Source organism: Mus musculus, chromosome 12 (assembly GCF_000001635.26).
Source record: "Mus musculus strain C57BL/6J chromosome 12, GRCm38.p6 C57BL/6J".
NCBI lineage: Eukaryota > Metazoa > Chordata > Mammalia > Rodentia > Muridae > Mus > Mus musculus.
In genome coordinates this window covers 73,407,448-73,551,626 of record NC_000078.6, presented here as the reverse complement: position 1 = coordinate 73,551,626, position 144,179 = coordinate 73,407,448, and the positions used below count along the sequence as shown (strand labels likewise).

Sequence of the window (144,179 nt, the reverse complement as noted above, 5' to 3'; positions counted from 1 at the left end):
TGCTTGCTCAGGGGTGGAGCTTCCTGCTCATTCGTTCTGCCACGCCCACTGCTAGAACCTGCGGAGCCACACACGTGCACCTTTCTACTGGACCAGAGATTATTCGGCGGGAGTCGGGTTCCCTCCCCCTTCCTTTATAACTAGTGTCGCAACAATAAAATTTGAGCTTTGATCAGAATGAATTTGTCTTAGCTCCGTTTCTTCTTTCGCCCCGTCTAGATTCCTCTCTTACAGCTCGAGTGGCCTTCTCAGTCGAACCGTTCATGTTGCGAGCTGCTGGCGGCCGCAACAGAAAGGCCCGAGACCAGAACGCTGTCATGCAGCCGGTTCCGAGGGACACAGGTATACATCAGTCCCCAGGTTTTCCGAATTCGAGAGCTGGGACAGGAAATAGCAGACCAGAGCCGAGAGATTTGAGGAGCTGAGATAGGTAAGGTGTTGTGGTAACACGAATTGTCATCCGGGTGTCTCCTAACGTAAAGGGAAACGTGTCAGAGAAAAATGTTCAAAAAAAAAAAAGAAAGAAAGAAAGAAAGAAAGAAAGAAAGAAAGAAAGAAAGAAAGAAAGAAAAGAAAAGAAAAGAAAGAAGAAAAGTGTCTCTTGTCCCTGTGAATGGAGCCCAGTGGGGTTGAGAGGGGCTTCCTGGTACATTGGTGTGGCTTCTGTAGTAACAGCAAAAAACGCAGGCAGCTCGGGGTGATACTGACCCAGTAGAGAAGGAGAAGGGTATACAAAAATCTATACAAATCAATACAAATATTTTGGAGACTAGTTGTTGCTTCCTATATATAGTGAGACTATCTCAGACAGACCCGCCAGCGATATAAATAACAACACAGAGGCTTATTAATATTTTAAAGCATAGGCCTTTTGCCGAGCAGGAGGGTAGTCTAATCCTGGCTCCTGGTACTCCGTCCCAGCACCTGGCCAGGTCTACCTCTCTGCTCCTCTCTGGTCTGCCTGTTCACCTCCAGGTCATCTGGCTGAATCTCCCAACCTCGCCTTTTCTCCCAGTGTCTACTTCCTGCCCAGCTATTGGCTGTCAGCTCTTTTTTAAAGCCAATCAGATACAACTCTAGATGGCCTTAGGCAGGTGAAGAAGGAACAACTATTTATAAAACATGAGCCTGGCAATGGGTCATTAGCTCTCTGCTGGTACAGAATTAACACTTGAATATACAGAGACACATCTGCACAGAGTGTACCTCAACAGCCCCCTTAGTCCAAAAGAAGATACAAGGATAAACTAAGGGTCCAGGAGGACTGAGTCATGTTAGAACTGTTGCTTTATGCCATGCGGCCATCTTAAGATGGTGGCGTCACATGCCATGTACAACCTTCCTTCAACCTTAGTAAAGATGGCTGAAGCCATGTGGTTACTTACCTCTTGTTGAGGTTATTTGCCAAGATGGAGGAGAGCCACATGGTTGCTATTTAAAAACATATATTTACATAAACAAGGGTTGAATCACAAATATAGGATGCTGCAGCAAATTAAAATTCCTATGTATAGGTTTTAACTATAAACCTTTTGTTATAAAGTTTTAAGCCAAATTCTGTTACAGATTCTTTAACCAAACCCAGTGAGTTTACAAATCTTGAGATAAGAATTTACAGCAGAGCCTTAGGAGGTCAGGGGTTTTATGGTTTGTTTGTTTTGCTTTGTTTTTGAAAACACAATGCAAAGAAATCATAGAGATGAACGATTTAAGAATGGAATATTATGGAACCATAGAGATAAGAGATATTGGGATCATTTGCCTGTATGGTGGCAGAAGTGGCTATAATCTGGGAGAATTTGCAGAGCAAGTGTGCTTGCTGACTGGGGCCATTGATCTGTACTGAGGTGAAGCTGTAGTAAAAAAAAATCTGAGCCCAAGCAGGAAGAGAGAGGGCAGCAAAACAGAACCCCATGATCAAGGGACGGAGGGAGGGCAAGTTCTTATGAACTCCAAGAGGGAGGTGAGAGGGAAACAAGCTGGCAGGAGCTGAGGGACTGCACCGTGGGACTGCAGGTGGGCTGTAGTTCCTGGGGGAAGGCATGGGACATGGAGGGGTGGCAGCAAGTGTCTTTAGTAGAGACCCTCAAGGCTGTCCACATGGTGGGTTGCCCTAAGGGGGGGGGGGGGTAGCAGGAGGCTGCAGGAGACAGAGAGATACTTCTGGAGCGCCAATTGGGAGAAAGAAAGGAAAAGAGTCCCAGGCTGCTGTAGGCAGAGCTGCAGCTCCTGATAGAGACCCAAACAATACAGCAGGAGGGGCGAGCAGGAGAAAAGGGAGGCAGTTACAGGGGTGTATAGGCTAGAGGCAGAGCAGGCTGCAGGAACCAGCGCCCACGTGGAAGGCATAAAAGGCAGAGCCCAGGGAGACAGGAACAGTTAGAAAGCAGGGGGAGAAAGCAACAGCTGGAGAGCCAGACTCCAGAATTTGGACTCAAATCTTGTGGGTGGCCGAAGCCATCAGAAACAAATGATCATTACGTACCTTAAGAGAGTCAGCTCCGCAGCTCAGTCCGGAACGGCCACGTTCCCCAGAAGCGAGCTCATTTATACCATTCCTGTGGTTTCGGCACAAAATAAACAAGTAAAAGAAATAAAAAGTAAAAGACAAGGAAACGTGACAGGTCCTGGGTACAGTGAAGGAGGTTTATTATAGTTATATGGGAGAGCACAGGCAGGGGCAGCAATCTCTGGGAAAGGCCAGAGTGGCCATAACCAGACTGAGCTGTGCCTTGTGAGGAGAGGGGGAGGAGAGAGGAGAGAGGGGAACCAGGTACAGCAGCCAGGAGGACCAAAGGTTCAAAGAGAGTGGGTAACCCAAATGGTTGGATTATATAGGAGAGAGCAACCCAACCCCCTAGATGGAGAGTTCAGGATAAGGAGTGGGATACAGCAGCCAGGAGGGCCCTGGACCAGGTAGGGACTGCAGAACTGCGGGGAGAACCTGGTGGCCAGGTCTGTGTTGCTATGTTAAATGGGCACCTGTCTGCCTTGTCCTGGGCTGGAGACCTAACACATCCGGCTTGACCTTTCTGTTGTGTTTAATCCTACTGACCGTTTTATGCTCTGAAACCTCCACCTCTTTCTGCTCTGGCTTCCCTATCCGTGAACGAGTGTGCTGCTGCCTTTACACCATCCGGGAAAGCTCTGAGTTCCCCGTGTGAGCTTGCAGGGTGTGGTGGCCGTGTGACTGTAGACTTAAGATCCATTAGATAAAGTCGTGAGAACTGGACTCCTTCCTGCAGCCAGGATCACACAGAAGGGTGAATCAATGACATGGGGTGGGTGGAAGTCTCCAGAAGGGTAAAGAGATCTGTCTATTCTTTTATTAAAAGATTAAAAGTGTTAGGGAAACTTTTTGACCCTTTGGGATTCGCTTTTGTGGGGTAGAGGAATAAAGGTAGAAGTGAGGACAGCTGTAGCATTCTCTAAGTTAGCACTTCCAAGCCATAGTCAGTCAATGGAACAAAATCAACCTAACGTCACTCTCATCCACATGTGATGTGACCACATGCCAGCTACTGGCTATTCTGTTCTTATTCCTATGTACTACGTGCCTGCCTCAGGTTTCTATTCCTGTGATAAAATACCAGGACAGAAAGCAACTTGAGAAGGAAGGGCTTATTTCAGACTACACTTCCACACCGCAGTCCATCATCAAAGAACTCAGGGAAGGAACCCGGAGGCGGGAACTGAAGCAGAAGTCATGGAGGAACACTGGCTTGCTCAGCATGCCCTCATCCCTTCTCCATGACCTCCCCGCCCAGTGGGGGCTCCGCCCACCGGGGGCCCCGCCCACATCAATCATCAAACAGAACAACACCCCTCCGGCTTGCCCACATCTTCTCCATGTGGTTCCTTCTTCTCAGATAACTCTAGTACAAACAAACAAACAAATAACAGCCGGAGAGTGCCTTATTAGACTACTAAGATTCCAGTTTGGCCTAATTGCCATTTCTTCTACATTGTTCGGCACAGGGCTGAAGACTTGGAAGACAACATTAAAAATATTTCCAACAGCTCTTAGTTTTCCAAGTCTCTTTGGATTTGGATAAACGGGTATGCACGAATAACAGAGAAAGCACTTAAGCTATTCACACTGTATGAGCTGCAGGAGTGTACTTCTGTACCTAAGGAAGATTCCATGCATAGCCCCCTGTGCCCTTGTGTATTCTAACCAACCCCGAGACAAACAAAAACAACAAACAAACCAGCCCCAAGGCCCAGGCTGGTTGGAGTTTTCATACAGCCTATACATCCTTCTAGTTCAACTAGGACCAAACACGCAAATGTCCTTGGCTGTGGATATCAGCGAGGCCCTCCAGGGCCTTGGGTCGGGCCTTTCTCTAATCAAGAAGATCTGAAAAGAACATCACATTCAGGCCACAGCATTTTTTTTTCTCATTGGTGGTTCCTCCCACCAGCTAGAGAAGACATTCAAAGGCTGCAAACTCTCCCAGTCATTGATTCTTAATAAATCATTTTATTTTTACAGAACTTTTCACCTTTTGTAGTTATTAAACCAGACTGGAGCATTTGGCTAGGAACTAATCCCCCCCTTACATAAAAAGGGGAGAATAAGAACTCCACGTTGAAATTGATACAGCTACCACAATGTAACTCCCAGGGCACTGTATTTTGTGCTTGAAAACTAAGTGAAACCCTACTTAAGACTCACCCTTTTCCTTAAATAACGAGGATTAACAGCCTTAACGAGGTAATAAATAATCAAGCCAACAGAACCCCACCCTGGAGCAAGCTCTGGGGTGGAACTTTCTTGTTTAAGTCAGGCTTGTGATCTGGGGAAAGTTGCTCGGGCCCTGTGGAAGGAGACAGGAACCTGACCAAAGAGATGACCCACTCTGAGCCCATCACTTGCCCACGGAGGAGCGGGAGAGCTGGGAGGAGGAGGGGAGGAGAAGTGGGAGGAGGGAGAGAAGGAGGAATAGAGAGGAGGAGGAGTCAGACAGGGAGGATCGAAGGGCCAGAGCCTGGTGTGGTGAGGAGCCTCGCCCTGCTCACCTGGGAAGGGCGCCATGCAGGGGCGGAGCCAGTCCCAGGTCACCTGGGCGGTGGCGGAACTGAGCAGTCCCGGGGCAGAGGCAGCGCGCCCCGCAATCGGCCTCACCTGCGTGGGGGGCGGGGCTGGCGCACCTGCGCGGGCGGGCGGGCTGGGGGCGGGGCCGGGGAGCAGCCGTCGAGCTGAGCAGGCGAGCGGAGGCGGGAGGCTCGCCGCTGATCCTGGGTTGAGAGTCGGCGGCCGCAGGCCCCGGCTGAGATCCCCGCCATGACCTGGAGCGCCACGGCGCGGGGCGCGCACCAGCCCGACAACACCGCCTTCACTCAGCAGCGCCTCCCCGCCTGGCAGCCGCTGCTGTCGGCGGGCATCGCGCTGCCGCTCTTCTTCTGCGCCGGCCTGGCGTTCATCGGCCTGGGCCTGGGCCTCTTCTACTCCTCCAACGGCATCAAGGAGCTGGAGTACGACTACACCGGCAACCCCGGCACCGGCGATTGCTCGGTGTGCGCCGCCAAGGGCCAGGGCCGCGCTCCGCCGCCCGGCTGCGCTTGCTCCTGGAGCTTTACGCTGCCCGAGCTCTTCCCGGGCCCCGTGTACCTCTACTACGAGCTGTCCAACTTCTACCAGAACAACCGGCGCTACGGCGTGTCCCGCGACGACGCGCAGCTCAGCGGCCTGGCCAGCGCGCTGCGCCACCCGGCCAACGAGTGCGCCCCCTACCAGTTCCGCTCCGACGGTCTGCCTATCGCACCGTGCGGCGCCATCGCCAACAGCCTCTTCAACGACTCCTTCTCGCTCTGGCACCAGCGCCAGCCCTCGGACCCCTTCGTCGAGGTGCCGCTCGATCGCACCGCCATCGCCTGGTGGACCGACTACCACGTCAAGTTCCGCAACCCGCCGCTGGTGAACGGCAGCCTGGCGCTGGCCTTCCGCGGCACGGCGCCGCCGCCCAACTGGCACCGGCCGGTTTATGAGCTCAGCCCGGATCCCAACAACACCGGCTTCATCAACCAGGACTTCGTGGTGTGGATGCGCACCGCGGCGCTGCCCACGTTCCGCAAGCTCTATGCGCGCATCCGCCAGGGCAACTACTCCGCCGGTCTGCCCCGGGGCACCTACCGTGTCAACATCACCTACAACTACCCGGTGCGCGCCTTCGGCGGCCACAAGCTCATCATTCTTAGCAACATCTCTTGGATGGGTGGCAAGAACCCTTTCCTGGGCATCGCCTACCTGGTCGTTGGCTCCCTCTGCATCGTCATGGGCTTTGTCATGCTGGTCGTCTACATTCGCTACCAGGACCAGGACGACGACGACAACGATGATGAGTGATCCTGCTTCCCAAGAAACCCTGCCTGCTTCTTGGCCAAGCCGCTTTTAGCGGTGGCCTTTGTTCCTAACACAACTTCAGGCCCACAGATCTGTTGTGGAAGATGGGCCTGGTGAAGGGAATTACCCGCCACGGGACTGTTCTCAGGTTCTGGACTGCAGAGTGACACATCTTGCCATTTTCCCCATCTTCTCCATGGCTTACCGACTTGACACGCCAGGTCCTTAAGATTCCTGGATTGGAACTCATTAAGACCAACAGCCAGGATCCCGATTTTGAGCCTAAACTTTTGTTCCTTCCTCTAGGCACACCTCCCTCCGCTTTCTGGGAGGGAGATATCAGATGGGGCGGGGAAGTGTTGGGATGGCAAATGATACCCGCTGATTGCCCGCAGAGGCACAGAGGAGCAGGGAAAGCATATTGGTTAAGATTTAAGTCGATGACGAGGCACCAGGCCCCTCAGGTTCTGACACAGTAAGGCCAGGATGAGCAAGCTTCTCTGGAATCCTTGTGCCCTTGAATTGGAATCTTGAGCCAGGTTGGGCCTGAAGTACTCACCTGAATTCAGTTTTACCTGTAATAATTTGTTCCCGTGAACGGTGGCAATCATAGTGCTCCTGTTTGGTCCTAAACACATAGGAAGGAAGCTGGCAATTTGTGGAATGAGCAAGAAAACTTGCTAGGTCTAGGAAAGTGCAGATCTGCAGGGCAGAAGTGCGTCATTAAATGTAAAAGCAAACTTAAGAAGACGCCGTGTAAAAATCTGAAAACGCAAGAGCAGTCTGCATGGCTCAGGGGCAAGTGTTTTAACCTGAGAAACCCGACTGCAAATGATCTTAGTGGGAAGCAGTTTCCTTGCAACCCTGAGGGACCGAGTTTTGCCTTCTTTCTCAACACCCCACCCCCACCTTGAATCATGCTGAAGGGAATAATTTAACTCATTTGTATTATCTTCACAAAGAACTATCTTAAACCCAGTTTCAACTCTCAAATGAAACCCATTTCTACTGATCACGTTAAAGATTGATAAGGAATATATTCTAATATGCAAAATAGACTCCCAATTATTTTAGCCTTTAAGACAATGCTAAAATTACTCAGCTGATTTTATCTGATTGCCTACAATTGATACAAAGCTAGTCTCAGAGGCAAGTGGGACATTTTTATTTTATTTTTATGGAACAATAATTTCAAAGAAAATTAAAAATAAAATTTCCCATGATGCTGTCTTCCAGGTTCCCTGAAGAAAAGTTCCTTGGCATTTGTCAGGGTCCTCTGGGCTGGCTCCCTAGTGCAGTCATTTTCTTGGTTATCAGTGAATTTTCATTCCTCAAGGGCAGCAGAGTTGTTGGAGTATGTTGTATGGCGGTCAAATGCTGAGTTACAGTGATTCTTTCCATCCATTCTATTATTCTGTCTTGGTTAATACTTATTTTTGGATGAATAGCGTGCCCGTCTAAGATAAAAAGTGACTTAATATAATCTTGTCTCATCTTTATGTATATCAAAACATTCTTTAGCATTTCCACCGTGTTGATTGTCTGACTTCTGAATGTGATAAAATTTAATATCAGGTCACATTTTGTGATTTTTGACTATGAAAAGCAGAATGTGGCGTGTACTTTAGAATGTTTTATTTATTATAAATGCTTGGTTGATCAGCCCTCCCCTGTGTCAGGTAAAGGAATTTGCTTCCTTTTTTTCCCTATACAGTTGAGGGTAACTATATTTTACTATCATTTTGTAGAACAGTAGTCTTTTGTTACTAACTTTTATGTGAGACCATGAAACTTAAAATCCTGTCATTAAATTGTAGTTCCAGGCCTTGTTTTCAAGGTTTTTGAAAGAGAATAAAGGTTGTGTTTGACTTTCTCTGTTATCACATTACTTAGTTCTTTTGAACTATGATCTTAAAGGCACAAACAGTACCAGCCATTCGCCTCCTATTGCCAGCACATTCATATTGTAGCCAGAGCATCACCGTTCAGAATGGTGTCCAGTCAACACGAACTCCGTCTTTTATTGCTAACTTCTTAAAACAGAATTTGAACTTACGTCAACATCCTGTGTTTGGGTGACATGATCCTCAATTATTGTCTGAATTTGATAAATGACAGTGTGTTTTCAATTTTAGTATGAAAGGTTATTAAAGAATATGATCATAGCAGCCTGCCGCTCTGCATTTCACTCAGACTGTAAATTACAACTACCTGTCAGTATCTGAGACCCCGATGAACAGGAAGTTTAAGACGACAGTGTCAGGCCTTTGCTTCAGTGGCCCCTGTGCTGTGGAGCATTTTTGTCCAGTATCATGATTCTGGTTAGTCCTATCCTCCTGTTTCCCAACTGAAGGGATGTCTTCTAGGAGTGAGACAGAGTGGACCTCAGCAGCTGGACTAGAAAACAACTTTGAGCCACTTTGTGAAGTAAAGGACATGTATTCAGTGAAAAGCCCACCTCCAACAAAACAAAACAAAACAAAACAAAACAAAAAACAGAAAAAAACAAAACAAAAAACAAAAACCACCAAGCTGAGGTTTCTAGTATCTCTTCAACTGAAGTGGCTCAACAGTTAGGCAACTGTTAAAACAACCAAGGACAGACTTTGCTTTGTGTTACTCAGTAAGCTACAACTAAAACTCCTTCTGACACACCAAGGAGCTGATGGTGAGTCTCAGTGTTACAAACCATCAGTCACTATCAATAAAATTCTTTTTTTAGTTTGCACTGGATATTCACTGCAACCTACATTTTTGCTATAGATTAAACAGAGCTGGTTAATTTTAGTTGGCAATTAAAAAAAAAAATTTCCCCCCGGGGAGAATTTCTCTTAATTCTCTCTCCAACAAACTGAAGAGTCACTTAAAGGACCCTACCAAATAGGACTGGAACTCATTAAAGGCCTAAAGAGATCTCTCGAGATAGCTTCACTTTGCAGAGAACTGGCTAAGTTGTTTAGCTGTTGTTCAGTTGCTGATGTGGCAAAAAAGCACCTTCCATAAGTTTCCCCAATAAAGACAGCACTACCTTTGGGAAAACTACCCGCATTGCTGTGTCACCTTGTATGAAGGCAGCCATCATTAGTCTTGCTGGTAAGATCTCTAGAGCATATCAGCCTTCCTTCAGCTAACATACCTGCAGGCTAAGCTTGCATGACACAGAGAAAACCGGGCAGTGAGACCAAATGCAGACAGGCAGGGAAAGATGAAAAGGAAATGCGCGCCAGACATATTCCTAGGCTGGCAGGGTACCCAGAGGGCAAGGGGTCGGCTGCAAGGGAAACTGTGAGAGAGGCAGGGTTGGCTCAGCCACAGAATCCCCTAACGAGGGGGATTGGGGGAGATGCAATGAGTGAAGAGTGGCTCACCCCCTTCCGCTCCCCTTAGCTTGTTTTGTTGATCAAGTTGAGTGCAGTATACCTTTTATTGCAAGCTAAGGTATTGCCATCAGGAGCCCCTCCACAGTGCCTCCTCACCAAGCTCCCACAGTAGATGACACGTTAAATCGCCAGTGAAAACTGTAAGCCATGTGTCCTTAATAGAAGTTGCTTTATTTTTCTAAACGGGCTTTGTTGCAGAAGCCTAAGGTGCTTCACACTGTGTGGTCTCATTATTAGCCTTATCCATCAAAATGCGTGAGCTTCCAGGAAGTCATCAAGACCAACGAGGCAGGAATATATCCCTTTTGATTCTGTTTAGAACTCTATGGAACAGTAAGCAGTTCAGGCTGGGGCGGTGACTCCGTAGGTAAAGGCATTTCCTGCCAACCCTAACACCCCCAGGTCTATTCCCAGGATATCCCCAGTGAAAGCAGGGTCACTTGCAGCTCATTCCTGCAAGCTGTTCACCGACCTCCACCCTGGAGCTCTTGCACATACATGACACACACGCACAAGCACACACAATAAGTCACACAACACGCACAAGCACACACAATAAGTAAGTGTAGTAATAGTTAAAGGAGTGGTCCTTAGAAACCAAAGAAGAAATCTAATATTGAGTGAAGTGACAGCCACTGAAATGAATTGCTTTTTGTTGTTGTTGTTGTGGGTTTTTGTTTGTTTGTTTGTTTGTTTTTGTTTTTGTTTTTTGTTTTTTCAACACAGGGTTTCTCTGTATAGCCCTGGCTGTCCTGGAACTCACTTTGTAGACCAGGCTGGCCTCGAACTCAGAAATCCGCCTGCCTCTACCTCCCCAGTGCTGGGATTAAGGGTGTGTGCCACCACACCCAGCATGCTTATTTATTTTTAATTATTACATTTATTTATTTATTTGCTGTGTATGTGTGTGTGTGCGCGTGCACTCATGCACTCATGTGCATGGTCCATGCTCAAGAGCAAGTGTTCACAATCCATAACACGCATGTGGAAGTCAGAGGACTACATTCAGGAGTCATTTCTTCCAGATTCATGTTTTTATGTGTGTGAAGTCTTTTGCCTGCATGTATGTGTGTGTGTCATGCACATGACTGGTGCCAAGGTCAGGAGAAGGTGTTGGATCCCCTGGAGCTGGAGTTATTGATGATGGTGAGCTACCATGGGAGTGTTAGCAATCACTCACTAGTCCTCTGCGAAACAGCAAGTCCTCTCAGCTGCCGAGCCACCTCCCAGCCTCTCAGGAGTCTCTTCTGTCTTTCCAACATATAGCACACAGTGAGCATAGCACACAGTAGGCATAGCACATAGTGGGCATAGCACACAGTTGGCACACTCTTGCCTGCTAAGTTACCTTGCTAGTCCTGCTTCAATATTTAAAGGAATTAATTTCATTGTGAGGCAGTTTCATGTCTGTGAGTCTGTGTGTGTATGTGTGTATGTTGTGCTGTGTGTATGTTGTGCTGTGTGTATGTTGTACTGTGTGTGAGTGTGTGTGTTTTGTGCCATGTGTATGTGTGCGTGTGCATGGTGTGTATGTGTGTATGTCTGTGTGTGAGTGTGTGAGTATGTGTTTGTGTGTGTTATGCTGTGTGTGTGCCCATGTTTGTTGTGCTGTGTGTGTCTGTGTGTGAGTGTGTGTTTTGTGCCATGTCCTATGCGTGAGTGTATGTGTGTGTGTATGTGCATGGTGTGTGAGTGTGTGTGTACAGTGTGTTTGTATGTGTTGTGCCGTGTGTGTGTGTGTGTGTTTTGTGCTCTGTGTGTGTCTGTGTGTGTTGTGCTGTGTGAGTGTGTGTATGGTGTGTGTGTTGTGCTGTGCATGTGTCTGTGTGTTGTGCTATGTGTGTGTTGTGCTGTGTATGTGTCTGTGTGTGTTATGCTGTGTGAGTATGTGTGTATGGTGTGTGTTATGCTGTGTGTGTGTCTGTGTGTGTGTCTGTATGTGTCTATGTGTGTGTGTTGTGCTGTGTGTGTTGTGGTATGTCTGTGTGTGTGTGTTTGTGTGTGTGTATTCTGATGACTTTCTCCAACACCCTCTCATTTCCTTCCCATTCCTATTACAGACTCCCCTTCCCCATCCCTAGCAGAACTTTTCCTGTGTTTGTGACTTTTAATTTTGTTTTGTTACCTATTTAATTTAGTCAGGCCATCAGGTAACTATTGGATTGAAAGTGCATATTGGAGCTTACTGGGGTCATGAGTGTGTGGACAACTGAAGACAGTGAGAGCTCACTTCCTGAATCTCTCAGTAGCAAAAAGATGACTCAGCCCCGCCCCCCCCCCCCCCCCCCCCCCGACCTCTCTTCCACCCAAGCCGGACTGTTGATGTTGTTGTTTTGTTCTGTTTTCCAGATCTGGTGTTGCTGTGAGTTTGTAATTACAATGGCTGAGCTTGCCCAGAAAAGACATCCTCCAGCCCTTCTCCCTGGATTCTGGCTCTTACATTCTTTCTGCTCTCTCTTCCACAGTGTTCCCTGAGCCTTAGAGGGGATGATATAAACGAGGCAGGCTTCTCAATCAAACTCAGAGCTCACTGATAGGGCTAGTCTTGTTAGCCAGTTTACATCTGGTATTCCTCATGTTTCCTTTCCGGGTGTGGTATTTCAGGCAGGCTGCCATGCCTGCCTGGGATTGTATGAGTTCTCTTGCTTTCAGAAAGTGCTTTAGTCACTGAGCCCACATTTACCATTTCTGTCAACACATCTAACCTAGGAGATACAACACTTCCCACTCAGACCAAGTAATAGAATTGAAAACTCCAATCTTTTCATTTTGTTGTGCAAGTCTTTAAAACTTAAGACTTATCAGTTACTTCAACACAATGTCCAAACTCCTGAATATGGTATCTGTCAAGTTTTCAATAAAGAAGCCAATTGGTGCTTGTGTTTGCCTGCATGAACCTTTAAAACATTACTGAGTGATGGATAGATAAGTGTCAACTCTCCTGCCTCCACTACTATCTCCTCTCCTATCTTCCTGTCACCTCTTTGATGCACCTGAAGGTCCCCCAGGTGCCACCTGTTGGTGTGGTCAGAGCTAAGTTTACTGATGTCTCCTGCAGGCCTTGTACTTCCGTTTTAATTACTGTTCTCTTGCTAGGAAGAAACACCACGACCAAGGCAACCTATAAAAGAAAGTATTTAGTTAGGGGCTTGCTTCCAGTTCTGGAAGGTTAGTCTATGACCGTTATATGGTGGGGAACATAGAAGCAGGCAGGTGGGTAGGCATGGTTCCAGAGTACTAGCTCAGAGCTTGCATCCTGATTAAAAGGCAGCAGGCAGAGAGAGGTGGGGGGTGGGGGGAGCAGAGAGAAAGCAAAAGAGGGGGAGAGAGGAAGGAGAAAGGAGGGAGAGAGGGGAGAGGAGGAGAAAGAAAGGAGGGAAGAGAGGAGAGAAGAGGAGAGAGAGAGGGAGAGAGAGGGAGAGAGGGAGAGGGGGAGGGAGGGAGGGAGGGAGGGAGGGAGGGAGGGAGGGAGGGAGGGAGAGAGACAGAGAGAGAGAGAGAGACAGAGAGAGAGAGAGAGAGAGAGAACAAGACTGAGCCCTGCTTGGGCTTTTGAAACCTCAAAGTCCACTCTCAGTGACACACCTCCTCCAACAAGGCCACACCTCCTAATCTTTTCCCCCAAATTCCACTAACTGGGGACCAAGCATTCAAACATATGGGCAGATGGGGGCCGTTCTCACTCAAACCACCACACCTTCCCAGATCATTTCCGGCACTTAGCCTGACTCCTCCATCCTCCCAGTCAAACTCCTGAACCGCCAGCTTGGCTGGTCGGTGTCTGTTTTCTCTTGCTTCCACTTGCTGTTGGACACCGTGGCATCTGTATCCCACGGGCACTGTCAATCAAACCGGTCTTGACTGGTGCCCTGGCCTTGCTCTATTCTTCCTCGCCTGGAAGTGGGAGGAGCCTCCTGGTCAGGAATCCTGTTGACTTTCACTTTACAGCCAAAACCCAAAAACAAACTTCATGTGTTAGCACTCACCTTACAATCACCCGTCCACTGGAGGGCGTCTGGATCCCCACATGGGTCTTCGAGGCCTTCATGGCTGGCTTTGCTCCGGATCTTCAGGCATTGTTCTTCCAACACGCCACAAGATTCTAGCCTTTCTTGCCTCTTCCACGTCCCGTCTTCAGCCGGGTCCTCCTGGGTGTCCATTCCAGTCCTCTCTTAGGGTATTTGCCATGTCGCCTAGACACCTGCTGTGTCCCTCTCTGTCTCCAAGCTCAGCCCGCTAACTGTACAGGAGCTAAGAACTTGTTCCCTCCTTGTTTTTTTTTTTTTTTTTTTTTTTTTTTTTTTTTTTTTTTTTCACTGCCAGTTCCTGGGACCTCAAACAGTACACACAGATCCTTAAATAGTCGTTGAATGACAACTAGGAAACTGCTAACTCCGTTACTTTACTACCACGGCGCACTTCATTTCCTATAATTAAATGTGTTCGAAATAGTTCAAGAAACAAATGAGATGCAGAAATGGCACTGTAAAAGATTACAAATTTTAGGGTTAAGGGTGCTGTGAACACACGTATATTCTGAAGGGCACACAAAAGCTTGGAGTTCCCATCTGAAGAGAAGAACTTACATGTTCAGTCAGGGTTTCCTCCATAGAGTAATTTGCAGAAATGAAGAGCAGATGGGTTATATTAGCCCTTGATAGTGGGGTGGTTCCTTTATGATCGCAGGGAATCGATGTCCTTGCTAGTAAACTGCAGTATGTTAATGGAATATTTACATTTCTGTGGTGTTTCTTTATAGAGGAGAATTCTTTACTCCCTGAAGTATTTTATAATAAAGTATAAAATGAACATTGTTTTCCTCTGCTGGGTAATTACCTTAGAATTCATTTAAACAAAAATAGTATTATGGAGAACTACCCAAAATGTAAGGAAAAAAAAAAAGAAGCAATAGTAGCTGCCCCATTTGCTGACTGGTGTTTGGTTTATAAGATTTGGCACATCTTGTTATCTCCATAATGGCAATTTTAGAACTATAAATGATACTTTCCAGAGGTCACACCATAGTTATTTAAGTTCAGGGGTTGGTTTCCCCAAGCACTAAGTAGCCATGAATGAATTATGTTTTCTTGATCTGCCACAAAAGAGTCATAAACTTCCAAGTCGGTACAAACCATAGGCTATCACTTCAATACATCGGGAAAATTGCACATGGAAAAGAATAACGCGGGACAAGGGAAAGTATGCTTGTGTTTTAAAAGTAATATATGTTGCTGGGAAGAAGTTATAAAAAATTATGTTACATTGGACTTTCCTCTTTCTGGAAAACAAGTTAAGGAAGGAATGGCTTTGGGTTTGTCGTAAGCCATGGAGGAACCAGAAAAATGAATTAGGAAGGAGGCTTGGCCCCAGAACAAGGAATGGCTTCTCTTCCTGAGTCCATCAAAAAGAGAAAAACAAAGAAGCCTCGAGATCCCACAGTGACTTCACAGTGTCTCGCGGTTCTTTTCCAGTGGCTCCTGGCAAGTATTTCTGTGGCCACTAAAGAACTGAGTGTTGAGGAAGTGTTCAGCAATAAGCTACAATTCACTTTTAAAGTTAAGCCCAGCTAAACAGCTTACACTGAAATGTTTCCAGATGACACCCTAGGCTTTTGGCTTCATCTTGACAAGTTCAGTGTTTTTTCCATCTTGTTAGGGCGGAAACAAAACTTTGGAGAAAGAAGCTGCCCTGGGGTTGAAGCTAGTTGAGAGACAGTGGGCATTCCAGCTAGCCCAGGGAGACTACAGAAAGGGCTCAGCTCCTGGGAGTCCGTTAGCTGGCATTTGTCATGTGTCTCCCAGGCAACTGCACATTGGCTATCTTGTCACATTGTGATGCCTGTATCGATCCTGGGCAGCAGGGTCTGGTATTGTCTTCACTGCATGTAGGAAGGTGCTGAAGTTATGTGAAGGTAAATGCCTGACTTCAGGCCATCTAGACCCAGAGCCAGGATTTAAACTGGGCCCTCGGGCTGAGGGGATGACTAAGTGACTGAGGGGCTCACTGGCTATTTTTCTTTTAATTTTTATGCTCATAGTGATTGATTACAAATGCCAAGATTAATTCGGTGGGAAAAAAAAAACCAAAGAAGAGAATTTGGGGGACAGGGCCGATAGTAAGGTAGGAAGACACCCATTTGTCCTACCTAGAAGGAAGACTCACTGAAAGACAGGGTGATTTTAGCACAGTGACAGACAGCTAGGCCAATAGATCCAGATCAGAAGGAAAAGATACAGAAGGCACAAAGAGTTATCCAGTGCGCGAGGTGGGTACATGGCTCTCCTCTCTGCTTCTCTCCTCTCAACAACTCCATGTAGTACACACACTCTTCAGTACTGAAAACTAGCGAACAGTAACGGCTGGAGTATGTACTCGGTGCTAATGACAAACGCACGGGGTTTCTAAAACCACACTCTAAGGGTCTGTTCAGGTGTCTTTCAGTATTAAGGACACAAGTCAGACACAAAGTGTCAGCCAGCCATAATTCATCTGTAAACATTCCGTGCCATGTTGAAGAACTTGGGAAAAACTAATTCAGTTGTTTTTTTTTGTTTGTTTTTTTTTTTTTGTTTTTTTTTTTTTTTATGGTTTTCGAGGCAGGGTTTCTCTGTATAGCCCTGACTGTCCTGGAACTCACTGTGTAGACCAGGCTGGCCTCGAACTCAGAAATCCGTCTGCCTCTGCCTCCCGAGTGCTGGGATTAAAGGCGTGCGGCACCACGCCCGGCTAAGCTTTTTTTTTTTTTTTTTAATGGGACCACAAAAGCAACCGGTGCCCAGAGCACTCTAAGGGAAAGCTGAAGCTCCCAGTCCCCAACAATTCTAGCAAGGCTGCCATGCCCAAAGTGTATAATGGAAGCAAGTCTGGGGCCGTGCTAGTGTAGAAGATGACTTTTCTTTTGTGCACAGCGCACGTTCTTGTATTTTTGCTCCTAGGCACATTACAAACCTTGGAAGAGAAGGCTTCAGTTTTTCATCTTCTAGCCAGCGGGGTGTGGTCTCCCTGATCCGGTCAAGAACTGAGAAGAAAGCTAACTGACAAACCTAGTTTAAGGTTTCTAGGACAAGTCAAAGCATACAGAATCCGGTTTCAAAGGTGTACACTACTGCCCTCTTCTGGAAGTAGTCAGAATCGCCGGCATTTACTATCCAGAGAGAAGGAAGCGGAAAGCTCTTATTAGATTGTGAAAAAACATGTGAAATATTAGCAAACAAAAAATCCTGCTGACTGTGATCGCCCAACATGTAATCTCAGCATCTTAGAGTTTAAGAAAGAGTGCTCTGCGTTCCAGATCATCCTGGACTAAAGTGAAAGCCTATTTCATGGCTCAGAGAGTAAAGGCGGTCCTGCAAGCCCGGAGACCTGAGTTTGAGCCCTACTTCCATGAGGGTGGAAGGAAAGAGCTAACTCCACAAACTAGTCCTCTGACTCCATCTCTGCTCTGTGGAGCAGGCACGCCTCTCCTGTAAAAATAAATTTAAAAAAATAAAATAAACAATAAATATATTGATAGATAAGCAAAACCCTTGATAGTAAATGAAGTAAGTACTAATGAATTACATTTTAATTATGTGTTTTATACGTTTAATTAATTGATTGAAAAAGACACTGGCATGCTTATATTTAATTTTTACTCCAATAGTATAGACCATTTCTTCAATACATTTCTAATGGTTACTTTTTTTTTTCCAGAATAGATAAGATTTGGAGCTGTGTCATAAAGAAGGAGTTTGCAGTCTATGCTAAGAACGTATAATTATCTCGTTCTCTGTTTTCTCCCCAGGGGTGGAATTCTGGGCCATGCACATGCTAAACAAATACTCTGCACTAATCTGTGGTCTGCTACCCCTGGGTTTTGAGACACAGCCTCACTATGTAGCCAAGGCTGCCCTTGAGTAGCAGTTTTCCTGCTTCACCCTCCTGGGCACTGAGATTACAAACATATATTACTATGCCCGACTCTAAGTCTTTTTATATTAGCTTCCAAGATCAGACGAGGTTGGGCATGTTTGGACGGTATGGCTATAGACTTTTTAAAAAAGATTTATTTATTTATTTATTTATTTATTTACATAAATAAATATATAATAAATATTCCCTGCATGCCAGAAGAGGGCATTTCTCTAGCCCAAGTCTATTTATGTTAGAAACTGCACTTTTGGAATAAAAAACTGACAATATCAGCAGATGCCCTCCCCGGGAGCTGTAGGAAGTTGCCTCCCAGCTGATAAACCCTGTCGATAGCCATTTCTCTCAAAACATGAAGTTCTGGCACCTTTTACCACAGGGGATGTGAGTGTACTCACTGGGGGGCAGGCATGGGGTCCCTAGGAGTTGCTGACACTGAAATGACCAAAGCGAATTGTCCCTGGTGCAAGTGATTTTAAACCTTACATACTATACTGAGGTTGGATTTATAAATGAAGACATAGAACTTTTTAAAAACCCGCTTTGAATTTTTGTGTAAGGGAACCACACACTGTGATCTTAGACCCAAGCAAACCACGTTTATCCCACGCAAACTGCAAGCTCCCAGACACATTTTAACATCTCTAAAATCAAGGTGTCCTCATAACCCATGGCATCTCACACACAGGGGACTGGAGCCCAGACTTGCTGTCAGCCAGGTGACCACTGTGACAGAGTTGTGAATGTGTTCTTCCATCATGCATTGGGGCAAAACCTTGATTTGTGTTCAGTAAAATGGACACTGAGGCTTTCTTCACTGAAAGCGTTTAAAACGAACATTTATCCCAGTAGAAAGAAGGTTCAGGAGAACTTTAGCCAATTTACTCTATACATATTTTTCTTTTGAGGCAGTCTCATAAATCCCCGGACCAGGCTTGAATTTGCTATTTAGTCAAGAATGACCTTCAACTCTGATTCTCCTGTCTCTGAGGTGTGTGGCACCATGTTGGATTCTTGTTTCCTCTCTGTGTCTTCAGAGCACAATACATAAATGAGCTCTGTAAATAACTTAAAAGAGCCCTTTAAGAGGGGCAATGTACAGAAATTTAAGTGTAAAAAATAACTGGGCTGCACTCTAATTGTTAACATTTTCTTTCTTAGTGGTACACACAGCTAAGGAAGATCTTATGATTGATGCTGTCTTCAATTCACTGGATCACATAGCATCATAACAGAGCCACGAAAAGAATGCTTCTGAATTCAAAAGCAGATGACGTACCACGGTGATAACGGAAAAGCCCATCGCTCAATTTGCACTGCCCAAAACATCGATCAATTTTTGAGAAGAAAATGGAATTTTCAGAGCTCTCACGCTCCTCCTAGATATTGGAAGCATAAAATAACGCACCAGATGCCAACGTGGATGAGCCCCGCGGCAGGCAGCATCTCACTGTAACCGCTGGATGCAAGCCAGCCAACTTGTTCATCGTGGGACAGGTAGGTGAGGCACTTGGAGATCAAAGCCGACCCGGGGCTCAGCTGAAGCCCTGGTAATGCACCTCACTAAAAAGACGCACAGGGGGATCAAGTGTCAGCAGAATGAGAATACCAAAGTGTCTTTCTCAGTCCCCGAGGTCTCCTTAGGACTAGGAAGCGTTGCTGGAAAGGCATAGATCATGGGCTGGACTGCTACGTCTCTCTATGCGTTCTCAATAGGAGTGGAACGAGAGTGTGTGAAGTTGATGACTGAATATAAATCACAGTCATTTCTGTTGACAGGAAATAAAGTTAGACTATCAGACATACTCAGAGCCAATATCTGCCTTCATGTTTTTCAAGTTATGAGGGAAAGATGTCTTCCATTATGTTAAGTGTGTCAGAGCTGATGCCGGGCCAGGCTGTGACTCACAGCATCATTTCTCAGCCAAGGCTGGAAACCGCATTGTGATAAAATATCACTGAGGGTGGGGGAGGAAGGTTCCAAGGAAAGTATCCTCTTTAGACCGGCCTGGCTATAAACTCCTTCCAGTCACCCTCTGTCTCCCTGCTCAAGGAATTAGGCTTCAGTTTGGCCATCAAACATAATTTGTCATTTCCTATCTCCTGATCACCTGCCCCAGGCTTCCTTTTAACAGGGTACAAGGAATCATGGTTTTCTTCATAAACACATACTCTCAGATGCATGTACAAATAGCGAGAAAGCAGGCCTATGCACGACCAGCACACATATAGAGCAATTTCAGGCCCAAAGTCTCATGAGACTTACTCTGGCCTTTCATAAAGCAAATGTCCATGTGTGGAACTCGAGTTCCACCACCGAGCCAAGAGGTTCATGAAGGACTCTTCCTGCAGGTTCCTCTGAAGTGTGCACCACTGTCCCTAGCAATGGTCAGCCCCACCCCCACCCCCTACCCCCCACCCAACTCTCCACCCCTCACCCCCCACCCCAACTTCTGAAACTGTCCTGTTTCCTTTATACAGCTGCAGGGTCTGATCATCTGTGCATACGCCCTGTAACTTTCCTAAACTCCTTCGTCTAGTGCCTACTCCTCAGCATAGTGTTTCCCCAGGCAGACACCAGCACACAACAACCCTGTGGCAACATGTCTAGTTTCACAGCTGATTTTGGATAGGGTGTTGTTAAAGGTGCAGAGTGGTGGCCGCCTGCATGGGAGGTGGTGTGATCTACTTAAGTTATTCGCTCCTCTATGCTTCCTCCTCTGTAAGTGTAGAGGCTTGGTCTAACCCACTGGATTCTTTTCTAGTGGTAGAATTCTCTGCCTTAGGCTTTAGAGTCTGAGTTCAAGGCCAGCCTGGTCTACAAAGTGAGTTTCAGGACAGCCAGGGCTATACAGAGAAACCCTGTCTCAAAAAACCAAAAAACAACAACAACAACAACAACAAACAAACAAACAAACAAAAAAACCCCAACAAACTAGAATCTAAAGTTTAGACAGAAGCTCCTATAGCTGGTTGTGGTGGTTTGAATGAAAATGCCCCCCCATAGGCCCATGGGGACTGGCTTTGTTGGGTGAAGTGTGTCACTAGGACCAGCTTTGAGGATTCAGAAGTGCAAGCCAGTTCTCCTAGTCTCTCTCTCTCTCTCTCTCTCTCTCTCTCTCTCTCTCTCTCTCTCTCTCTCACACACACACACACACACACACACACACACACCCCTGCCTTCCTGCCGATCCAGGTGCAGAACTCTCAGCTCCTTCTCCAGCACCATGTCTGCCTGCACGCTGCCATGCTTCTTGGCATGGTGATAACGGACTAAACCTCTGAACTGTAAGCCAGCCCCAGTTAAATGTTTTATAAGAGCTCCATGGTCATGGTGTCTCTTCAAAGCAATAAAACCTAACTAAAGCCAAGCGGTGGTGGCACATAACTTTAATCCCAGCACTTGGGAAGTAAAGGCAGATGGATCTCGAGGAGTTTAAGGTCAGCCTGGTCTACACAGAGAGTCCCAGGACAGCCAGGAAATCCTGTCTCAAAAAACCAAAGCAAACACACACACACACACACACACACACACACACACACACACACACACACACACACCCTAAGACACTGGTATACATTTTTCTTTAATATTAAAAGATTACTTGTTTTCAGAAATTATTTATATATTTTTTAGGAGAGGCTGTATAGAGTTGTTTTGTTGAATCGAAGTCCATGGTCAAACAAGATAAAATGAGATTTCTTTCTTTCATGGCAGGACTTTTCAGACTTGCTAAAGTGACAGCATGCTTTGTAAGTACGGGAAACGTAGCAAGGGTGTAGAACGCAAACCTTTTGAATGAGGACCTCTTGTTTATTCTACCCTCAACTGCCATGTTGCAGATCACAGGAGACATCTTGGAGGATGTTGCTCCAGGAATGGCGTCTTGAGAAATGCGATTGTCAAATTGTAAGCGTTCAAAGCAGAAGGATGGTGCTGTTATCTTCCACTGAGGCGAGTGTGTGTCTGTGCGCATGCGTGTGCAGGTGCGAACTCTGTGGAAGTCTGCTGCGTAAGTACAAGAATGGCCGAGCCCACACATGACGGGGCCGGAGAAGGACTTCGGATGTCTTCCTATATCATTATTCATCTTATTGCCTTGAGACTGGGTGTTTCACTGAACTGTGAACTTGTTATCTGAGTTAAGCAGGCTAGCCAACAAGCTTTCAGGATCCACCCCCTGCCCCTGCACCTATTGCTGTATCGCCACGCCCAGCTTTTACCTGAGTGACAGTGAAAGTCAAGTCCTTACTCTCTCAGAGCAAGCACTCTTACCCAGTAAGCTATGCCCCGCGACCTTCCACTGAGGACTTTTTAAAAGTTACATTGATGTTTGATATGTTAAAAAAATAAATAAAAAAAGACGTGCTTTTGCTAGTCAACAATCCGTGGCAGGGGAAGAGGAGCCCTTGATGTGTGTGCAGCTCTTAACGTCTTACAACCCGAACCCACACTCCATTCTCCGTCTTTCATTACCCTCCGCACAAACAACACAGACTTTGCGGCATATGCTCTGCGCCTGCAGCTCGGAGCCCAATAGCCAACCTCTAAGGAATTCAAGCCCGTATGTTTCATTGCTAGGCACTACCCCAGAAGGTCACTGACCTCTGAAATCTGCCAGCCTCTAAATCCACTGACAGGGGCTGAGAGAGTTAAAAGGTTCCAGATGTGGACAGAGTGGCCTCTCCAATTTCTTCTACCTCTGTTGCTGATTCAGGGTGTGACCCCGGCAGGTCATGGAATCTCTACGTGCTTTCAACTCCCCATTTATAAAATGTAGCCAGTGCGTATGTATCCCCAGGGGGGTTTAGAGATACTTGGATTGAATCAGAACAAAAAGAAAACTTTCTACCTGAGCTTTGCCTGGTTGCTGATAAAGACTTTACGTGCCACCCAGCCATCAGAAAGCAGTGGTGGATGGGGAACTGTCAGCAACTGGACACATTGAACCTCTGGGCTCTGGAACCCCTGCTGCTCCATTAAATCTGCACTTTCACATCAGACAACATCTAGTTTATAAAGGCAAATATTTAATTAATGGGGCCCCAGGGCCGGCAGGCTACTTCTCACACATGTAACAAGATACCTGGAGCTCGAAAGCAAACCCTGAAAACTTAAACTACTGTAAGATTATAAAGTTTAACATAAAATGGGAAATCTTTAAATAGCTGTTTTGTTCGATGTTCTTAACAGACAAGATTGCCACACAATGGAACTATGTAACTGCTAGCAGCCCGCACTCCAGGAAGATAAAATAAACTAGCTTTATGGACCCAAGGAATTGATTTTTAATGAGATTCTGCTTGGCTGTAATGGCATCCTGAGAGGCTGATCTAGTTCCCGTGGCCCCTGGTACACGGTTATAAGGTGAGGAGCAAGGACTGGCTTAAACAATGCCTGAGCACTTATTCTTTTAGCATATGAGATTAAATAAAATAAGGATGCTGTTCTGAGACATTTTCCAGAAAGTGCACATGGGTGCATGTACATGTGCACACACACACACACACACACACACACACACCATACCACACACCACACACACATACACACCACACACATACACACACACATACACAGACACACACTTACCACACAGACCACACACACACACACACACACACACACACACACCATACCACACACCACACACACATACACACCACACACATACACACACACATACCACACCACACACACACACACACACACACACACACATACCACACCGTACACACACATACACAGACACACACTTACCACACAGACCACACACACACACACACACACACACACACACACACACACAGTTGCCCTCCAAAGGTTTTTCCCAAAACAGTCCCTGCTTGGATAGTCTGAGTTAGAGGACTGGACAATGAAGTTAAACACACACAGTTGTGTTTCTCTCCCAGAGTACAATGACCTCTAAGTTATGAGGTGAATTTGGACAATTCTGTTACATACTCACAGCCTGGATTCCTTGTTGACTTTCATGTTTAAATATAAATGTGTAGAGCAGTAGACAGACATAGTAGCCAAATGGCCACAAACAGTGGCACCATAGAGTGGAGACCAGAGCTCAGCATATTCATAAAGAGCTTTAGAGTTGAATCTGTCTTCCGTCCCTTCCTAGTCACCTAAAATCAGACTTGTTAAATTATCTGAGACCCAAGTTTAACTTCTATAAATGTGGATAATACCTGTTTCCTAGGTTTGTAACAAAGATTCAATGATACAAAGTTATATAATAGCTTACATAAACCATAGCAATATAAAATTAAAGAAAAAGAGTAAGTCTCTCCCAACATTGGCTGTGTATAACATCCTATCATAAAGTTAGAGCTAAATAGCACTAAACTTTATGTCTCTGTGCTCATGTGGCATCAATAAATTTATATGTCAGGTTGCATCTGGTGGCATGTATGGAGTTGGTGGTCTAGCACCTGCTGAGTTTGTGTGTGAGAGAGTATGTGTGTGTTTTAAAGAAACCAACACAGGCTTTCTGGAGGAAGATGAGGTAGCCAGGGAGAAGAAGGGAGGAACCAAAGGATGAGGTAGCAGATTATAGTCAAGACATCTGTGTCCTAGTGATTTGCCTAGGTAGACACGTTCTGGTTAAAACAACTAGCTAACCAAATAAATCTAACTACACAAGGGTCAGTGATGTGCATATTTCATGAACCATGGACCACAATGAATCCAGCTCTGAACCGGAGGATCAGCAAGAGTGATTCAGTGAGAGACTATATGCTGACGTGACCAGCACAGTGCTTAGGATCGAATCAGCACCCAGTCAATGACTGAAAAGCAGTTGTGGGCTGGCCAGGGATTTCTTCACACATGCACATTTCTTCTCCTTCTTAATAAGTAGTGTTCCCTGGCATTATCAACAGCTTCCCATTGCTATACTCTAGTTTCTTCATCTTCTCTTTGTTCCTATTGTTTCTGCCAAATACTTAACTTTTAATTTGACATTGAGATATGACGTATAACATAATACCACAAACAGATCTTAGAGATTCTGCTTGAAGTGTTTGGTCAACTGTGATTTTAGAAAATGACCAATATTCCATATATGATACAGAATGCATATCTTATGTGCGTGCACACACACACACACACACATGTTCACATACATGTGGGTCCATAGATGTGCATGTGGAGGTCAGAGATCAACCTCAGGCATAGTTCCTCACATGCCATCCACTTTGGTTCTTTGAGAGGAAGTCTCTTACTAGGCTCTGAGACAAATTAGGCTAGTCTAACTAGCCTGAGGCCCCAGGGCTCCTCCTGTCTTCCCATCCCCAGTTTTGAGATTATGGACATACGTCTATGCCCTGTTTTTGTTTTTGTTTTTTTTTTTTAATGTGAGTTCTGGAGATCAAACTCAAGTCATTGAGCTTGCATGGCTATCTATCTCCACATTCCCCCATAGAGGACATTTCCACCATTCCCAACAGCTTCTCTGTGCCCACCACAGTCAACTGATGCCCTGTCAAAGGCAGCTTCTTTCAGCCTTTACTATAGACTAGCCTTGTCAGTGAGCTGCATAGACACGAACCATGGAGCATTCTTCTTGGAATCCTTTGGTGAACATGTTTCAAGGATTCTCTCTATTGTGTTGTATCAGAAGCTCATTCGTCTTTATTGCTCAGTGGCAGTCTGACGTGGGAGTACTCAGTTAACCTTCCTTTCTCCCTTGGATGGATGAGTTGGGTGTTGTTGTTGTTGTTGTTGTTGTTTTCCATTCTAGAGCTACTCTGAATCAGGCTGCTCCAAATACCTTGCATGGCTCCTCTTGTGGAGGAATCTTTTCATTTCTCTTAGGTAATGCCCAGGAGTGGAATTGCTGGGCTCGATGGCTGTTTATTTTCACGAGAAACTGCCAGTTTTCCAACGCAGCTGGGGTCATTCGGAATCCTGAACTCTCCGTTAGATCTAGCTTCAGTTAAGAAACCACCCCAACAAGGACCCATTGTGCCGGGCCCTAAGAGGATGCCTAGGCCAGCAAAATAAGAATCTGAAACAATACGGATGGGAATGGCAGCAGATGAATCTCGACTTGTCTGATGGCAGAATGCAGAAAGGCAGCAGGAGGAGAAAGCTTGCTTCCCTGCCGAGTCAAGCCACAGCATGAATCATGGCGAAGAATCCCACTTGGGTGAAGTGTGAACCTAAATCATAAGTTCTCTGGCTGGCCTGATGCCCCTTCTACTCCTGGGCTCAACACACAGATGGCACTGTCATCTGATGGGGTGGAGGTGGGTGGGGGTGACGTTCAGTGAAGGGTGATAGGGACATGCACTGCTTCCAGTTGGCTGGTTGGTTTGGTTGTAAAGACAATGGCCTGCCCTGGTCCCAGGGAGCTTACATCTGTTTCTCATACAACTCAGCCACCCGTACTGTCTCAGCCAGCCCCTCCTGCAGGCCAGGACAGCACTTTATTGATTTTTTTTTTCTCCTGCCCTTTTAAAAAGATGAAAGTTTCTAAAAAGCTTTTTGCATACAAGCGTGTGCATGCTTGTGTGCTCGGAGGTGTTGGTGACAGCAGTGATCGACCCCCACCCCCCTACTCCCCCGCCAGTGGAGTGAGCCACACTGGGCTCTTGTTGGGGGTGTGTATTTTTGGAGGCAATTACTCTGGGGTTGGGCACCTACAGTGGTGGAGCTGGCAGAAGTATAACAAGTGGTGACAGCAGCATAAAGGTAATTAGTTGACAATGAGTTGAGACCTCATTAACCCCTTTAACACCTCATGGTCTGTGATTAGGGAGAAACACATGAACGTCCATCCTTTCAAGGACATCTTGTCTAATACTAGAAATTGATTAGGTATTGGCAAAATATTGATGTTTAGATGGATTTATGCTATACAGCCCAGACTGGCCTTGAACTCACAATTCTCTGGCCTTAGACTCCCACGGAGATAAAAAGGTCTTTTTTTTTTTTTTTTTTTTGTTCTTCTAAATTTTGTAGATAGTTTGCAAAGATTTTTTTTTCTGAAGTTCCTATAATACAGGTGACTGGCTGGGAACTCCCACGATGGCAATTTGAAGGTTGTGCCCTTATTTAAATGAATCTGGGATATTTCAAAACCATGCCAGCTTCAAGTACCAGGGAAGATGACCGTTTCACTCTCCTGATGGGTCCTTTCTAACGGTTTAACAGGAGGATAAACCGACGCGGCGATCCTGAGGTGTCAGTCTGCTTTCAAAGCATCCCTCCATTTAAACCATGTCACACAAGTCCCGGACACTCTCTTTGCTCCTAAACGTTTCTCCTGAAAATCGCAGTGCTTTTGAGAAAGCGCAACTATACTACTTGTTAAATGTTATTAGAAAGTAGTCTAATAATACTTCAGAATGGTGGAATAAGTTTTATTATAAATGATTAATTAGTGGCAAAGCTGTCTTTCAGTTTTTGTTTTATTTGTGTGTGTGCGCGTGTGTGTAACATGTGTGTGTGTGTGTAACATGTGTGTGTGTGTGTAACATGTGTGTGTAAGGGTGCTTGTGCCCATGTGAAGGTCAAAGGATATCTTTCAGGAGTCCATTCTTACCTTCCACTTTGTTCTGAGGCAGGTTCTCCACAGGTTCTCTGTGAACCTTTTGACACAGAAGGTCCATATGAATGAAGCCAAGGCTACTGAGTTTGTACACTTTGAGGAGAGTGGCCCTTGCCCTTTCATGAGTCATAGCTCACAGCTCACTTTGTCAGTTTGGTGGCACCTATGACTCTTTCAATGCAGATGAAAGCTCTAAGCAACTCACACACCAAACCTACTGGGTCTCTGGGGTCTGTGGGTTCCGAGTTGATTTGTCCCTCATCTGCATTGAGGCTTTGCTCTTTCAGATGTGTTGATGGCTCTTACTGTACAAAACAGTGAAGGGAGAATGGACTGGTGTGACCAGACTGTCTTTAAACAGGAACTTGGATTTGAAAGAATCACCTTAGTTTCTAAGAAATCCAAAGGAGGAGAGAGCAGGGGAGTGCTTTGTTATAAAACAAGGGTCAAGTGGCTCGCAGACATTTGTTGAGAAGATAGATGACCAGAAGTGCTAGGTTAAGTGGGTTCCTGGTATTGTCTAAGCAACCCATCAGCTGGGACGATGGTTGAAAATGTCCTTCAGAGGTCCTGCCTCAGCAGATTGTGTTCCATGCCCTTTGATGGGAGTTGGGACCCTAAGTTTCAGCTTAAGGAGATCTCCAGGTAGTTCTAGAGCGGAGGGAAGTTTGTGTGTCTGTCTCTCCCACTCTTCCTCTTAAACATTACCTTTTCTGAAAAGCACTTTATATAATATCATTGGCCAGTCGCTGTGAATGAAGGGCTTCCATAAACAGCCAGAAAATGCTTTTGATAACTCCAATTTGGGCAGTGGATGTCAGCAGAGAGCCCCCTAGAAGGCAGCGGTAAACAATTGTCATCCCACTGCACTTTCCATCAGAAGGCCACTTCGGATCGGCCTATCACAGTGTTTCATTTTTCCGTACTTAGTCATTTGTTACAATAAAAATTAAGTTCCAGGAATGGAATGTCATGACGGGATAATGGGCTCCCTCTCAGAAGAAGCTAGCCTGTGTCCAATTCATCACCGCATTTATAGTGCATTAGAAGGAAGACATTACAGCCGAAACACCGTTCCTCTGGGGCAGGGAGAAAAGCCAGATTGAGAGAGAAAGAGGAATTTGCTCCATGAACTTGGCAAGAGTGAAATAAAAATAGAATCCAGGGGCACTTTCAATGGCCACGTTCAGCGCCCAGTGGCCACAGCTCACAGTCTTCGTGACGAGCATTCCACTGCACTAAAACATTAACTCATTTCACCGTGCACCCCGTGAGAGGTTTGTGTATTAAAATGGGACAGTCGTCTGAGAAATCAGAGGAAAGAAAGCACAAAGAAAATGGGAAAAAGTTAAGCGATTTAAAATGATTAAAGCCTACAGTATATTTTGCAGATATAAAGTCCTGGAGAGAACCTTAATAATAATATTAGTCCAATAGATGGGGCCAAAGATATCCATATTGTCTGGGTATTTTAATTGGCAAATTGAAGTATCATTATAAACTCATAAGAAATCTATGTCTGTGTTCTCATAAAAGTAAAAAATGCTTATTTGATGTTAAAAAGCTGGCCTTTGAAACATAGGAGCTGGAGGAATGTGGCATTGGGTAGGTATGCCTGCCAATTTAGGCCTGGGAACTTAATAACTTTATAGTATTTTTATGATTGGACCTTGTACTGTGGTAAAAGCAGGGAAAATGAGGGGCTTCAGGCCACCTGGAATAATGGGAGCAATGTCTTAATTCTGTGATTTTTAAGGTAACATTTTTCCAAACTCTACTTTTATATTAAAATAACATTATTTCATAGATAGACAATTTGAGGGAGGGCCACAGCTTTCCGTCTTAATAAAGTCTTTAATTCCCTTCAGAATGTATTTGAACAAAAACCTGTGTGGTCTCATTTTTTTTCCTCTATCAATCTGTGTTATTTCCAGGGTGAAAGGTAATTTTGACCATAAACATGGCTTCCATCACACATTTCCAATTTTAACCTATTTGTCTCTGTTTGATTTACATTGGGTCGAGAGCAAATTAACTATTGCGAGCTTTTATTGAAAATTAATTAGGTGGCTAAAGTGCCCGTGGCAGAGTCTTTGCCAGGACAAGTTTCTCTCTGGGTCGCCAGCCTTCTCCAGTTAAAACACCTAGCAACTTTAAAAAAAAAAAAAATCCATAAAACCAATGATATAATTAGTTCCAGAGTGGAACTTAATCCCTTTGAAATCAGATGCTGTTTTCTAGTGCAAAAGAGCCAATGTTAGAGCCAGCGTTTCATGGTATCATGGAGTTTTCCTTGGGGGGAAAGATTCTGGCTGAACCACTTTACAGGCCTCACAGGGGTGCCCACCGTCCCAGGAGAGTCAGGGAAAGGAGAAAGGAAACAGGCTTAACAATACTGTAAAGATTAAAATAATAATAATTAATAATAACACATTACCTGTGTTGAAAAATAGACTCCTTAAATGTGTGTGCACATGAAAGAGAGAGACTTACACACACACACACACACACACACACACACACACACACACACCCAGAGAGAGAAAGAGAGAGAGAGGCTTATATTTTCACAAATCCAGGGTATAAATGTGATTTATGGTAAATAGTTCCACAACATTGAAATGAGTTTTTATTTTCTTCGTATGCTGCTTCAAAGAGGAGCTCACAGGCTCATAAAAATGCAGAGAACAAATAGGGGCCTCTAAGTCCAATTTATACTCCGTGCCCACTGTGCGCCGAGACACATATAATCTGTAAAACGTCGGCTTCAAAGTTCCACGGAGATCGGTGTTAACCCTGACCTCTGACCCCGCTGCCTCTGGCTGGGCCTGTGTGCTTTCTTTACCAGCTGTTTTAGATAAATGTGGTCCATTTTTAAGAGATTGTCTTGGTGGTTTTTTTTTTTTACATGAATCGTGGCAACATTATTAACTCTCACTGGAGAAACTACCTTTTCCAAAAGGACTTTACAGACGAACCAATCACGTCATGCCTCGTGCAGAGAGGAGCGGATTAATAAATATGTCATTGGACCAAAAATATTTAAACAACTCTGGGAGAAAGAGAGCAAGGCACACAACAAAAGGAAAGCAAAGAAGTGTGTTTCCTGTCAAAATACACAGAGGAAGCACTTTATTTGGAATGCTCTCTCCATAAAGGGACACGGTGGGCCAACATAAACAGAGAGGAGGGGTCTGGTTTATCCCACTTTGGAGATTGGAGACCCATCGGCTCAACCAAAGTTATGAGTCCAAAGCCTGGTTCTCTCCCTTGAGGCTGTTAACTAAGGGAGGCCAGTGACCAGGGCAAGCAGATACACTTAGCAGATCAATGCTCTGCCGTTGTTAAGTGGTACCTATGGTTTCTTGTGCAGCTGAGTGGAGGTGCTTGCTTCCTAGGAGCAGTTCAGAGCAGTGTAGATAAAGGTTTTGCACAGCTAAGACTATAAACAATGGTTTCAGCCAGAGCCTGGGGAGATTTTTTACATTTCGACAGACCAACATAAACCCTGAATTAACGATTACAGAGCACTTCCCACATGGAAGATAAGTCTAGATGTGGGGTGATTTTAAAGAGAGCGCAAGCTCCCCATGTCATCACACAAACACCCCAAATTAACATTTGGGATTCAAAAAGCCAGTCAGATGTCACATGGATGAGTGTCACGCTCACGAGGTGGGTTCTTGAGGAACTCAGGTTTTGGTAGCATGTGGAGGAGTCGGGAAGGATTCACTGGAAGAGATGTTGGGAAATCAACCCTGAGAGCTTCCGGGTCAGCAACTGGGATGTCAACGACTCTGCTCAGGGAGGTCATGGCCAGAAATAAAGAGATCCGAAATAAAAAGAGATGTCCTTTTGGGATGATCAGTCCGGAAGCCTGTCGAACCTTCCAGTGCTGCTTCGCTCCGATAAGCTCACTGTCTTGGGTGGAATTTCTGGCTGGCAAGCACTCATATGAACTATGAAACCGTGTTTTTGCAAGATGCCCAGACTTTAAAATGACAAAGAAAATATGACAAGCCCATGAAATGATCACAGTCCCTTCAAATCCATGGGTGTCTGAAACAGGATCCCAGACTCTCCCACTTAAACCTCTTCCAGGGGCAGACTAACAGCAACTTAGACGCAATAAGCCACAATTAGTGTTTTAACATGAAAAAGGTCCTCCAACGGGTAATAACCCCTAAGACCATTAAAGACATCGTCTTGAGAGGGCGACTTTGTTCACTCTGGGATATCACGTTATCAGAGAATTGGGCCCTCTCCAACATGTCACCCAAGCCTTCGAGGTCTAGACCAGGTGAGGGGACTGGGTTTGAAACTGATCCAGTGGGACTGTCCCTTTTAAGTAGCGGCTTTCATGAAGCAGCCGGTATTTATATGTTATTATGAGATAATACCCTTACCTCACCAGGCTGGTGTGATAATTAATTAATGTTTGCCAAATACTTTGAGCTCTGTAGATGAAAGGCGGTGGGAACAGTAAGTGGTGGTCTTAGTCTCATCTGTATTTGAATTTGCCTGTTACGAAACAGCTCTCTCTCTCTCTCTTTCTCTCTCTCTCTCTCTCTCTCTTCCAGATAATCATATTTTTGCTTTGGGGAGAAAAGGTCAAAAACTGCCTTATCCCACAAAGGGCAGGTGTGATATCTAGGGTGTGATCAAAAGAATAGACTGAAGCACAGGCTTCTCTTCAAAGGAATGCATCCCATCTCTCAAGGCCTCTCCTGGCAGTGTCAAGTTCAATCCCGCTGAGATATGACCAGCAGTAAAGGCAAGGAGCAGCTGGGTGTCGGTGTAGCATACGAAAAACAATCCGAAACTCTGTCAATTAGCTTCTCTGCCAAAGAGTGGTTTAAGTGAGGTCCACAACCTGCTTACTGAAGAGAAAAATGTTTCCTTAATCCTGCCCTGAGGTTCAAGGGCCATGATGGGAAGCCGGTGTTGCCAGGAGCTCGCTAAATTGGTTTGAGAGGAACAGAGTTTACTCTGCTGTATTGTAATCCTAGCGACTGCAGGGAGATGCCGTAGCCTTCGACGGGCTCTTCTGAGAGTATAAGATTCAAAGGAAGACAGAGCACTGCATACCTCAAGGTTCAAGGAGCAGAATTCTTCCCTCCATGCAGCACTCTTCCTGGTCAGAACTGTAGGTTAACTGGAGGTCTGTGTCTCCATTCTTTAGAGTCCACATAGCATCACCATAACAAAATACTTGACAAGCGACTTATCAAGATGTCCAGCCAACACTGGCTCTAGAGAACTGCCTGGAGGCTGCATCACTGCAGGGTATACAGTGGTGGTGAGAGACATCAGGCTTCCTTCTTTTACAACAATCCATTCCCAAGAACCCAAGAGGCCACACCTGATAACCTAAGGACCTTCCACAGACTCAACCTTAATGGTTCTTCTGTTCCTTTCCGAAACATTACCCAAGAGACCAAGCATGTCACTACCCGGGATCCTCGGGAAGTCCCTCAACCATGAGAGAAGTACAGAGTATTTCTCCCAGCACCGTCCAGGTGATGATACAGAGCTGGTGGGGTGAGGAAGCGGTGTTGCGCGGATATGTTAGAATGATAAACACAATGACCAAAAGCAGATTAGGAAGAGACCGGTCTACATCACAGTCCATCATCAGAGAAGCCTCGGCAGGAACTTAAAGGCAGGAACCTGGAGGCAGGAACAGGCACAGAGACCACAGAGGAGCACTGCTTACTGGCTTGTTCCTCCTGGCTTGCTCTCTTTTCTTTTACAACCCCGAACCACCTGCGCAAGGGTGGTACTGTCCACAGAGGTCTGGGTCCTTCCACATAAATCACCAATCATGAAAGCCCCAAAGGCTTGCCTATGGGCTAATCTGATAGGGGCATTTTCTCCGTCAAAGTCCCCTTTTCTCAGATGGCTAGCAGGGATGACCACCAGAGCACAGGGATGACCACCAACCAGAGCACAAGGGATGACCGCCAGTACCTGTCTCCACCAGCCAGGTTCCCTACGGATAGATAGCTGGCCATTCCCAGGATTTTCCAACCCCATCCTCTAGTAAATGTCGTATAGGCAGAGAAACCTTTAAAATGAACTTAAGTTTACTCATCCCCAAATTAAAGGCATGTCTACCAACGGCTCACCATTAATAATTCCCTCCCCCCAAATTCACACACGCTTTGGCAGCCTTCCAGCTTGTTTTTTTATGCAGTGGCATATCAAGATTTGAAAGGCAGAAATAATTTTTTTCAGGGAAAAGCTAATGGCTTCTTTGCCTGATTAGTTTGACCATTTTCTAGCCGCTCTTTTCAAAAGTATTCACAATGTTCTCCCCACAGCGAGCTAAGAATAAACATCCACATTCCTGGGCAATCAAGGAGGAAAGTTTGGCAAAGGGTGTGCCAATGTCTCTTTGAATGCGGTCGACCCCCACACTGACCTGAGTCAGATACAGTCAGATTCATCTTACCTCCAAGGAACTCTAACAGCGTGAGAGCCTGCCGCGGAACTCTAACAGCGTGAGAGCCTGCCGCGGAGCTCAGACTTGGCACAAGTGGGCCACACATTTTCCTGCTTGGGCTCGATCACCTTGGAGTTCCAGGAGGCAGGTAGATGGGAAAGAATCCATTAACTAATCAACAGCACTAGGCTGCCCTAGAACCTCTGTACACGGTGAGGCTCTCTGAAAAAAAAAAAAAAATCACTTACCAATAAGCTGTGGAAGTGGCGAACACGTAGCATATTTTGTTTCTACAAAGCTAAAAAGAGGTAAATTTACGCGTTTGATTTGAACTTCAAAGTAGTTTAGAAACAGAAATGAAAGTGTGTGTGTGTGTGTGTGTTTTCCCTCTGCCTCCACAAGCACCACACAAGCTTAGTCTTACTTTCTGGGTCAGTCTAGGGTGGTGCAAGTATGCCCCATTCTCCCAGCAGAGGTCGCTGTTGCCCACCATAATCTTCAAAGGCTCTTTTTTTTCCTTGTCCAGCTATTGCAGCGGCTTTAGACAGAGGCCACAGAGCCTTTAGAGATAGAGAAGAAAATAATCTATGGTTTGGGGAATAGGATCGCAATGTTGGGGAAATTGATACTTTAATAATGAGTCTGTGCCGAGTAGGCTTCAATCTGGATAAACTGGTCAGTGTTCCCTTTGTACAATGACAGCCTAGCTCCGTTCTCGTTAAACCTGCCCGGTCTTTCTCTCCTTTCTGAGTGTCACCGTCAACTGAGAAAATAGAGACAGGAAAGCCAAGCAGTGCATGCCGCCGCCCACCATCCATTCTCAACAGGATATTCATCACATTGTTGAGGGTGGCGTCTGTGACACAGCTAATCACCCAGTTGTGCTCCAAACTTGGGTGTCCCGGATGATTGTCTAACCTCAGTTGGGAGGTAGGCTTTAGTGGTAGCAGCTTCCTCCTTCAGGAGCTTAGCAAGTCCAATAGGTTGTAGGTTGTTCAGGTCTCTGCCTACATGCAATAGGTTCCCACCTCTACCCTCCGCATGGTATTCTGGGTAGCGGGCGGTCTGCCCTGACCAAGCGCTGATATGAGGCTGAGGAGACAGGTGTGGGATCTAACCCGGAGGGAGTTGACCGGCTGCACACTGAGCATGGCTGCATCCCCAGTGACATTAGAAATAAAACACTCCAGGGCTGGAAAGATGGCTCAATGGCTAAGACTCGAGCTTGATCCCCAGCACCCACAGAGCCTTTAACTCCAGCTCTAGGACGCCACCTTCTGGATCCTGTGGTCCACTAGCACATGCACACTGCGGACACGCACATAATTAAACATAAATAAGATAACTCAATTTTTTTATTTTTTTATTTCTATTTTTTTGGTTTTCCGAGACAGGGTTTCTCTGTATAGCCCTGGGTGTCCTGGAACTCACTCTGAAGACCTGGCTGGCCTTGAACTTAAAAATCCACCTGCCTCTGCCTCCCAAGTGCTGGAATTAAAAGCGTGCCCCATTACGTCTGGCAAGATAACTCAATTTTTGAACAAAGCATTTCTTTTTCGGTTTCTCTAGACCCATCCGGGGAGCCTGCCTTGGGCCCTGAGTTTCATTTCCAGCACTGAAAAATGTAGATAAAGTTGCCTTTGCTTGCTTTCTAACATGCTAGACAAAAGGAACAATAACAAAAAAAAAAAGCTTTGTTTTTCAGAACTGTTTAGGATTGAAGGATTGAAGGAAAAAGTAGGAAGCACAGAGGGTGTCTATATGCTCTCTGCACCCCGAAACCTGACCCATTTGTTACAACCTCCAAACCCACATAACTATCTGGCAAGGTCTATAGCTCACATTAGGGTTCCCTTTTTGTGCTTCACAGTCTGGACAAATGTATATGACCCGAGTCCCTCATTACTGTACTCCAGAGAACAGTTTCATTGCCCTAAAACCCTGTGCGCTCTGCTAGGTCATCCCCACTTCATCTCTAATCCCTGGCGACCACTGCTCACTGCCTCAGTGGTTTTGCTTTTCCCGAATGCCACAGAGTTAGAATTATACATCACGTGGCTTTCTCGGGCTGGCTTCCTTCCTTCTATCTTCCTGTATATCTGTTCATGGCTTGCTAGCCTGCACCTGTTTATTGTTGTTGTTATTATTATCATTATTATTATTATTATTATTATTATTATTATTATTATGTTATTATTTCATGGCTTGTATGTTTACTCACCTCCTGAAAGATATCTCAGTTGCTTCCCAATTGAGGAAATTATAAAGAGAGCTGCACCAGACATCTTCATGCGAGAGTGGGATTCAGTGGCTCACAACTGGTCAAAGAGCTGAGCAAAAACTGACCAGAGTTTTTGTTGCCCTAAAATCCTGTGTGCTCTGGCAATCCAGCCTTTCATCTCATTTAAGACAGCCTTTAAATGGACGTCTGTGTCAAGATCCCTCTGCAAGACTCAGAAGAATGTAAGAGTTTCAGAGTGAGGCAGAATGCTATGAAATGAAATCCCCTGTGGGTGATGTGGCCATTGCGCCTACAAACCCACTGTGGTCACCTGCACTACAGCACACCAAGATCAGCTCCAGCAGGCAGCGTCAACTGAACTCAATAGGTTAAAAATAAAAATAAGAAACAAATAAGTAAATAAATAAGTGGAAAGGATATGAGGTTGGGAGGGCGATGTGTCCTGGGGCTGTCTTGGAGGAGTATGACAGAGTCGGGGGTGGGGGTTGGGTAAGATCAAGGTACATTGTATACACATATGAACTTGTCAAAGAGTAAATGAAAGATATTCTAAAAGACTTCATGTGGATTTTAGTGTGAATGTAAATATCACATATAGCATAATGACTGCTGTATTTTGCCACCTCCAGTCACTAAGGTTGGGAACTGGGGTCTGAAAGGCCCCCAGGTCCCCCACTTTCTACATCCCCTTCTGGAAAAGAACTCTGTGACTGAGCTGCCACTGTCACAGGAGAAGACAGCATGCAGAGACTGCAGTCTCCGCTGGCTCCTCCTCAGCTGCTCACACAGGAGGGGACAGAGGTGGTTTTACTAGTGGTTTGTTCAGAATTAGAGCGAACCACACGCACTCACATATGCTCCCGATCATTCGGGGTTTCCAGTTACACATTGCCCAAATATATTGAATCACTGAGTCAGATGAGTCTCGACTTTATATTCTAGCAAAGAAGTTCTGTGCTGTGGAGGGGCAGTTCTGCTTGCTTGCTTTTCTTTCCTTCCTTCTTTCTTTCTTGCTTGCTTGCTTGCTGGGGATCAAAGTCCAGGCTAATCATAGGCTAATTAATCAACTGGGCTCCTCCATCCCCTGATGGTGATTTTGGTCCTCAGCATAGAATATTTGTCAAAGGGATTAGAACTCGGGAGGCACATCCCTACTGCTTCGGACGAGATGAACTTCCTCATTTTGATTCCTTAGACTGGGCCTCTGGTCATGGCACTGGTGGGTCAGGATGAAGGCTGAAGGATGCTGGCCACCTAGTGCCAGCTCTTCATTTGCCCTCTGCAGCTGGGGTGGCGACAGCCAATGGCTTCGTTTTGTTCATGCTACTCTGATTTTCCTACTCTTTCCTGGAATTAAAACAAAACAAAACAAAACAAAACAAAACTTGAAGCACGTAGTTTCCCAAAAGATAAACCAACCCTGGATGAGTTTGATGGTTGAGGTAGAATGTTGAATGTAGAAGTCTAAGTTTCCCAGTAACCCAAGAGGAGGAGAACTCCGACTGACGGTTGAGGCAGCGCAGTGGCTATGGTCGGACCATCATTACAGGAGTGCATTACATCATTACAGGAGTGCATTACATCATTACAGGAGTGCAGAGTCCCGAGAAAAGGCTTTGATGTGAGTTAAAAAGTAATGTCAGGGTATAGCTCAAGAATGAGGTGTAGGCGACTCGAATCATTAGCGTGCCCCTTGCTAAGAAATATACCCACAAGCAATGCAAGGCAGATCTGGAGCATCACGGCTATCCAAAGACATTTCTCACTAAAGACAGTAGCCTATATTTGGAAGCCACCCTAGAATTACAGAACCAAGGCTGCCTTTCAATGGTGACATTCTCAAAGGACCTGGACTGTGACTAACATACCTCCTCTCCTGGAGGGCCTCTGGAAGCTTCCAGAAATCAGAAACTGAGACTGACTTTGCCCATCGGTGCCTTCTAGCCACTCCAACAAGAATCCTTTAATCAGTCAGCTTTCAAGAGTCAGTGGCTTTTCATTTAAACAAATTCTCAAGGAACTGAAGTATACACAGAGCCCACAGCGGGACCGAGTAACCATAGATAAACATCTATGTCAGTTGTGTTTCTGTGGAGTTAGGGGAAGAATAACTTTCTTTTTTGGTGATTACAATTTGGTTTACTTATTTGGTTATTTTCAAATGCCAGCTCTCCTCGGATTCTGTACTGGGAGCAGAGGGCACGAGCCGCATCTCTGCCTTTACAGTGTTCCCCGTGGAAAACAGGTACAGGGCACTGCTGTACGGTGTAGGCTGTGCTGGAGGAGGTAAGCGTTGGGGGAACTCAGGGTCACAGCCCACGGTCATATGCCTGAGATACTTTCTCTGAACAGCGAGGAGTGCACACCTTCAGGATGGCACTGGAGCCACTGAGGTCAGAAAAGGGGATCTTGTGCCACAGAGGACGGGAGCAAAAATATCAGTGTGGATGGCACCTAAAGGAAAGGAGAAAGAAAACTGGGGGTGGGGGTGGGGGCTGCAGAAGCTACTGACAGTCAGCTTAGGGACTTTGAGATCAGTGGGAGAAGGGAGGTCACAGTAGGGTGTTAGCAGGGATTTTTTGGATAGAAGATTCTAGTGGTTACACAGCAACTCATAGCTCAGCGGGAGAAAGAACAGAAGCAAAGTGGGTTAGGAGACCCCATTACTGAGAATGCGCAACTTTGTAGCTACAGCTGCTTAACAAGGCCTCATGCGAGCATGCTCCTTTCAGCACAGAGGTATGGCCTGCGTTGAATGTGCTTACAACACACACACACACACACACACACACACACACCCCAGTGCACTCAGTCTTCTTCATGTTAGGAAGAAGGTCTGTACCTGGTGTGTAGCGGGTCTCACCTGGAGACCTTCTTCACACCACCAAGCATCTTTAAGACTAGAGACCATCAGCTTCCAGGCATGACTTGGGAAAGTGAGGAAGCCTCCCTCATCTCCTCCCTAAACCTTCTCATGACACCCTTTTAAACTAGGGCTCTTCCTTTCTCCATTTGTAACTATTAGGTTTGGATGCTGATGAGTCTGAGCAAGGTAACTGTCTAACATGGAATCATAGCCTGGGCTACTAATTTTCTGATTATTCTCAGACCCACCCGTTCTTTCCCATGACCTGTTCTTTGCCAGGAGGCCAATTGCCACCTCCACCAGCTAAACCATCTGCCTGATTCCTATGTGAGTCTCTCTTCAGTGCAGGGATGAGTCCAGATTCCCAGGTAGTGGCAGTCTTGGGTGCTCTCCTTGCCTATGCCTTCCCATTTAGCTCGCTAAGCAGCCCTTTCATTTATACAATGCTTCTCAGTGAACTTGCATGAGCGCACCCTACGTTCCTGCTCAGGTGGGACCTTTCCTGCATCTATACCATGATAAGGAAGATATGGAGCCCCTGTACATGAAGATCAAGAAAGAAGATTGAGAGAGAGGCAGAGACAGAGACAGAGAGAGGCAGAGACAGAGAGGCAGAGAGAGACAGAGAGAAACAGAAACAGAGACATCCTAGTCACAGATGACCCCCTTCCTACCTAGCCTAGGGCTGGCTGACTGCCCGTCTGCTCAGGCCCCTCTTTTGCTCAGGCTTCTGTTATCTGAGAAAAGGCTGCCCCCACAGATCTGGTTTGAATTTATGTAAAAAAAAATTCCAAATTGATTTGCAAGCTCCAATCTGTAATTCATAAGCACTCCATCATCGGCATTTCTTGTCTGAGTGTGTAACTTAGTCAACTCATCACATAGGAGGAAACAAGAAACGTACAGATGTCATCCAATGTTCGGTGAATAATAGAGTCTTCAAGGGTTAAGAGCTGGCCACACGCTGCGCCTCAGGTACTGTAGGTTTACCAGAGCTGTTCTTTTGTGTTTTGACAATAAAGTAGTTGGTGGTCTGCTGGCTATGGCCTGTTACACATTCCTGGGTTTTATTAGGATAACCATAAGCCTCCGAGACCCACCCTGATGTCCGTGGCAAGTTTTATAGAACACTCACAAGTTTCTTCTTGTATTCGGGGCCTATATAAAGTGTGAGGCGTAATAAGTAGCAGGCTGGAGACGTAGCTGAGGGCTGACACCAGTCCCAGCTCCTGACGTGAATACTTAATAACGGCTCGTTATAGGCAAAGGTTGCCCACCAGATGCCTGCTTCTGCAGCTCCAGAGCCCACTAAACTTCTGAGTTCCTCCAGGAGCTGGCGTGGAGGCTCACAGTCACTCTGCCGTTTACTAATCCTGGAGGTCAGCACAGGCCCAGATGGGGCGCTGGGTGAGGTGCATTTGCTGGAAGCTTCTCTGTTAGTCCACAGCCAAGAGACTAATGACTTCTGTTATGATTGTTTCCCAAGTAGACACATCATGGTGGGTTTAAAGTAGAAATGTAAGACCTTGGTGTGGGCAGCCGGAGTTGCTCACACATCAGGTCAGAAGGAGCCCTCGTTTATGCCTAGGCCATGGCTAATAGGCTGGATGTTGACCTAGCTTTGCACTCCTGAGCTGAAAAACACCTCCCACACTGATTGGATTCTAGGTATGGTGATCTGTCCAGCTGCGTTTTGATCACTGATGGCCTAGAAACTAGATTCTGTTGTGTTTCCATGGCATATGAAGTTTCATGACAGAATGCTCATGGAACAGTTACCTGTCTCAGCTCCTTATGTCTGTGTCTCCTGCTGCCTTCCCTCAGATGTCTTCCCGGCATGCTCCACTGCCCTAAACTGTAACAGCAGAGGCAGACCACAGGCTGTGCCAGCTTCAACTCATCAGACTCTGTGTGTAGAAGGAGCTGGGTTTTTTAATACTAATTTTTATTATTTTTATATATGTGTATCTGTAGAAGTGAATGCTTCACATGTCTGAGTGCCTAAGGAGACCCCTAAGAGGATGTCTAAGCCCCTGGAGCTGGCTTTATGGGTGCAATATAGGTGCTGGGAACCAAATCCAGGTTCTCTGGCAGAGCAGTATACTCTCTTAACTACAAAATCATCTCTCCAGCCTTGAAGAGGATGCTAATTAGACATATATGTGTGTATTTATGTATATGCCTATATTTATGTGTATGTGTATATGCATGTATACATGTATATATGTATCTATGTGTTTGTGATTATGTACATAAATATATATGTAAAAGCTGGCATGTTGGTGCATACCTGCAATTTCAGTCAATAGCTGGGCAGGGGCTGATATAAGAGGACTATGATTTTAAGGTCAGCTTGGGCTACCCAACAAGAGCTTATCTCTAAACTGCATCACAAAGGCTGAAAAACTAGTCATTAACAGGATCTATAGGAGCATGCTTGCCCCAGCATAGCTTCCTTGAATGGCTTGCTCTCCTTCCAAGCTGAGGCACTCTGGCATACTTTTAAGTCTCTGAAGGTACCTAGCCTTGCGTCTCTGCGCGTGCTATTCTGACCCCCTGGAGCACCTTCTCCCTTCCTTCTCCACTTCTTCCCTTCAGACTTTGTCTCTAAAACAAGCACCTTAAAGAGTCCACCCCGGAGGCTTAAGTAAAAGGGCCCCCTGGCTGCCTCGTCCTCTCAACTTCTCGGTAGCGCCTCTTGTCAGTGGAAGCGATTAATTCTTGGTATGATTACTTATTCAGTGTCTTAGACTGTAAACACCAGGAGGTAATGGATGCTGGCTAGCTCCGTGCCTAGCTGAGTACCCAGTATATAGACTAATGTCTAATTGTTCAATTAATTATTTAAAAACACTTGCTTATTACAAAACAACTTACAGAAAGTACAGAAAAACAGAGAAGAAAATTAAAGGGATCAATAGTTGTACCTCCTAAGATAACAAATATTAATATGTTGATGTATTTCCTGAGGTTTTTTTTTTTTCCTAAATACAAAGATGGTACATAAATAAGGTCTGAGGGGCAATAGCACATTGCCTGTGTCTGGGTCCTCTTGTTTGCTCCTGAGGGCAGTTGAGGAAGTTTGGAGGCCCTCCCCCAACAATCTCTAATGGATAAGGGATTAAATCCGGCTCCTGGAGGAAATTCGACCTTCCCCCTACCATAGCCCTCCACTGTTCCCAAGCACTGGTTCTCAACCTTCCTGATTCTGCAACCCTTTAATACAGCTTCTTGTGTTGTGGTGATCCCCAGGCATAAAATTCTTTTTGTAGCTACTTCATAACTGGAATTTTGCTACTGTTGTGAATTGCAATGTAAATATCTGATATGCAGGATATCTGATATGTGACCCCTGAGGGGGCTGTGACCCACAGGTTGAGAACCGCTGCTCGAGCACATTGGCTCAGGCCTCTTAGAAACTAGTATTCTTAAGTATATGGAGATATGTCATTTCACTGTTTAAGGCTTTTTTCTTGCCATTGTTTTTTCTCTTTTCCCTAATTCATCTTAAAGGAGAAACTTTTCGGGATGGAGACACCAGTGTGCTCACTCCTGGCTCTGCAGTGACACAGGAAGTGGCTGGAAACAGATGGCATGCCTGGATCATCCATACTTCCAAATAACTGTGTGATTTCTTTGTTCCAAGTACCTGCCACTTTATTTCGGATTTCTACCCAGATTTATCTTTTATTTCTACCCGTGGCTAAGTCTATAGGGTAAGGCATCCTCTAAATGGCTTTAGAGATGTCACAGAACATGCTAGTGAGTTGTTGAGTCAGGGTTGTCAACGGGCCAGCCTGGGTTCTGAGCCTCTGCCCAAAGTGGTTCCACCAAGTCATTCAGAATATGAAGAAGCCTTGGGGTCCTTAGAACCCATGAACTTGTATGCAAATTTCGCATAACCACACATCTGTTTTATTCCCACCACCACTGGAAAGAGGGACTCTATATTTCATCAATTCATTTAAGTCAAGGGAATAAAAAGAAGATGGATCTAAATTAACAATTGTACTCACATTTGTAGCCTGGATACCAAGTACCATTGTATACACTTCATCTGAGTTGAACCCACTCATCCTCCCAGTGGCCCTGTGAAATAGAATCTACCATCCTCCTTTCATGGTAGAAGAAACTGAAGCACAGAGATCCTATTGCTGCGTCAAGCCACACAGATATCCAGAACGAAGCATCCAGATCATCTCATTCAGACTTACCCTCAGGAAGCAAACGCCTCTTTGGCAAAAATAAAATGTGCGTTTTCTGACCCCTGGAACTCGGGTTAATGTCTGTTAATATTTGTCGCCGATGCTATATTTCTTCCTTTCTTTGGGAAAGGAAAAGCTGTTGCTAAATGAAGTCAGCAGCGGATCTTATCGAGGATATGGTAGAAGAGAAGAAACGGCGCTGCATCTAGGGTGAGTCCCTCCCTAGAGTAATTCTTAACCTATTTTAACAACGCTGCTGCTGTCCCTCCAGGATGCAGTCAGGACAGCCAGGTTCTTGATGGATTGAGTTCTGAATTAGAAGGGAAAGCCCTCCTTTTTTTCCTAGAAGGAGAGGACATGGGAAGGGATTACCCTATCACCATTGTGTGTGTGTGTGTCCCCCCAAATGTGCACATTTGTAGTGAGTGTATTTGGGATCACGTACTTCCCTGGTCACTTCTCCAGCACACACAGACTAAACCACATTTGATTGCTTGTATTAACTCAGATGAATGGAATTTAAGTCGTATGATACTTTCTCTATACCTTTTGAGGGAATGAGACATGACCTAAGCTGTTCCCAGAAGCCTTTCTGCTCCACACACTTTACAGGTTTTTTCCTTTGCAGATGGAAAAACAGCGGAGGGAAGCAGACTCATTGTTCAGCAGCTTCCAGGAGGTTTAACAGAAAGCTAAGAGACTTATGACTTTATTTTCCCTACTGGGGATTTAGCATTTTCTTGATTAAGTGACACTGAGACAAAAAACTGAAATAACAGAGTCTCAGAGACTTGGGTCTACCACAGGGTCCAGATGAGGCAAAAGACAGAGCAGGAAGCGTGCACACACTCAAAGCAAGGGGCTTTGGTGGACACCCACAGAGCATCCCCAGCCTCTGCTGGCCGAGGGGAAGGTGGGAGTATGTTCTGGAAAATGCACCCTAGGCAGGATTTGGAGAGAGAGAGGGGATGATACGCTTCCTTTTTTCTTTTAATGTTAAGATCTTGGCAGACTACCACTCTCGGGCCCATTAAAATTCAGGAAAAGAAAAAAGAAAGAGTTTTAAAAGAGACAGCAAACACATCCTTGCAAAAATAAAATCCTGCTCCAAAAAGCCATTGTGAAAATGTCTTTCGGTTTTGAAAAGCAGGAGGAGGTTGGAATGGTGTTGGGACCGCGGAATGACTGTTAAATGCGCCATTTGATTGGCTCTGGTGCAGATGCAGGCTAACCTTGTTCTGTCCTTGGAGAGAAATAGCCCTGTCTTCTCCCTAAATGGAGTAGAACCCATTCCTATCGATGGACTGCATCTGTCTGGGTGTTGATGTGGTTGGGTGGAGTGCAGAGGACAATTTGTTCTCGAGTGCTGGCTCCAAAATAAGAGCCTCCCACTCTGCTCGCTCGCTCGCTCGCTCGCTCGAGAAGTTTCCTTCTAACCCCCTCTCCAACGCAATCAACGGGCCCGCCAAATCCTTCCTCCAGTCTCAGATTTCTGTTATATAAACTGCTCTAATCAAATGTCTCCTTCCAATTCAGAACAAAGCTGTTCAGAATAAGCATTTACCAACAAGCCCGTGACTTATGTAAGCAGAGGCCAGCACACACGTCGTGAGAAATCTGCTCCCTCACTCAGGTGAGCTTCGAGTCTACCGAATCCCGGTGCTGCCGTTCAGTCTGTGTTGAATGGAGCAAGATTGATTTCAGAAAGACTAGAGGCTCCTTCCTCTCCTCACACTGGCCAAGTGCAGGTTCAGGAGACCAATGTACACTGTACTTTAGTGCCTCCCCCACCCCCCACCCCTCAGCAAACCTCAAGCCCAGCCTTATATTTCAACGCAATTAAATACTTCTAGGAAGCTGTGGAGTGGCTACTTGGCATTCCCACTGTATGATATTTAAGCCATCTCCTATTTCAGAGTATTTAAATGAGTCCCATTTGGGGAGTGATTATAATTATTTCATGAGGAATGCTCTGTTATATAAATATTTATGCCACTGTTTCCATAATTCCTAGCAGTGGAATTTCTGAGTCGAGGATATGCCCATTTTGATGTGTTTTGTTGTTGTTGTTGTTGCTGTTACATGTTGCTAAATTACTTTCCAGAAAGGTGAGATGGATTTATACTCCTGTCAGCCACTGCCCGATACCATATCCAAAATCATTTTTTTACAACAATGATTAAATAGGAAGAAAAAAAACCCCTCAGAACTACTTTTCTTAGGAAAACATCATACACACAGGAAACGTCTGATGCACTGTCATCTATTATCTTGTTGGCTGTTAGAAAAATGTCCCTCAGAGGGGTAAATGCAGCCGTGCACAGTTCCCTGGCCTCCACAACCGATTCACCTTCTGCCCATTACGGTAAATCCCGGATGCCCTCTGTTTTCTCCTGCTCGAAGCCTTACAGATTCCAGTTACAGCTCTGACCTTGAATCCCTCAAGGCACTCTGGGAAGGGTGGCCTCTGACAGCAGAATAGAACTTGCTAGGTGAAGAGAAAGGAGGGCTCAGGTTCCATGCTGTCAGCAAAAAGCTCCTATAAACGGAGGCTGACACAGGCGGCCCTGGCCGTTAATATGCTGTCTAGACTTAACACGATTGCTCTTTCTCTGTCTTCTGAGCTTCAACTTTTGACCTTGCCTCCGCCCTTGCATAGGTACAAGTGACTGCAACCAGCCAGTTCTTGTCTCATGAGATTCGGTAGCCAGGTGACTCACCATCAAAGCTGCCACAATGACCCAGTGTAGACACCATTTTAGCCTCTTCCCCCTATATAATGAATGAAAGGCTGCCAGCCATGAGGCAGAAGATGGGGCACCCTCCTTTCTCTGGGATAAGGTAAAGGGATAGTCCTTGCAGAAATTAGAGCAGACAACCATTGCTAATTGTTGGTGGCATTATAAAGTATGTTTTTAAAATGTATTCTTAAACTGATATATAAAACCATATATTATACATGTTAATAGAGGTGTCTACTGTGTGATTTAAAAACATATGTACTTTATTATTTCATAATGATTTGTGTGTCTACATGACAGTATGAGCTTATGGGTGTAGGTCCGCCAGAAGAGGGCGTCAGATGCCCTAGTGCTGTAGTTACAGTCAGTTATGAACTGCCCAGTGTGTTGGGGACTAGACTCTGGTCCTTTGGAAGAACAGCAAGTGCTCTTGCCCTCTGAGCCATCAGCCCAGTCCTCCTTGTTTTGCTTTGATACATGCATATTTTTAGCACCAGGAAAGTATTTGTGGGAAGGTTAGGAAAAGAGTTTGAGGGCACTACATCCATAGTAGAAACAAATTAGTAGCAAAATAATTTTGAATAAGGTTTATTTTACTTGGGAATGTCTCTCCAGCTCCCAGCCTCCCATGACCAAGATTCCCAGCACCCTGGCTCTTGTGTATGCTTGCTCAGGTACCTCCTTCCCTAGCATGTAAATTGATTAAGCACTTGCCATAGGCCAAGCATTCTTGTTCATTAACATAAAGTATACTCATTTAGTCCTTCCCAACTACAACAGCACTCTTGGAGTACCATTACGATGCTAGTTCCTGCTGCAAGTGGGAAGAAAATGAAGCATAAGCGATTATGAAGCTCGTTGAAGATAACAGAGCTGGGGGGCGGGGAAGCATTCTAATGCTTAGAAACACACTAGTAAACAATATTCCCCATTAACTGTCTGTCTAGATTCCTGGCTTGGAACTTTATACACACACACACACACACACACACACACACACTCACACACACACACTTATCCTGGTAATATGTTATCTGACTATCAGATTTAGGCTGATAATGGGCTAACATATTTCCCATCTCAGTAAACTGACAGTCGACTAGAACTCACACTATGAAAAGACTAATTAGTGGTGCAGGAAAGGTGCTGCAGGTGGGACATCTCAGGGAATGGTGGGTAAGCCTGTAGTACCTTCAGTCAATGGCTCACTAGGCATATGGAGCAAGACACACAATGGGTATGATGTGTAAGTCTTTATTAGAAATGATTGATCGTTCATAGGTTTGCCATCATGAGTGAGAAGTCCAAGTGTCCAGGGAACTGCCACAGTCTGGCAGGGATGGTTGCGGGAAATATTAAAAAAGAACCACCAAGCTCCCGTGCTCCATCCAGCTACTCTCTGCCCACCAACTCTCTGGTGGGCCGGGGCTCCCAAGTTCCCTTCACTGCCACGCCAGCCCCACGCAACGACCGTCCACACCACGGTCAGCTGCCACAACATCCAGCAACCTGATAGAAACAAAACTCTAGAAGCTTATAATTAACAAGTCAGATTTATGTATCAATAAATTCTCAATTCACAAGATGCCCACACAGTAATTTCAGAGTCAATTGATAATGATACAATCTGCCCACCTAGATCAGACAAGTTATCCCAATTATCCTACCCCTGTATGATATTCAAAACCACCTGTGACTATTTAAAACCACACAGGATCAGGATCTTCTTCCTGTCTGTCCACCTCCATCTTGGCTTCTCTCCTCCCTCCTCTGAGTTGTTCTCTGTCTCTGCAACTCTTCATGCTGCCTCCCTTTTCCCTGTCCAGTCACAGGCCTCTTGCTGCACTAATGTTTTAATGTAATTGGACAGGGAAAATCCTGCCACAAGTGATGACCAAACACTATGTTTAATGGAAACCACACAATTCCACCACAGTCTATCCATATCATCTTGTTTTCCTCTGAATTTTTGTGATTAAGGAAAGCAACAGGAATATGGCACATGTCCCATATAGATCTGTCTGTATTACAGTCTGGTGTAAACCAACTGAAACATCGCATGCCCATACCAAGGTGCCACACTCTTCTTAATTTGATTGACCCACAGCATCCCATGTAGCATCTCCTCTCCTGATTCTCTCTGGGGCTGGGAAGTTTATGTTAGAAGATGATGTGCCAGAAGGTGTGGCCAGGGAATAATATCATCTTTGGCTTGCTCATGTATACTTTGGTCCCGGAAAAGTATACTTAGAAGATTCTAATGAGTCACCAAGGTGGTGCTGACATGTAGAACAATATTTTTCATGCTCTTCAGATGAATAACTACACAGTGCCTCCGAGCGGGGCCCCACAAATACCCGTGGGTCAGAGCAAGTGAGTGAGTATGAGAACTCCATAGACTCAATCCACCCACTTGTGCCACACTAGCGTGGTGCCATTGCAGGCTGCAACTTTGATAGCATCTTGAAGGGGACTGTCAGATGTAAGTAAGATACGTTACATATCCATTCACAATCTATGAATTAAAAACATTCCCACTTCTAAGATTATATTTGTTTCTTCCAAGAACCTTCATAAGAGTATGTTGTTTAGCCTTACCTGTTTTTACAAACTAACCCAGAAAAGGGAATCTTTCATTTCTGATGCTATGCTAGCACCTACTCATATGCTGATAGAGCTCTTCTCTCTCTCTCTCTCTCTCTCTCTCTCTCTCTCTCTCTCTCTCTCTCTCAAAGCAATTTCAAGGCATTTATGAATATTATAATGTGCCCAATAGTCTATTCCTAGAGCCATAGTTATGGGAGGCAGTAGTCTGTGTGCCAGGGTCCATGTCACACTACCTCAGCATCTCAAGTGCCTTCCCGGATTCATTTCGGGTTAAGGGTGCTCAGAGGGCTGCCCTAATGGCGTCTTGTGTTTCGTCTCCTATGGGCAAGAAGCTGTTGCCAGGATCCAGGATACAGGCTGGATTTCCCAAGCCCACGATGCAGGGACCAGGGCAACACAGGACTAGATGGAAGCTTTGCTTCCCAGTAGAAAGTTCAGAGGAACAAGGAAGCACACATGCCACCACAAGCTTGTGTGGCATACATCCTTCTGTTCGCCTCCACCCCCCCAAAAAAAATGCTATTTCACAAGCCACACGCTCCTTGTCAGGACTCAGCTCAAAACAAGAGCCAGTGCAAAGCCACTGAAAAGAGAGGAGAGTGCTCCTACTAGAGAGTGGGTACTTCTTGCTGTCAAGGGTGCTTTTTGATGCAGAAGGTTTGATTAAATTACAGAATGGTAGCTCAGAAGCTTCTGATAATGGGCGAATCCCCTCTTGAGTTGATCTCCTGAAAGGAAAGATCTGGTGGCAGCCACAGCCTTAGCATGGGGTTAGGCAATCCCATGTGTCCTGCCAGTTCACTATGTACAGATTGATGACCTGGCAGAGGAGATACTTCAGCTAGTAAAGGGCCTGCCATGCATCCAGGAGGATCTGTTCGAGCCCCAGAGTCAACATAAAACAGCTCAGTGGTGTCAGATGCTTGTAATCGCAGCACCGGGGAGGCGGAGATAGGACTGTCTCTGGGGCTTTCTAGCTGGCTATGGTGGTGCATGTCCTTAGGAATTACTGAGGGAGGCAGAGACAGAAGGATCACAAGTTCAAGGCCAGTGTGGTGTTATCTGACCAGACAGTTTAACTGATTCAGATTCACAGAGCCCCAGGTCTCTATAAGATTATTCTGTCTCAATTTAAAAAAAAAAGGCAGCTCCTGAGGTGTAATATCCAAGGCTGTCTTCTGGTCTCCACATGTACATAGGCACACATATGTATGCACTCTCCCATACAAATGTGTACACACAGACATGTAGAGAAAACCCCTTCTGAGCATGGCTAGGAGCTTGCTTCAAGGGCTAGAGCAGAGGAATAAATGTGGGAACTGCTTTACAGAGGGGCTCAAAGCTAACTCCCACAGTTAGCTTGGTCCACCATAGCCTGGACCTCCGGGTGTGTGCAACAGGGAGGACAATATACCTCCACCACCTCCTCCACCCCAAATCCATAGCCTCAGTCTAATTATGAAAAAAAGACAAGAACAATGAAGCTTCCATTGAGAGCTATTCTACAAAACATCCAACCCAACAATTCTTGGTCGTCAAACAAAGTCTGAGGAATGTTGACTTAGTCAAGAGGATCCAAAGAAGAAGTAATGGCAGACGTAGATTCCTGAAAGAAAGAAATAAAAACATTGCTAGTGAAATACATGTTGTGACATTGTAGTTGTAACAAATGTGCCGTTGTGATTTAAGAGAATAACGAGTTTCTGTTCTGTCTTCACGTATGTCTGTAGACCTAGAATTATTCTAAAATAAAGTTTAATCGGGAGCTGAAGCGTGATCTCTCACCATACACTGCTTGCATTATTTTGAGTTATGAACTGTGTGAATGCATTCGAGTGTGTGTGTGTGTGCAAGATGCAAGTGTGTGTGTGTGTGTGTGTGTGTGTGTGTGTGTGAGAGAGAGAGAGAGAGAGAGAGAGTGTGTGTGTGTCTCCTGGGACTGTAGCCTGCTTCAACATGTTGAAAGAGAACAGTGACAAGTGGGATGCTTATTAAGCAAAATGTTAATTTTTAAAAGTATAGCTTGCATACCAAATGAGGGCCAGACATGTGGGGATAAGGTTGCCAGTTGCAAATGTGCTCCCCCACAAGGAGCTATTTGTGGCAGCCTGTCTGGACTGCTGGGCTGTGAGTGTGAAGTTTTGAAAAAGCAATTTGGCTCTGAGGGGCCTCCCGAGAGTTAGCTCTCTTGCAAGCTTCTGGCCCTTCCTTTCTGGGTGCTTAGTTTCCATGACTGTTTAATAGCAAGCAGTGCCTCTCATTCACTCTGCTGCAAAGACACGGTGTCAGACAGGAAGGGAGGGTTGTATATTATAGATCTGAGCCCTAATAAATAAATTCAGAGGCCGATATCATGCTGTATAATGGAGTGTGGGAAAAGAGCAATAAAGATCGGGCAACAGTCTTCCCAGGAGGCCAGGGAAGGGGGCAGGGGTGGGGAGAGGCTGAACTTGGGCCAAATGGTAAGAGTTGAGGATGGAGCTGTGAGCTGCAGGCAACACAGTCAGGCTAAGCCCATCTCAGCTGAGGTCTCCAGGCAAGACGCCCTGTCTAGAAGCTAAAGACAAAGGTTGCAGGAAAACACTTCACTTTAAACTCAAAGCAAGGCCAATGCTCTTACCTCCATCCCCATTGTCCTTTGATGTCACCCATTTTATGGGGCTTGCTGGTGGAGGGTGTCTGGAATCTGAAAGTTCAAACAGTCTTTTGCTGTGTCAAATCTCTCCCCTGTGCTATGGGGCTCCCAGGCCATCTACCCAGATCCTTGAATCTATTCAAACTGGATGGATGAGACTAAATGACCTTTGACCTTTCTTCCTCTTCTAGAAGCCCGTGAACATCTTTGCTTGTGGGAAAATGGGCTTCATAGTTTGAATCTTTCTTGTTGGGAGGCCTGGGTAAGACAAGGAGATAGACTGGTTGGTACAAAATTTAAAGATGGGAGTTAATGGCTCTTTTTTGTTTGTTTGTTTGTTTGTTTGTTTTGATTTTAGGGTGTCTTTGACAGACTGAACATATCTCCTGGGTTTTCCAAGTCTTTTAAGTGTTAAGATTGTGAAACTGGCAGCTGGGAATCAAATATAGAGACAGGAACTAATTAGACAGATGAATCTCCGAGGCTCAAATTTCACGAACTCATGAGAGAGCTCTGGTCTTCAGAGAAGGCAGAGTCCATACAAGAAGCTCAAAGCATTTTGTCCATGCAGAGTTTATTTTTCTCAAACACTGCTTATCCAATATGAGGTAAACAGCCTTTGTTGACAGACTGTCTTGTGGCAGTACTGAAGGTGAAGCTAGAATGCTTGATGCAACCATCATTCCCATGAGGCAGCCATCCAGCGCTCAGGTAATTCACACACCGGAGAGTTCACATCGATGGTGTCTGAAGCCAAAATCCTTGGGAGACACATTAGCCTGTGGAAACCAGAGAGAGCACAGTTTGTGTGCAATAATTTTAATACAGAAGACATGAGGCTGCTCTTTGTCTTCTAAAGCCTGTGTAGAGGAGGGAACTCTGGGCTAAGATGCCACAGGTTGTCTTGAAAAAGACACACACAAGGATATGAGTATTGAAGATGCTTCTCCTCTGGTCTGGTTTGCTGATTGACAAAAATGAATCCAACCAACTAAGCAGAACTAAACTAAGGTGCAGAACAGTCAGGAATCATTTCAAAGAGATCACGAGGACCATTTTCTAGGCATTAATTTCATAGTTGAAACAATGTGTAGTAAAGTCTGTATCTATGGGGAGGCTCAGGGCCAGTCTGACAACTTTTCTCCAATTAGAAAGGAAGAAAATAACACTTTACAAACCTAGTTTTCAGAAGGCGGGCATCACCACGCTGTGGAGACAGGGGCATGACCAGGCAGAGCATGGGAAGAAGTGCTGTAACTGCCCTCTGCCCCAGAGAACTTGGCAATAATGAGGAAGCAGCACCCGAGGGCAACCTCTGGGGACCATTTGGATTACAAATATCCTCCCAAGTCACCTTTTAGCAAAAAGTCACTTGGGAGAGGCCACACCTGAAACCCTTCCTTCTCCCACAGGGTCAGTGCTTAAGTAGGTGATCCAAGGATTCGCTGCAGGAAGAAAGCAGAAGGTGGGGGGAGAGAAGGGGAAAGGGAGGAGAGAGGATTATGAACTGGAGGGGATGGCAAAGAGGGGAACTAAAAGTCGTTTCAAAGGCAGCTGTGCTCTGCCAGTATGTTTGGGGGCACCAGCTCCATCCCTGGAGAGCAGGATGAATCAGGGCAGGAGAGATGGGAGCAGAAGCAGGTCAGGCCTCAAATGGGCACTGCCTTCCTAGGTCCCGTTCCGCTCACGAAGAAGCAAAGACCGTGATGGAGTGGAGAGGGGGGTGATAGAAAAGGGAGATGGCTCGAAACTTTCCTAAGATGGAGAGAGAGAGAGAGAGAGAGAGAGAGAGAGAGAGAGAGAGAGAGAGAGAAAGGGCTAAAGGGCTAAAGGGCTAAAGGGCTAACAGAGTGGAAGAGGAAGCTGAGCACTAGGAGACTAGAGGAAAAAGACAGACCGACACTGAAGATGTCTAAGCATCTAAGCCTGTGAGCCCCATAACGTTGCCTCAGTAGGGAGTCCTCTGGGAGAATTAAGCATCCAAAGGCAATTTACAAGAAATAAGTGCCTGCCACCATCAGAGGGTCTCAGCAGCCTCTCTGTTAGGACGTTTTACCAGGCCGTCTGGCTCTGGGATCCAGTGGTTGCCAGGCAGCGCCTCGCTTGCCCGCGCTTTCTCCCAGCGCTTCTGACTCATCTGAAACCCTCACCTTTGTCCTAAATCTGAAGCTCAGGATTCATTTTTATAAAAAATGACCTGCCACTATAGCATGTAATTTTTATGAACGTCTACCCAACTCTAGGAGCACCAAGTAATAAGATTCAAATCCCCATAGCCACATTATTCTGCCAACCCTTCCCGCTCCTCCAGATTTACCAGAGAGCCGGCCGCCTGCCAGGAAAATACAATAAAATGTGGGAACAGGAATAAATAAGAATAAAATGTTAAATTATGTATCTTTGCCTGCTCCATGTTCATCTTTTTAAACTTTAATCCTTTTCTTTCCTGTTTTCCCCATAATATGTTAGTTTTTACCCAGCTTGGCTCTTGCCTCCTCCCATGTTGATTTTTAGCATGTCTACCTTTTCCTTATGAATTTTCCAGGTCAGCAGGTCACCCTCTGCAATGCCTTATAATGTCCTCTCTTGCCATTTCTGAGGTCCCTCTGTGTGGTGCTGGTCTTCCCAGCTTTATCCCACAAACTGTGGGTCATGATTCCAGCCTTGGCTATATCTCTAGAAACTCTAACCTGGATTTTTAGTATCTCTGCCTTCCCTCTGGTGTAAGGATTTCCTTCCCTCGGACCCCAGTGGATTTCTCAAATTCTCTGTCCTTCCTAGCGGGCCAGTTGCAGGTGTCTAAGAGTGTATGAGTGCTATGCATATGTGTGTGTGTGTGTATGTGTTTCCTTCCTTTGGTCTCATTGGAAAAACTTAGAACTTTTTCCTTCCTGTTGTGTATGCTTGCTACATCTCTGGTTGGGCTGATCCAAAAAGTCCTCTTCTTGGGTTCCATTACTATGAGGATCCAGTGGCCCAACAGAGGCATGAGGATAATCTGGGTATTTGCCACCTAGAGACTCATTCTCCAGGTGACTCGCATGCAGTAGGCAGTTGGCATTTGACTGCAGGTGGTGATATAGTTTGGATATAATCTAGAAAAATTCATCCGTTGGAAGCTTTGTTTCCAGTGCAGCTTGTTGAGAAGGGCAACCTTGGGATGGGGCCTCTGCCCTCACCTGTAGATTTATATGTCTATGGAGTTGTCAATTAATAGGAGTTATCTTGAGAGTGGCTTGGTTATAAAAGCAGGCTCTGTCTGATGCATATGAGCCATCTCATCTTGTGGCTCACCATCATCACCACCACCACCACTTTGTGTTGTGTGGCAGCAAAGAGGCCTTCCCCAGCTGGTGTCACACTGTCATGGAGTCTCTAACCATCAGAACTGTGAGCTTAAAAAGATTTCTCTAGGGAGCTGGAGGAATGGCTCAGCGGTTAAGAGCACTGACTGCTCTTCCGAAGGTCCTGAGTTCAAATCCCAGCAAACACATGGTGGCTCACAACCACCTGTGATGAGATCTGACGCCCTTCTCTGGTGCGTCTGAAGACAGCTACAGTGTACTTATTTATAATAATAAATAAATCTTTGGGCCGGAGCAAGCAGAGGTCCCAAATTCAACTCCCAACAACCACATGAAGGCTCACAACCATCTGTACAGCTACAGTGTGTACTCATATACATAAAATAAATAAATCTTTAAAAAAAAGATTTCTCTAGTTTTCATAATTTAACCACCATGTTTTTTAGAGTAGAAAATAGTCTAGGACAGAGGAAGTGGTGCTGTTCCAGGACTGTGGGTCTTTCTAGAATGTTCTAACTCTACACTGCATCTCTCACTATTTCACTGAGCTCAGAAATCCTCATGCTCCTATACCAACACATTCCTCAACTCCACAGTGAGAATGTAGTTGAGTCTTCCCAAGGGCTCAGCGAGGACGCAGGTTCTCGAATCTTACACAGTAAATCCACATTACAACCTCTCTGAGCCTTACACTCCCTCCTCGCTACTATACCATGGCAGCTCTGACATCTCCACATACTTTCTCAGGAGCTGTTTTCTATGTGGCCCTTCAGCAACAGAGAGGACAATCATGATTTATAAGGAACCTTCACTATAAAGTTGAAACACATAACACAATTCCCTAAAATTTACAGTTGGAGAAATCGTAACAACTCAAATGTTATTTTTGAGTGCTTTTTTTTTTCCATTTTAACAATGGATGTTATTCCTCTGGGTGACATCATTGAGTAATTCAATCAGTAGGTTAACTAAGGTCTCCGCAATGGAACTGACTGGGATGGTGACAGCATTGCCTTTCTGTTTTGTGGGGTGGTGGCACCTCTACACAGCCTGCTTCCTCGTGAGGCTAATGCCAACTCTGCTGGGGTGTTATTGACAGAAATCTTGTATTAAGGAGAAAGCATGGACCAGCAGACACAGACATGGCTGGGTTTTCACATAGAGTCTTTCCTGTTGAAGTTCACCAACCTTGTGAAGAAAGAATATCTTTTTTGTATGGATGCATCACCTATCAATTAAAAAGCCTATGCCCTATGGCTTAGGCAGGAAATAGGAGGTAGAATATCCAGGAAGAGAAAGAATTCTGGGATAGAGCCAAGCAGGAGTTTCCCTAGGGAAGGTATGACCAGACTGACACATGGTCCCTGAGCACAGGTAGCCAACCACGTGGCAGAATGTAGGTTAAAATAAATGGGTGTCTCTAGTTATGATCTAGTCAGAGTAGAGCCCGGCTATATGGCCAAGGTATTTGTAAATATATTTAGAGTCTGTGTCTTGTTTCTGGGAGCGTGGGGCTGGGAGGCAGAACCAGGCCTAACTTGTAGATCCCTGTCTTGGTGGAAAGACATAACATGAAGAACACAATCCCCTCTTCAGCCTTGGAGTTTCATTGGTTCTGTAGTCACCAAGCAATGTAGTCATCTATTTATATTAAACGGTTATTTGTTATCTATTTGGAACTCAAACTCAACTTGGCATCCTGTCCTTTCTCTGGGGATTCTAATAACACAACTGCCATATTTCATTCCCACGGAGGGCCAAGGACCACTACCCATCTGTAACAATCAACTCTAACACACCTATTTGTCCCACATCCTGTCCCTGCTCCAAAGCCAAAGGAGGTTTACGTCGTCCAAATGGCGGTCCTTGCCAGCTTCAGTTTGGGTTGTTTACTTCAGGAACACTGATTAAGTCATATATTACAAAGAAGCCTCCCCCTACCTCTAATTCAAAACAGCTGAACCAGCTTCCGTGCCTGCCAGCCAAGCCTTATGGTGCATGCCTTCGGAGGGGACGGGACTTGGGACGAGGGCGATGGGTGGACAGCTTTAGTATTAAGCAAGGACATCACTTTGTACCCTTGTAGAAAATGCTCTTTATAGCGCATCAGGTTACAAAGCCTCAGTTAGGTTGGGGAGGGGGGCGGCAAGGAAGGACAGACAGAGCACAGAGGGGCACAATGTTTGAGGATCAAAGAACCCAGCCTGTCAAGTGCTGTGACATTTCTTCGGTGAGGAAATGGGTTCACATTTTACCCCCGAGGGTTTACAGACAAAAGCCAAGGTTCCACTCAAAAAAATTTAAGACATTTATTAAGATGCCAAACTGCATCTACCCACAGATGCTTTGGACCCCCACTCGGTTTTCCCTTTAAACTCTGGGGGCAGGAGGATAGTTTATTATGTGGCTGTGAGGGTTGCGCTCAGCTGAAATGCAGACATCTTGAAATGTGTGAAAGATGAGGAATGAGTTTCCTTCTAAAGTTCATCTAAAAAGGACTAGGACGTTTGACCTGAAGCTATGAGGTGATGATGGAGGGCTGGCTATAGGCACGCATGGTATCTCTCCTCTCCTCTCCTCTCCTCTCCTCTCCTCTCCTCTCCTCTCCTCTCCTCTCCTCTCCTCTCCTCTCCTCTCCTCTCCCCTCCCCTCCCCTCCCCTCCCCTCCCCTCCCCTCCCCTCCCCTCCCCTCCCCTCCCCTCCCCTCCCATCTGCACTGCAGAGCTGGAGGAGAGGGTTCGAGGTGAGAGGAGAGAGGGAGGCTGGGAGCTCGGGAAGTCTGCAGTGAGTACAGTAGATGCATTTCCCCGCTCATAGATATCTCCAGCGTTGCCTTTCTGGAGAGAATCCAGTTTGCTTTAATTTCATTTTACAGTAAACTCTCTATGAATGGACATGAAAGTGCCGTCAAGGTCAGCAGGCCACGGGATGAAACGGACCGGCTCGGACCTGCTCAGAGCAGTTCCACCTTCATGTCTATTGACCAGAAACATGGCATTAGCTATGCTGAGGAAACCAACAGAAGATAAAATCAAAGCTCAGCCTTTGCACGGCTCCAAGGCAGGCCCTATATTTGCCTTCGTGCAAGCTTTGTAATATCTGCTATAGCCTGACAGGCGTTTGAAAGAACAGACGTTCTATGAGAAGGTCAAGGAGGCAGATCCTGCGCTCAGAGGCTGCCCGCCGAGATGCCCACATAGATAGAGCAGACCTGTGGATGTGGACAGACGTCTGCCTCTGAGGCTAGGGAGAAACCCGTGGTTTCTGTTTTGTTTAGTTTCAGTTTTGGGTGTTGAATCTAGGGCCTTGTGCATGCTAGGCACGTGCTCTACCATTGATCTACGTAGCCAGTCTGTTTTTAATTTTTTTTTTCTTTTGAGACAGGGTCTCACTTGGTCCCCCAGGTTGCCTTTGAACTTGCCCAGGCAGACCATGGTGTGGCAATCCTCCTGCCTCCATCTCCAGAGTAGCTAGGATTACAAGTCTGGATCTTTTACTCTTTCAGATGTCATGATAGCCTTCCCTTTGACTTTACCCTAAATGTTTCTCAAAGCCGCAGAGAAGGTTCTGACAGGATGGCCTTTCACAGGTGAGAAGGGGAAAGGTGATGGCGCTGCCATTGAGCCTCAGGTGACGTGGGTGAAATCAGAAAGATGCATGGAACCCACATAGAGAAGGCCAGATGCAGGGGGCACAAGCCACTGAATTCCCAGTCACGTCAGAGACCTAGATGGGCCTCAGTTTAGGGAACTTAGTGAGATTTTTGTCTCAATGTAAAAACAGAAAAGGAGTCTGAAGATTTAGCTCAGTGGCAGAGCACCTGCCTAGCACTCAAGAGGGTCTAGATACAAACCTCTCAGTTCCCCAACCCGCAAAGATAACCAGTGAACTCAGAGTACCAGGGCTGGAGCTTGGTGGTAGGCACCTGCATAGTATACATAGCCCTTGGCGGATGTTATCCCCAAAACCACACACACACACACACACACACACACACACACAAAGATGTACCAAGGACAGTATCATCATCAATATTCCATCTCCCTCAATCCCTCCTCTCCTGAGATGCCACTTACAGTAAAAGGCACGAATCTAAAGTATAGTTTTGATGAATTTTCACAACTGTAGTCTGTCTCAACACCCTTTACTCCAGATAGAGGACAAAGCCTGGAGCGAGAGACATGCTGTCCACAGCATTCCAAGATATGGCAGGCTCAACACCTTTAAATGCCAGAGTAGCCTGTACCTACAATCTCATTCCAGGTCTTTGCTGCTTGGTTTTGTAGCACCAGGTTCTACAGAACTAATGAGGAGTTTCATTTCCTCCTCAGAGTTTAGCCAGCACTACCATGTGACATTCAAGAGCCAGGCCTTCAGCAGCGAAAGGTCTCCTAAGCCTAGAGAAATGTACAAGGTCTTGTAGGGAGTGAGGTGAGCATTTGTAATGGACTTAGAGACAGACAGGTAAAATCGAGAACCTTCTATCCTCCAGAGGGGCCGATGGCCTCCTCCACCCATTCACCATGACTTTGTAATTTCTGGTATTGTTTGACTTTTATTACCTGTTTTAAACCCCCAAGCTTCTTCTAACCTGATACCAAAAAGTCCCCAGTGTCCAGATCACAAATGAATGAGGAGAGACGTGGTCTGAAGCGCGTGTTTAATAAGCCAGCAGTGTGTGAACCTGCAAAGGACACTGTGGTGTCCCGGAGACGCTGGTGGTCTCCTGCGTGTCTCTTGAAACTCATAGCAGTTCTAAGCTGTAGTATCGATCTGAGCTCAACACGAAGTTCTTTGTATCACACTAACTTGGGCCTGAGTGAAGCAGAGGATCTGTGGCAGCGTGGGATAGAACACAGAAGCAGACCTAAGCTCTTTTCCTAAGCAGTGACAAAACCTGGACGCCCCAGACCAGGAGTTAAAGGGAATTAAATAATTAAATAGCAAGTGTTTATTCCAAACGCATTGTTCACAAATACAGTTATGTTACAACTGTTTATAAATGTTTCTTGAACGTCTGCCCTGGTCAGAGTTCTTTGGAAAATAGAACCAACGGAGTGTTTTCAAATGTACAAAGAGAGCTCTTTTCTGAAAAACTGGATCAGTGACTATGGGCACGGTACACCTGGATCTCATAGAGACAAAACTTTAGGTAATAGTTGATAGTGTCATCTCAGGTCTGAAATCCACACAAGGGCAGCGAGCTAGAGGGGCAGGCAAGATTTCTGTGTTATAACCTGGAGGGTGAATTCCAAAGGAAGCCTCAGGTTTTCACTTTGGGATTTTAATGGATTGGACAAGGCCCTCTCGGTCTACAAAAGGTAATCTGCTTTATTGAAAGTCTGTGTTTGTAAATGTTAAATCTCATTTTCAAACACTTTCACATCTATACTGACATTTTACCAAACAACTTGGTACTACACAGCCTGGCAGAGATGACAGATAAAATTAACCATCACAGGGTTCAATTGTTTACTATGTTAGGGTTTGCAGAGAAAAACCTGTGGAAAATTAAACCTAAGAGGGGGCATAAAGACTTACTGTCTTAGAACCCTGATCAGCTGGGTTTCTGGTCTAGTATAAAATGTGATTGTAACCACGGTTGTACATTCTCTATCAAAGGAAGAGAAGTAGTGAATATACAGAAGCCAGCAATGCCCTGGAGTGAGACCTCAACTGTTAAACTCTGATGGCCTGGATTCTCATTGTGAGGGTTCAGGACCCAGCCAAGATAAGGGATGAAAGAGGAGACCTTCATGTGAAGTTGGATCCCATGAGTCATACAGTTTAGAGTAGACTAGAAACAAGCTTCCTGTGTTGAAGTGGTATCAAGGGAAATACTTGACAGTTAGTTTTTGTATAGGTTTTTTTTTTTTTGACCTGAATTTGTACTATCTCTGTGATCTAAACACAAGCGAAGAATTTAATTCAAAGTACTTCCAAGTCACGGTTTCCTCCAGGCAACTAAGGACAAGTACAGATCTTTTCGACTGCTGTCAACCACAGCTCAGGTTTCAAACAATCCCTACAGATGAGTATCAAGAACATGACATCAGCATCAAAAAAAAAAAAAAAAAATCACAAAACCCATAAACAAATAAGGCTCGGGGAATGATCATTGGCAGAATTAGGTCCACAAGATATTTCCTATTCTGAAATCTCAGTCTCAGAATGCAAATAGTTTTCTTTTCTGTTTCTTCTTTTTTTTTTCTTTCTTTTTCTTTTTTTTTTTAGAAAGGAAAGTTTGAAAATATGAACAGAGAACAGGAAAGAATTAAAAATTAGATTTTCTAGAAATTAAATTTTCAACGGGTGTGCTATAAACCAGAAATTGAACAGATAAAAGGGAGTTAGTAAACTGGTGAAGAGATATGAATAAATTATTCAGAATTTAGTCAAGACAGAGATAGAATATATGAAAAAGTGGCTAATAAACCTAGAGGCTAAGTCTAACAAGCATCCTCATTATTTCCAGAATTACTGGAGAACCTCAGATCTGCTACCTGGGAAACCAACCAATCAGTCCAAGTCTGATAAATAACGCATCGCTGTTACAGAATAAAAATACAGCAAAAATATAAAGAAAGTCATGTAACATCTGGAGAGAAAGCCAAAAGAAGCTTTATTGAGTGGTGATGCAAAACTGTAATCCTAGCAAGTGGAAGGCTGGAGCAGGAAGGGCACGGGTTCAAGGACAGCCTGAGCTAGAGTGAGTCCCTGGTTGGTCTACACAGAGTCTCTCAGAAAAAATAAAAGAAGAAAGGAAGCAGGTAAGAAGCACAAAACAGCAAAAACAAACAAACAAACAAAACCAAAAACAACCCAGCAAATAGTGTTCTATACTGCATCAAAGGACAAAGCACAGTATATTAATGTGTACAATATACAAGAAAAAAGACGTCAATCTAAAATTTTTATACCCATGTCAAAAATCTATGTGAAACCTGGCCTGATGATTCATGCCTTTAATCAATCCCAGCGCTTGGGAAGAAGAGGCAGGTGGATCTCTGTGAGTTCGAAGTGAAAAAGTATAACGTAAAAACAAAATTCTAGGCCTTTAGGCCCAGGCTTGAAAATGTGACCTTTGTGACTCAATGCTCCAAGGCATGCTAATCATAAAACAGATAGCGACATTCCTCCACCCACCCGCTTCCTAGGTTCAGGGAGTGTTCGTTCAAAGAAAGTCACCCTGACCCACCCTGACCGTTGCTGGAACCCGGTATGCAAAGGTGCTATTGTTAGAGACTCCTAGAAAACTGTCTTGACTTTCCACTTCCTCGTGACTCTTAACTGGAGTTTTTGGTATTTTCCAACAACGCCCTCCCCACCCACTTGAGTTGTGGTTTCTTCCTTTAAATATCTCCTCTCCCAGCTACTCGGGGCGCCATGGTCCTCTACCCCTGTGTGGTGTATGACTGTGGGCCCGAGAGCACTCTTGAAATAAAAGTCCTCTTGCAGTTTGCAGCAAGACAAATCTCGTGAGTGATTTGGGGGTGTTGCCTCTCCTGAGTCAGAACGTAAGGTAGTCCTCATGTTATGGGTCTTTCAAAAGCAAGCCTGGTCTAACAGAGAGAGAGCATTCCAGGATTGCCAGGGCTTCTCAGAAAAAACCCTGTCTCAAACAAAACAAAACCAAACTATTTGAAACAGAGAAACAGCAAAGAGTTTATGTCATGCCAAAAGCTACTCACTCGAGAGAAACTGCAAGGATATAGTTCAAGAGAAACACAGACAGGAATACAAGAACAAGTGGAAAGTGCATGGGTTAGCTTTATGTCAGCTTGACACAAGCCAAAGTCATCGGGAAGAGGGACTCTCAGTAGAGAGCATGTCTGGGCAAGCCTGTGGTACATTCTCTTGACTGGTGATTGATGTGGGAGGGCTCAGGTTACTGTAGGCAGTGTCACTCTGGGCTGGAGGTCCTGGGTGTCGTAGGAAAGCAGAATGCACAAGCCATGAGGAGTAAGTCAGAAAGCAAGACTCCTCCATGGCTTCCGCTCTAGTTCATGACCGTAGGTAACTGCCCTGCTTGAGGTCCTGCCCTGACTTCATTCAGTGACTGACTGTGACCGTGGAACCATGAGCTGGTAAATCCTTCCTTCCCAAACTGCTTTCAGTCATAGTGTTTTATCATAGCAGCAGAAACCCTAACTAAAACAGTACGCAAACGCGTTGTTCATAGCGTGTTGAATATTGCACTCATTTTATAACGTCTAAAAGTAGACTAGACCTTAGTATCAAATAACAACTAAATTGGAAAACAGATTACTAAAGTAAGAAAAATGTTTTAAGACTTTGCATTTCTCGGGGCATCGGTTGGGATGTAAAGTGAATAAATACATTTTTAAAACACGGGGAAAGAAGACTCTCACATTTCACAGGAAGAGGGGAACTTTATGAAATTAATATACTTAAATAAAACTAGTGTATTAAATTCCTAGAGCATACAGTAACAGAAATATGCAAATCCAGATGGAAGGGAAAGAAGATGAACAAAAGAAAGGACAGGTACGACCGAAGCCACCCAATAAGGCGGGAGAGCTAAAGCTAGCCACAGTGGTAACCAAAAGAATGTGAGAGGAAAGTGCAAGCATTCTCTGTTTATGAATATTACTCATAAAAACACAGACAGGCTAGCAGTAAAAAAGAAAGAAAGAAAGAGAGAGAGAGAGAGAGAGAGAGAGAGAGAGAGAGAGAAAGAGAGAGAGAGAGAGAGAGAGGGAGGGAGGAAGGAAGGAAGGAAGAAAGAACCAAGAGAAGGCTGCTATTGTTGCTTTAGCAACGCATCTAAAAGATGCTCCATATCTGTATAATGCAGAAAACCAAACCAGAGCCTTCTACACACCAGGTAAACACTGGCACTGAGCTGTCTCCAGCCCAAATAGATTTTAAGGGGATGGGGCAATGCCTACTATTGACAAGGAGGCTCAATGCAAAATGACACAATGTTTGATATATTTACAGGCCTAGCCTGATTTGTCCTTCGTCGATTGACAAAGACTGAGAAGACATCCGTGGAGATGAGTCCAGATGTTATTGGCACGCCTGTGAGAAGGAGGCAGTGTATGTCCATCACTGGACAACAGGGATGGATGGGTGGTGGTTAAGAGGGCTAGAAACATATGTTAGAACTGGTTTATGGCAAGTGCCTAAGTCATAGGAACCAGACTGAGTGCCATAGTCTTAGCAGGGTACACAGAGGAGATGGTGATAAATGCAGAAACCCAGAAAATATGGCTGCAGGCAAGGTGGAATGGATGGAGAGGGAGACCAATAGAGAGGTCACAACACCTTGGATTTGGGGGATGGGGGAACCTGAGGAAGAGTGTTGTCTAAGAATAGTACATGTCTGTTGAATTGTTTCCTTTCCTCAGACAAAATCAGCGGCATGTTGTGACTCCTTAGTGAGCTATTTTTATCTTAGGACGTGACTGAAGGTGAATATAATTTCCCAAAATGACCTGGTAAAAAGAAGCTGGGCTCCTTCCCAAATGATTTCTGAAAGGCTCACCTTCTTTATCCTCAGAAGCTAAGGTCAGTACCCCCACCTTACATGGATCACAAGTTCCTTTATTCTGGGCCCTATGAGATCATTTTTAAATGTTCACCAAGGAACTGGGGCTCGGTGGCAGAGAGCTTGCCTGGCATGTGTGACATTGGCATGGGGGTGGGGAAGAAGAGACAACAAGCTGAGTGAAGCATCTTGGGAAGACTTTGCAGTTTTACACCGTTTAAAGGCGTAGGTTTATCAGCTTCCCAGCACAGCGTAATCAAGTAGATCCCAATATGGCTATTCCATTTTAAAAAGTCAACTTTTGTTCTCCCAAGTTAGTTACGTCATTGTGCATGCATCCTTTGTTTTCTCAGGCCAATCTGTTACATGAGGAGACACCCACCAACCTTTAAACACATGCTTTTTTAAAGATGTATTTATTTTATGTATGTGAGTACTCTGTCACTGTCTTCAGACACACCAGAAGAGGGCATTAGATCCCATTACAGATGGTTGTGAGCCACCATGTTGTTGCTGGGAATTGAACTCAGAACCTCTGGAAGAGCAGTCAGTGCTCTTAACCACTCTCTCTAGTCCCTAAACATGTATTTTAATAAAGCCTGACACAGGTTGAGCATTGCTGAAATACTCAGGTTAAAATATGTTTACATTTGCATATTTTAAAATATTTTGGAATATGTAAATATTTATAATGAGATACTCTGAGGATAAGACCCAAGCTAAAATGCAAAATTCATTTATGTTTTATATGTCCTGTGTGCCCACATAGTGTCAAGCAAGGTAATTTTATTGAACATTTTAAATAATTTTGAATATGAAATGAAGTTTCACACTATATAATTTTCTACTTGTGGTGCCTTGTTGATGCTCAAAGGAGTTTGGATTTTGGAGTAGTTTGGCTTTGGGACTTTTGGACAAGGGATGTTTAAACTGTATATTCTTTACCAACTCTTAGAGGAGTCTGCTAAGAGGCATACTGCATTACCACCAGACTTCACTGAGTTCTTTACTTGGTAAGAATTATTTATGGACTAAGCCACCCGCATGAGTCCAGCCTGGATCTCAGTCTGATCCCCAGGAAGAGTCTGCACCATAAATAGTGGGAGGAAAACTAGATCCTGTGCACACGGTTTCATCGGTGACCAAGGAAAACGCATCAAGTAACAGACGAGTTTCCAGACCCAACTTATTTATGATGCATGTTTAAAACCTGGGCCAGCTTTGAATGACTGCGTGCTGGGACCGCCTGCTACATGAAGAGGAAGGGAAGAATTATTTTATAAGCCAATAGTCCTGTTTTATGATGTTGGACTGATCGCCCGAAGAGGCCACTGATCCTGACTAATAACTGTTGGCGGTGGGGGGTGGGGAGGGTGCTGCGTGTCATCAGTTAGTCCTCAAGCCTATTATTGTTGGTAACTGTTCCCAGCACTGTCTGGATTTGTGCATAACAAATTGCCTCATTTTATGTCATTTGTTACTCCAAGATTTGGATGTCCAACAATTCAATTCAATTTCCCTGTCTGTTTTTATTTAAACCCCAATAGGTCAGGCCTCAGGTCCTGCAAGACTTCAGATTCAAGTCACAAGTCTCCAGTTGCCAGTCATCCGCCCTTCTGACTGACTGGCTATAGTTTGGGGTTGCCATGATTCCTGTCTCCAGTTTCATAACTTGCTCAGCATGTTTCACAGAGCTCAGGAAAGTTTGATACTTATAGTTACTGGTTTATTGTAAAGGACCTGAATGGCGGCTGGCCAGAAGAAGAGCGGCATGGAGAAAGGTCCAGAAGGGTCCTGAGCAGAAATGTTTCTGTCCCCATGGAGTTGGGCTGCAATGCTTTTCCAGCACATAGGTAGCTTCACCTGGGGAGTTATTAGATGTTCCTTCTGCAGCTCCATCTCCTTGTCCCTGATGTAGGCAGAAGGGTCTGAAACTCCCCCAACTGACCACTTGATTTTTAGACCAACCCACCCTGAGATTCCCCAGGGGCCCTGCCCAGTCACCATATAGCATAAACTTAGTTAGAACTGAAAATAACTCGTTATGAACAATAGAAAACCTATGTCCTACCACTTAGGAAACCCCAAGGTCTTCAGTAGATCTGAGCTAGGAAACAGGGGAAAGACTAGATATTATTTCTTCTTCTCCTTCTCCTCCTTCTCCTTCTCTTTCTCCTTCTCCTTCTCCTCCTTCTTCCTTCTCCTCCTTCTTCCTTCTTCCTTCTTCCTTCTTCCTTCTTCCTTCTCCTTCTTCCTTCCCTTCCCTTCCCCTTCCCCTTCCTTCCCTTCCCCTTCCCCTTCCTTCCCTTCCCCTTCCCCTTCCCTCCCTTCCCCTTCCCCTTCTCCTTTTTCTTCCTCTTCCTCCTCTTTCTCCTCCTCCTCCTCCTTTCTCTTCTTCATCTTCCTCCTCCTCCTTCTTTCCTCTTCAGATACCTCATTTTCCATAGAGGAGAGTGGTATGGCTCAAGTACAGATACGTCTGGGCTACTGCTGAAGGTGCTGATGGACATCAGTTTCTCAACAGACTGCCTTAATAATGTGTTTTCTGGGCTGACACTTGCAATTGTGTTAGAGAGTAGAACATACCGCAGACTAATTCACCAGCACAACTCCCAAGGAGCTGAGAGTCTGGACCTGCCCACAGCTGCTCCTGGTTTACCCTTGAGTCCGGGAATTCTGCAAGGCTACCGAAGCAATACCTATCTTCTCTGACTTCCTATTTGCCGGTGGCTACAGGATCCATACCACAGATGGCTTCTGCACAGAGCTGCACAGGCGGGTGCTGGTGAGACACCCTCGTAGAAGTACTTTTGTGTCAAATTATGGAGCTCTTGCCGTGGCCACAACTCTGACAGAGTCTCTCCTGGCAGTTCTCACTATCGAGATGTCTGTGAGATGCCCCCTGCTGTGGTTTGCATGTGAAATGTCCTCATAGGCCCATGTGTTTGGACACCTGGCTCCCAGCTGGTTTGGAAGACTTTGGAGTCTTTAGGTGCAGGAGCCTTGTAGGAAGAAATAGATCACAGGGATGGGATTTAAGGTGTCATAGACTGGTCCTTGATGCCTCTCTGCCTCCTGAATGGAAATACAATGTGGCCAACCAGCTTCCTGATCCTAAAACTTCCCTGCCTGTTGCAATGCCTTCTGTAATCAATCAATCAATCAATCAATCAATAATGAAAAAAAATAATAAAAAAACCCACAAACCAAAACCCCTAGTACACTCCCTTTACATTGTTGTTTGTTTGGTTTGGTTCTTTCTCCTGTGTTCTGGCCAGGGTATTTTTGTCACAGCAACAGAAAAGAAACTCATACACTCCCCTTCACCTTCCAGGCTTCTCTATTGCTATTGTTTTAACAGTGTCTATATTGAGGTAACATCATCATATATTTAGATTTAAATGTATTAATATTTTATTTAGATCAAATAAACTGTATTAGGTTTCTGGCAGTGCTCACAAATTTAATCGGGCGCCGAATGCAGACAGAGGCAAGGAGGTCTAGACTCAGCTGGAGTGACTAAGACTGAGATAAAGCTTAAGAAGCAAGCTCCATTTTCATTGTGAATCTATGTAACCCTTAGGACCAGTGCGTTCAAAGAGGGTTTCACAAAGGTGGTCACACACCATTTTTTCAATCGATTCTTTCTAGAGTCTTAAAGTCTACCCGTGCCGGGTGTGGTGGCGCATGCCTTTAATCCCAGCACTCGGGAAGCAGAGGCAGGCGGATTTCTGAGTTCGAGGCCAGCCTGGTCTACAAAGTGAGTTCCAGGACAGCCAGGACTATACAGAGAAACCCTGTCTAGAAAAAAACAACAACAACAAAACAAAACAAAACAAAACAAAACAAAACAAAACAAAAAGTCTACCCGTGGATCATGCCAAGGCAAGCAGGAGACATGGCTCACATCCTCAGCTCCCAACAGGTGGATTTGGCTGAATTGTGTTTTGATGAGATGCTGCCACCACACAGTGAAGATTAGTGGTTTTAAAATGGTCGTGAAATTCCTGTTTGGTGGCAGAAATTATGATGGAGTTATTCACACAAAAAAACCCTCATACAGAAAGCAGTTAGTGACTGCTTTATAAAACCCTGGAGGAAATTCCTTCTATGCAGGTTGAACCTGTAAGAATATGGATGCCTGTGAGCCCTGGTTTTGGTCCCCCATTCCATCCTTCTTTTCTTCCCTCTCTCCCTCCCTTTCTTCCCTCCCCTTCCTTCATCTACTCTCTCACCTCCTCCTTTTGTTCTTTTTTCAAGATGGAGACTTGCTATGTTACCCAGGCTACCATCAAACGCCTGGGCCAAAACAGGCTTCCTGTCTCAGCCTTCCTCACTGAGACTGTAGGCATGCACCCATGCCCTTCTGGAATCTTGGCTTCTCTCTCATGTCTCTCCCTTGCAACCTTGTCCTTCATATATCCTGCTCTCGCTTCTTGCATCGAAAACTTGAACAAAAGAAAGCACACCAACTGTAACAGCTTGAGGTATGTCAGTGTTTTCTTGAGGGATCAGAACAAAACTGCTCTCTGTGCAGATGTGTTGTCACCTGAAAGTCACCTGCTTGCTTAGCTTCTTCTCCTTCCTACTCTGTTGTCCCCATGGACAAATACTTTCTTAATGAGTGACCCACACAAAAATCTGTGTATAGGGGGTGATGTTGCCTGGCAGTACCCTCCTTCCTTCTACCTTCATGTGACCGCTGAGTCTCCATGATTCTGCCTCTGATATACATTTAAGACCTGCCCAGCTCTCTCTTCCTTGCTGCCCCCATTGCACTTCCTTAGCAACAGCCCAGTTTCAGAGCTGTTCTGTGTGTGGTAACCAACAGTGCTTCCCCTAACAGAAGCTGCTGTACCATCTCTTCGCTTGTTGATCTTCAGGAATGTCACACTGACCTTAAAAGAAAGAGTAAGCTTTTAACTGGCCTTGCAAGACCCTTCCTCATCAGGACTGGGCTCTTTGGCAGACACCTCCTTCCTCCTTCCTCCTTCCTCCTTCCTGCTTCCTGTTTCTTGCTTCTTCTTTCCTCTTCCTCCTCCCTCCCCCTTCTTCCTCCTCCCTACCTTGTGTTCAACTCACAAAGCTTCTTTGTCAGCCAGACTTTGGGCAGGTAACAGTGACTCTTCCCAACGCTCTCCCTTTTTCTCTCTTTCTCGGCACTTTTTAAAAGAAACCATTTGCTTAACAAGTATTTCTTATGTCCCTGCCAGGTGCGAGGCCTTGCGAGTGGATCTGAGGTCTGTGGTTGCATGAATATTCTTGGGCTGTCAGCCTGAGGACACTTTCCTAGTGACACCCTCACAGTCCACCTACCCTGAGCCACGGAACATGTGGGCTGCTGTGAGCTCCCAAAACATCTGGACCAGCAACCAGACTTGGACTGTCGGCTGGTGTGAAACTCTTGATGGCCAGCTCTCAGAGAGCCAAGGGTGGGGCTATCTTCTATTCTGCAGAGGCAGATCCTGGGATGGACGCTGGCACGTACTAGGTGCTCAGTAAACAATCCTTCAATGAAAAATTCTCACTTTCACATTACATGTGGCTCACAGGGAAGTCCTTTTTGCTCTGGCCCCATTTGTCATGGCCTCAGGTGTGGAAGAGCCTTACCCAGGCCCTGCTTAAGTGTTCTTGGGCGATGGGCTCAGGAATAGCCCACACTGCCTTTGGTCAGGAGACACTTTTTGTCCACTAATTTTCATAACCTTGTCTGTTTGGGAGAAAATCTAATCCAGATGTTCCCAATTCATTAACATTAAACTCATCACCATGGGACACCCTAACAGATTTTGATGGCCATGAAGTCCTTCTTCACAAAACAGGCTTTGCCAGCTATTAAATAAGCATAAGACCTCAGTTTGCATTTGGGTCCAAATTTAGACTCAGCAAAAATGGGGGTGTGTGTGGGGGGGGTAAAGTTTGGCAATTCTGTCATCTCTCTCTCTCTCTGTGGAGGCACAGATGGGATTTCACAGACCTTGGAATGTAGATTTCCTAACGATGCGGTGAGTGTCATGGTGTGATGTTCCAGCCACCAGAAGGGCAAGGAAACCAGGCTTCTGTGCCTTTATGATCCCTTCAGTTCATCCTAGAGAGAACTAGGAGACAACCGAGAGAGCAAGAAAGGTGTCAGACAACAGTGGGTAGGCAAGCACACACATGTGCACAAAGATACACACCCCAAACTGAAACAGCCTAGCGATTCACTACCACACCCGGGCACTGAAGTGTGCTAAGCCTTCCAGGAGGCAAAGAGCTGAGGTCACCAGCCCCCTCCTCCCTCTCCCTCTCCCTCTGCTTTGCTCTGCCCACCCTTCTTTCTCTGACATAAGGGTATTTTTTGGCACACACAAAAAATGGCTTCTCGTTCCATCGAATTAACTCAACGCTACAAAACTAACTCGAAGTGATCTGTGAGAATATTTTATGGCTCAGAAAATGTGTGTACAAGGGTGGTTCTCTGGAACTGTTGGGAAATGCTGTCTTGGCACAGCGAGTTGCTCCCTCCACAAACTTTGGATGTTGCAATCTATTTGTTTCAAAGGCTATTACAATCAATGGACTAGGAAGATCCAAAGACAAGAGTCCAATGTCATTTATTCTTGAATATTCGGTTCTCATTGCTTGGCACATGGTTCCTGAAATAGCTGATGAATGAATGAATGATTCTATCAATCAATGCTTCTGTATTAAGCAGAGATTTCAGGTCTCACTGTCCAGGTTTAGATAGTTATAGAGACAGGCCAACGTAGGATGGAGAGAGGGAAGGAGAGAGGGGAAGAAAGGCAAGGCAAGACTCCCACTTCCTCACGATCCCATGAGCAGAACCTCAGAATTTTAAACAATTCGTTCAAGTAGCAGCAACATGCTTTGAGCAAAACCCTACATTAGTATTCGTTGACTGCATGTTTTGCCTCCATTTTATAGCCTGCTTTGGGTGGCAACACCCTGCAAGCTTGCCATTCCTCTGCCTTCCCAGGTTGCCACCATTCTAACACCAACAACACAAACATGCAAGTCTGAAGCACCCATGTACCGGTGGCTCCGTGATCTAGGATACCCAGTTTCTGCAGAGCTCCAAAGTCAATGGCGCCTGTGAGTAAGGAATAAAGCAGTCACATGATTTGGGTGTTTGGGGTTTTTTTGTTTTGTTTTTTGTGGTTTTTATTATTTTTTTTTTTTGAAAAAATTTTAATCGTGTTTTCTTCGTATGTGATTGGATTTCCTTAGTCATCCTGAAAGCCACAGGCTTGCTAGAAGACCACATCAGTGCTTGGATGCAGAGGCACGGCCTCTGTCTGAAAGGAAGGGAGAGATGATGTCATTGCTAGCCGTGAAGGACTGGAGGGATTACAAGATTTGAAGTGGGATTTGAGTAAACCTCTGGTGCTGCTGGCGGCCTGTTCACCTGTACAGAACTGCCTCCCGCCCGCCTCTGCAGCTATAATTACTGTCCTCTTGGCTGGGGATTCTGACAGCTTGCTTTGGGTCATTTTTTCCACTCTGAGTTTCAAGGGATTTTTACCACAGACTTGGTTCTCTCCATTCTACTCTTATTCAGATCTTTTGGACATGATTTCACATTGCGAGCACCCTGAAGTGTCAGAGGGGTATTAATGGAACGGTACCCTTGTCGGCTTAGGAGCTTCGATGGAGAAGCAATTACGGAGGCGAGGAGTGGACCACAGCCATTTAGGGATCACTTCAGCCCTCAGAGGGCTGCACAGCTGTGCTTGGCTTTCTTACTCTTGTGAGACTGCGTGACTGCTATTCAAGTTATTTTCATAGCAACGGGCCAGACTTTTGGTGTGTCCAACTCGTACAAAGATCCTACATGGTAGAGTGTAGATTTGGAAGAATTAGAGCTTTCTCGCCAGCAAGACACTTTCAGTCCAGTAAAAATCCATTCAAGAGCAAGTAGTGGCCTAGCCATGAGTGCGTCTGCTGAGCCAGGCTGGAGAGACCTTTTGAGAGTGTCCTTTTCTGGGACGGGGATGGTCACATGAGAGATTTGTAGGTGTGCTTGTCTCTGTGTTAGTGTTCTGAAGGTCGTTGCAGGTGCCAGGCACCCTGGCGCTGCTCACTCTGTCACTCCTTGGCTGATCCAGCAACCACAGTGGAGGGGCCACCTGAACCTGCAGCTCTCCGGCTCTGACTCCATCACCCACTGGCGAAAGGGCATTAGCTTTGCCTACAAAGCAACTCCAGTGTCAGTGCGAGAATCACCGAGAAACAAAGACACAGCTTTTCTTTCTCAGTTGTCGGACTCGGTCAGGTTTCTGTCCATGCACAGCACTTCTTCTCTGATGCATAGCAGGAAAAGGCACGGACTCTGCCGCCCATCTCCATGACAGCCTGTAGTCTAATCCCTAGAGAACACGTGTCCTTCCCCCTCCCAAACTCCCATTCTCCCCCCACCCTACAAATTGCTGTATTCTGTACCCCAAGATCTGATTGCCCCCAGATGGGAGAATTCTCATGTACACCAGTCTTTGTTATGTAAGCCTTGTTCTCCAAGCTAAAGTTAATAAAAGGCTAGAGTTGTAATTGGGAAGAGAGAGAGAGAGAGAAGACTTGAGAATTGAACAAAGGAGTGAGGGGTCTCAGGAGAAGGAGAAGAAGAAAGGAGAGGACACGAGGCCAGATGAAGGATCATGAGCACATGGCCAGGGGACCCTGAGAATAACCCAGGTGAGAATCAAACAGCAAGTGACAAGGGACCTATGACTGGGGTGTAAGTTAGAATAGCTCAAAACCTGCCCAAGCTAGGCTTACAGCTTGAAAATAAAATAATAGGCTTTTGTGTCTTTTGTATGGGCTAGCTAGGATATACCATTCATATTACAAAGAAGGTATCAACAGAGTTTTGTGTTCTCTTTTGGGAGAGTGGATTGCCATAAACGGAAATTGTCTCGCGTAGGGTGCCAACTCCTCACACTGGTCCTCCTTCCTTTTCTCTGCCGTGCTGTGACTTTGCCAAAAGGGCCAAAGATTGAACAGATCTTGCAATTTTGGTTTCCAAGCCTGTTAACTAAGCCCTCCTCTCTGTAAAGTTCCCAGCTTGCAGTCTTTGGCTGTTGCAACAGAGGACAAATGAACACAACCATGACCAGCTTCCTTCCTCTCCCTCCTCCCTTGCACCTTTTGTTGGTTACATTTTGCCTGTTGTATAAAGTACATGACTCAAATTCTTTTATAACCTTAATCAGTGTCCCTTTGATTTGTCCACATGTTGACACGTGTGGCCATTTTAACGTTGTTCATTGGGTGTTAGAGTTACGTTTGCTTCCTTGAATGGTTGGTGTCTGTTACCAGCCTTGGAGCCTACCATTCCTAATCAGGACATCAGGACTACTGGAGTCTCTCTCCCAGACAGCAGCTTTGTTAAATCAGGACATATCTAGTTGACTGAAGTACATCCATGAATTCTTCTAGCCTTTGGGGTTTCTTTCCACACTCTCTTCTATTATCGCCTTTATGTCACCTGCGTGCTTTGTCGTACCATCTCCTCTCCTTAGTATGTCAACCTCATCTCCCCAAGACTTCCGTATTATCCTCCCATTCTTCTCCTGTGGTATCTGGGATTCCCCCCCTGTATGTTTTCTCAACTGCTCTGGAACCTTTTTGGTCTCTGCTGTCCTGGATCAGAGTTATGGGTTTGCAGGTTGCTATCTTCTCCCCCTGCAAGTCACTCCCTTATCCTGTGTGAGCACAGCCTTGTGTGGCTGCCCACAGCCAGGAATGAAAACCTGAGAGTTCTTTGTGTCCCCACGCACTGCCAGTTCAAAGCTTCTGGGACAGAGCTGACAGAATAGTTTCACCTCATGCTCTGGCTGACTGTACTTTATGCACTGAGGGCTGGGAGACTGCAAGGGACATTCACTTCCGGTTTTCATCAGACCTTACCTAGCGATCCCAAGCATACTCGAGCCCCTTAGGAACTTTCAAGGTAGCCTGGCTCCAATCAGCTTTCCAGTCAGACTACACACCATCTTAACTTTGCCAGTGTCTTTAGACCATCTCCCCTGGTCACTTTCCACCACGAGGAAATATCCTGGCCCTTTCTATCTTAGGTGAGTGGGCCCACTCCTCTCTCCAAACTCCATCAGTGAGCTGTGTGGCCAGAAAAGGTGATTCAAACAGTTTGCACCTAGTTTTCCTGCACATAAAGTGCAAAACAGCGAAACTTGCCCCCACTGAGGTTTGTGCAGGTTTTTAAAAGTCAATGACTGAAAAGCCATGAGGCCAGCCCTCAGCCTGGGAGCAGATTTATACTACAAATCTGTTGCTATCATGATAGTGTGGGAAGGGCCTGAGAAGAGAGAAAAGCAGGGTGCTGGGCCACTGTATATGGACAATTTGCAGAGGGCTCTAGCCTCCCGTGTAAGAACCTCACCAACGAGATTACCTGTTGTACGTAGATAAAGTTTCCTTATCTTTAGCTAGAGTCCCCCGAAGCTCCTTAAACTTCAGTGTGCATCATAGTTACATAGAAACCTGACTACAAGGGAGATCCCAATTTAGTGTTTAGGGAGTAAGCTCTATAGACTTCATGTCCTCCAACATGCAGGCATGTAGAGGTATCTGTGTACTAGGGCCAATTTACTCTTATTATGGGTACTGTAATACGTGTGTGTGTGTGTGTGTGTGTGTGTGTGTGTGTGTGTGTGTGTGAGAGAGAGAGAGAGAGAGAGAGAGAGAGAGAGAGAGAGAGAGAGGTATTGCCACGACAGAAATTATCTTAGAGAAGTGGATCTCAAAGATGGGTCATGACCCCTTTGAGGTCACATATCAGATATTTACATTATGATTCATAACAGTAACAAAATTACAGTTATGAAGCAGCAACAAAATGATTCCATGGTTGGGGGTCAGCACAGCACAAGGCACTGTATCAAAGGGTCGCAGCGTTAGGAAGGTTGAGACCCACTGCACTACAGCCTCACTGGGGGCTGTCCCCACAAGAGATTGCTTCTCCTCTCATGGCAGCCTGGGAATTCAGGCACAATTTTATCCAGGAAGCCCTAGGGCTACATACTGCTCCTGACAGCTGTGCAGTAACAGTGCTTCACAAATCCTTACAAATCCTCAGCTCAACCTTTCAAGGCTCCCACAGGACTGGGGACAGCGCTAAGCATTATCTACATGTCTGTGCTGGTTTTCCCAGCGCTTGGAGCTCCTGCCTTGGCGCCTCTCTTCCAGACCACCGGGACCTGACATCCCCACCCCTTCCCTGGGGTATCCGATTTCACTCTTCAGCCTCCGGTTTTGGATTTCTTTTCCTTGGAAGACAGGGACAGCTGGGAATGTGGATCTCATCCTGTCTGGGTTTTCCCCTGACAAGTGGCCATAGTGGCAGGATATGAGGTGCTTGAAGACCACTCATGATGCTATTATCACCCAGGGCCGAGTCAGCAATGCAAGGAACAGGTGCAGGGGCCCTGGTTTCATTTTGCAGACAAATGGAAACAGGCAGCCGGGCAGGCACAGAAATCACAGATTTAGGGAAAACAGCTAAGGAAGAGAAGAAGACTTGGAAAACGGTAGAATTTTCAGGTCATGAATCTGCTCTGTTTGATGTTATGAATTTGTTTTAAAACAACAACAACAACAAGCTTTAAATCAGTGGTTCTCAACCTGTGGGTCAAAACCCCCACAGGGGTTGCATATCAGATATCCTCAGTATCAGATATTTATACCCCAGTTCATAACACCAGCAAAATTGCAGTTCTGAAGTAGCAACAAAAGTAATTTTATGGTTGGGGCTCACCACCCCATGAGGCTCTGTATTAAAGGGTTGCAGCCCTGGGAAGGTTGAGAGCCACTGCTTTAAACGTGCAACACCAAAAGTGAGTCCCAGTCTCACTTGTGGGCTTTGGTTCTTAAATTTGTATCAGCCTTGACTCATCCAAGGAGGCAGGATGCCAACCGAAGGGAACCTGGGAAAGGGTCTGGGGGCGGGTGTGTGTGTGTGTGTGTGTGTGTGGCAACTTTCTTAACTTCCACTCAGTTGGCCTACAAAACTAAAATTGCTCAAAATTGCTCTTAACTTTTTAAAAGTGGACATAAAAACTAACCTCATTTGGCTACTATGCCTATCTGAGTACAAAACAACACACAGTATCCAAGTACAGAAAACACATAAAGCATTGAAAACTGGTTAAAATGAAGCAATAGTCATAAAATAAACATCTATCTTCTCCTCATAAAAAAAAACCCAAATGCAACAGAGAGAGAGACACAGAGAGAGAGAGGAAGAGGAGAAAGAGGAGGAGGAGGAAGAGGAGGAGAAGGAGAAGAAGGAGAAGGAGAAGGAGAAGGAGAAGGAGAAGGAGAAGGAGAAGGAGAAGGAGAAGGAGAAGGAGAAGGAGAAGGAGAAGGAGAAGGAGAAGGAGAAGGAGAAGGAGAAGGAGAAGACACTTTTTCTCCTTCCTGACTCCAGGCACCAGAGCTGCAAGAGAGGTTGGCATCCCTGCAGACTGTTTATGCATTTATAGATGCAGGAGAAATAATACCTCTCAAGTGCCTGTCCACTCTGCACTCTTTCAGTAGGCTGCTTTCTTTCTAGTCTTGCATCCCAGTTACCACTAAAGCCAAACCAAACCTTGGTGTCCCAGAACCAAAATAAGACGCAGACAGATGGGGAAGTGAAACCCGTGCCTTATCTGTCTCCACAATGTATTAAAAAGAGCCGTGCACTCACACAGGAGGGTCCTCTTGCATTCCAACTCCGGACTAAACTTTGGGAGGGGTGCAGGAGTAGAGACAGAGACACATGACTGTTGACCCAGCACCCCTCCCCAAAGCTGTAGCCTAGCCTCGGAAGAGCCCCTCATTTGTTTATGATGAATAGCATATCTTCATGGACATGGTGAGAGTGAGCCCTAGCTGATAACTTACTGAAGGGATACTACTCACATAGTTCTCATTATAAAAAGCAAACTGTGCACATAGAAATAATCACCTAACTGGGAAGGTATGAAATAAAACCTATAATGCTTACTAGTCTCCAACCCAGGCGCTGCGTTTAAAGGGAGCACCAGTGCTTGTTTATGGTTGTTTTCCTCCCTAGGAGCGAATTATCTTCCCTGAACAGCAGAGCTATGATGTTTTCTGCTTCAGCAGACTTAAGGAGAACTATTAAATGTTGCTCTGCAAAATTAAAACTTTTGATTCTCTTTAAAATCCCTCACAACTTTGATTGGCCTTCTTTAATTTTTAATTGTTAGCTATTTTTATAACTTAAAAATATACCATTTTGAAAAACAAAGACATCATGAATTTTGCAGGCAAATGGATGGAACTTGAGAACATTGTCCTGAGTAAGGTAACCCAGTCCCAAGAGGACATGCATGATATATACTCACTTATAAGTGGATATTAGCTACAAAATACAGGTACCATGCTACACTCCACAGACACAAAGGAGCTAAACAAGCTGATGCCTGTCTGTGGGATATGTTCTTCTAGCTGGGCTGCCTTGCCTGGCCTCAGTGGGAGAGGAAGCACCTAGCTTGAAGTGCCAGGAAGGGAGAATACCTAGGGGGGCCCCCCTTCTGCTTAGAAGAGAGGATGAGATGGGGAAGGATTGTGTTGGGAGGGGGACAATGAGCAGGATGTAAAGTGAGTGTGTGTGTGTGTGTGTATATATATATATATATATATATATATATATATATATATATATATATGTGTGTGTGTGTGTGTGTGTGTGTGTGTGTGTGTGTGTGTGTGTATGTATATATGTCATGTTGTGCAGTGTTACTAAATGGCATCTCTTCTAGGGGGAAACACAGGAAAATGTACTCTCTTTTTCTGTTCCTTTCTTGTCCCCCTAACTTCTGGCTATATTGCTACTTTTCAGTGTCTAAGATCAAGCATTTGTCACTGTCTCCTGTGATTATATTGAAGTCTCAAATGCTTTGTCTATAGAATGACTGTGAAAACACTCATTGCCAGTTGGATAACATCAATTGGCCAGGAACAGTATGTCACTGAGGTAATCAGGTGGCTCTAAATAGCTCTGCTTCCTGACAGCTGTGTGACAATACAGTGTCTCGGTCTCTCTGTGACTCAGTTGTTGATGTAAAAATGGCATAACAATGTCTCCATAGGACTGTTTAAATAGTAATAAATAATAATAACAATAACAACAACAACAACAATAATAATACTATTTATCCCCATAGGACTTTTCAACGGCAAAATAAAAAAAATACCTGGAGCATTGTGTCTGATTTGCAGTCAAACTTTGAATAAAGGTCCCTAATAATAATTTATTCTTGTTACCTAATGTATTATTATTTTAGCTAATGTGGACGTACTCGCTGGGAAGGCTTTACAGTTTTGTTTTTTTAAATCTGTGTTGATCTAGGGAGACATTGCCAAGCACCAAGGTTAAGTGAACACTTCATTCATACAAACTCCTCATCCCATAGAAGAGTTTGCTTCATTAGGAGACCATGACTTTCTGTATTTCCTGGCATCCCTAATTGCTTTTCTATTTTCTTGTCGACCAAAGAGACTTACAATAGGCGACATCATACTGCGTGCTGAATGGTCCAGTTTGAAAAGAAAGTGATTGTGTAATTCCTGACGAAGAAACAGAGGCCTGTGGTTGCTGACTCTCTTGCTATGTCTCTCTCTCTCTCTCTCTCTCTCTCTCTCTCTCTCTCCCTCTCTCTCTCCCTCCCTCCCTCCCTCTTTCCCTCCCTCCCTCCCTCTTCCTCTCTGTCCTCCCCTCCCTTCTCCCTCCCCCTCCCCTCCTCCTTCTCCTGCCCCCCTCCCTCTCCATCCCCCCTTCTCTTCCTTTCCCTCCTCTCCCATTTTCCTATAAAAATGAAAAAGAGGAATCTAAAATACCCTTGACCTTGTAGTAACTGTCACTTTTGCCCTTCAGTCATTCTCCTTCTCAGACTCACAATACACAGCAGGGTTAACTTGGAGATTCCTAAACTGTACTTAGTTCCTAAGCTGTACATTTGATGGGATACAATATGGCATATCCCCACAGGGAAAGTTGCTTATTGATATTAGTAATTGTGACAACTATAAAACTCCTTATGATAAATATTCTTACGGGAGTTTGAGATTTTAATCAGTGCCAAATTTACCAGAAGACCAAAGGGAGTTTGGGGGAAGGGGGGCATTGAACAGACATGAGCTCTCTCCATAGGGATTGATCGCCTGATATTTCCTAACACTCTCCACTTTCCAACAATGCGAATGCTATCAGTTCCCCTACATTGACTGTGGTGTCTTAATAAATCAAATTATCAAAGGCTCACAAATGTAGGGAAAGTGAAAGAAAACAACCGAAGCAAGCAGAGTCTGCCGCTCTGACATCAAAGTACCCGAACCATAAATCCATAACAGTCACGTCCAAAAGCCGATGATGAAAAACATGGAATGAGTTTCTTAGATTTAATTTTAAGGCAGCAGGAGTATGTGAAAACAGAAGAGAAATGCTGAGAAGCAGAAACCAGAGAGGAGGGCGCTTCGTTTTAGAATTCTTAGCTTCTCCAGGGAGCTAAAGAGCTTACAAACGCCATGGTGGCTGGAACCGGAGGCAGTTCGCAAGCTCATTTCTGTAGGAAGTGCAGCCATTCCTCTCCAGCTAGTAAAGTAGAAACCCAAGGGGTGTGTCACATGTTACTAAATTTGTGCAAGAGCTCTGAACTCGTTGGGGAAAACAAAGGAAGGGGCCACGAGTGATTCACTGTGAATCAAGCCATCCAGCGTTAAACTAATTTTTAAATCTATGGTTCTCTTTGGTGTAAAGTCTTACTTTGGTGGTCGACATCCGTCACTGTTTTGGTTGGGTTTGGTTGGATGTATTTCATTCCCCTTCTGCTGACATCTAAGTTTCCTTTCAGGGCGTAGAAAATTGACTTTCCTTATTGTGTGTGATCTTGGGAAGAAGTGCATCCCCTCTGCTTGATAGTCCTTCAACCTGAAGGGGATCAACTAGCCTCATCCCCGCCTGCCCAAGGGGCTGTCTGTGTGCTGTGACGCAGCCCCGTCCAGTGGGATACTTTCCCAGTCTCAGAATATCAAATGAAGAATGCCAAAGTGTGTGCTCATGCGGACTTCTTTTCCTCTATTGACTGGCCTTGGGTTGGTTCCCTTATCTGTTTTCCAACCTCAGGCATCTGTCTCTTCATTGGTCTGCCTCCAGTCACCAGCAGATCCTTCCTTCCTTCCTTCCTTCCTTCCTTCCTTCCTTCCTTCCTTCCTTCATTATTTGTTAGGACCACTAGAGTCTATCTCAGTTATTCATCAAAATAAGTCTGAAGAGCATATTCATTCAAATGAAAAAAGTTCTGTACAGCTGCTATGTATGGCCTTAGGGGGACAGCAACATGAATCTTAACTCTGGATCAGACACACTGTAAGAGAAATTATTAGGTAAATTGATAAGTTTGTGGTGATATAGGAGGCACTATGATAGACATAGTCTGTCACAGGAGAAGAAAATCAGTAATTCCACTTAGGATATATAGACAATATCTCAGAGAGGAAGAGGAGAATAAATGGCTCTCAAGAAAAAAAAAAGGAGTTGAAAAAAACCAAATGATCCTACAGGTTTCTGTGAGAAGAAACGCACACATAAGGATTCAGCCATGTTGGAGAGCCAGGCTACTCTTGGGAGCATTGGGGAGAAACAAACCATTGGTTGGGGCAGGCTTCCAAGGGAGTAAGTCCACTCACGAGAGCTTCTGGGAATCAAGTATGGGCTGAGTGGGCTATGTCAGGAAAGACTGTGCAAACAAAACAGCCTCTTAAGAAAGACTTGTTTTTATTTATGTGTCTGTCTGAGTGGATGTCATGTAAGTATATGAGCTCGTAGAGGCCAGAAGGAGAAGGGAGTCCCATGGAAGCTGGAGTTATAAGTAGCTGTGAGCCACCACGTGGGTGCTGGGAACTGAACTCTGGTCCCCTAAAAGAGCAACAAGTGCTTTTAACATCAGTTACATGTATCTCTTCAGAACCCAAATGATCCTTCTGAATCTCATGCAACTCCAGTTTCTTCAGAAAAATGCCGAGGAAATCAGTAGAAAATCTTATTAGCTCTCAATGTTGATGCTGGGAATATTTCAACATTACTTACTATTGAGTGACAGTTCTTCATGGATTTGTTCTATCTCTAGACTTTGTAAGCTGAAACACTGACTGTTCTTTGTTTCAGACTTTCTGTTTAATAAGGTGTGTAGAGTGGAGAATTGAGATGCAGTGTCCCCCTACAACAGCAAAGGGCATAATATCAAATTCAATGGTCAGCTCTGAACTAGGCCATAGGAGAGATTAAAAACAAAGAATAAGACATTCTTAGTGGGGTGGTTTGAATATGCTTGGCCCAGGGAGTGGCACAGCTAGGAGGTGTGGCCTTGTTGGAGGAAGTGTGTCACTGAGGTAGGGCTTTGAGGTCCTATGTTCAAGCTCCACCCAAGGTAAGATACAATAGTCCTCTTCTGGCTGCCTTCAGATCAACAACTCTCAGCTCCTTCTCCAGCACCATGTCTGCTTATGCTTCCTGCCATGATGATAATGCACTGAACCTCTGAAACTATAACCAGCCCCAATCAAATGTTTCCCTTTACAAGAGTTGCTTGGGTCGTGGTGTCTCTTCACAGCAGTAAAACCCTAACTAAGACACTTAGTATATCTAAGAAGAGGTGGTCAACACAGGAAAGCAGGGTCCACACAAATTCATGGTAGTCAAAGTCAGGCATGGTGCTGTACTCCCAGCACTTAGAAGATATAGGCAGGAGGATCTTTGTAAGTTCAAGACCATCATGGTCTACCTAGAGAATTCTAGGTTAGGAAGCACTATGGCTGGAGATGATCTACTGACTCTTCAACTTTGATCAAGAATATGTTTTTCCTAATGCTCATCACCGGCTGGAAATTGTTGTCTACTGTGGCTGCATTGAGGTGGGAGCATCTTTAAGAAGTGAGGCCTAGAGGAAGCTAATCGGGTCTTGGGGGTACCACCCTCAGAAGAGATTCATGTTGGTCTCCAAGAGTGAATTAGCTCTTTTGAAAGCAGGCGCTATAAAGAAAAGCCATGCGTGGTCCCCTAGGCTTGATATGGTCTGCTTATGTCTGGTTCTGGAGATGTGTAAGGAAGCTGCCGACTGGAGCTGATCATCTAGCTGGAGAGCTGGCCATTATCCACTCCATGCCCCCCCCACCCCCGCCCCCCGAGCAGCAAGCCCCAGCGCTCACATCTCTATCCATCACCTCTCCTGGCCATCTCTCACGCTCACACGACCTCGCCTTCTAAGGCAGGGCTCTCAGATGAAGCCAAGCTATATTATTTCTACTTCCCTCTGGAGTCCAAGGCGAGGCCTCACCGCTATGGACATCATTACAACAGGGCGTGCTATTTAGTCTCGATGTCTTTAAAACTGTCCACCTTCCTGACTCTTCCTGACTCCTTAACTTCAATTACAAATATTTTCTTTTCCCTAATGCCCCTCTGTTATGGGCTAGGTGTTTTTGTTACCTCCCAAATGCATGTGATGAATTCAGGGATTCAGGGTGACTGTATTTAGAGACAAGGTTTCCATAGAAGCCGTTAAAACTGAAAGAGGTCACAGAGCAGAACTCCACTCCTGCTGAATTTATGTGCTTTTAAGAAGAGATGCAAGAAAGCTATCACTGATTACAGGGTTTTCCCCTCTCTCTCCCTTCTTCTTTCCTACGCTGTGCTCCCTAGGAAAGACCGTGTTGTGACACAGCAGGGAGGCCATGACATTTATAAATCTGACACAATCAGTTAAAAAAAAAAAAAAACCAAGAACTTTAACTGATACATGAATCTAGCAAAATCTACTCTTTAAAATTCAAGGTATTTCTCTTGAGCAGTGTCCCTTAGCTCTTCATTTTAATTTGAGTGTTCTTCCTTTGGCTCCTAAAATATACTAAAGGTAATTCTATCTCAGAGCTATCACGTTAATGAAGCACTTATCAGCCTTCTTCTGCCATACCGTGATCTTCTAGGAATCAAGACCGGGTTGCCTTTGAGTTGACACTCCCAGTGACCAGTGTGTCGCCTGGCACATGCACAGCCTTGTGTTATAAGACACTCCATGAATCGACTCTACTACACAAATTATAGATTCCCCTCATGATAAGCCACAAAGCTTTCCTGTCGTTATTCTTGAAGGTGAGAAAACAAATTTATGTAAGTTTGGGCAGAAAGCTTTACAATTAGAAGAAAAACTCACAAGAGTTACTGGGCAGGCTTTGAAACAAAGACTCCGGCAGGCAGAACGGGTTGGCAGCCGCTAGTTATTTAAAAGAAACACTGAAGGAAGTTCTGTAGGCAGCAGGCAAATAACAGGGGATGGAAACATGGTAACAGAAGGAACGTAAAGGAAGAAAAGGTAAACACTGGCGAGAGCATAATAAATACCGACTGCCTAAAACAACAACAATAATGTTTTGTGGGTTGAAAAGTATGCAGAAATAAAGCAACAAAACAACGGGCAAAGCAGGGTAAGTGGGCACCACCATCTGTCCAGGCTGCCATGAAAAAAAGACCGCAAAACGGCTGGCTTTTAAACAACAGCAGTTTATTTTCACAGTTCTGGAAGCTGGGAAGTCCAAGCTTAAGGCAGATAGATACAGAATTGGGTGAGGACCCCATTTCTGGCTCACAGCTGAGTTGTTCTTGTGTCTTCCCCTAGTGGAAGGGTGGGGAGTCTCCTTCAGGCCTCTTTAGGAGGGCGTTAATCCCCTTCCCAGAAGCTCTGCTTCCATGAACTAATAACCTCCCCAAGGTCCCAGTGCCATTGTGTTGGAGGCATGGACTTCAACATAAGGATTTAGGGGAGGGGATATGAGGATTCAGACCATAGTGCTGGTTTTAAATGTGGCAAGGTATTTTAATGGTCTAAGAAGAACTAATGGTGCTAATTTATGGTAAATCCCACTAAGTCAAGAATGCACATTGTATCTCTGTAGTAACCACCTAAAGAACAATTCTTAAAAATGAATAATCAACAAATAGGAAGTGGAAAATGGAATAATGTCTTTCTTTTTTCTTTTTATTATTTATTTATTTTTTGTTTTCAATACATTCTGGGCAGTTTCTCCTCTCTCCGCTCTTCCTAGTCCTCCCCCTACTCCTCCAGAACCGTTAACACCTGCTCACCATCCACACCTCCTCCTCCTCCTCCTCCTCCTCCTCCTCCTCCTCCTCCTCCTCCTCCTCCTCCTCCATTTCCCTTCAAAAAAGAGCAGCCCTCCCAGGGCTATCCAACGAACACAATGTAACACAATACAATAAGACCAGGCACAAGCTCTCCTATTGATAGCCTGGGTGAGGCGACCCAATAGGAAGAAATGGGTCCCAACAGATAAAAGAATCGGAGATACACCCAACTCCCACTGTTAGAAGCCCCACAAAAACACCAGGCTAACTATTATATATGCAAAGGACCTAGTGGGAGCTCATGCAGGTTCCATGATTGCCAATTGCTGCTTCTGTCTCTGTGAACCTCCTATGAGCTCTGCTTAGTTGATATCTGTGGAGCTTGTTCTTCTGGTGTCCTCGAGCCCTCTGGCTCCTACAGTTCTTAATTAATGGCTAATGTTAAAAAAAAAAAGACAGAAGATGGGAGAACATTTTTTCAAAAACAGTTAATATGCAGGCTGGAGAGATGGCTCAGTGGTTGAGAGAACTCCGTGTTCTAGAAGAGGACCCAAGTTCAATTCCCAGCACTGGTGTTGAGCATCTCACAACTAACTCCCTGAAACTCCAGCTCTCGGAGACCAAACAGCTCTAGCCTTGTCACAAACACAAAGAGACATATATAATTAAAAGTAAATTGTCTTCAAAAAATTTAAAAGATGGTATAAATTGTAAACAGAGGTGAGGATGACAACTTCGAACCCACATTGCTCAGCTTACAGATTTCAAAAAAAAGCAGAACGAGCCAGCCTGGGGACGCCATGGGGTCGTCGTACAGCAGGTGTTCAGAGAGGAGGCACATGGAGTCTCAGGAGGACGGATGCGTTCTCAGACGAGCTTCCTAACTCAGTGTCACCCCGAACATGGGCTCTGGAGAGGACAAAGCTCAAGTATTCTCACAATAAACTCTACTTTCTGGACTGATTTCAGGCCCAGCCCAACCTCCTGTTGCAAGCGAATGACCCCTAGCTGCTGTCTCAGTCATGGTCAATAAGAGCTGAGAAATACGGTCTCATTAGATCGGACTCTAGGGAGAGGCAATGAGTGTCTTGGGCACAAAGCTTCTATCACAAGAATGCTTTCAAATTCCAGTTTCAGCCATGACAATTTTGTATATTTTTAAAGTGTAATATACATTAAAAAGCCTCCATAATTACTCTTTAATCTTAAAAAGAAGGTGGTGTTGCTTATAATTAAAGGACTACTAAAGATTATGAAAGAAAACACTTTGTGCAAATAAACAGAGGGAAAACAAAGGGCCCTCTGCTGATTTTTCTACCATGGCCATCTGGTTTTGGAATTAGTATCTTGCCAATATGCTAAAATATTTTCTATGTAAATCTTTGACATTCTTGCTACATTTCCAATTAAAGCCTCTGAATTAAAACCTTGTACCATGAGTCAGCAGTTAAAGCAAACATGTTTTTTCCATTTATCTTCCTTTGGGAAAACCTAGCCTCAAACGCAGAATGTCCGCCATCCTTTGGTTCTTTCCGTCAATCCAGATGTCCATAATTACCTCGGAGGTTACCACAGTGGTTTGTCCTGCCATTTGACACTGTCTTTCCCATGTGTGCCCTGACCAGCTTCTCTTGCCTTTCACTGCTTCCTATAAACACTCTCTTCTCACAGTGTAAAACACAACCAGTGGCCTGTGCATCCTGGACCTGGAGACACTTCATGTTCCGAGGTAGCTTCATGAAGGAACTGCCATTTGAGAGGCATGGTGAGGTCAAGGAAGGATCTCCCGAGCCCACCACATTAGAAATGGTGGGTCCACTCCCTGAACTCTATCACAGATATTCTAAGAAGGAAGGAAGGCGAGGTTCCAAAAGTCACACATACAAAAGTCCCGAAGTCCACACAGTCACTATGAGACTATCCTCCATAGTATGCTTCCAAAGCCACTGTTGTCCTCGATGTTTGGTTAGTTAGTTAGGTAAATGGCCTGTTGACCCGTCTGCAGCAGATGCAGCCGAGGAAAATGCTAAGCATGGCAGTGTCCTGTTGACTGGCATCCAGGCTGGTGAAGTTTGCTTCTCTTAAATAAGCACTTCTAAAGACAGTCATGGACCCTCTGCAAACATTCCTGTATACACACAATCTCTACATGCACGCACGAACACACACACACACACACACACACACACAGAGGTGAGAGGGTTCGTCTTCACATGCTTTGCACAGCTATCTCCTGCCAATGGCCCTGAGATGGGATGAACATAAACGAATCTAACCATGTAGATAGCATTCTTCTGCCATACACAAGAGTTGGCAAATGAGGGGGAGGTAAAATATATATTGGGAGATTTGACCTAAATCAAGTTACTCAGGAAAAATATATATCTGTATAATCTGCAGCATCACAATATAGTCTCAAGGCCATCAAAACCAACAGCTTCTAACCAGGCCTGGTTTACCAGAAAGGCTTTAAAACCCCAGACCTAATTGTCAGCTGCTGTAAACCCTGACTTCAGTTCTCTCTACAGAAGCCAGCATCGAATTTACAGTCAAGAAGATGAAGTGAGCCGGTAGGGCTTGGGACAAAACGAGTCTGCAGGCAGAAGTGGATTCTCTTAATAGATGTACTCAATAGAGGTGAGGGATACAGAAGACATTTCATGGTTATTTAAAAAAAAAAATCTTTCCTCTCCTTTTCATTAAGCCTCATGGGAAAAATAGTATCACCTCTACCGAGGAAAGTGAGTTTCTTGGGAGGAAATTTATAGAACAGGGCTCTTTTCAAAAATCTCGGTTGGCAGTTTTGATTTTAGAAATTAGCTAACCTTGCGACTCTCCTTCTGTTGAAAGCTACTGCATTTATTTCTGTGGCCATTGGCTAGAGCTGGATATTAATAATTGGTTTAGCTTTCCCACTGTAAATCCGTTCACCCCACCAATCAATGAATAAAAAGTTAATTTCAGGGCTTTGGCTATAAAGAGATTGATGGAATTATAGGGTGTGTCTGTCTGCTTCTCATGACTAACAGATACCTGAGGTAATGAAACTGACCCAATGGAAAGGTGAATTTTTGGCTCACGGGGTTGGGGTAGGGGTGGTCTGTGATCAACTGACCCACTGCCATAGGGCTTGATGCATCCAGCCAGGCAGTGTGTGGCAGAGAAGCTGGTCCCCTCACCGCCACGGCAAAGCAGAGGCAAAGACACCCTGCAAGCACCAACCCTCTGAAGGCACGGTCCAGTAATGTACCAGGCCCCACCTCTTAAAGAGTCACCTCCTCGCCACATAGGCACCAAGCCTTCAACAGGTTTGCCTTTGAGAACATTCTAGATCCAGACTACAGCAGAAAGTAGCTGAGGGGTGGAGGGTGGGAAGGTGAAGGGGGGTAGATTGTCTTCCGTTGGAAGTAGTGGTGGGATGCATCTTTAAGGACATAACACTTGAGCTCAAAGAGTCCACAGTTTAGGGGAAGAGAGTTCCCCACACAGCGACAGATATGCATGGGAACTCTTCCATAAGAAAGGGCTGAAGGCAGGGACTTTGCTGAAAAGCAGCCAGAGTCAGCTCTGGTTTGGCTACTGGCAGGCCCTGGTTTTGAGATAAACTCAGAAGATAGAAGAAAAACAGAGAGGGAGTTCCAGGAAGGAACTGTGGGATTTCTGAAATTCTTTTTGTTTGTTTTACTTCAAATGCTTTGTTTTTAAAAAGAGGCCTCATTGGGTGCGAAAGAGATGGCTCAGAGGTTAAGAGCACTGTCTGCTCTTCCAGAGGTCCTGAGTTCAATTCCCAGCAACCACATGGTTCTGAAATGGGATCTGATGCCCTCTTCTGGTGTGTCTGAAGACAGCGATAGTGTACTCACATATATGAAATAAATCTTAAAAAACAAAAAACAAAACCATGTTGGATGCCGCCTGGAGAGTGGAGTAAAGCAGGCTGGCTGTGGAAGAGGAGATACTAGGAAGTGGAAACAGATGCTCAGGTGCGAGGAAAACCTTGGCTCTCCCCTCTTGTGAGATGAATGAAACTGAAGTGGAAGGATGCAAGTCACGCTGACCTGAAGTCCCAGACTTGATAATGCCAGTTCAGTTTCCTTCGGGAAGTAGAGGGTGGGCTGAGTTCATTCAGAAGTGCAACAATGTATCTTCTTGGTGTACCTGTCCCTGTGGAGTGAACTTTATGCCATAGTGGTTTGTAGGCAATATATCTCCTTCACCCAACAGCCTAGCTTGGGTGTTCCTAACTCTGTTCTGCAGATAAAGAAACAGAGAATTAGACATTCAAAATGGCTCACCCAATCTCACAAAGGTAAGAGTTGGTAAATACTATAGTTGGTCAAGCCTTTGCTCTCTCTGGGGTGTGGGAAGTAGGGAGAGGAAGGAAAAGGTGGGGGAGGGATGGTGCAGAGAAGATCCAAAAATAAACAAAATAAAGCTACTATGTTTGAAAAATAATCTATTCATTAATGGTACAGCCCTTGCATAACAGATAACATTTAAAAACCATCTCATGCTCTCACTGACTTGAGAAGTGCCAAGCAGAGCCTACATATGTATCTGAAATGTTTAATTCAAAAATTGTTTGACTGCTAGTGTTGATGGAGGTGTAGCATGCTCCAGCTTACAAAACACAGTGGTCTGTGATCTGCCTAGTGTAAAGACAGAAGCAGGAAGACAACCATAAGTCTGAGGCTAGCCTGGGCTACATGACTCTGGTCAGCTGGGGCTACATACATAGAGACCTTGTCCCCAAAATTAGCCACCATCACCACGACCACTACCACCCACCCACCCAAGTGTGTGTGTCGGGGGTGGGGTGCTTTGGGCTATCCTGAAACTCACACCATAGATGAGGCTAACCAGATCTGCCTGCCTCTGCCTCCCCCAAGTGCTGGAAATAAAGGTGTGCTTTTTAAAAATGAAAATCAAGTAGTAAACAGTCCTAAAAAGAAAGGAGGAAAGGCAGGAGAGACGAAATCGAGGTCTTACAGCACCAGGTAATATTAGCCTTTCCCTGGCAATCAAGGCTAGGCTGACTGATAGGAAAGACCCACCGCTTGTAACTGCTTCAAGAAGGGACCCCAGAAGGCAACAAGTCAGGATCCTTCTGGCTCTCCCCTATTTTCAAAAGGAACATTGTGCAGTTCTGTTTTGTAAAGAAACAGCGACCCAGTGTGAAGCCTTTGGAAGGTCAGGGCTAGGCCAGTGGCTGCCTGGGGCCTGGCTAAGATTCCCAAACATAGGCTGCATCCCAGGACTCAGAGGGCCAGGCCCTGGGTCCCTTCTGTCTGCCTACTCCCATTCTCCTCCTGTGAGGGTGTTTTGTGCGCTGTTGCTATGTTCAGTTCAGAATCCATAACTGTGGGCAGCAGGGGAGTCCCAGAGACAGCCGTCCCAGGAGGCACAGCTGCTGCTGGGTGAGGTGGCCAGGCCAAAGCAACGCCCCCTGGGCCATGGGCCAGACCTCTGGCTGCTCCCCAGAAGAGCCCAGCCTGGCCCAGACGTCCTCCCTGCTCCTGCCCTGGCTGTGGCCTTCTCCAGCCCACAGGACACCTCTCCTCCAGAGCTGGCGCACAAAGCAGAGCTGCCTCCCTTGCTCCCCTGGAGAGCCTGACTACCCTCCGCAGCTGGCTCTTGTCCCCTCACAGAGGACAGCTATGGGTGCCTGTAGCAAATCCCATGAGGGAAGAAGTTAGTATGAGATAAGTATGATATATGCCATTCATGGCATTGATTGTAGTCACTTATTTAATGCAGAACATGGTCTTGTTTTTCCTCTCCTCCCTCCCTTCCTTCCTCCTCCCTCCCTTCCTTCTCTCTCTCTCTTTCTCTCTCTCTCTCTCTTTCTTTCTTTCTTTCTTTCTTTCTTTCTTTCTTTCTTTCTTTCTTTCTTTCTTTCTTTCTTTCTTTCTTAGAAAGGGTCTCCTGTATGCCAGGCTGGCCTCACACTCTCTAAGCTATGCTGTTATGCAGTCAAGGATGTGGTTAACGTCTGATTCTCCTGCCTTTGTTTTCCAAATGCTGACCTTCCAGGCAGGCAACACCACAAGCAGCTATGTGGCATTGGGCACTGGCTTCATGCAAGTTAACCCAACCACTATACTAACTGAAAGTGCATATCCAGACCAAAACATTTTTTTCCTGTCTAAATCCTTCCCTCAAACTGAAACTGGAAAGGATGAAATCATCTCTCCAAGGGCCACTGGTTGCTGAGATGTTTTAACTTCAAAGTCTCTTTACCTCATTTGTATTCACCAACTGAGCTGACAAACTACATACCTACCATGTGCTGGCAAAGGACAGAGGCCATTGAAAAATAGCAGCCTGTTCTGCTTCACACTCAATGTGAAATACAAACTGAAATTTGACTTTTAAAGAAGACATTTGTGCTGGGCGGTGGTGGTACACACCTTTAATCCCAGCACTTGGGAGGCAGAGGCAGGCGGATTTCTGAGTTCGAGGCCAGCCTACAAAGTGAGTTCCAGGACAGTCAGAGCTATACAGAGAAACCCTGTCTCAAAACAACAACAGCAACAACAACAACAACAAAAGGAGACATTTGTAAGTCTGCTGAAGTCAAGGTTGTATACTGGACTTTTCTGTTACTCTGGCTGAAAAGATCACTGATGATACATTTGTCTTGTTTTGTGTGTGTGCGCATACACACACACACACACACACACACACACACACACACACACACACACACACACACCCCGGCACACTTAGGTCACCAACACCCGGGCATCATGGAGGGCAGAGTATGAGCGGCATCTTTTTAGGAGTCGAGAGCCCCAGCAACAAGCAGATGCCTCTGTAAACATGAAATATTCTGAAAGGGATGCCTGTAGCTTCACCTCAGGATTCTATTCCCTCCCCCATCTTAGCTCCCCACACCCCCGTGTATTCTCAGGGCCCCAGAGCAAATCAGGGGGCCAGAGAGTGGGGAAGCTGTGCTCCCTGGGGTAATTAGCCTGAGTTGCCTGCAGGTGCTACACAGGTGGTCTCAGCCCCCAGCAATGACCTAGGAAAAGCCCAGGGGATCCTTCAGCTGCAACCAATCCCGCAGGCTGCCAGGCTGCCTGCTTGACAGAGTCCAGGTTTCACTTATTAAACATATTAATCTGAAGTTAACAATTTGTGCTTGTTCCACTAACCAGCTTGGAGAGAGACTGTAAGGAAGAGAACTGATCTGGGGGTGGGGGAGAGGCTTAACCCTGATGGTCTAAGTGGCCTCCATATCCTGACGTTAAAATAACTGGAAGTGGAGGGGCTGCTCACAGAAGTGGAGAGTCAGAGGGTAAACCTAACTGGAGTTAAAGAAACACAAACAAAAACCATCCCCTTCAGGCCTGGGCCTGCATGTGACTCTGTGGACATTGCTTAGTGCAGTGACAGCATTTTAAACAGCTGCCCAGAGGGCTTTTAAATAGACTTGATGTAATTCAATGATTTATGGAGCATGGGTTACCAAAATATTAAAGTTTTGAAATGTCCCTAAACCAACCCTAGCCCCCCACCAGTGCTGTTGCTGGAGTTTGGCTCTTGTGGCTCCTTCAAGAAAAAAAAAAATCTGCTGTTCTGAATAAGGGGCCAGAGAAAGACAAACAGCCTTGATGAATAGAGGTGACCTTTCATATAAAAACACTCTCTTGGTCTTCAACAACTCAGTCCACCGAAAGTGCCAATCTACAGGAAACAAGCCAGGCACTTACTCTTTAACTGTGTATCAGTTCTAAGCATCCAGGGAAATTGCAGCGGGATAAAGAAATGAATCCAGTTAATGAAGTAGGCCCAGACCACTATTTTATAAAAAAAAAGCCACAATTATGTAAACATGCTACAGCCTTAATCAATAGCTGCCTCAAATCCGATGAGCTAAAAGCATATAAAAGTCTAGAATTGGCCAGTCTGCCCATCCTCTCATTACACTGGGGTGACCTCCTTTCCCTAATCCTCAGGTGTCCTCTGGCCTCAAAGAGACTGCCATGAACCGAAGGTTGGGCTAAGAGAATTCTGACAGTTTTGTTTATGTCAAAAATAATGAAGGATGACAGCCCATCACATTTAGACATGTAACATGATCGCTTGCTTCGGGCCTTCCTGCTAAGATTAATTTGGAGACAGCGAAGAGGAAGGAGAAAAAGTCGGAGGAGGATGTAGAGGAGGAGGAAGTGAGTTTAGAGAAGGGGGGGGGACCTATTAAATGCTTACCTTAGGGGCCAGAGACGGGGGCTGGAGAGATGGCTCTCACGATGTGAGGGTGCGTCCCATGCATTGATCCCCAAACCTGACTCAAAGTGGGAGGAGAGAGCTGACTCTGTAACGGTGCCCTCTGACCTCCACATGTGCACAAGGGCATGATTCTTCCTCTCAACATACATACACCCATACACACACACACACCACCACCATCACATCCACCACCACCACCAACAACAACAACAATGATAATAATAGTAACAACTATAAAATGTTCTTCTTACATGTAAGAGAGAGGGATTGACAGCATGGTCAATGACTTTTAGTCAGTGGACAAGAAAAAAATTGCATGACATTTTATGTGAGTTTTTATTGAATCCTCCTCATACTTGAAGAATGCATTGATGATGATACCTCTATTAGTCAACAGAATAAGAGAGGCCACCTTTCCCCAGGCATTTTTCATTATCACCGTCCTCAATATCATCCTCACCACCATCAGCACCATCAGCACCACCCCAGACCTCACCACCACTGCCACTGCTGGCTCCAGTCCTACAGCCCTTAACATCTCATCAATAGCTAGCATTCCTATCCCCACCCACCTCCCCCATCTCTGCCTCCATCACCGTCACCGTAGCCATCATCACTTCTGATATTGCCACTCTGCCACCACCACCTTCCGAGGTAAGGAGACATACTTTCTCTGAGGCAAATGTTGTATATCCAAAGAGTTGCTTGTTTTCCCTTCCAATCCTAACCAACTACAGCCTTCAACTTTCCTGGCTTAAAGGAATTCCTTTTCATGTCAAGGGCCTGATGCTAAAGGAAACTGAATCTCCTGCAGAGGGGTTATTCTGTGAGATATTTCTTGGTACTGTGATTGGCAGACTGGAAAACTGGACTAATCTAACAGTCAGGAAACACCTCTCAAAAATGGTCTTTGAGGGAGTTAGATGATGAGGGTGCATAAGATAAGCACTGAAAACTTTTGGCTTTACCTGGAACCTGACATATGGAGCTCTCTAATTTTAATAAAGGGCAGTGGGCCCAAGTCTCCTTGTCTTAGTTCTTAGGCAGTTTATAGGGAAGAGTGTATTTCAGTTCACAGTTCAAAGGTATCATCCACCACAGCAGAGAAGTTGTGGCAGCAGACACTTGAGGCAGCAGGTCACATCGTGTCCCTCCTCAGCAAGCAGAGAGTAATACAGTTAGCATCCTCTTTTTCCTCCGGGCCAGGACACAAGGCTAAGTACCAGTGCTGCTCTCTTTCAGGGAAGCTCTTTCTACCTCAACCACCCTAATTAAGATAAGCCCTTGAAAGGATGCCCAAAGGCTCTTAGAGCATAATCTAAAATAGTACAGCTTCCAAGTATGTTGGAAGGTGAGCTGCTAGTTCCTTCTAGATTTGATCAAGTTGACAAATGACACTGAATATCATATCTCTCAACCTATAGCAGGAAACATAAAGAAATTCCTATTCTATTCAACCCAGATAAAGAGGACCCAGGCAGACCAAAGAAAATAATCTGTCCACGTCCAACTTGGTAAGCCAATGGCTGTGTTGAGATTCTATACAGAACTCAAAGACCATCAATAACTTCCCTGTGGAACTCAAAGTCGGGTATCCTATTGAAGAATCTCATATCATTTGTACTGGCTAGTTTTGTGTCAACTTGACACAGCTGGAGTTATCACAGAGAAAGGAGCTTCAGTTGAGGAAATGCCTCCATGAGATCCAACTGTAAGGCATTTTCTCAATTAGTGATCAAGGGGGAAAGGCCCCTTGTGGGTGGGACCATCTCTGGGCTGGTAGTCTTGGTTCTATAAGAGAGCAGGCTGAGCAAGCCAGGGGAAGCAAGCCAGTAATGAACATCCTTCCATGGCCTCTGCATCAGCTCCTGCTTCCTGACCTGTTTGAGTTCCAGTCCTGACATCCTTTGGTGATCAACAGCAATGTGGAATTGTAAGCTGAATAAACCCTTTCCTCCCCAACTTGCTTCTTGGCCATGATGTTTGTGCAGGAATAGAAACCCTGACTAAGACATCAGTCAACTGTCTACTTTTTCTATAACCTTGGGGAGGAGAGGAACCTTATGAGGATTTGGGGAAAGCCTACAAGCCCCATCTTCCCCTCCTCCCCTCCTTCCCTCTCTCCCTCCCTCTCCTCCCCTCTTACCCCCTCCCTCTCTCTCTCCATGAGGAAATGCTGATAGGCTCCATCTCATGAGGGTCTTGTGGGGTTGATCACATCTTCTTGATGCAAGATGACAATGATCCTATCCAACCCAGAGGAAACTGCTGCACAAATACACAGTTTCATTGAGTTAGAAAGGTCTCATATCATAGGCTTATTTCTATCTATTGGTAGTAAATTTAAAAGGGATACTTCCAGGTACAAACACTTTTTCCTACCCCCATCCCAAATATATAGGCATTGATTTTTATTACAATCCTATTGCGGAAAGAGGAGGCTATTGGAGATGTTTCTTCTCCTATCCCACTGACATATCTGATGACTCTAGATTTACTCATAATCACAGTCTAACGCTCTAGCCTTGGAATTTTATGCCTGGTTCTGAGAACCAGGAAGTGCAAGACTAAATGCGTTGCCTATTGATACATAGTATCAAACCATGAGTCCTCAAACACCAAGAAGGTGAGCTCCTCATCTCTCTTCTCCTTTCCCCATAGCTGGTGTCTAATCTTCCAAATTCACTTCCCGCTTGCTGTTCTCTATGGTTACTGTAGCAGCGGAATCCCTCTCTTGTTTTGCCCATCAGCTTTGCTTGGGGGAAGGAGGGAGTTCTCAGGGGAAGATTATGAACGGCTTGGTTTGAATCTGTGACACACCTCTGCATCAATCGTGGGAACAGCGAAGGGCTTAGTTTTGGACAGGCACTCAGCCTGTCATGCAGCCAGCTTGCTCAAGTCCGGTATACAGACGGCTGCTCTAATTCAGAACACATAGCAGAGTCAAGAGGGGCAGAGGGAGGAAGGTTTGATTCTCCCAGAGAAGAGAAAGTAGAATCAGCATTTCTAGGACAGTCAGTGTGGGTTTAACATTATTTTGAGGCAGCTACAGAAGGGATTTTTAAAAGTCTGATATGCCGGGCGGTGGTGGTGCATGCCTTTAATCCCAGCACTTGGGAGGCAGAGGCAGGCAGATTTCTGATTTCGAGGCCAGCCTGGTCTACAGAGTGAGTTCCAGGACAGCCAGGCTACACAGAGAAACCCTGTCTCGAGAATTTTTTAAAAAATCTGATATGATACATGCACTTTGCAGATGTCAGTGGTGAGCAAAATCTTTCTTCCTGGCTCTCAAGACCTTTCCAGTTCTAGAGTAGGATCATAGTGAGAGATGTCTCTAAGATTTGTCTTCAGAGGAGTGAGGTGAAGGAAATTTCAATGCAAACTCCTGATCCCACTCTAGAGAGTCTATTTTTTCTATATTTAGGGTTCAGCCTTTTCAATTTCATACAACAGGGTGATTTTGACATGTCAGGCTTACTGAGCATATTGTGGGAAATGCTAGCCCAGTCCCTTACATGACACCATGCTTCCGGGTCTGAAGACCGGCCGAGGTCTAAATGAAGTAGATACAAGTTCTAGTCTTCTTGAGTTCTCTTGAGGTGTTGCTTGCTTTTTCATTTGCAGGCTTAAGAGCTAGATTAAGAGATAGGCTGAAGAGATGGTTTAGCAGTTAAGAGTACTGCCTACTTTTCTAGGGGACCTGAATCTAATTCTCAGCACCCACACGGAGGATCACAACCATCTGTAACTCCAGTTCCAGGGGGACCAGCACCCTCCTAGGGTACCAGATGTACCAGATGTGTATAATAAAATACAGTTTTTAAAGGGAGGGAAGTGGATTTCCCATTAGAACCTTATTCTTAGAGTCTCTTCCTATTAATGTCTGAAAAGCTCCCGGCTCCTGCCTTACTGTTTAGCCTACTGTTAGCCTGCTGCGCCAGGCTCCCAAGGCGTCACCTGCTTCCCTCTCTATAGTGGCTGCCGTGGTACTCTACCTAGACTCCACTGTAGGCAGAGATCTCATTCTGTCTGTTGTCATACTAGGTATGTAAAGGCACTCAGTCAAGTCTCTTTCCAGGAATGGCTGGCAGACATCACCTAGTCTACGGTCAGATTCTCTAGTAGCAATCTGCTCTCAATGACCAGGACTACTGCAGAGCTGGGAAGACCTGGCCCCTGTTCCTCAAGGCAAGCAAACTCCGAAGGGCTAGGTAGGCCCTCTGCTGATCAATCCTTAGCTTAGCTGAGTTTTGACTCCTTAACTCTGTTCCGAGTATTGATCTGGATGGTCCTCTGCGTTAAGCCTCTTTCCTGAGAACCTGGCCTAAGACCCCACCCTACAGAAGTGTCTGTCTGTCTGTCTGTCTGTCCCCCACAGTGCCACTTTCCCTCACCTTCTCAACCTGTCCCTCCCTGTTCCTGCTTTCAAAGAACAACCTAGTAGAGCAGCCACGTGGATGATTTGTCTAGGTGTCCTCCCAGTTACTAAGTTTGCTTTTCAAAAAAAAAAAAAAAAAAAGCATTCTACAGGAAAGAGAAGGTAGCAAGAATGGGCTGGTAGGAAAGAAAATTTGATACCACCCAGTCCAATCATCTTACAGTGAGCAGCCTCTCTTCTAGGAGACCACAGGAGGCAGCACAGGCCCAGGAGTGACTGTGGTGTGTGAGGAAGGCAGGGGATTCTTGCTTTCTTGGAGGATGCGGACAGGAGGACCTTGGGCAACTGAGGACAGGCTGAGCACAATAAATAGAGCTCAGAGAGAGGTTAAAGGTCGAGTCACAACAAATCTAGCTTAGTGGATTTCAACTGGCCATTCTGAATCAGGGACGTGAGGCTGGCCCGAAATCGTTCAAAGTGCTCCGCGCTCCATGTGCCACCACACAAGCCAAGTGACAGGAAAAATGGAAGTGTGATACAAAGATAGACCCGTGGCTTACAGATAGCCACTGTCTGCTTGAAGACATTTTGAACATTTGGTGGTTTGTGACTGGGAGTGCTCCTCCTGTTATGACAGCAAGTTACAATCTGTTTCTACAAGTTAGCTTGCATTTCACTCATGGACAGAGAAATCTTCAGGCCACACTTAGTAGAGGAATCCTAGAATGGTTTTCATGTCCTGGGTCTAGTCACAGCTTTAACAGTTCTAGCATTCCAGGGCCTCTATTTCTTCATCTGGGAAATGGGTATAATAGGAATTACACAGATTTTCTCACCCGAAATTCTCATGACATTTGCTTGCTCTCTCTCTCTCTTTCTCTCTCTCTCTCTCTCTCTCTCTCTCTCTCTCTCTCTCTCTTTCTCTCTCTCTCTTTCTCTCTCTTCCATTCCCTCTCCTTCTCCTTCCCTCCCTCCCCTGCCTCTCTCAAAGCTACTCTGCTCATGGTCCTACCTCCTCATAGCCAGGAATTCTACACTGCCTTGTCAACACTCAGAGCAGAGACCCACAAGGCACGTCCATGATAATGATTAATACTTGTTACAGGTAGCACTTACCTGGACCTCTGCTTGCTAAGGTTCTCTAAAGTGGAGCTGGGAGGAAACCCCTGGGACTCCATTGATGTTCCCATTCTCGGTGACAACCCAGGAAGGCAAGGGTTTTCTTTACTCTGCAGAGCTGTGTGAGATAGGAACATGCATTGCTTTCCTGGGAGGTATGGAGAAAACCAGGAGGCCGTTAGGAAATGAGTTAGGCATTACCACAGCTCTTAACCACTAAGCTAGGAGGGGAGAGGAGGGAGTAATCCTTGACTACTTAGCCCTCTGTTTTAATTCACTTTAGCAGAAATAGCAGAAAATATCTGAGTAGCTAACAGGACTGTGTGTGCTCTAGGTTTGAATAAAGAGTTTAGAAAAAAACCAAAACCCTCAGGGTCCTGTGCAATGCACACTGGCAATTGTTCCCTTTTGTTACATTCCAAACACATCTGCACCTTCCCCTGGGCTCTAGGGTTGTAACATCCTTGCAGAGGCTATGGCTCACGACCTATCGTCACCTTCCAGATCAGCCTGGAAAGCAAGAAAAATATGATGTGAGAGGTTTTCCTCCCTCTAAGCCAGCCTTAAGGAATGAACCATTTTCAGAGGAAAAGCAGGATTGTTGAAGGGCCAATACACAGTGGGTTCATTTTAACCCTATGTGATGCAATAGTTAATTATGTATATATGATTTCTGCTTAAGAAAAGGCTGAGGGGAATTGGGAGTTGGCTGGCAAGCTTGTGTGAAGCAAAACAATGAGATACAGTTCTTTGGGGGCGAAAAGAAATCTAAAGAAAGAGAGAGGAAGAAAGGAAGAAAGAAAAGAAGGAAGAGAAAGAAGGAAGGAAAGAAAGGGAGAGAGAGAGGAGGGAGGGAGAGAGGGAGGGAGGGAGGGAGGAAGGAAGGAAGGAAGGAAGGAAGGAAGGAAGGAAGGAAGGAAGGAAGGAAGGGCGAGCCCTAGGTTTGGAAAGGACAATTTAAAAAGTGAAGGTGTGTAGTGTCCTGCCAAAAATAAAGAATCTTTCCATAAACTATAATCCTCGTAATGTGTTATGACTTACTCTGTGGTTGACAATGACTGGCACAGGGTGTGAAACAACAGTGCCCAGTTCATCTGCCGTCCCCCTATGTGTACGAGAAACTAGCTTCTTTTGATCCTGTTGATTAGTTTCCTGCAAAAGACCATCTATGGTAGGGCTGAGAGTACACAAGACTATTGCCCAATTTCTTTTCTTTTTTTCTTTCTCCCAGTGCCATCGCTTCTGTCAGGGAAGGCTGGCAGCCTTCCCTAGGTAAGATCAAGTGGTCCCAGTCAAGCACAAATAATGCCTGCAGGGCTGCTTGTTCATGGTGCACTCTAGAGGAAGGATGGGGAAGGAAGACACCATTGACAAGCAAAAGCGTGCAGAAGTACAGACGGCCCCACCAAGCTCCATTTGTTCAGTGGCAAATACACAGACTGGATTCATTCAGTGTCATCAAGATCAAGGGTCCAAGTCACAGTGTAGCACATCTGCCTCCCAAGGAGCTCCCTGGAAATGTTTCAAAGGGATTGGCTGCCACAGAGAGAAGACTAAGAATGAGAGGGCTGCCTGAGCCTCCCTCCGGCTGCTCTCCTCCGTGCTTCTAATGCTTCTAAGCCTTGAGAAGCCATTGGGAACCTGGGTGGTTGGCTTGAGTCTGAGAAGGTCCAAGTGTCCTCTGTCAGCCCGTGTGCATCCTTAGCAGTCTCAGAAACATCCCGGGCAGAATTTTGTTTCATGGCTATCATGCATACTTTTCCACAGATTGATTTCGGGATGGGATTATAATTTCTGCATTAGCTTTTCTTAAATATCACGTGGATAATGAACCAATTTGTTCGAATGGCAAATAACTCCTACTTATGTTAATAGAATTCAGCTGATCCCTAGTAAGGCAGTATCTATCACACCTGCCAAGGTCTCTCAATCGCTCATCCTGAAGGCCACAGACCTAGGGACTGGCCTGGACCATAAGTACATTGCATGTTCTACTTCTCGTTTTAAGCAAAAAATAATAATGAAAACAGTTTATTTCATGTCCAGGTAAAGAGGCATACATAGGCCACATTGTGTATGGCAGGTTTTCTCTATGAATATTTAATCACCGGTCTGCCTTAGTTCCTATTTTTGGATGACCACTTACCAGCACTTTTCCTAGCCCCTGATGTGTGAAATCCAAAACCCCTTTGTTGGAACTGTGGCTAAACACTCCTCTTACCCTTCATAAATGTGCATAGACATGCGAGTGCATGTGAAAGTCTAACTTACTGTACAGCCATCAAAGGTCTGGCCCGACCACTACAGGTTCTGTAGGTGTCTCGGGTGTATGGAGAGAAGCCTTTGAAAGAGTAACTGAGATCTTCCCAGCAGCCATGGAGGTGAATTGAGCCATCTCTCCACTAGTGATTGACAGGGAGGGGGAGGGGAATCAAGGAGTGTCAGCAGCACTTGGAGAACCAGGTTAGCTGAGATGTAGGCAGGATGAAGAAAGCGGGTGGGAGGTGTCAGAGAGGACTGGGGGGGCTCTGCCTTCCTGGCCGTTTGGCTTTTAAAGGCAGTGCTAGACCAGTGGGTCTTAACCTGTGGGTTGTAACCCCTTTGGGGGTCTCATATCAGATCTCCTGCATATCTGATATTTATGATTTGTAACAATAGCAACATTACAGGGATAAGCAATGAAATAATGTTATTAGCCATCTCCCTCCACATTTCTTTTCTCCTTCCTCCACTCCTGTCTCTCCTCTCCCTCCTTCCTTATTGCCATGGTTTTTGCTCGGAGGCTGCCTGTCCCTCAGAGGACTAGTGAGTGGAAGTCACTTGGAGGTCAGTTAGGGGAACAGGGCCCTGAGGACCCAGCCAGACGGTGAGCTTTAGAGAGCAGACAGATGGCCAGGGTGAGTGTTGGGGGGAAGGGTGTCAGTGAGTGTTGGCCCTGCCTGAACCCTCATCAAAAGGTTAGCTAAGCAGGGGGCTATACTCCCTCCAGCACTAGAGAGGCATCTCAGCCCCTCACTCTGGTGGGCTCTAAAGTTCTGTGAGATGCTGGGATCCTAGCTGCATGCTATAGTTCATACCTTTAGCACTGGTTTCCTCCCGTCTTTTCATGTTGCCCTCCTCCTTAGCAGTGCTTGCTCTGAGCTTGGGTGAGACCTTCCCCAAGGGCTCCAGGCATTCTGGTCTCCATTGCTCAGCTTGTAGTGCCAGCTTCAGCAAAGCTACTTAAAGGCAAGCCCAGCATGAACTCCAGAGCTCTGCTTCTGGGTCCTTGGCTCTCAGCTGCTCCTCAGTATGGCCTTCCTTCCCTTTCCAAATTAATGCTTTTTTGGCTGCCAATGGTGCTTTTGTAAGAAACAGCCCCAGATTCATTAATCCAAGCCAAGCCGCAGTGAAGCTCATCTGTCAACGGTGTTCTCTCTGTTTCTCTGCCGGAAATTTGAAATCCTATTGGATCTAGGATGTGGATTTTCCTGGCTCTAGACACACTTTTGGAGTCTAGAATTTACACGATGAGGATTTTTTTTAACTACCTCTTTTTATTTCGTTTATTTATTTTTATGTATTTTTATGGTTTGCCTCTAAGTCCTGCTGACACATGTGTTACCTGTGGGGACCAGAAGAGGGCATCAGAACCCTTGAGACTGGAGTTGCAGACAATTGTGTCTGCCACGTGGATGCAGACAATTGAACCCGGGTCCTGTGGAAAAGCAGCCAGTCTTCTTGGCTGCTAAGCATCTCTCCAGCCCCGTGATGAGGACTTTTAACCTAGATGACCTTTAGAGTGCCCAAAGGGACAAGGAACACTAAAAGACCCCTTCTTTCCCTGTCAGCTCCACATCCTGCCCACCCTTTTGGGAGAGAGGAGGTGTCACCATGGGGGATTGTGCAGTTCCAAGTTAAGACCCTGTGGTTGATGCTGAGCTACAGAAGCCCGGGCGCCACTAATGGGCGTGGCCTTTTCCTACGCACCCACCTCTCCAGCAGAGGATGTTTGCAGCACCTGGGCCCTGAGCATTCTGTTAAATCTCAGATCTAGGTTAAAAACTCAAAAGAGTTTGGATCAAAGGCTCCATTTGACCACTGTTGCTCTGCTCAGTGAGTTTCTCCTCCATTGAAGCAACCCTCACAAGGGCAGGACATTCTGCAAACGACTCTGCCTCGTATCTCTAGTAACCGGAACAGAAAGGACCATGGAAGGTACTCGATGAGTATTTGTGATGGAAAGGCAAGCCCAACAGCTCCAAGTCTTGCTCTGCCACCACAGTAAGAGGCAGAAGGGCGAAGTCTGTCTGGGTTGTTCATCTATCCACTGGTTACTACAGTGACCACTTCTTCCGGCCCTACTTCCAGATCATTTCTCCCTTCTTAACACCCTTTCTTTCCATTCTTTCATGTCTTTAACTCTCCTACTAATAACACAAACGACCCCATTCCCCCCCCCCCCCCCCCCCCGCTTGCCTCTGGTGAGAAAAGAGAAACCCTCCGAAAGTGTGACTCAGAGAAATGAACTGAAATGTCATCCAAGGCCACTGGGAATTCCTCAGCCATGTGTCAGGGACCCTGTGCTGAGAGCCTGGGCCTCAGTCAAGACAGAAGGTTTCAAAACCCAACACCCTGAGACCTCTCTCCACCTTCTCCTCCCGGCCCCGCCCACATTTTTCCTGCTTGGTGGTTTCTGTGCTTGGCCAACTTGAGTGAAGGTTCCGCTTCCTTTCCATCAGTGTGCGATGGACTCCAACAGCCCTGCAGGCCACGCCCCACTGCTGCAGCTCCCACTCCAGCAGCTGTAGCTGCCACTGCTCATAGAGGATGGGGAGACAGGAGCCAAAGCCGGGTTTCACCATGGGCTCCTAGCCAAGGTGCCTCAGATTTTCCGCCGCACCTGGAAACAGGACCCGAAAAGCACAGGTTAGAGAGGAGACACGGCTGCTCGGCTGCTCGGTTCAATAGCCTCATTCATGAAATTAAACCAAAACAAACCCTGTAGCGTTTAGAACACTCTGTTTAGTTTGTTCTTTCTCTTCTCCTCGGATATTTGTAGAACAGGTCCCAGGGCATGAATGTGGAAAGAAATGAGGAAGAACTAGGAAAAAGAGGGAGGGAGAGTGGAAGGGATGGAAGGAGACCTCGGGCTCAGCCAAGCACAAAGACACCCATGGAAGAGAATTAATCCCGCCCTCCTCTCAAATGTGACAGGCAACGACAGGTTGAGAAATTGCTACCCCAGGTCATGGGAAGGTCATTGACGAGTTTTTCAGGTTTCCAGTAAGTAGGAAAATGACCGGGGCAGCTAAACTTCCCGCAACCCTGACTGAGAGAAGCTAACCTGGTACTGATGGGCCCTCAACAGATCCCAGGGGAGTGGATGAAAGACTTAGGCAGGGATTCTCTGCAGCTGGGACGCTCGCTGAATAGAGATGCCACTGAAACACAATTGGAGCATGGTTAGGGACATCCCTGTTGTCAGCTGGAGTTCTGAAACAAAGTGTAGGACCAGAGAAAGGACTCACTTCTACCCAGGGAGTCTGCAATCCGGATGGTAACAGCCATTATCATGAAGGCTGTCACAATGGCAGTGCAGGAGGCTGTCTTTAGAACACACAGAACCAGCCCGGGTGGTGGCGCATGCCTTTAATCCCAGCACTTAGGAGGCAGAGGCAGGTGGATTTCTGAGTTCGAGGCCAGCCTGGTCTACAAAGTGAGTTCCAGGACAGCCAGGGCTACAGAGAAACCCTGTCTCGAAAAACAAAACAAACAAAAAAGCACACAGAATCTAAATGGGAACAAACGGAGTCAACCCCCCCCCCCCTTTATAAAGATTCCTCCTGCCTGGACTGAGACCTTCCCATCCAACACTAGGGGGACAGGGATGAAGAAACATCTCCCTTTATCTTGTCCTGCCTGCCTGAAAGTGTTTAATTTGTAATCAAAACATATGCATTGAAACCTTACATGGTATCCATTACGGTATGGGTGTGTGTTCCCACTGTTGATGGCTTGGGGGGCAAGAGTTGAGACAGTAAACACTCTGCATTCCAGGCTGGCCTGGAAGGTGCAGTTTTCTTGCTTCAACCTCCCAAGAGGTAGGGGTAGGTGGACATGTGCACCCAGCCCAGCTAGGTTTTTTTTTTTTTTTTAATATTTTAAGTATCAATAAAAAGATAAATATTAAAAAAAATAGCCCAGACACTGTGGACTCCTTTAATCTGAGCACTCATGAGGCACAGGTAAGCAGATCTCTGTGAGTTCCAAGCTGGTCTGGTCTACACTGGGAGTTTCAAGCTAGCTTCAAAATAAATAAATAAATAAATAAATATTAAAAATGACAAAACTTAAACTCTGCTCAGTCAGCCCTGCATTTCCTGAAATCTTATATTACGCAAATCCCTTATGGAGAAGGAAGAAATCTTTCTGGCTCACCGATTTCCAAAGGTGGTAGAACTAGTTTCAGCAACTAGGATATGGAGGAACCTGAAGCTGCTCTCTGGTCGGTCCAGGCTTCCAACAGGTTGACCGTGCTACACCCTTCGGCTTTCCCCTCTGTATCTCAGGGTTGTTAGTTCTCCCAGACCCAACCTGGGATTAGCCTGAACAAAGAGCTGAAGATGAGCGAGGGTGCTGTATACATCAGCTGTCACACTTGTTAGAAGATTTAAGGGCTGGCGGGTGGTGGTGCACACCCTTGATTCCAGCACTTGGGAGGCAGAGGCAGGCAAATCTACAAGTTTAAGGCCAGTCTGGCCTACAGACTGAATTTCAGGACAGCCAGGACTATACAGAGAAACTCTGTCTCAAACAACAACAACAACAACAACAACAACAACAAAACCCAACTAAAACAAGATAAACAGAAAGAAAGAAAATGAGAGTTCATTCCAGTTAGATTATAATATAAGGGGAAATTTCAGCATAATATACGTTTCAGCATAATATACTTTATCTATGGGGGGAAAGTTAATACAGAAAATCTCAAAAGGTTTTTAAAAAAAAAAAAACTTGTCAGAATTCACAAAATGTACATATCTCCCCGTGGCTTTGAGGGTACATTATCCTAATTTTCATAATTAGCCTAACCAAGTGTGCTATCCTACAGGGTTAGGTTTCGCTAGCCTTTCACTTTTATGAACACACACACACACACACACACATGTTTTTATGAAGGTAGAGATCTTATAGCCTAAACAGTCCCCATTAGATCCAAAGTTCCATCATCACTACCCTCCAATAACATGAATTTAGGAGAGCACATCCCAACAATGGCATCATGTATATATGTAGATATATGTAGATATGTAGATATGTAGATATATAGATATATAGATATAATATTATATGTTAAGTATAATGTGTGTGTGTGTGTGTGTGTGTGTGTGTGTGTGTGTGTGTGTAATAACTCCAAGTGCTAGCAAATCAGTAAGAATAGTCCTAAGTAGAAGTGTAGACCCTTCGGGTAGCACACACGAGTAATCCCAGCCCTCAGGAGAATGCAGTAGGAGATATGTTGAGTTTGAGGCTAGTCTGTACCACACTATATCATAGTGAGATCTTGTCTCAAAAGGAAGAAACAGAGGGATAGAATGAACATGGATGAGGCTGAAAACCGCACAGTGGAAACAGGAAGGCCGCTCTCTCACAGAGATAAAGCGCTTTCTGTTTACAGTCGTAGATGTTGCCAAATTCTGCAGACCTAGCAACTTTGGTATGAGTGGCTGGTTTGGTAGTCTCAAACATCACGTCATTTTCCAGTGGCTTTAGCTGTTGGATGGAGCTCTGGGAGTAAATCAGAAAGGCATTAAACAACTTTCAAGCAGGGATACAAACAAAAGTTAGCTAAAGACCACGTTTTCAAATTTGGTGAAGAGGGTACCCATGGCAAATGTATGTATCAAAAAGCCTGTATCAAGGATGGAGAAAAAAGCTGAAAATGTTGAAGCCTTCCTCCCCACTTCAACTCCACTCATACTCTGCCACCCTGTGGGTATCCACTTCATACATAAGTTCTAGGTCTTTGTTCACAATAAAATGCCGCGTTTATTGTAGCATTTATATATTCTAAATGATTTAACATGTTCAGCCCTGTACTAGCCCTTTTACTAGATTCCTGTTTTTGTTTTCATTTCACTGACAAAGTCCCCTGGTACTGCACCCATGGCCCATTTCTCTGTAAGCCCTGTGGTTTTATTGTGCAATTTTGCATAGCCCGGTGAGTCTTAGGAATGCGTATATTGTACGACAGCGGAACAGAACCGGCGTGCTGTAATGTAATATGTAAACTACCACACTATTTGAAAGTACCTGGCTCTTTTAATCCCCGTGTGTCTCCCTTGGCCATGGTTTAGCTACCACATGCGACAGGTATAAATCTATAAATTAAAGTATGCCACAAACCAGAATCTTCCAGACTCCTCTTCCTTGCCGGCGGCTGAATCAAATGTCTTAAAGACTCTGCACTGCAGCGACATAATGAAGTGCGTACACAGCTCCCTTGTGTCTTTGCCTTCAACTGAATGCATCTCGTCCTTGTTTAAAGCTACCTACTACAGTCCTGTATTCTCCGTGGTTCCTCGTTGCTTCCCATTGCATGGCACCCTCTCCCTTTCCCCATTATCACGTGGTGCTGACCGATGGTCAGAGCTTCCTCCAAGTGGGGGGAATAGGGGCGCCCTTCCTGGGTGATTAAAGGAACAGCCTAGAATTCTTGCACAGATCTATGGGACGCACCCACTCTAAGGGATCCTGGTTGTGTGCTTGGCAGACTCAGAGCTGCCTCTAGTCTGTTCTGAAGGCTTCACTTCCTGCAGCAGTGCAGATCTGTCTCGGCCAGGGAAACCAGAGACCAGCCCTGCAGGAGCTGAGAAGAGTGGGGTGGAAATCAGACCTATGGCTACCACATTTTAACCACAGCCATTTGTGAAACCTCTTCCTGGGGGAATTTTATTATTCTTTCCTGACTACCTAACACATGTCAGGGTTTGCAGGGTTAAGGAAGTCCCCCACTGGGTAAGCTTTATTTTACTTTAAAGAGGGAGATTTTAGTCCTTCCTGTTTCTAAACTCCAGGAGTTTTGTCTACATAAGAACACCACTGTGTGGCTCAGTTCAGACAACCTCACAATGAAAGGTGTAAATTACATCTTTCCAATGAGAGAAAGAGGAGAGAGAGAGAGAGAGAGAGAGAGAGAGAGAGGACTTTTAAACCAAAAGAGGCTGTAACTATTTTTTTTTTCAAACCTTACTTTTAACGATGGTTCTTAAACACTTCAACCTCCCTTGTAGCCCACCACCCACAGAGGAAATGGAAGTGGTAAAGAAAGGATCCAGGGAAGTGAATCTGTTTGGAAATGTTCTTTGGAGTAAGTCCTGTCTGTGTTGTCTGGATATCAGGAGTTTACTTTACAGGTTAGTAGGGAGTGGCAGCTCAATCCATTCAAAAACACCTCACTCATACACCAATAGTCCAGTTTGGTAGAATCAGGATAGCAACAGTGGTGGCATGACCTAGTAGAGACAGCTGGGCCTCAGTCTCAGCTGGAGTCAGCAGGAGGGACCCAGAGGGACATCAGGAGAAGTTCTCAGCTGTGGCTCTCTCGGGGAAGCGAAGATCAGCAAAGGTAGGAGACCTACAAGTGTTGCATAGCTAGCTGTGCCAGCAAACCAAGCCCTGTCTCCATCACTCCACCGAGTCCTATTTATACCCTCCAAACATCACGTGTCCTCCACGTGCCTTGCCTCAGCATGGGTGCATCCAATCAGCCTGAGTCTTCAGAAGCAGACAGAAACTGCAGCACACCACCAGAAGTTTATTGGTGTGTTTCTCTCTATGGGGTCCTGACAAATGTGCTCAACTACACAGTGTAAGGAAGGCCAATAGATTGTTGTTAGCAAAGAATCTTTCATCACGTGTCCTTTTACATGCTTGCTTTAGCAGAACATCCTCTTTCCTGTGTCTGTTTCAGCAAAACTTTCCTTCATGAGTCTGCCTTAGCCTTTCAAACCTGTGTCCACATCACCTAAATGTTCCTTCATGTGTCTGCCCCAGCAAAACACCATCCAACCGACTTTCCAAGGAACCCTTATTTCCACTTCAAGAGGCAATCAAAATTCTCCTGAAATCTGAAAATCAATATCTCTCTCTCTTCCTCCCTTCTTTTATTTTTATATAAGCCACTCTTCTTCGCATGGATGGCCTCTTTTTTTTCACTAATTTTTGTTGCATGCATATATGTAATGTATATATATACACACGTATATTTCAAAATATCACCTGTTTAGCCCATATTGTGTTACTTGTATGTATGCTTTCGGGATGGTATCTTCAGCAATAGAACCTATCTCTGGGTGGATGGACAGGAGATAATGAAGGGCAACAGCAATAGGCTGTATGTTTTAAGGGTCTCTTGAACAGCCTGGGCCAAAAACTCAGAAGAGGGCTTCTTATGTCTGGTGTTGGAGTTTTTATTCAGTGGTCTTTGGCTCTTGGAGGGAGAGCATTGTCAACTCAGACGGAAACGTTTCATTTAAACTATATATGTGTATTTACACACAGAATTATATGCATTACACGCTGCCTTTCAGGTAACTAGTAGTGTGGTTTCCTTGTGGCTTTTTCACCTTACTGTTCCCTACTTCTGTTCCCTATACACCTGCCTCCCTGCTTCTCCTGTATTTAACACCCTCCTCCTCCCTAAATCTCCTCCCTTTCCTAGTCCCCTATCAAACCTCCTGTATCCTCCCATTTCCCTCTCTATTGCTTCCCCCACTCTCCTATCCTAGCAAGGACCCTGGTTTACTTTTCTGGCTTCTACAGTTACTTCAGGTTATGTACCCAGATCTAGGATTTGATGCTAGGAGCCTCCAACAAAAGACTATGCATTCTTTGTCTAAAAGACTTTCTCTAACCCTGTAATTCCAACAGAACTCTGTGTGGTTTAAGAATAATTGTCAAGGGGATGTGTCAGTTACTTCTCTATCTCTGTGGTAAAACACGATGACCAAGGTAATTTATAAAAGAAAGTATGTAACTAGGACTACAGCTTCAGAGCAGTAGAGCCCTCAATGGTGGAGCAAAGTCATGGCAGTAGGAAAATCTAAGAGCTCACATCTTGAACTACAAGCAGGTGGCAGAGAAGACACCAGGAATAGTGTGCATCTCGTGGAACCTCAAAGCCTACACTCAGTGCCACACTTCCTCCAACAAAGGACGACGACACTTCGCAAACAGTTCCAGCACCTGGGAACCAAACACTCAAACATATGAGACTATGGGGGTCATTCGCATCCAAGCCGCTACAAGGAGACAATATTGAATTCGAATAGCAAATATAAGAAATTGAATTCGGTTCCAAATTCATCTCCTGAGCCTGTTGGCATCTAGAGATCCCCAGTCTGAGCTCTGCTGTCATTCAAACATTTATTTTATTATTTATTTCTATCTATATGTATATTTATAGATGTATGTGGTTAGGTGGTCATGCATGTAAGCACCCCCCACAGGCCAGAGAGGTGTAGGATCCCCTGGAGCCTGAGTTGTAGGTGGTTGGGTGCCTTCCAACATAAATGCTGGGAGCCAAACTCTGGTCCTCTGCAAGAGCAGGATGGATCTTAACTGCTAAGCTATTTCTCCAACTCTAAGTCCTCTATTTTCCTAACTGTAAAATAGACCATAAAACCTCACTGGAGAATTATTGGAAACATCAGGTCCATAGTAGACACTTAGTAAAGGCTATTTAACTATCTCAAACTGGCTGTGGCTATTCTATGTGTTTTATTAAAAATATTCCTAACAATTGTCTGATCTATTGATTTCTCCTACTAACCATGCCTCCTTTCTATAGTTATAGTAAATATTAAATGAGTTAATACATGTAAGTTATCTGCTACCAGATAGGTACTTAATAAATAGCCTACCACCACCACCACCACCACTGTCATCGTGACCACTGCATTAAGGGATAAACCCAGAGCCTCATGCACAGTAGGCAAGCATTCGGCCACTGAACTACAAATCCAAACCCCTCTCCAATTTTTTGTAGTTCAGACTGATATTGAATTCCTAAATTCAAGTAATCCCTGGGCCATATTCTCAAATACTGGGATTGTTGGCAACTACTACAGCACTTGGCTGGCATTTGTTATTGATGGTTTCAAACTGTAGGTGATTTGTGCTAAGATGATATGGGATAAACATCCAGAAGTATACTTATTTTTATAGAGTCCTTTCCCCTTTCTAACTATCTGGGCATAGGTTTGGGTTCTGGTAAACTATGTAAGATTTGAATTCAATTATTAAGAGTTACATGCTGGTTGCTGGTATTTCAAAGGAGAAGGCACAGGCAGAGAGAGAGAGCAGACATGCAGAGACCTGCCTGCTGCCAGGCTCCTCACTGCCTCCCGTAAAGTGCCTAACCCAAGGGCCATGGCATGCTACACTCTGCTCCTATCAGCTTCCAGAGTTGATTCTGCATTCTTCTCCCCAGCTCTGTTTTAGTGAGTTGTTCAGGCTCCATTAAAGCAATTATACAACAAAAACTGGCCAGTACCAGAAACCACACATCTCCCCCTCAGCCCTTAATTAAACATTTACTAGCACACACCAGTATGAAGACTTCAAAATGTGTGTTTCATTTTTATAAAATTTTCTAAATCATTTCTTTTCTCTTTTTAAGGTCAAAATTACAAAGAAACCCCGGAGAAAAGAATAGAAAAACTTCTTGGATGTTTGGTTAACCCATTCTGAACCACTGCCCTGTTAACAAGGTCTCCTCCGAAGGCTGCATCTGCCTTTGGCCAAATAGAGGACGGCAAACTCTCCTACATCCTTGGCTGGCAAGAACTGATGTACCACTAGCCCTAGGAACCTCATCCAGAATTTTCCTTAGTTCCGTTGGACTACTGTCTCTGGAAATGTCTGTAGCTGTCCGTTACTGACTAGCAGGAAATTCCCCTCCAGAATCCATGGCCTGAGATTAGTTAGCTTAGCTCCGTTCTGAGCTCATGGAAGTTACCAACAGCCCCTGGACCTGAATCATAGTGACTCTTTTTCCTGAAGAGAAGCTGGATGACGGGAGAGCCAGCACTGTAGTGAAGATGTTCCACGGAGCTGCCTCCCGGAGAAAGAACCGGACATCTTAGATGGAGGGCTGCCTGGAAGGAACAGAACTGAAGCCAAGAACTCTGAGGTAGAGGAGAATGAGCGGAACAGGAAATTGATATTTGTGACATTCAGGAACTGGGGGCCAGTAAGACAGCTCAGAGGGTAAAGCACTGCCTTGCACACACAAGGATCTGTCTGTGGTCCACCACCAGAGCCCATGGTTTTTACAAACTACACATGGCAGGCAGCATGCCTCTGATTCCAGTGCCAGTGCCACAGAGAAAGACAGCTTCCCTGGAGCTCACTGGCCGGACAGTCTAGCCTACTAGGTAAGTTCCAGGCCAAAGAAACACCATTTAAGACATTTGAAAGATGGACAGTGTTAGTTGAAAAGAGGCATATTACTGGACAGATCACTCTGAGCCAGCGCAGTTCCCACGAGAGAGGTCCTTTATTAAAAAGGGAGAAGAAGCGAGGAAGACAAAAAGAGGCAGATGGGCCGGGGTCTCTGTCTTTCATCCAGGCCGTGATATGTGTAACCCAGGTAATGATGCACGCAGGTGATGCAGGTAAGGCATGCACAGGGAGTGTGCAGTGGTTTCCATGGCAACAGATGCAGGAGGGTCCTTGTTGCCTAGGGATGACACCATCCCTGGGTTCAGAGGCTGGCTGTCATCAGTTTCTGATGGTAACAGTGCCTGGAGAACAAAAGTCAATGAGGTCCTCTGGTCTCCACACACAAATGCATCCACAAAAGAACTGGAAGTTGGCTGTGTGGTGGTGCACACCTATATTCCCAGAGCTTGGGACACCAAGTCATGAGGATGACCACGAGTTTAAGTAACCTATTCTATATAATGAGAACTGTAGCTGCTTGTATTACGAAGGCTAATCATGATTCCCCACCCCACCCCCAAAAAACCCGTTTGCATGAAGCTTCTGTAAGCCTGCCTGCCCCCAGTTGGTTCTGATTGGTAAATAAAGGTGCCAGCAGCCAGTAGTTGGAGAGAACAGACAAAGGAGGGATTTTAGAATTTCCCAGGCTTGGGACTGGAAGGAGAAGGAGATCTGCCATGCTGTAGGAGAGTGTGGAGAAAGGAAAGACAGAGAGGCCACCATGGGGTAGAGAAGCAAAGAGAGTGCCCTGGGCTCTGGGTCAAGAAAGCACAGCCCAGAGGGCTGCACCAATGGGTCCAGAGCAGGCAAGATAGAACATAGAAATGTTTAAGTAGTAACTCAGAATTATCCGTGGGATGTAGAGGCTAGCAGCATGGAGACTAGGCAGCTGCCCAGCTATTGTGCTGCTTAAGGCGTATTAAAATATAAAGACTGCATGTGTGTGTTTCATTCAGGAATGTAAACCATTGAGGTGAGTAGCAATTAATAAATATTAATTTCACAGAAAACAATGTCATCCAAGGCTATATAACAAGACCTGTCTTTTAAAAAATACATAGATAGATAGATAGATAGATAGATAGATAGATAGATAGATAGATAGAGAGCCGGGCTGTGGTGGCACATGCCTTTAATCCCAGCACTTGGGAGACAGAAGCAGGAGGATTTCTGAGTTCAAGGCCAGCCTAGTCTACAAAGTGAATTCCAGGACAGCCATGGCTATACAGAGAAATCCTGTCTCAAAAAAAAAAAAAAAAAAAAAAAAAAAAAAAAGAAAAGAAAAAGAAAAAAGAAAAGAAAAATAAAAACAAACAAACAAACAAAACCAAGAGGCAGGCATGGTGGTGCACACATTTAATCCCAACACTCAGGAGGCAGAGGCAGGCAGACCTCTCCAAGTGTGAAGTTAGCCTGGTTTACAGAGTTAGTCCAGGGCTACACAGAGAAACCGGGTCTCCTAAAACAAAACAATACAAAACAAAACAAAACAAAACAAAACAGCAAGTAGGCAAACAGATAATCAAAGAAAAACAATCGGATTGATTTTGTGAAGAGATGCCATGTAAGAGAAAGTGAAACAGACCACACTGTTCAAAAGGCTTGGGGACTTCCCTGTAGACTTGGGCTACTCTCAAGTGTTGACAGAATCTCTTTGAAAACTCAGTACATTTCCAGAAGGAGAAGCCATGAGAGCTTCCCTATCAGTTGACAGCCGCAGCACAAACACTAAAAGCGGAGTCGTGTTTGTGGAAGCAGACATTTTATTTCCCATGTAAAATTTAAACAAAACCAACTGCATTTAGAAGGCAGTCTGTTTCTGTTCTCTGAATGTTTTAAAATGAGTTTTCGAGGTAGTTGACTTAATCTAATGCGTATTTGGTTAGTTCTTAATTATTAAATTTTTGAGGAAAATTGTGTCCATATATTTCTGGCTAATTTTCATTCAACTAATAAAAAAAACTTCACATGTTACTTTATATAATCATCATCATCATCAAAGATGGATACTGTCCATCGTGGCAGAGAGCAAGAAAACAGGATGGTTTACTCTGCAGAATCAGCAAATATAAACACCCAGAGTGTGTCCTAAGTGTGGTTTGCCTCTGACAAAGAGACCAGGTAGATACTAGCTTTGCCAAGTCCCCCATCAGACGTACTCCACATCACGGCCACAGAGCTATGCTAAGAACAGATTTTAAATGTATTTTGATTTGCAAAGCCTTGCTCACATCAAATAGACAAGACTAGAAGATCACACTTCTTTTGTGTTCTGGTTCCTATCCTGGTTTTCCGTGAGACTCTCCAGCAGAGGGACAGCTTCATTACTGTGGTGGAACTTAGGTCTCAGCTCTCCTGAAGCTGTAGTCCTTTGTCCTAAGCATCCATTGGGGACATTTATCCATCGACCATAACAACAATAATTAATGGTTCTGAAAGTTGTGATCATATGATTTCTCTTCTTATATTTAAGATGAAAGTCTATAAAAGCCTAGAGAGGTTTTTCAGGACAGGTATCTCATTAACTTAGTCATTTGCTTCTTGCTCTTACTCATCGTGGTATCTTGAAAATGAGATGTCCCCCATAGGTTTGCACATTTGAATACTTGGTCCCCAGTTGGTGCCGATGTTTGGAGAGGCTTGGGAGGTGCAGCCATGACAGGGAAAGCTCTCTGGAGTCGTCGTCTTTGAGAGAATATAACCCACTCTCCCTCCAGTTTGCTCTCTCTCTCTCTCTCTCTGCTTTGTGCTGGCAGCTGAAGATGTGAGATCTCAGCTTCCTGTTCCTGCTGTCATGTCTGCTCCTGGCTGTCTTACCTCCCCAGTTTCTCTCTGGAACTGTAAGCCAAAATAAACTTTCCTCCTTCTGTTGCTTTTATTACAGCAACAGGGAAGTGACCAATACACTCACCAAAGCCTTAGATAACACTGGCACTCCAAGCATGAAAGCATATGGGTAAAACAACAACAACAACAACAATAAAATCACTTTAGTTAGTTAATTATAAAGTTTTTTAAAAAATAAATAAATAAAGTTTTTACTTGAGCTGGAGAGATGGTTCAGCGGTTAAGAGCACTGACTGCTCTTCTGAAAAGTCCAGAGTTCAAATCCCAGCAACCACATGGTGGCTCACAACCATCCGTAATGAGATCGGACATCCTCCTTCTGTTGAGTCTGAAGACAGCTACAGTGTACTTAGATATAATAATAAATCTTTAAAATAAATAAATAAATAAATAAATAAATAAATAAATAAATTTTTACTCCTTAGTCTATGTCACAGCAAGAGGTTCAAGAAAAAAAATCTTAAATTCAAGATAGAACAAGAAATTACAGCCGGGCATGGTGGTTCACACCTTTAATCCCAGCACTTGGGAGGCAGAGGCAGGAGGACTTCTGAATTCGAGGCCAGCCTGGTCTACGAAGTTAGTTCCAGGACAGTCTGGGCTATACAGAGAAACCCTGTCTCCAAAAAAACAAAAAAAAAAAAACAAAAAAAAAAAAACAAAAAAAAAAGAAAGAAAGAAAGAAAGAAAGAAAGAAAGAAAGAAAGAAAGAAAGAAAGAAAGAAAGAAAGAAGTTCCATTAGAGGAGCAGCCAAAGGCTGGAATGAAAGAACCCATGGTAAGGTGTGAGGTTCAGATTATCAAGAGAAATCATCCAAATGACAATAACAAAAATGCTTGTGACAGCGAGGAGCCTGATCCCGGTCACTGCTACTGTTCTTCACTTCTCTTGGATCCAGAGTTTGCCAGGAAACTTAGTGAAATCCCAAATACCAGACTCTTCCTATTAAAATCAGTTTTATTGAGTTACGACTTACTTTTCTTTTGTTGTGAAGAGACCTCATGACCAAGGCAACGTATAAAAGAAGCATTTAGTAGGGGACTTGCCTATAGTTTCAGAAGGTAAGTCGGTGATCATTGTGGTGGAAAACATGGCAGCAGGTACACAGGTATGGTGCTGGAGTTCTAGCTGAGAGTTTACATCTTATTCAGGACCATACAGTAAAGGGAGGGAAATGGAGGGAAGGGGGAGGGGAGGGAGGGAAAGAGGGAGGGGGGAGGGAAGGACAGGGAGGGGGAGGGGAAGGGGAGGAGAGGGAGTGAAGAGGGAGGCGGAGAGGATGGGGGAGGGGAAGGAGAGAGAGGGGGAGAGGCAGAAGGAGGGGGAGAGAGATGGAGATAATGAGAGGGGTTAAGGGAGAAGGAAAGACAGAGACTGATCTGTTGTAGGCTTTTAAAACCTCAAAACCTACCCCTAGTGACAAACCTCCTCCACAAGGCTAATCCTTCTCAAAACAATTTCACCAAATAAGGACCAAACAGTCACACATATGAGCCTTATGGAGACGGTTCTCATCCAAACCATCACAAGTTATAGTTAGTATGCAACATTATAACGATATGCAATATAGTTAGTATCCACTTGCTTTTTAAGTTTATTTTAAATTTATTTTAAAGTGTGTGTGTGTGTGTGTGTGTGTGTGTGTGTGTGTGTGTGTGTGTGTGTGTGTTTGTGTAGCTGCATCATCTGGAGGTTGGGTTATAGCTACTTGTAAGCCATTCAGCCTGGGTGCTAGGAACCAAACCCAGGTCATCTCTGAAAGATCAGTACTGCTCTTCATCTCTGAGCCATCTCTCCAGCCCCAGCTCCATCTGGCTTTTAGTGTGTATGCGTATGCGTATGTGTATGCGTGTGTGTGCGTGCGTGCGTGTGCGTGTGTGTGTGTGTGTGTGTGTGTATGTGTGTATGTGTGTATATGTGTGCGTGTGTGTGTGTGTGTGTGTGTGTATATGTGTGCGTGTGTGTGTGCATGTGTATGTGTGTGTGTGTGTATATGTGTGCGTGTGCATGTGTATGTGTGTGTGTGTATGTGTGTGTGTATGTGTGTGTATGTGTGTATATGTGTGTGTGCATGTGTATGTGTGTGTATGTGTGTGTATATGTGTGCGTGTGCATGTGTATGTGTGTGTGTATGTGTGTGTGTGTATATGTGTGCGTGTGCATGTGTATGTGTGTGTGTGTGTGTGTGTGTGTGTGTATGTGTATGATGACATGCACAGCCACCCAGTCATCGTCACAGTCCAGATACAGAGCATCTCCGTCTTCCCAAGTGGCATCCCCACACCAAGTGCCTCCAGTCTCTTCGCCGTCTCCAGCCTTGGGTGATGCTAATCTGGTTTCTGTTACTACAGCTTTGCTTTTTCTAGAATTTCATATAAGTGGGATCACACTTCATGCCATCTTCCACATCTGGCTTCCTTTTCTCTGGGCATAGCACTTGTGAGAATTGCTAGATTGTTGCCTGTATCTGTGGTCAGTTTCTTTTTGATAAGGAGAGGTACCACATCATTGTGAGGCAATCCCCCAGTCAACGTATCGACTCACCAGTTGATAGATATCTGAATGGTTTGCAGCTTTCAGCTACCGTAAATAACACTGCTATAAACATGCACGCTTACGTTTTCATGTGGACACATGTTTTTATTTCTTTTCCGTAAACATCCCAGAACTGAACTACTGGGTCTTGGGATACGTTTATATTTCATTTTTGGCAAAATGCCAAGCTGTCTTCCAGAGCATGACACCATTTCTCCGATTCTGCTGGTGACCCAGGAGCGTTCCAGGTGCTCCACATCTTCACCACCACATGGGATGTAAAGTATTTTTAATTTAGGCGACTCCCTGCAATGCGATTTCCTTGTGTTTTGAGTTTGCCTTTCCTTAGTGACAAGTGATGCTGGCCAATTTTTCACGTCCCTATTTACTGTTCCTACATCTTCCTTGGGGAACTGGCTGCTGAAATCTTTTGCACATTTGTTTCTCATTTATTACAGGGTTATTATTTATATATTCTAGCCATATATTTTACAATATTTATCTGTTAGATTTTACCCACATCTGTGGATAGCATTCCTTGAATCTTCTATACATTCTGTAGTTGTTTTGTCTGATATAGATGTGTGTGTGTGTGTGTGTGTAGATAGATAGATATAGATATTAAGAGATACATATTAAAATGTCTTAATGCCATCAATCTTGGTTTAGGTTTACAGAAATGTTACAGAAGAGGTAGTGCAGAGAGCAGGGAACTCTGTAACCTCAGTCCAGTTTCCCCTCTAGCACCTTTCATTGTTGCACAAGGAATCACTGGTGTATGTAGTGCTGACTCCGGGCCAGTGTTATTCCATTTCATTAGTTGCTTCCTGCCACCCTGATCCTATTCCACAATCCAGTCAGAATACAACATGACATGCCACCATCCTGTCTCCTTAGCCCTTCCTGGTCTATGACAGCCCCTCAGACTTTCCCTGTCTTGGACGCCTTTGTGAGTTTTCAGGAATCTTGTAGATGACCCTTCGGCATGAGTGTGTCATCTTTTTTTTTTTTTCATGATTACACATCTATTTGAGGTTTGGGGAAGGAAGAAGCCACAGAGACAAAGTACTATTCTTGCCAGGGTGCATCAAAGGTAGTTTGTACCTCTGGACTGTGACTGACAGCACCAGTCGGGATTCCCCAGCCATGACTCGGTACTGTAACTCCGCCTATTTCTTCCTTTCTAAATTCTACTTTTTGTAAAAATGTCACTAATTCTTCAGGGAGATTTGTCTCTTCTTATCACTTTATTTATTTATTTATTTGAACATTTTAACACCCATGTTGATCTGCGGATGTTTGTTTTGTACTTTAGGATGTAATTCAATGTTGCATTATGTATTCTGTTGTTCATACTTTGGCCAACAGGAGCGATTGATTCGTCATGGTTCCAGATCTATCAGTCATTCTTGGGGGTTTTGTTTGTTTTGTTTTTGTTGTTGCTTTGCTTTTGATTTTTGCTTTTGTTTTTGTTTTTGTTTTTGTTTTTGTTTGTGACAAGATCTTTCTATGAAGCCTTGGCTAGCCTGGAACTCATCATGCAGACCAGGCTAGCCTTCAACTCATAGAGCTGAACTCTACCAATCTGTGCCTCGCAAACGCCAGGACCAAAGCTCTGTACTACCATGCCCCGCTCTGTTTCCCACCTAGAAGCTCTCTTCCTAGGTGAGTTCTTACTTAGGTTGTGTTTTCCTGAAGAAGTTTCCCCTCTCTCATTAGGAAATTTCCATTTTTAAAGGAAACCTTTGCTAGCTATGCGCCTAACAGAAGATAAACACAAATAGAAAATACAAGCCATTAAAAACTAAGCAGGGAGAAATCAAACAACCCAGTCAATGAGTGGGCAAATGAAATGATCGAAGAGTTCTTAAAAGATGAAGTGGAGATGGCCAAGAAACTATGAAAACATGCCAGCCTTACTAACCATCAGAGAAGCACAGCTAGGAGCTACATTGAGACTGCATCTCACAAGTCAGAAGGGCAACCATTTAAGAAGCAAATAACAAATGTGGGCCACAATGTGACCTAAGGAAACCAGTATGCTGTTGGTAGGAATGTAGCTACTCTAATCATCTCGGGGGACAGTTGGAAGCAGCAGTGCCACGTCGTGACCCAGCTGTGTCACTGGTAGGCACTTACTCGACAGTCTCCAAGTCAACTTATCACAGAGAGCCACCATGTCAGTCTTTACTGCAGCCCTAGTCACATTATCTAAGTTATAGAATCGACCTCAGTGTCTAACAAGAGAGGAGTGAATAAAGACAATATGGTACATGTCCGATGGAATTTGGTTTCCAGACATAAAGAGGAACAGAGTTGCGTTATTTGCAGAAAACAGATAAGACCGGAGATACCCACAGTCAGAGAGTTAAGACAGTCTCAGAAGCAGATATCAGACATTTCCTTCCTTGGTGGACACTACATTTGGTGCAGGTGCATAAACTAATGTGTACATATGACACGAAAATCCAAGTGAAACTGTGAGGGGCAAAGGGGATGGCAGACAGGGAAGGAAGACATGGGAAGGGAAGAAAGCCAAATGTTCAAAGGATGTTATGAACTAGCATAAAATATTCTTGTGAAAATCATTAATACAAAGAAAATTCTCCTTCTGTCTTTGGTGTTACTTCTCCTGTGTGATTCGATAGCCTAAGCTTGTGGGACTTATTTTAATGTCTATTCAAAAAAAAAGCAGGAGGTTTCTGGAAAGTCTTTTGCCTTGATGGATGAATTGAATGAGTGTTATCTAGGTTATCTCATTCCAAGGCTCAAAAGTAGTGACTGAGTCACACCGCCAGGTCAGAATCTGTCCAAGCAGAATTCAGTTGGCTGGAGAGAGCTGAGTTGCTTAGAAATATTTTCAAATATAAGACTCAAACCTCAAACCAACAGGAAATTAAAGTCCATGCAAACTCCTTTATCAAGATGCATGACCCAAAAGGATTCAAAACAAGAAGATGGATGCCTGATTCATGAGTTTGGTGTGTGAAGGCATTGGCTATTTCCCATGCCTTCTTTCTTCTTTCTTGGTTTCTTGTAAACTTTTACAGATGTCCCCCACCATTCCTCCCTCTAGCCTGTGTCTTCCTCTTCTGTCATTCGCCCCTTTCTCTCCTCCTTGCCGTTGAAGATGTAATTACCAAGTTTCTACAATATATAACAGGCTTTGCTCATCGCCCTTCTCTTTCTAGTGACCAAACACCGGACAAGAAACAGTGAGAGGAAAAAGGCGGGTTGTTGGTGTGATGTTTTTGTACTCTGTGTAGAGCTGTGTCTCCGTACTTTCTTGCCTGCCTAAGACACCTTTTGATTGGTTAAAATGAAAAGCCCTTGAACTATAGCAAAAGGCAGAATAGTCAGATGGTCCTTCAGGACAGAGAGAGGAACTCTGGGAAAGAGTCAGAGGTGGATTCACCACCCAGACCTGGAGGAAGGTGAATTTATAAAACTGAGGAGCGGTGACCCGCCAGCCACGTGGCAGACATAGAATAATATAAACGAGTTAAAATAAGTTGATATATAAATGCAATTTATATACACATTATGTATACATATATAATATAAATTGGTAAGAGAGAGTCAAGATGCTTAGAAATATTTTCAAATACCAGATTCAAATCTTCTCAAACTAACAGGAAATTCAAATCCACTGCAAACTCCTTTATCAAGACGCATAAACCAGAATGATTCAAAGGAGCTCTGTAAATAATGAGCTAGTTGAGGACCCAGCCTAAGCTAAGGCCAAAAGCATTGAAAATAAATATGAACCTCTATGTCATTATTAAGAGCTTGGGTGGGTATAGAAAGACCGACAGTTACGGGGGTCATTTTGCTGTGAAGTTTGGGGGAATACTGACCATTACGGTGGGGAAGATACGGCTGCTGGATCCTGGCATGTGTCCATGGTCAGGAAGCAGAGAGAGGACTGGCATCATGCCTCAAAGTCTGCCCCCAGAACTCACTTCCTCCAGCAAGGTTTCACCGTCTAAAAATCCCATAACCTTATAAAATACCATCACCAGCTGGGACACATATCTGAACCCTGGGTGTTCAAATATGAGACCTATAGAGGGTATTTTATACTCAAACCATAATGGGTATATTAATTCATCTGTTTTCTAACTTTTGATCATGATGCAGATCAAAACCGTTTCAATGGTAATTCATGCCTTTAATCCTAGCACTTGGGAAGTAGAGGCAGGAAAATCTCTGCAAGTTCAAGGCTAGCCTGTCTTACATATCTGACCAGGCCATCCAGAACTACATAGTGAAATCCTATCTCAAGAACAGCCTGATATGATGATGTATGCCTTTAGTTATAATACTCAGGAAGGAAGCACATAGTTACTCAGGGCAGATGTATCTCCATGAGTTCCTGGCCAGCCAGGGCTACATAGTAAGACTCTGTCTCAAACAACAAGAAAAACCCAGTTCTTACTTTCTTTCTCTGTCACATTCCACTAAACAATCCTGTGTGTTACCTTTGTTATTTCAGAGAGTCTCATGATGCCTTTAAGGCTGTTTTTGAACTTGTGATTCCCCACTCCTTAGCTTCCAGAATGCTAGGATTATTGTGTGATTCATATATTCATTTTCTTAGGCTGATGTACCAGAATACTGTAGCCTATGGAGCTTCAACAACAGGAGTTTGTTTTCTTCTAGTTCTGTAGGGTCTTAGGCTCCTTCAGCTCAATGTGTGCCGCGCCTCCCTAATAAAGCACCTAAGGGCCTCACAGTCTACTCAAGAAACCATGTCTTCAATATTGGAGATTTTTGTCAAATGTTTGTTTTAAATAATTTTTTTCCTTGCTAGAGCTATCACATGTTCTCAAATGACATTCAGAGGAAAAGTAAACACAGTGGAATTCTCACTAATCCTACTAAATATTTAACGGTGAGTCCTCCACCAGCTCAGGGTCCTCCTCAGTACCTCCGGATATTGGTGGAAAGGCATACCCACCCTTAGAAAGGTGCCAACTTACTCTAACTGCGGACTCTTCCATGTCTGCCCATGCTCAGCTCTTTATAAGTGCTTTGTCCACTCTGTTCACGGACAGTCTCTTTCTGCCCTAAAGAACCATAGTCTGTGGCTGGAGAGATGCCCTCAGAGGTTAAGAGTACTACCTGCTCTTCCAGAGACTCAGGTTCAAATCCCAGCACTCATAAGGCAGCCCTTAACCAACCAAGGGATTTTATGCTCTTTTCTTGTCTCCTCTGGCACCAGCACACATGTGACACACTGACACACATGCAGGCAAAGCATCCATACACATTTAAAAAATTAATAACATTTAAAAATTAAAAAAAGAAAACCTCTATGATCCATCTTGGGCTGATACCCAGAGAGTTCCATGTGTATAGAGACTCATTGACTTATATAGACTTTGTGGCTGGTTTTTTGCGTCTGGTTTTTGTGTGTGATATTTTTATTTATTTGCAAATTTTATAATAAACTTTATAGAAATCAATCTTTAAAAAGCTACAATACAAAGCTATGGTAAAAGATACTTGCTCATTTACCTCTCTCCTCTCTCTCTCTCTCTCTCTCTCTCTCTCTCTCTCTCTCTGTGTGTGTGTGTGTGTGTGTGTATGTCCAAAATAATTATCTATAGTCTCAATACCTGAACTACATATTGTCAATATGCATACCCACTCAAGACTAGTCTTAAGGTATGTAGAGTAACAGGTAAATATTTCTTTTGCAAGACTGCTATGGATATAAGATATCTGAGTCACTCCAAGTCAGCTGGTCAGCAAGCACCACACAGGCCTAGTGTTCAACAATTGCACAAATGCATACAGCCATTGGGAACAATCTATTCCTGGGGGTACTCTACCCAAACTGGACCCCCACAAGATGGCTCCATGTAAACATGAGTCCTGAAGCTCCTCAGAGCATCTACTGACCACACACACACAGGATAGGAAGGAGAGGAGGGAGCATGGACCACTGCCCACAGGGACCCTAGCCTAGACTTAGGGTACTCCACTGGGACCTTACAGCCAGCCCTATTTTGTCTGAGATATCACATGATGACCTCCTTTGAGAAGAGTGCTTTAAGGGGTCAGGATGACAGAGGGATGACTAAGGAGTTTGTGAATCCACATGAGGCTTGCTAGGGAATTGCCATCCATGAGGCAGTAGCCTGGAGCTGATGACAGCACTGTGCCTTTCCAAGAAGTCTGCAAAGGACAGGAGAGTGGTTCTGGAGGTCTAGGGAAGTCTGACCTTGTAGGAACTAAGATCTCTGGTAACCCACAGTCCAATCCCAGTCTCCCTTCCCTCTCTGATCTCCTGCAGGGCTTCCCTCTGGCTGAACCTAGCAAGAGCTCAGCAGGCAGAAGAGTCCAGTCATGCAGTCATAGAGGTCAGCCTTCTAGGACAGGATGGAAGGTAGCCAGTGGAAGGAACTAGGGAGCAGTGGGAGGCTATATCCCCCACCCCCACCCCCAAATAACACATTCTCAAATAAGTATCTGCAATATACTCGCTGCCTTCCGGGCTGTGTGATCACGTGATCAAAGAAAAAAACCCGGCTCCGCACACTATTCCACTTTGTTCCTGGTGCTATGATTATTGGACTTAGAGGCCGCTGTAGACATTAGGTGTTGAGCAAATGGAGCAATTTAGCCATGGTCAGGTCCTTCGGACATCATTAGGCTTCCGCCTCAGCCTCACTCTTACACCAGCAAAGCCCTCAGGAAACCCCGAAGCATCAGCCGCAGCCACTCGGCCTGCTTGCAGTTGATCTTCCACTCCTCCTGCGGGTGGAATGTCAGCGAAGTGGCAGGGAGCCTGCTCACCAAGAGCCTGGTTGATGGCTTTGGAAACCCAGCCCTCTTCTGGAATTTAATAAAAAACCACCCCCTAGATGCAGGGTGGGGGCACTAACTCTTTAAAATGATGCTTTTCTTTAGCGGGGGTTGGAACGGGAGTGGGGGGTGGGAGCGGAGAATTGATGCCAGTAAGAGAAAGAAAAGAATTTGGGTTTTTCAAAGATGGAAGAAAATGTTTTTAATTTACAACTTTGCTAATTTAATTCCCCTCCACCAAATTCTTTGATGGCTATCTGTGCCGAGGGAGCAAACTTCAAATGCTTCAGCGGCAGAGCTGGCCTCGGGTTTTCTTACCAAAGTTTCAGTACACGCTTTTAGGTCTTTCATCAAACTGGTTGATGTGGCTGACATTTTCCGGGCAGTGCCAGGTATATTCCCACGTGCAGCTCCTTCGAGCCACGGCCAGAGGTTCCCGGTACAAAGCAACCTTTGGCATTGAGGACTTTTTTTTTTAATTGTTACCCTGGGACATGGAGTGTTGCTGGCGTCTACTGGGTGGAATCCAGGGGGTTATGGATAAATATTGTACAGTGCTCGGGACACCCCTTCATTGTCAGGCGGCCCCCACTGTCACAGGACTGAGGTTAGCAAAGCTTCCTCACACTGAAATCAGATCCTTTAACTGGTGTCAAAACCTGTACTGCCCAAAGCACTGGCCACTTACCACGTGTGGCTTTAAGTTTTTTATTCCGTTTATTTAGTGTGTATGTGTGTCTGGTTAATTTTCGTGTGTGGTGTTTTTATTTATTTGTAAATTTTATAATAAACTTTATAGAAATAAATCTATAAAAAGCTACAATACAAAGCTATGGTTAAAAGAGACTTGCTCGTTCTCTCTCATATATCCATATGTATTATGTATGTGTGTATGTATCACCAAAATTAAAATTATAAGTTATAAATTATTATATTTAATATTTATAATTAAATTTGCGTGCCCCTTTGGGCATGTGCCCTGACGTACATGTGGAGACTGACGTACAAGTTTTTCAACAGTCAGTCCTTTCCTTCCGAGACGAGGGTCCCTGGGATTAAACTCGGGTCATCGGGCTTGGCAGCAGGTTTCTTTACCAGGCAAGCCATCTCGGAGGCCATGTGTGGCTTTTGATCCCTGTAAATGCAGGTGGTCCAAATTCAAGTGTGTTGTGTCAAATCCTAGCCCAGTTTCTGAGAGTTCATATGAACCATGGAATGTCAGTGTTTTGTTAATAATTTTCTCATGGGTTACATGTTGAGATGATAATATTTTGAACATTGTGGCTTAGATAAGATGTTATTATGATTAACTTTCGTCTTACTAGTTTATTAATATGGCTACTGGGGATCTTAATTCTATGTGGGCCGGTGGTCTTTCTCCATCAATACTAACCTAGTTCAGAGACAGGCAGTTTTTCTGTAAAGGCTGTATCCGGTCTGGCCCACTTCTCTTTGTCTTCACCTTGGTCACCTCTACCTCATGTACTGCCACTTTAAAACATATCCGTCTTTAGAATGGTAAAGTCCTCGAAACCTTTTAAGAATATACACTAACTTTAAAATATAACAACAATTCTTTAAGAGCCGGTAAGACGACCTAGCAGGTAAAAGTGTTTGCTGTGTTTCAGACCAGGGACAAGGGGCTGAGGTGCGTATTTTACATGCCAAAGCCGACCTGGCCTCTGCTTTCTCCCAGCATCCCTCACTCCCTACCTGGCATACCCTGTCCTTTACTCTGACCATTCCTGACCATGCCCTTCCCCTAGAGGTTCTTCCCCAGATAATCTAGACATTTTGGTCTTTCTTCTTCTTCTTCTTCTTCTTCTTCTTCTTCTTCTTCTTCTTCTTCTTCTTCTTCTTCTTCTTCTTCTCCTCCTTCTTCTCCTTCTCCTTCTCCTTCTCCTTCTCCTTCTCCTTCTCCTTCTCCTTCTCCTTCTCCTTCTCCTTCTCCTTCTCCTTCTCCTCTTCTTCTTCTTCTTCTTCTTCTTCTTCTTCTTCTTCTTCTTCTTCTTCTTCTTCTTCTTCTTCTTCTTCTTCCTTTCTCTCTCTCTCTCTTCTTCTTCTTCTCTCTCTCTCTCTCTCTCTCTCTCTCTCTCTCTCTCTCTCTCTCTCTCTCTCTCTCTCTCTCTCCTTTCTCTCTTTCTTCCCCCAACCCCTTCTCCCTTAACCATTCGACTCCCCTGGCCTCTTTCCTTAGGACAAGTGAACTCCCAATAAACCTGCCTTTATATAATCTCTAATCTGACATGTATTGTCTCATTTCACTGGCAGAGAAATAACTTGTCACCTCAAATCCTGACAACTTGAGTTTGGTCCCTTGAACCCAATAAAGATGGAAGGAGGGAGTAAACCCACAAAGCTGTCCTCTGACTTCCACATGCATGCTATGACATCCGTGCTCCCTGCTTCCCATATCATGTGTGAGTACATGCTTGTGTATATACACACACACACACACACACAACCTTAAACATTATAGCTTGAAGTGTTACCAAATATTAATTGTACAAGACACTGAACTTCATTGTGACATTTCTGCAAAGGCGTGTCAAACCCTTTGTTGCAAAGGTGAACCCTCTGTTGGTGCTCTTCCATCCATGGCTCTCTCTAGTCCTCTCCTTTGCACTGAGCCTCTTTCTTTGAGCTAAGAAGCAGGCCTTGGCCTCTGATACAGCCTGTGGCCCTAACTGGTGAACCCAGGGAAGTCAGTTGGCACTGGAAGCTGCCCCGCCCCTCAGAACTCTCTATGGCCTTTCTTTTAAGTTCTGGAAAGCCTGTCTCAGCTTCTCTAAACCCTGCCTCTGAGATGTAAATCCAACAGCATGGCTGAGAAAGATGGCCTCACCACACCAGGCCATGGCTCTGCTGGCCTTGCTCTCAACAAATGTGCATCTTCTCTGTCTCTAAGAAGAGCAAATGGCGACTGAGTGCGAGTATGAGGACGAACCACCCGCACACTCAACACAAGAACACTCCGAGCTTGCTCCACGGTTCCCCATTCTTACCCTGTTGTCTCAGGCATCGCTTTCCTGGGACTGAACATTACAAGTGTTAAACCACTTTGACCCACACAGACGGAAAAGCGTGGGGACACTCGTCATTCTCTGTGCTGCCAGTGATTATTTTTAAAACCAGAGTTTCATCGAATTACCTTATAAAATCTATAGAATTATGCTGAACCACTTCCAAGTCGTTGATTGTTTTTCCAGGGAGTTACATCCCATCCATGCATAAGTGTGTATATGTTGGCAGCTTGGAATTAACAGTGTATTTTTTTAAGCTCTAAATTCCTTTCAAATGGGAACGAAGTGTTCTCCTGACCCGTCCCACACTCCATATTGCTGCCGACATCTGCAACTAATTGATGATCTATAAGTCAAAACTGTGACCAATGCAGAAAACCTTTAGCAAGGCCTGCCTGGGCTTAGCTAACACTCCTCAGTACATTGCATATTAGACTGGAAGACCCACCTTTTAACTGCCCAACCAAGAGCCAAACAGTAGCGCCGAGTATTTACCAGACATCAAACAATAACATGATTAGATAATAGGCTCACCAGTGAAAATCTAATTTAAAACCTTTACATTTTTTACATTTTTTTTACAATTTGGATTTTTAAAATGTAGACCTTTCTTGAGAGGTATAAAAAAAATACATGCTCAGCATACAATTTTATTAACTGAAGTAATTCTTTGTGTCAGCAAAATTAAATTTGACCATCTGAATATCTGAAGTACTTATGGCTCTTTAAGAAATCACAGGAAAGCCCTTCCAGTTGGCGCCAGCACCAGGTCACCTTGGGCGTGGAGTCAGTGGACACCCCCAAGGTCTCCTAGAGGACTCTCCATGTGATCTTAGGACTACCAGTGAGTTGAACACAACTTCTGTTCCAATCCAATCACACAGGACCTGAGACAGCATTAGGGAAGCAGAAAAGCCAGCCTGACCAGGGTCACAAATTCCTTCCGGTCAGTGCCAGCACCGGGTCACCTGGGCGTGGAGTTGGCAGACACCCCCAAGGTCCCTAGAGGACAGCTTCTGGGGAAGACCCATTTCAGGCTCCAGACATCCAGGCACCTTCCCTGCCAAAGGAGAGGTGTCCGCCCCACCCAGGAGGGCTTTGCCGGAGCACCTGGGGGCACCATCTTGGTTCCCGGATCCCTCTGAGACTAGTCTGTGCAGGGGAGAGTGTGGACTATAGAAGCTAACAGCTTCTGTGACAGGCCCTGTTTCAGGCCTTCATCTTCTGCCAGGAGGCAGGTCTGAATGCCAGATATCTGTGCACCTTCCCTGTAAGAGGAGAGCTTGCCTGCAGAGAGTGCTCTAACCACTGAAACTCAGAGGAGAGAACTAGTCTCCCAGGTCTGCTGATAGAGGCTATCACGAGAGGAACAAACCCTAACCAGAGACAACTATAACAACTAACTCCAGAGATTACCAGATGGTGAAAGGCAAACATAAGAATCTTACTAACAGAAACCAAGACCACTCACCATCATCAGATCACAGCACTCCCACCTCACCTACTCGTGGGCACCCCTACACACCCGAAAAACTAGACCCAGATTTAAAAGCATATCTCATGATGATGGTAGAGGACATCAAGAAGGACTTTAATAACTCACTTAAAGAAATACAGGAGAACACTGATAAAGAGTTACAAGTCCTTAAAGAAAAACAGGAAAGCACATCCAGTCAGGTGATGGAAATGAACAAAACCATACTAGACCTAAAAAGGGAAGTAGACACAATAAAAGAAAACCCAAAGTGAGGCAATGCTGGAAATGGAAACCCTAGGAAAGAAATCTGGAACCACAGATGCGACAGAATACAAGAGATGGAAGAGAGAATCTCAGGTGCAGAAGATTCCATAGAGAACATGGGCACAACAATCAAAGAAAAGGCAAAATGCAAAAAGATCCTAATTCAAAACACCCAGGAAATCCAGGACACAATGAGAAGACCAAACCTACAGATAATAGGAGTAGATGAGAATGAAGATTTTCAACTTAAAGGGCCAGCAAAAAGCTTCAACAAAATTATAGAAGAAAACTTCCCAAACCTAAAGAAAGAGATGCCCATGAACATACAAGAAGCCTACAGAACTCCAAATAGACTGGACCAGAAAAGAAATTCCTCCCAACACATAATAATCAGAACAACAAATGCACTAAATAAAGATAAAATATTAAAAGCAGTAAGGGAAAAAGGTCAAGTAACATATAAAGGCAGGCCTATCAGAATTACACCAGATTTTTCACCAGAGACTATGAAAGCCAGAAGATCCTGGACAGATGTTATACAGACACTAAGAGAACACATATGCCAGCCCAGGCTACTATACCCAGCCAAACTTTCAATTACCATAGTTGGAGAAACCAAAGTATTCCACAACAAAACCAAATTCACACATTATCTTTCCACGAATCCAGCCCTTCAAATGATAATAACAGAAAAAAAAAAAAAAAAAACCAATACAAGTACGGAAACCACGTCCTAGAAAAAGCAAGAAAGTAATCCTTCAACAAACCTAAAAGAAGACAGCCACAAGAACAGAATGCCAACTCTAACAACAAAAATAATAGGAAGCAACAATTACTTTTCCTTAATCTATCTTAATATCAATGGACTCAATTCCCCAATAAAAAGACGTAGACTAACAGACTGGCTACACAAACAGGACCCAACATTTTGCTGCTTACAGGAAATCCATCTCAGGGAAAAAGATAGACACTACCTCAGAATGAAAGGCTGGAAAACAATTTTTCAAGCAAATGGTCTGAAGAAACAAGCTGGAGTAGCCATTCTAATATCTAATAAAATCAACTTCCAACCCAAAGTTATCAAAAAAAACAAGGAGGGGCACTTCATACTCATCAAAGGTAAAATCTTCCAAGAGGAACTCTCAATTCTGAATATCTATGCTCCAAATGCAAGGGCAGTAACATTCATTAAAGAAACTTTAGTAAAGCTCAAAGCACACATTGCACCTCACACAATAATAGTGGGAGACTTCAATACACCACTTTCATCAATGGACAGATCGTGGAAACCAAAACTAAACAGGGACACAGTGAAACTAACAGAAGTTATGAAACAAATGGATTTAACAGATATCTACAGAACATTTTATCCTAAAACAAAAGGATATACCTTCTTCTCAGTACCTCATGGTACCTTCTCCAAAATCAACCATATAATTGGTCACAGAAGAGGCCTCAACAGATACAAAAATATTGAAATTGTCCCATGCATCCTATCAGATCACCATGGACTAAGGCTGATCTTCAATAACAACATAAATAATAGAAAGCCAACACTCACGTGGAAACTGAAACACACTCTTCTCAACGATACCTTGGTCAAGGAAGGAATAAAGAAAGAAATTAAAGACTTTTTAGAGTTTAATGAAAATGAAGCCACAGCATACCCAAATTTATGGGACACAATGAAAGCATTTCTAAGAGGAAAACTCATAGCTCTGAGTGCCTCCAAAAAGAAACTAGAGAGAGCACACACTAGCAGCTTAACAACACACCTAAAAGCTTTAGAACAAAAGGAAGCAAATTCGCCCAAGAGGAGTAGATGGCAGGAAATAATCAAACTCAGGGGCGAAATCAACCAAGTGGAAACAAGAAGAACCATTCAAAGAATCAACCAAACGAGGAGCTGGTTCTTTGAGAAAATCAACAAGATAGATACACCCTTAGCCAGACTCACTAGAGGGCACAGGGACAATATCCTAATTAACAAAATCAGAAATGAAAAGGGAGACATAACAACAGATCCTGAAGAAATCCAAAACACCATCAGATCCTTCTACAAAAGGCTATACTCAACAAAACTGGAAAACCTGGATGAAATGGACAAATTTCTAGACAGATACCAGGTAACAAAGTTAAATCAGGATCAGGCTAATGATCTAAACAGTCCTATATCCCCTAAAGAAATAGAAGCAGTCATTAATAGTCTCCCAACCAAAAAAAGTCCAGGACCAGATGGGCTTAGTACAGAGTTCTATCAGACCTTCAAAGAAGATCTAATTCCAGTTCTTCACAAACTATTCCACGAAATAGAAGCAGAAGGTACTCTACCCAATTCATTCTATGAATCCACAATTACTCTGATACCCAAACCACAGAAAGACCCAACATAGATAGGGAACTTCAGACCACTTTCCCTTATGAATATCAATGCAAAAATACTCAATAAAATTCTTGCTAACCAAATCCAAGAACACATTAAAACAATCATCCATCCTGACCAATTAGGTTTCATTCCAGGAATGCAGAGATGGTTTAATATACGGAAATCCATCAACGTAATCCATTATATAAACAAACTCAAAGACAAAAACCACATGATCATCTCGTTAGGTGCTGAGAAAGCATTTGACAAAATCCAAAACCCATTCATAATAAAAATCTTGGAAATATCAGGAATTCAAGGCCCATACCTAAACATGATAAAAGCAATCTACAGCAAACCAGTAGCCAACATCAAAGTAAATGGTGAGAAGCTGGAAGCAATCCCACTAAAATCAGGGACTAGACAAGGCTGCCCACTTTCTCCCTACCTATTCAACATTGTACTTAAAGTCCTAGCCAGAGCAATTAGACAACAAAAGGAGATCAGGGGATACAAATTGGAAAGGAAGAAGTCAAAATATCACTTTTTGCAGATATGATAGTATATATAAGTGACCCTAAAAATTCCACCAGAGAATTCCTAAACCTGATAAACAGCTCCAGTACAGTAGCTGGATATAAAGTTAACTCAAACAAGTCAATGGCCTTTCTCTACACAAAGGATAAACAGGCTGAGAAAGAAATCAGGGAAACAACACCCTTCTCAATAGTCACAAATAATATAAAATACCTTGGTGTGACTCTAACTAAGGATGTGAAAGATCTGTATGATAAGAACTTCAAGTCTCTGAAGAGAGAATTAAAGAAGATCTCAGAAGATGGAAAGATCTCCTATGCTCATGGATTGGTAGGATCAATATAGTAAAAATGGCTATCTTGCCAAAAGCAATCTACAGATTCAATGCAATGCCCATCAAAATTCCAACTCAGTTCTTCAACGAATTAGAAAGAGCAATCTGTAAATTCATCTGGAATAACAAAAAACCTAGGATAGCGAAACCTCTTCTCAAGGATAAAAGAACCTCTGGTGGAATCACCATGCCTGACCTAAAGCTGTACTACAGAGCAATTGTGATAAAAACTGCATGGTACTGGTATAGTCACAGACATGTAGACCAATGGAATAGAATTGAAGACCCAGAAATGAACCCACATATCTATGGTCACTTGATCTTTGACAAGGGAGCTAAAACCATCCAGTGGAAAAAAGACAGCATTTTCAACAAATTGTGCTAGCACAACTGGCGGTTATCATGTAGAAAAATGCAAATTGATCCATTCCTATCTCCTTGTACTAAGGTCAAATCTAAGTGGATCAAGGAACTCCACATAAAACCAGAGACACTGAAACTTATAGAGGAGAAAGTGGGGAAAAGCCTCAAAGATATGTGCACAGGGGAAAAATTCCTGAATAGAATAGCAATGCCTTGTGCTGTAAGATCAAGAATCGACAAATGGCACCTCATAAAATTGCAAAGCTTCTGTAAGGCAAAAGACACCGTCAATAAGACAAAAAGGCCACCAACAGATTGGAAAAGGATCTTTACCTATCCTAAATCAGATAGGGGACTAATATCCAATATATATAACAAATTCAAGAAGGTGGACTCCTGAAAATCAAATAACCCCATTAAAAATGGGGCTCAGAGCTAAACAAAGAATTCTCATCTGAGGAATACCGAATGGCTGAGAAGCACCTGAAAAAATGTTCAACATCCTTAATCATCAGGGAAATGCAAATCAAAGCAACCCTGAGATTCCACCTCACACCAGTCAGAATGGCTAAGATCAAAAACACAGGTGACAGCAGATGCTGGCGAGGATGTGGAGAAAGAGGAACACTCCTCCATTGTTGGTGAGATTGCAAGCTTGTACAACCACTCTGGAAATCAGTCTGGTGGTTCCTCAGAAAATTGGACATAGTACTACAGGAGGATCCCGCAATACCTCTCCTGGGCATATATCCAGAAGATGTTCCAACTGGTAAGAAGGACACATGCTCCTCTATGTTCATAGCAGCCTTATTTCTAATAGCCAGAAGCTGGAAAGAGCCCAGATACCCCTCAACAGAGGAATGGATACAGAAAATGTGGTACTTTACACAATGGAGTACTACTCAGCTATTAAAAAGAATGAATTTATGAAATTCCTAGGCAAATGGATGGACCTGGGTGGTATCATCCTGAGTGAGGTAACAATCACAAAAGAACTCACATGATATGTACTCACTGATAAGTGGATATTAGCCCAGAAACTTAGAATACCCAAGATGTAAGATACAATTTGCAAAACACATGAAACTCAAGAAGAACGAAGACCAAAGCGTGGACACTTTGCCCCTTCTTAGAATTGGGAACAAAACACCCATGGAAGGAGTTACAGAGACAAAGTTTGGAGCTGAGACGAAAGGATGAACCATCTAGAGACTGCCATACCCGGGGATCCATCCCATAATCAGCCTCCAAATGCTGACACCATTGCATACACTAGCAAGATTTTGCTGAAAGGACCCAGATATAACTGTCTCTTGTGAGGCTATGCTGGGGCCTAGCAAACACAGAAGTGGATGCTCACAGTCAGCTATTGGATGGATCACAGGGCCCCCAATGGAGGAGCTAGAGAAAGTACCCAAGGAGCTGAAGGGATCTGCAGCCCTATAGGTGGAAGAACAATATGAACTAACCAGTACCCCCCAGAGCTCGTGTCTCTAGCTGCATATGTATCAGAAGTTGGCCTAGTCGGCCATCAGTGGAAAGAGGGGCCCATTGGTCGTGCAAACTTTATATGCCTCAGTACAGGGGAACGCCAGGGCCAAGAAGTGGGAGTGGGTGGGTGGGTGGAGGGGGGAGGGTATGGGGGACTTTTGGGATAGCATTGGAAATGTAAATGAAGAAAATACCTAATTTAAAAAAAAGAAAGAAAGAGAGAGAGAAAGAGAGAGAGAGAGAGAGAGAGAGAGAGAGAGAGAGAGAGAGAGAGAGAGAGAGAGAAAGAAAGATCACAGGAAAGCCGGGCAGTGGTGATGCATGCCTTTAATCCCAGCACTGGGGAGGCAGAGAAAGGCAGATCTCTAACCTGGTCTACAGAGCAAGTACAAGGATAGCCAGGGCTATATAGAGAAACCCTGTCTCAGTTGGGTGAGGGGGTGAGAAATCATGGGAAAAGCCAACCTAGCTGCCTGAGAAAAATTTTGGGACACATACCCCTGAGCTGTGGCCCGGCTGTTCTATTTATCAGCTGGATCATGCTATTCAAGCCCCCAATCTCCTTGAGCCAGTTTCCCTGTCTGTGAAATGGGGACAATAGTATTGACCAACCACCCTCTCCTCCCAAGATGAACCCTTGTGAGAATTCACAGGCCCTTTAAAGAGAGGTGTTTGGCATACTCTCAACTGTGGCTACTAAGGCTACTAGCAAAAAGCTACAAAATGCAGTCTAAACCAGCAACATTTTTTTTTTAAGATGAAGTGAAGACAATGGAATTTGTAGCTGTTTGTTGCACACTGGGCTCTGTATAACTGTGGACATTTTCTTCCATCCCAGCTGCCTGGATTGGTAGCCTATAAAATAGGTGGCAGATGCAGAGGCCAGCACCAGCTCTGTGGGTGCAGGTGCCACATTAATCTCAAAGAGATAAGCTTTGTGGCCTGGGACACTGACAGACTCATCCTATAGGGCTCTGAAGCTGGGCAGGATGCAGACCAGTTCAGCAAACACAGGTCCACCCTTACCAAAACCCCCATGCCCTCCAGGAAGCTGGGACACATCAAAAGCCAAACCACCAAGCAGCCTCCCAATAAGCCACTCTGGGGCCGCACTTTGCACAACATAAATTGCTGATAGGTTCATCTGCCTCTCTTTCATGACCAGGATAGGGTATATCTATGTGTCAATCAAACATCTGTAAGTGATTAGCACCTGTTTCTCCTGCAGCCCAGGCTTGCCTGGTGCTAGGGGAAAGACAGGCGAGAACGACTGAGTACCTCCAAGGTGCTTAGACAAGGTATTTGGTACATTGTGTTTGTTATCTCTTTTACTCCATGGACACCTTTGTAACTAAGTATTTTTACTCTCATTCAGTTGAGGTTTAGAAATGTTAGTAACTTGGCGAAAGGCTAGGTGATTATAAATTAGGGTCCAATCAAAAATAGACAAAGTAATTCCATACTTGGGAGATCCTTCGGCAGACCAAGGGGAGATGCTAACTAGGTTCCCTAAGCCCCACCCCTGAGGGATGGTCAGCTGTGTAATAGTGAATGCACGAACATACAAATACACCCCCATACAAACGTACAACGCATGAATAACCCACCCATGCATACACACATAGCATGGAATGGAGGAACATGGTTGTCTCATCTGTTCTGTGCCACCTAACTTAAATCACGCCAGTCCTCTGTTCAGCTTGAATTCACCCCTAACGGAGAGCTGGCCAGGCCTCAGAACTCGGGCATCCATCACTTAGGTCTCAGGTTTGCTCCTCAGAGAGCAGCAGTTGACCACAACTGCCTGGCACCATTCCACCGTGAGGGAGTCACAGAAGTGGCATTTAAGTCCAGAGCGGAAAAAACACCCGAAGCTTGTTCGTTTTTCTGACAGGTGCTGGAGCCCATGAAAGGTCAGATTCCAGCTCGAAGTCACATCCTGGCTTAGTTGGCTCCAGGCACACAAAGGCCTGTCTGTCTCCCCGGGATCAAGGGGAGTGGGGATACAGGCCAAGGGCTTAAATTGAACAGCCGATGGCCCGCTCCTGCTGATCGGTTCCTTCACGGACATTGGCCTAAATGAAGCATTAGGAAGCCCAGCTGCCAAGGATGTGTGAAACAGGCAGGATAAAGAAGAATGCAGGCTTTTTTCTTCTGTGTAATTGCCAGAGATATTACCACCACCACCACCCCACCCCACCCCCAGCAGCCCATGAATTCAGGCCCTGACATCAGCCTGCTGTGGCTCATTTGTAAGAGCCCTGGGACATTTCTATTTCATGTTCAAAGCCTTGCCTGGCTGGAAAATTGAGTGAGTGCTGTCTCTCCAAAGCTCTCTACAAAGATGTTGTGAAAAGAAGTGTGTTCTCGTCCACGTGGTACATCCGGAGTAGTGCAGGCCTGTGCTGTTAGTGGAACACAGGGTGTGTGTTTGAATGCACGTAGCCGCATGCTTTTCAACCTGGAATGTTTGTCTTTGCAGCCTTTGTAAAAACATCCCCAGATTCAACATGGTTCCAAAGACCCTCGGTCCTTTAGTTCCTCACCAGCTATAGGCCGTGGTTATTTAATATCTATAAACGTCTATAAACCTATCCAAAAGATTCCTATCTCCTCTCTAGTCTTATGCCCTCACTCCAAGGGCTTTTCATCAGATTGTGGCACTGACAGCAACCTGAAAGATACCTTGGCGGCTTCATGTCCACCTCGTTTACAATGATTTGGACCTTTTCCATCCTTCTCTTTTCCATCCTGCACCCTCCCCCCGCCCCCCCCCCCCCCCGTAGGTTCTCATGTATCCCGGGCTAGCCCAAACTTGCTACTAGACCAAGAACTCCTAACTTTCCAACAGTCACTTCCATAATGCTGGGTTAAAGGCTTGTGTGAGCAGCTTTCAACTTGAGTCCTTATAATGAGGACTTCAATAGAAATGTCTTTTAAGTAGCAAGATCAGGGTATTAAGATTCAATTTGCATTTTATTTTATTTTATTTTATTTTATTTTATTTTATTTTATTGCCAGGAACAGTGGAGGGAGGGGAGCACGTGCCACGGTGTGCCCGAGGCAGCTTGCTGACGTCAGTTCTCTTCTTCTACCATGTGGGTCCCAGGAATCAAATTCAGGTCAGCAAGCTTGTTAGCAATCCATCTCACCAGTCCAAGATGGGAGTATTAATAACCTAAGAAGCAGCAAGCGCTTATAGAATAGCTGTTTTAAAATGATTTTTCCGAATCAGTTGAAGGTGTCACTTTAACAATGAAATAAGCAGTCGAAGCTAAAGTCTATCCTCTTCTCCCTGCTATTCTGAAATGTTCCAGAGTCAATCAAGTTCCTATACAGGAAAACCAACTTAGCAAGAGGATAAGGTTTTCAAAGGCTGCAGAATGTGCCCATGTCCCACCCTCCCTGTGTCCTGAATCAATCTCTATACCCTAAAATCCTGCCATTTCCCTCTTTAATTGGTAAGATTCTGCTCTGTTGGTGGAACCAATGATTCAACTCAACTGTCTTTAGCTAGTAGCCTATGTGAAAAGGCAGGTGTCCTCGGGGCCTATTCCACAGTCACCCTGTGATTTTGGCTTCTTATCTCCCACTAGGGAACACAGACATTCTCCAGGCAAACATGCTATGGTTATGCCTGCTATGGTCACTAGGCAAAGTTTTTCTCAGGTGTGGTCATATGAATTATTCCATTTTATAGAAAAGGAACCCTCATTCCTTTCTGATGTCAAGGATAGCGGTCCTAGCCACTGTGCTAAGGCGCCTCTCATCCTAACTGGGCTATGAGGAATAAAAAGTAATTGTCAGTTACAGGTGAGTTCAAAACAAAACAAAACAAAACAAAACTGTCACTATGTGTCAGGAAACGTAGGTGTTTATGTCCTCATTTCATATGTTAACGGATTAATAGACACATGAGACAAAGTAGAATCTCAGCCCGATCCAAGAAAGAGTAAGGGAGTTAGGGGCTTCAATGGGATGACAGACAGCGTGAGTCTGGCAGCATTCAGGTAGCTGGCTTCTGTGTTACTGTTATTTCTTAGTCTCTGAAATAATAATTGTGGCATCTACAGATCATGGACTGTCAGTAACATGTCCTGCCTTGTAGTTCCATTGGGGGATGTCAGCTTTCCAAAACCTGCGATTCCTCGGACTTACACAGTATCTGGGATGATTTCCACCACCACCCCTCTGTGTGTGTGTGTGTGTGTGTGTGTGTCTGTCTGTCTGTCTGTCTGTCTGTCTGTCTGTCTCTATGTGTGTCTGTTTGTCTCTATGTGTATGTGTGTGTGTGTGTGTGTGTGTGTGCCTGTCTTTCTGTGTGTGTGTGTGTGTGTGTGTGTGTGTGTGTGTGTGTGAGAGAGAGAGAGAGAGAGATTGGTGTACACCCTGCCATGTGTGCCTGTCACACTTCAGGGAGCGTTCGTTCATTTAAACAGCCAATTAAACTCTACTTCAGTCCTTGATGCACCGCAGTGCTTCCCAGTCTCCCTTCCCAGCAGGTCTTTAATTTGATAAAGAGCATCCAACAATGACTAGCAGAGGCTCGGTGAGTTCTTTAAGACCCATAGGTCCTTTATTTTGCTTTCAAGGTGTGCCTTCCTGTAAAAGGCTTGAGGTTTGTGCTTGCAAATGATTTTAAACAACGCTCCATGCTTCAATGAGAAAAGTATGCCTGCCGTGTCCTGGCACGTTACACATAAAGTCTCAATTTCATCATCATGTCAGGCTTTCACGGAGGCCAGAAGCAGATGGAAAACCCTCCGTACCCAATTGTGTGGAGGCCAGAGTTAGCGATGGAAGATGGGCTCCCTCTGAGAGTATAATGCTGAAAGATGACCTGGCTGTCATATCGAACGCCATTTATCCCATTTCTTGAACGTAATCTGAGAATCCAGATGGGCTGTATAAACACAGAAGGAGGTTCCTGGGAGTTCACTGGCTTAATGAAGCCCGTATGTTTGACTCATGTAATAAGTATTTAATCACGCTGATGAAATTCACTTAAACTTCAGCCACACACGCTGTTCGGCAGTCCTGATAACGCCCCAGCCCCACCGGAACAAGATAGGTGAGGTACAAATCGGATAATGTTTCTCAGGGAAGGTAGGCTTCAAGGGAAACGTCAGGTGGGCTAATGAGTTGTGAGCAGCTGGCCCATAGGCCAAGAACCTCTGGACTTGCTCTCCATCTGCTAATGTGAGATGATAAAGGACCAGCTTGCCCATGTTCTTGTTCTTAGCATCTGAATGATCAATTAGGAGGGCACAGCTGATGAAGACTTTCTGCTGAAGGCAACAGAAACCCTGATTCGGCCAGCGGGAACAATGCAGAAACTTTGTAACCGTGGCTAAGCAGAAGTTCCAAGAGCAGGGCTACAGACCTGCTGCAGGAACAGCTGACCTAGCTGTGCTCTGTGCCCCCTGGCGTGCTCAGGTGTTCTAGGGCAGCTGCCTCCCAGCAGTAACCTAGTGGAGGGGCAGCAGGAGAGAAGCCATTCGTTCCCTTAATGAGAAAGCAAGTTTTAGCTAAAGTGTCCCAAGCCTGGTCCCAAACATTTTCTGCTCTCACGCCAGACCCTGGCAGTAAGTCGGGGTCATGATGGTTGTGTATCCCTGATCCCAACAGGGCGGTATCTAACTAGAGCCAGAGCATGCCGGCCTGTGAAAACTGATAGTGTTCATCTCTCTCCAGCCCTGACTTTGGTGACCTGGTGGTGGTGGTTTGCAATGGCATTGGTGGGATGGTTTACACCACAGGAATTGGCAGCCCTTAAGAGTCAGGTGCTAAACATTTGCCAGCACATCACTGTGACAAGATCATCTTCCTTAGGGCTGGAACCTCAGTCAAAATGGGGTTCTCTAAGCTAGGAGGAGGATGTTGGTGGATCCAGAATTTGCAAATAGCTGTGTGCACATGAAGCTTGTGTGCTGCTCACTGGATATCCAATGCAATGCTAGAAAGAGCCTATGCAGCGGGTTCTTGTTGTTGTTATTGTTGTTGTTTTGAGACAAGGTTTTCTGTGTAACCCTGGCTGTCCTAGAACTTGCTCTGTAGACAAGGCTGACCTCAAACTCAGAAATCCATTTGCCTCCCTAGTCCTGGGATTAAAGATTGTCTGCCACCACACCTGGCTGCTTCTGCTTCTCTTCTTCTTCTTCTTCTTCTTCTTCTTCTTCTTCTTCTTCTTCTTCTTCTTCTTCTTCTTCTTCTTCTTCTTCTTCTTCTTCTTCTTCTTCTTCTTCTTCTTCTTCTTCTTCTCCTTCTCCTCCTCCTCCTCCTCCTCCTCCTCCTCCTCCTCCTTCTTTTTCTTTCTATTATCTCTTTCACATTCGATAATTACAGTGGTTTTATGACATCCTAAAACAATCCGGGGCTGGGGTTGTAGCTCAGTTGATGGAGTGCTTGTTTAAAATGCACTGAGTCCTAAGTTTGACCTTAGCACTGCAGAAACTGGGCATGGTGGTACATGCCTGTACTCCCAGCACGTGGAAGGTAGAGGCAAGAGAATCAGAAGCTAAGGAGCATCCTCAGCCACACGCCAAGTTTCAGACCAGCCTAGGCTCCGCGAGAATACCTTCCCCAAACAACAAACAAATATACTCAGAAGATGACTCAGTGATAAGAGAACTGGTGCTCTTGCAGAGGTCCTGGGTTCAATTCCCAGCACCCACATGGCAGCTCACAGCTGTCTAAAACTCCACTTAAGGATTTGATACCCGTTGGCTGACAGATTCACATGCAGGTAAAACACATCTACGCGTAGAACAAAATAAAAATAATAAATTTAAAGCACAGAAACGAACACCTGCCAGGTAGGTTTGACCTCTAAGAAAGTTCCTAGTTTCTTGTGGTTGATGTGGTTCTCTCTCTCTCTCTCTCTCCTTGGTGTCGGTTATGAGAGAAAAGGCTCTTCCTGCTTCTTCCTCTGGATGTCAGGCTCAGTACATTTGGGGCAGAAACAATACACCTGCCTTAACAGCTACAGTAACCTGATGCAAGTGGTCTGAGTACACTGACAGAACATGAGGAGATAGTCCACTCAGCAGCCTAGCCCAGAGGTTGGCAACTGTAACCCATGAGCTAAGAGTGCTTTTTTTTTTAACCTATTTTAAAATGGTTATAAAAACCCCCAAAGAATACTATTTTGTCATATTAAAGTAATGTGAAATTCCAACTGCAGTGTCCATAAATAATGTTTTATCGGAACACAGCCACACGTGTTTATTTGCATAGCATCTGTGGCTGTCCTCACACATAATGACAGAGTGGAGAAGCTGCAGCAGAGGTCACGTGACCAGCAAAGCTTCTCTTGGTTCCCAGCCAGCCCTTTCTGGAAAAAGGTTGCCAAGTCGTCACCTAATGTGTTCCAGTTGCTTGAAAAATCTAATGTCATGAGAAACGCTGTCTATTGTTTTTAATATTTTACTTCTTTGATTTACGTGTGTGTGTGTGTGTGTGTGTGTGTGTGTGTGTGTACATGTGTACAAACGCCATGGTGCATATGTGGAGGTCAGAGGAGAACTTTCATGAGTCAGGTTTTTTTTTTTTTCCACCGAGGGGATCCCACAGATCAATTCTGGTTGTCAGGCTTAGCCTCAAGCACCTTTGCCCAAGTCAGCCATCTTTCTAGTCCAATACTTCATCTCTCAATGCCACAGCAGAATGTCCCCAACTGGACAGACATCAAAAAGTGACTTACAGCCTGGTTAACCTGTGACTCCACAGGCTTTAGCTCAAGAACTGATAGCTGTGGCCAGGTAGGTGCCTTTCTCTTCATGACAAGTGACCAGATCTAGTGAGCCTTCATGCTGCATTGAAACATGTATTTATTGTGGTATTTCTACCTTGTACCCACTCATATTCTGGAATGCTACTTGCTTTATTCAAGCAACCTACATCTAACCTATGTTTAGAATGCTGTTTGTTTGTTTGTTTGTTTGTTTTGAGAGGTCTCTTCATGCAGCCCAGGTTGCCCTTGCGCTCACAGCAGTCTTCCTCGGTTGCCTGTTGAGGGATGGGATTAAAGGGTGTGAGCCGTCACACTCTGCCTGTTCAGTATTTTGATTGCTCTGCTAGTGCTCTGAATCTGTGGAGGCTGGAGCATCGTTTACTTCCTAAGCACAAGAACCTTGGCTAGTTCTCAGCTGTACCAGCCATGACGCGGCCTGCCTACGGCTTGGGACTTTCATCCTCAAAAGTCCAATAACAGTATATTCCTAGCGGGGTTTTGAGAGGTGTCAATGAATCATGTAAAGGACTTAGTCTAGTGCTTGAGGGCATAGATGCTCAAAAGTGGTGACATAGACTCCTTGCAACATTCTGTCCCTTGGAAAGGACAGCAGAGACTGCTCCCACAAACACTGCAGACCCATCTCTAACCCTCAAAAGTCCCCAGCCACCTAGCCTAAGGCTCTGGGGGGCTGCAGAGTCCAGGGCAACAGCAACTCCATGCAGCAGCCTGGATGCTCTGAGAAGCATGCCTGGCAGCCAAGGGTTTGCCAGCACCTCCTGCTGCTGGCTGCCACATTTGGAGCTGAAACCTAAGCATTGTGGCTTACATCATTGCCCTCTGGGCAGCATGGTGGGTGTGTGACACTGCCCACTCTTCCTCCTTGTCACCAGCATATGGCGAGATGGGAGGGGGACTGAACTCACAAGGGGGATGTCATGGTGTTTTCCGGTGTGCTCTCTATAGATGCTAGACTACACCTGTGTCCCAGTGCTTCCCAGGGCTTTGAGTGAGAGTGTCGTTGCCAAGGAATGTTGGCTACTGCAGCTAGCTAGATTGTGTGGCACTTCCCAGCCTCTCTCCTGCTCCATCTTGGCTGTGTTCCTGCCATTCTCATGCCAGAGGACATCACTGCCCTGATGTTGCACAAGGACAACATGGGGGCACAAGAGCGTTGGCTTGTTTCTCTTTTGAATTCCTGATTCAGAAAGCAATGGGTTCAGGGTCTTGGTGGATTGTGATTGATCTACTCCTGTGGAGAGAAACTCCAACCTCCTGGAGTCTCTTGCCAAGACATCAAGGTAAGATTTACGGAAAGGAAAGAGGAAATGAAGGAAGAAAAGAAGAAAGAAAGGAAGGGAGGGAGGGAGGGAGGGAGGGAGGGAGGAAAGAAGGAAGGAAAGAAGGAAGAAGAGTAGATGGTGGGTCAGATGAGAAAGGCTTGACTTTATTGCTATGACCTAGTCCTGTTCTAGCGGGAGAACATGATCCAGGTGAGAATCCTATGCCTAGCCTATGGTGCAGGCTATACAGAAATTGCTGAAGATGCCACAGTCAAAAGCCATCATCACTGACAACAGGTGCAGGGGGAGAGGGTAAGTGGAGCCTCCTCACCTTTGCCACCTCAAGCCAGGGTGCACACAGCACGAAGGGTCCCATATGTTCTATGAAGGGGCGGGAAGATGAACCGGGAGAAGGGTAAAAAACGACCTTGTCACTCTGGCTTCATGAATCTCTGGGAGGGAGACATCTCTTCTGCTGGTGACCCCGGTAGAGCCACCCAATGGTGAACCTGAGTATTGAGAGTCTCCAGGGCTCTACCCAATGGCGCAGTGCTAAAACCTTGGTTGCTTTTCTGGCAGTGGGGATACACACTGTCGCAAGGGCTAGGGGCTGTTGTCTGCCAGCTCGTGGCCACAGGCCCACGCTCCCTGAGGTGTGAGGGGGTGATGAACAGTGATAGATTGCTCTCTCTGGGATCTCTGCCCAGTGGCCTGGCACAGCTGGAATGTCCTTGGCCAGGTCTTTGTGAGCAGTCAGTCAGGAGATGGGTCGCATGATCAGACAGCTTGGGCTTGCTGGGGGATTTTTTTTTCTCCAGGTTTTAGAATCATCCAGGGTCATCTGAATGCCCTTGCAGCTCTTGTTAAATCCCTTAGGATCAGCTCTGAGTTCCAATTGTTCAGCTTGTGCTAAATTTGTTTAGCCTAAGTGGGCATACCCAAGGAGTAAATGTGTCAACGCTGCTGTATTCCCATCTGTCACGGAAGGGGAAGTGCACTCAGAAAAGGGGTAGCCGGTGTCCCTTGACCACCTTTCACGTGTTTCACCTTTCACACCCTTGGCCACCGTGAACTCACTCCCGGATGATGCACCTGCTCTGGACTATCCTCGTAGCAAACCTTTACTATGCAACGCCCCCTCCCTCCAAATCTGCCAAACTCAAGTGGCCTTACTCCTGCAAAGTGTTCCCTGAGACCTAGCTCGTTTTAAACACCGGAGAAACCACAGAAGCCTCGTTACTGCCCTATGGAACTCAAGTGGCCTTACTCCTGCAAAGTGTTCCCTGAGACCTAGCTCGTTTTAAACACCGGAGAAACCACAGAAGCCTCGTTACTGCCCTATGGCTGTGACAAAAATACCATGATCAAGGTGCTTTTAAAAGAAAGGGCGTATTTGGGCTTCTGGCTTCAGAGGGTTAGAGTCCGAAGGAGCAAAGATGTGGCAGCTAGAACTGGTGAGAACTCGTATCTCCATCCCTGAGAGGGAGGTAGGGTTAACTCAGAATGGTGCAAGGCTTTAGAAACTTCAAAGCCCATCCCCACCGACATACCTCCTCCAGTAAGGCTACCCTATCCCCTTGTCCCTAAACAGCCAGCAGCTGGAGACCAGGGTTTTAAACATATACACCTATGGAGGCTGGTCTCATTCAACCTACCACAGAGCCCTCATCTCTACCTGATTAATAAGTGACGATTAAGCCCCCGAGTCAGGTACTGCCAGTCCAGAAGAACACAAGATGTCTCCCTTTCCTGCCTTAGTGAATGTGAGAAGATGCACGGGCCCAGTACATACTTTGAAGGCGATGAGCAGGAAGCTGGAGGCAAACACCAAGGACTAAAGTGGAAAAGCCAGTGTAGGTGGGAACACAGTAAGTTCAGGGAAAATTAGTAGATAAAAGGAACCTGGTCCAGGCAGAGGGTGTCATGTGCTCCGAGAAATCACTAGGCAGGAGGCACAAATCCCATCTTTGACT

General features: G+C 45.0%; 1 protein-coding gene and 5 long non-coding RNA genes across 7 annotated transcripts in view; 3 read left to right on the top strand and 3 right to left on the bottom strand.

The window, feature by feature from the left end:
* Positions 1 to 3,144, bottom strand: part of 2210039B01Rik (RIKEN cDNA 2210039B01 gene) — a 3,504-nt gene extending 360 nt beyond the window's left edge. The window contains exons 1-4 of the long non-coding RNA NR_044985.1: positions 3,056 to 3,144; positions 2,486 to 2,558; positions 1,386 to 1,431; positions 1 to 471 (exon numbers count right to left, since the gene is read on the bottom strand). The exon at positions 1 to 471 is cut by the window's left edge and continues 360 nt beyond it. This is a non-coding gene — a long non-coding RNA (RIKEN cDNA 2210039B01 gene). The remainder of the gene's footprint in view (positions 472 to 1,385; positions 1,432 to 2,485; positions 2,559 to 3,055) is intronic.
* Positions 3,145 to 5,231: 2,087 nt separating this feature from the next.
* On the top strand, positions 5,232 to 8,513 carry Tmem30b (transmembrane protein 30B). Its single transcript, NM_178715.3, has one exon. The coding sequence runs from the start codon at positions 5,288 to 5,290 to the stop codon at positions 6,347 to 6,349; it is 1,062 nt and encodes a 353-aa protein (NP_848830.1). The 5' UTR covers positions 5,232 to 5,287; the 3' UTR covers positions 6,350 to 8,513.
* A 33,780-nt stretch (positions 8,514 to 42,293) lies between these two features.
* Positions 42,294 to 61,712, top strand: Gm34016. Its single transcript, XR_381683.2, has 4 exons — positions 42,294 to 43,168; positions 44,495 to 44,591; positions 57,752 to 57,835; positions 60,722 to 61,712. It is a non-coding gene; the product is annotated as a predicted gene, 34016 (long non-coding RNA).
* On the bottom strand, positions 48,464 to 101,050 carry Gm34080. The gene is made up of 4 exons (XR_381684.3): positions 100,731 to 101,050; positions 97,651 to 97,801; positions 50,927 to 51,720; positions 48,464 to 49,912 (listed from the first exon to the last, which is right to left on the bottom strand). It is a non-coding gene; the product is annotated as a predicted gene, 34080 (long non-coding RNA).
* Positions 101,051 to 102,279: 1,229 nt separating this feature from the next.
* Gm33929 lies at positions 102,280 to 106,305 on the bottom strand. Of its 2 annotated transcripts, none has more exons than XR_001780532.2 (3): positions 106,042 to 106,305; positions 102,980 to 103,076; positions 102,280 to 102,535 (listed from the first exon to the last, which is right to left on the bottom strand). It is a non-coding gene; the product is annotated as a predicted gene, 33929 (long non-coding RNA). The 2 variants fall into 2 exon arrangements; XR_381681.3 differs by lacking the exon at positions 106,042 to 106,305 and adding an exon at positions 103,164 to 103,317.
* A 35,758-nt stretch (positions 106,306 to 142,063) lies between these two features.
* D830013O20Rik (RIKEN cDNA D830013O20 gene) overlaps positions 142,064 to 144,179 on the top strand; it is a 45,489-nt gene continuing 43,373 nt past the window's right edge. The window contains exon 1 of the long non-coding RNA NR_046013.1: positions 142,064 to 142,224. This is a non-coding gene — a long non-coding RNA (RIKEN cDNA D830013O20 gene). The remainder of the gene's footprint in view (positions 142,225 to 144,179) is intronic.

What these genes read in the sequence shown, in the direction of transcription:
- Tmem30b (NM_178715.3), top strand. Translation starts at nt 5,288, where the DNA reads ATGACCTGGAGCGCCACGGCGCGGGGCGCGCACCAGCCCGACAACACC.